Source organism: Melospiza melodia, chromosome 19 (assembly GCF_035770615.1).
Source record: "Melospiza melodia melodia isolate bMelMel2 chromosome 19, bMelMel2.pri, whole genome shotgun sequence".
Lineage (NCBI taxonomy): Eukaryota > Metazoa > Chordata > Aves > Passeriformes > Passerellidae > Melospiza > Melospiza melodia.
In genome coordinates, this window is record NC_086212.1 from 7,373,422 (window position 1) to 7,484,645 (window position 111,224).

A 111,224-nucleotide genomic window follows, 5' to 3' on the forward strand; every position below is an offset into this window, starting at 1 on the left:
GGCAGATGCGGGATGGAGCTGCGGGATGGAGATGCGGGATGGAGCTGCGGGGCAGATGCGGGATGGAGCTGCGGGATGGAGATGCGGGATGGAGCTGCGGGATGGAGCTGCGGGGCAGATGCGGGAGAACGGGCTCAGCCCCGGCGGGCAGCCCGCTGCGGCCAGTGACGCACAAGCTGCATCTTAACTCTTCCCCCGGGGAACGTGCTGAAGTTCGGAAAGAGCCCTGGCAGCAGATTTATAGGCTGGTGAGTGCCTCGGCGCACACGGGTTTCACGCAGGCACAGGAGCCCCGCACGGCGCCGGGGGGAGAGGGCACAGCACGGCTCGGTGGATGCCTCGGCGGGCGGAGGGGCTGCTCCTCGCTGCTCCTGGGGGTTTGTTCAGGCTACCCACAGGGACAGGTTCCCAAAGGCATCTCTTTGCTGCTCCTTCCCTAGCTGGGATCTTGCTGGAAGCAGCGGGCAGAGAAGCGGACCCAGGTCGGTGGGGGATGCACAGAGGGTTTTGCCCCGGTAAGGAATCAGCAGGAGCCACAGGGTCACCCCACTTTGGTGCGAGCTTAGCAGATGGCAGAGATGTCCCTGGTGGCCACACACGTCCCTGGGTCAGCAGCTCTCCCCGTTATAGATGAAGCCACTTGCTGGGCTGGGCGTCGCCACCTGTGTGTAACCCAAGGGTTGGAACTTGTCACAGCCACAGGGACTCTGCCCATGGCCCCAGCACTGACCTGAGCTGGCAGTGCCCAGCCAGGGTTATCTCAGGGGAAAGCAGGGCTGTGCTCCCTCCATGGTGTCCATGTGTCTGTCCCCAGGCAGGGGAAATGGCTGTAGCATCTGAAAGCTATATCCTGCAGCATCAAGTGTGTTTCCTTACAACATCCCACACAGTCACGATGCCAGGGGACAGCTGAGTTATTGCAGGTCACAGAGACACCTGGCCAGCTGGAGGGGCTGCTTGCAATGCCTGTCACATCTTCCTCCCACCGTGCTCAGAGCCAGCCCAGGTGGCCGTGAGTGACCTGCAGCTCCTGCCATGCCCCCATGCTACAGTGCCCCAGGTAAGCAAGGTGCTGCTCCCCCTGTGCCTCACCAGCTTTGGGATCACCACAGGCAGCTTTGGAGCCAGGTTCTGGCTCTACAGTTGCATCAAGAGGAGCACCAAGGCCAAACTCCCTCTCCTGAGCTGGCAAGGGGCACAGAGATGGAGTGCAGGGAGGAGAAGGCAGTCCCACAGCAGCAGCAGGTCACTGCTTCTCATGCCCACAGCTCTGACTGACAAGAGCTGAGGATCCCAGACCCATAAGTCCTGCCTGTGCAGGGACTGACAGCATGTCCCAGAGCCTGGCTGGCTGCACCCAGCTGTCCCAGAGACCTGCTGTGCCGCAGAAGCTGATCAGGAGTTCAGTGCAGACCTGAGCATGGAGCAGGAGTAACGCCCAGGTGATGAACTGATGTGCTGTACCAATACAGCCTCACCCTGCTGGGAGCCTCCAGCAAAAGAGACCCCTCTGTACATTTTTCCTGGCATTGTCTCTCTCATAAAGCAATTCAAGGTGCTGTGGGCCCCGGGGAGCTGCTGAGACGTGTGCCAGAGGGGTATTTCCATCCATTCCCCACCCAGCAGGTGGGATGATGGTTGTGCCAGTGAGGAGACAGGGAAAATGCAGCTGGGGCATCTCTGGCCCCACTGCAGCACTGCAGGAGGGGATCCCTCAGTGCAGAGAGCAGCAGCACCCCATGAACCAGCAGGGCTGGGTATCCTGTGGGGAGATGGGCTGTGCTGCGGATGGCACTGGGAATGCCAGGGTGCCAGGGTGGCTTCCACAGCCCTCTGAATTTCCAGGCTGCCTGTTCTAGGGTCTAACCAGCTCAGCCTCACCTTCCAGCACCAGACCACCCCAAAACACCAGTCACCTGTCCACAGGTGCTGGGCAAAGTGCCATGCCCAGTTTGCCAGCCTGCAGACACCCCTGTTCCACGTCCATCTATGGAGACAGCTGTGCCAGCTCCAGGGACCAGCAGCAGGACAGAGCTTTGTGCTGCACCAGGGGGGCAGGCAGTGGTGCTGCCTCCCTCCACTCAAACACAGATATCAAATCTCTCATTAGTGAGGCTGGTAAGGGCAGTTTCATTCCCAGCAGATTAAAAAGGCAGATGGGGACATGCAGCAGTGATCTTAACTGGGCAGACTGGGAGGTGCAGCTGCTGCCAAGTGCACACTGAGGCAAGGACTCTGGGGCTGTGTTGTGGAAAGGGTGGTTTTTAATGATCTATTATTTCACAGAAGACAGAGCCCTGAGCAGCAAATGCTCATCCAACACTGTGAACTGCAAAGCTTTTAATTTGGGATTTTTTGTGGGGGTTTTGTCTCCCTGGGGGCTCGAGGAGATTGAACCCACCGCAGCTCCCTGTGCCACGCAGCAGCTGAGGCAAGGAGAAGGTTTTGTCTTGGGTGCAGATTGAAAGCACTGCTTAATCAGCACTCCACGAGACAATCCAAATTCCAGGAACTGGAAGGGGTTTGTGTCCCTGCCAGGCGTAATATCCTGCAGCCCAGACTGGCCCGGCTGCCAAAGCACACGGTATCTGCAGCGAGGACCTCGCTGGGAGCCAAGAAGCACATGCATTCAGCTGGATACAGCCACAGCAGGCAAATTCCCTTTTTAATGAGCATCAGGGGGAACAAAAAAGATAAATCACTGCGTTCAAGCACTCTCCTGGCAGAGACACACTCTGATGCTTTTATGACCAACAGACAGCAGCTTGCTCCAGAATAAGACATAATGGGACTTGCAGGATTTCTCTGTCATGTTTATTTCTCCCATCTGTTGGCTTTGGGCATCACCCATCACCCACATTCCAAGGTGGCAGACGGTGACATGAGCCCATACAGGACTGAGCAGGGCTTTGCCCTTTGCTGACGTCAGGATCTGCTGTGCTCCCTGAGCCTCCTGATGCCTGGAGCAGGTTGATGTGGATTTCCATAGCAGGAGCCTTCTCCTTATTGGGGTAAAGTACAATGAAACCAGGGTCTTGTCTGAACAAAACTTTCCCCAGGCAATGCACAAACTCTGTAGCTCGAGTAAAATATTCCCCTCCTATCAACTGACAGAAAGGCTCCTTTTCCATCTTTGCTGAAAGATGTTCCTTTCCCCCAGTCCCACCTCAAACATCAAGAGCACCAGATACTTTGGTGCCCACTCTGACAGAGAAGGAAAGTGGGGCTTTTGTTGGATTTTTTCATTTCTGGAGTCCTGTAGAGGTCCAGCATATCCAGAGCTTGGTTCCTCCTAACACATCATGAAGGGAGATCTTCCTTCTGACTTAGAGCTTGGAAGATTTGATCTCCACGTCTTGTGACTGGATTAAGCCCAGGCTGGGCTCCTGTATATTCTTTTGGGATCTTCCAGGAATGAAACAGCTGTTGAGGTGTAACAAAACTGAGATCAGTCCTGAAGTCTGAGGACTCCAAAGTCATCCTTCTTCCGATTTAGGAGTTCTTTGTAAATGCTGAATCCTTTACTGAGCTAAGCTGAACCTTGGAGGAAGAGCTACGTCAGACCTCACACTGAAGAGGTGACCATCAGCAGGGACAGGAGCTCTCCTGGAGCTTTTCATACAATGCCCAGCACATCCCTCTGCTTCAGGTGCAATGTCCTCTTATAACCCACAGTTTCTGCTTGTGCATTTGCTAAAGTGAGGAAAAAACCTTTCCCATTTTGTATATAGTGGTGGTGTAGAAAGCCATCAGATGACAGTGTGGGCAGGAGCCTGCACGTGTGGGTCCAACCGCCCAGGCACAGAGCAGCCTTGCCCTCAGTCTGGCTCCTGACCCCTCTCCAAAAGTGGCCTGGGCACTACAATTATCTCCTTTCAGTGGTGCAGCTGGCCAGGACTAATGCTTTTGAGTCCTGAAGTAAAAACCACTTGTTTTAGGGTATTAACTAAGGTGTCCCTCAAGGCTGACATGACCCTCCATGAGCTCCCTGCTGAAGAGGTGGGTGCCAGCCCCCCACCTCTCCCCACAACACCTGTGGCACTGTCAGAGCTGTGGCCCCACCATCAGCCTGTGAGGAAACTCTAATGGCCAATGGCTCCAGCCAGCACCAAGATATATTTGGAACCTTTGAAAGGTGAGAAATTTTTCCACTAGCTCTAGAAATAAACATCTCTGCAGTCAAGCTCTGTGGACAGTAGTTGCCTGCAAAGGTATTTTTTTACAGTAACTGGGCTAAGTTTAGAAATTCACTTAAATAACACGGAAGCTCCTCTCAGCACAATTTGGAAGATAGTTAATTTACTGCTTGCTAACAAATGGTTGTTTAGCCTGGTGCAGTGGGTGTGTGATGGTCTCACTGCACACTGCCAAGGTGAGAAGAAACTCTCAGCTCAGTGGGAAGAGGGACCCATCACACCCTGAGTCAGCTGAGACCAAGAAACACCCAAACCTCAGAGCTGAGCATCAGCTGTGAGCTCCTCACCAGCTGCAACCAGGCTGGCTCCTGAGACCCCCTGCCCCACAGCAGTGCTGTGCCCACCCCCATCCCCACTGCACGCCCACAGCTGCCCCAGCAGGTGCAGCCCACATCCAGCTGTGCCCACGGACCCGTGCCAGAACCAACAGCCCTGGGAACATGATGCTGGTGGGGTTTGTACTCTGCTGCTGCCAGATTTGTGCATGATTGTTTTCCAGGCTCACTGGTGGGAAACCCATTGCTCACACCCAGGAGTCCGGGTGGGAATTTCCCACCTCACCAGCCTGCACTAAATTCATCATCTGGGGTGAGCTGAGATCATGTCTTTCCTCATCATCTGACACAACCACTGTGTAGTGGTTGGGAGTGGTCCAGCAAAGGGCTGGATCAGCTGCTGGATGGGGGCTAGTGCATCCCAGCCCCAAAAGCCCAGACCCAGGGAAGTGAACTCAGGACACCCTGGCAGCCTCACCGTGTAATTTTCTTGCTTGGACGGGGGTGTGCCACAGCTTGACTGCAGCCCCTGTGTATTCACTCCATTCCCTTTTTTTCCAAGACCAAAATTAAGATAGAAACTGAGCACCTGGCTCTGGTTCACAGGCAGGTTTTTTGTGGCTGCACAGGGAGGTCTTGTTCCCATTGCTCCTCTTCTTGGGGTGGCCCCACTGCTCATATGCCCATAACTGGAGCACCAGCAAACACCCTCTGACCATCCCACCACTGCAAGGTTCCTTGTCTCCAGCTGAAAAAGGTTTTTGCTGTAGAAAAACACTGCCAGTGTTTGTTTGTTTGGCTCAGATTGAATGGCTGGGGCTGAGAGAGATTCTGCTTTTCCTCCCTGCCTCTGAAGGGAGAGGGCGATGTTTGCAGTGTTTTTTCGTGCCGTGGAACGTTGGGATGGGGGTAAATTCTCCCCAGGGTCTGCCTGGGGCAGGAAGGTGGAGATGCAGCTTAGGTGGGTGATGATCATCCAAAGCCTGGGGGGAATTAAAAGCAGGCTCTGGTGAGTGCAGGAAGGCGGTGCAGAAGGAAAGACAGAGCACAGGAACTCTCAGGGACATCCAGAGGTGATTCAGGGGCTTTGGGCAGGAAGGATGTGCCCCCAGAGGCTCTGGGTGTGCTAACACAGCAGTACAGCTCTCCCCAGCAGTGCTGAAGCAGAGTGAGCACCTCACAGATGACACAGGGATGAAATCCAGAGGTTTTCCATCTCCACAGTGACACTGAGCAAATCACTTTCCATACATATTTCTCTGCTCATACTATCCCATCTTGACTGATCTCACCTGCCAGAGGGCTCTGAGGGGTTCCTGTGACCTGTCCTGCATCAGAGCCAGTTCAGCCACTCCAGGAGAGCAGGGCAGGACTGTGCAGGATTTCTGCAACATCTGCCAGATCCTGGCATGGAAACTGAAAGGAGCCTGTGATATTTTTCTTCACTTTAAAAATCTCTTGCTGTACCTGCACATCTTGGGGCTTCCTGAATTCTGCCTACAGAAAGTGAGAAGTTTGATGGACATTTTATATTTCCCCTCCACTCTCCCATAAAGATTGTGAATCTTTGCCAAGAAATCTCCTTTTTCTCATGGGACTTCCAAGCTTTCCCACGTCCAGATGGCTGGATCCAAGCCACCAGATTTCTCTCTGCCTAGACATGGAATTTCTCAGGTACAGCCACGGAGGCTCAGAAGTTTGCAAGGACCACTTTGCTCAAAGCTGGAAAAAATCTGGGAAAGCAGAAATTGAGACTCTTGGGATGCTCTGTAAAATGGGAGAGATTATCTCTACATCTCTCTCCGAAGGGAGACACACTTCTCAGGGTCTTTCCTTCCTGACCAGAGGACATGCTGACATGTGAGTCCCGGAAAATCATGGAAGTGGGAAACCTTCTCTGAAGATGAGAGCTCTGAGGCTGGTGTGAGTGCTGGCAGCTCCACTGTCCCTGTGTCCAGCCTTAGAAGGACAGAAGGAGGAGAATGGGGGATTCCTGCAACTCTCTGGCATCTCTGTCCATCACTCAGGCTGTGTCCTCACCATGACACAGAGGTTTGTGCTGACACACCCACGTTGGTCTGACCTTGCCTGTGAGCCACCGGCAATGGGGAGGAAAGAGCAGCAGAGCTGGGCACACCCCAGTGCCAGGACGGTGTGCCTAATACTTATTTGATATATAAAAATATTTTGATCAAAAATATATACATCAAAAATATTTTTTGATATATAAAAATATTTTGATCTTTAGATGTAACCACCAAACATGCTGCAAATTCCCTACAGCTCAGATCATACCCTTCCTATTCACAGTTGAGGAAAGCTGGGGGAAAAATATGTGACCTGCAGAGGTTTTCAGGTGCCTGGGCTTGTGGTGGCCCCTGAGGAGCGGGGCTGATGAGGTTCATGATGTCTTGATGCCCCTCCTGTCCTTTCCCTGCCCTGAAATGAGGAGAGGCGGGAGTACAGTGCCCCAGGCACGGGGAGGGGGCACCCCCAGAGCCTCCCCCAGCATTTCCCAGCCTGTGTCCCTCAAAGACACCCCCAGGGGCTTTGCACACACCCAGCTAGACCCTGTTACAGCCCCTGCACTTCCTTTTGTGTTTTTAACATCCAGCTGAGGGTTTCTGGCCAGAGAAAGGGAGGGTGGCATTGCCCCAGGGACCACGTTGGAGCAGTGAAGGTGCAGGGTCAGGTTTGGGAAGGGGGTGAGGAATTAGCCCAACCCCATCCATCTGCATTCATCTCACCTGGTCCTCAGCTGTTTCTACTTTTTCCCTTCCCTTTTTTATTGAAGCTGCACTTTGATGCTGTGTTTATAAGCAAGAGGAAGCCTGGGGGTGTTGGTGGGTTTTTGGTGGCTCAGTGTGTCTGAATTTCCCCCTCCAGCAGCTGCTGCAGTACAGACATCATGGCCAGAGTGGTCCAGCAAGGCCCTCTCTCCAAAACAAACACCCTGAGTCCCCCTGCAATGGGTTGGTGGGACGTCAGAAGCCAGAACTTGATAAATTTATGGGTGTTCTATGATGTTGTGTCTCCTGGAATAAGTGACTCACAGTGTTCATGGCTGAACCTGCAGCAGCAGGTGGGACACACAAAGTGCTCTGTGAGCAGCTGATGTCCAGCTGGAGTACCTGGCGTCAATGAAGTTGTTATAAAGCTACAACAGCAGTGCTGGGAGCAGGACTGGTCCTCTCCCCAGACAAGAAAAGGATTTTCCCCTCTGCCTGCCCCAGAGATGGAAAGGATGAGGTGTGTGCAGGAGTTCATGGACCGTGCTGAGGGGAGGCTCCTGGCAGTGCTTTGTGTCTGCCCAGCTCCTGAAGTGGTTCAGTAAATCAACAAGGCTCCCCTCTGTGCCTGCTGAAACCCCTCCAGCCGCCTCCCACCAGTGACTGCTGAGGTGGTGAGGGGGGTTAATTGACTCTGACAAATATTTACCTGTGTCTCTGGTTTGCAGAAACCTCGCTCCAGCCCCAGCTTTGAAGTGCAGTTCAAAGCCCCAGCAATGCTGACGTCCTGGGACGATGGAGCTCACCCCAGCATGCCAAACCTCCCCTCTGAAGGGAGGGAAATGCATCCCCCCATCCTCCTCCTCGGCACCAGGTGCAGTCCTGGCATTTTCCATCATCTCACAGGGTCCTGCTCATCTTCCACCCCAGAGCAAGATCTGCTTTGCCAGTTGTTTGGGGCCCACATTAAATAATCAGCCCAAAGAAAGGCCTTGTTCCAGCAAAAGGCAGAATATGTTACATGTGTATTTTTGTTCCTAACCTCCCAGTGGTGTCAACAGAGATTGGGCTGAGTTGCACATCTGTGGTGGGCTTATATTTGAAAAAAAATCTTGTTTGAACAGTACAAATAAACACCTGTGAAAAGAATCCTGTTTCTTTAAGTGAAGCTGGTAAATGCTCTGATTTAGTTAAAGCATTAGGATTTGGCTTTAATTTTATTTTTCACCAGTATTAAAGCTAGAGGAGGAAAAAAAAAAAAAGTTGTTTATTCTCAGAACAGGTAGAGTCTAGGCAGGAGGAGCACAACACGCATCACCTACCTCCTCCTGCTTGGGCTGCTGGTTTCTGTGGGGCTGGTTTCTGTGCACTGTTGACCACCCTCCACACCTTCCTTCCACTTGGCAAGGTGCAGGCTGGGTTGCTGTATTTTGGGAGATGCTGTGTGCCTGGCAGGCTGGGATGGGCTTCCTTGGTGAAAATTTGGGTCAGACTGTAATGAACCAGTGATGGTTCTGCCAGCCCCTCGAGCCTGGAAACACCAGGAGATGCCTTGGAGAAGGTTCAGAAGCTCAAACAGACACTTCAGGCTCAATCTGATGTTTGGTGTGGGATCTCAGCACATCAGACCTGATATGCAGAGACACCGAGATAACCCCTGGGGGGCTCGGAGGTCCTGGAATGTTGCCAGAAGTGTCTGGTGGCTGGACTTTGATCCTGCACAGGAGACGACACCTGTATGAGGATGGGAGGATTTCACTGGGTGAATGGTGAAGGGATAAGTTAATTAGAGTGTGAGACACAGGGTTTAAGATTTCTGTACAGGGGGGTCTAGAGAAGTAAGATGGAGGAATTGGGGCATGTCCTGTCCTTCTTCTTCTTCTTCTTGGCCTCCATCTTCTGTGGTGGTGGTGGCACTTTGGGATTGGTTCTTACTAAAAGTGCACTTGTCAATAAGGGTGAATGGTATTGGGGAAAATAGGTAAATATCTTATCCGTAGTTTTGGGTATAAAGATAAGTGACCGCCCCGGGGGCTCGCAGTGTGCTCATGGCTGGCTGCTGTGCAGACCTCTGTCGGGCCGAGAGAAAATCTTATAGATAAAAACTAATAAACACTGAAGACCGAGAAAAAACCTGAAGACTCTTCTCGTCCTTTGGAGCGCGGGCTGTCCAAGGCCATCCCGAGCCTTTCCAGGCCATAAAAACAGCCGAGAACGGGACAGTTTGGGAGCATTTAAGCCTACTGGTAGTTCTTCTGTTCATGGGGCTCCAAAACTCCTGCAGATGGTAAAGGGAAGGGTCCTGGATGGGGAAAAGTGCGAAAAACTGAAGCACAGGCATCAGAACAGCTCTGAGCTTCTTCTTGAGGCAAATTCATTCCTTCCCTGCCCTCACCTGGGGATGGCTGAGCTGGGCATTGCTCAGCACCTCACCCTGACACATCTCACCTCAGTGCCTTCCTGCCCCTCTTGTCTGTCAGGTGCCACCCATGGCTGATGATCATAAATATATATATAAATAAATTCCATGGCCTGGGGCATCCTGGTTTCTTCTGGCAAAGGTTGAAATATGGGGCAGCCCTGTGGTGAAAGCATGGCAAGGTTAGTAGAGATGTTAAGCTCACTGAACAGAGGGAATGCATAGGTAAAAAAACAAACAAATAACTCTTAAAAATAATAATTTATAATATTGGGCATCCAAATTAAGCCTGTGACAGAATTGAGTGCACTGGCTCTTCAGCACACCCTTTGAAGATCTTTGTAATTATTATTTTTTTGTCTGCAGAGCATTTCAATGGTCATTGTGGTCAGGAAAAATCCAAATCACATTTCCAGCCAACACTTTTATCATTATCCAAGCCAGTAAAGCTCAGATTAAATATTATGTACACATATATTTTAGATTTATACTTAAATATTTATAATTATACATTGGACTGAAATAGCTCATGTTTTGTGGCTGGCTGTATCTGGTATCCAGTCAAGAAACCAGGACAGCTAATCAACACAAAGTCACTTCCAAATTTTATACTCTGATTCTTTCCTGCAAATATATGAGCTAAAAATGCACCAGTGGAGTTTGAAAAGTCCATATTTCTGAATTTGAATTAATTAGCACAGACAGTTTCCTTCCCATGTTTGATCAGTTGCAATAAAGAGTATTTTTTAATCTAAAAATAAAAAAATAAAAGCAATGTTTTGGTACAGTAGCTCGAGGACCACCCAGCAAATGGTTTTGTGGAAGTTGTCATTGGTGTGATCTTTCATCTATGCTTGATAATTCTTATAGAAAGGAAATAAAGGGGAATAATAATTAATGCTTTTAATGTATGGCTAGCAGGAAGGTTAATTGGTCTGGGCAGGAGTGAATTCCCCATAACTGCTGCTGGGACAGCACTGCCCACTCACCTACAGGGAAAAACTTCTCAGCAGCCACCCCTGAAAGAAAACACATCGAGAATCAGATGAATTCAAATGCACAGGTTGGGGATGAGGAGGTTCTCTGGCAGACACAGAAGGTGTGAATTATGTGTTGTGGAAAAAAAGGGGAATATTTCATCAAGGAGCTGCAAGTGCAGCCACCACAGCTGCTCAAGGAAGTCAGGCAATTAGACATAAACATGAGTAATTAAGATCATTTTATGCCCATGTACCCTTAATCACATGAATTATATGTTTTTTTCTCATGTAATCTCATCCTCACTTCATCTGCTAATGGGCTCCTTAATCTGTATTCTATGCAGAGAAGCTATTTTACATCTTTGTGAACTCTGCTTATTTTTAAGCTCTTCAGGCCATTATTGCAGCCCTCTGCAACCTCACCATTTTCTCTGAAAGCCATTTAGGAGAGAGAAGAAGAGAATCTCTCCCAAATTGTGCTCAGGGTGTGGGGATACAGAGCCTAAGGGTCTGTGGCTGGGGAGGGAGTTTGTCAGAGCCACAAATTAAACTCATGTTTCTCACAAGACCATTCTCTCCTGTAAATCAAACCCTGTCATTAGTCTGCTCTGCTGTGATCTAGCTGTGCCAAGCAAGAAATGTAAATATTTTGTAGCAAGAGGTATTAATTTTTAGCATTAATAAAATTTGCACCACTGAAAACTGAATTGGTCCTTTCTTATGCTTCGCCCCATATACCAAAATATTTTGATCTTTGGATGTAACCACCAAATGCTGCAAATTCCCTGCAGCTCAGATCATACCCTTCCTATTCACTTGAGGAGAACTGGGAGGGAAACGTGTGACCTGCAGAGGTTTTCAGGCTGGGTCTAGCTGAGTTCACTCTGTCTAAATTCCCTGTGGTAATTTCCACTGCTTTTTCTAAAATTCCTGGTGTTTCAGGACAGGGAAAGACCTTTCCCATTTATCTGGGCAGCCACACAGGTGATGAGTTACCAACATCTCCCTTCTGTTTCCCAGCTCAGCATCTCCACTGTAAATAACACATCATCCCCTCTCAGGTCAGCCTTGGCTCTGCCTGGACCCATGGCAGGGCTGGGGCTGGTAGGAAGAGCATCCCTTCCCATCAGAGATGGGCACCAAAGATCCAGCCAAGATCCAGGCCAGCTTCAGAGAAAGGCTGCTGTGCCTCACCCTGGGCTGCATTTCAAAGGCACCACTGACACAAGGGAACAAAGCACAATATTATTTTTTGATCTCTTTTCCTAAGCCAGCAGTGAATAGAGAAGGCTGTGGAGCTCAAAGTGATGGAAGTGTCTCAGCAAAGGGCCAAAACTATCTTCACTTCAAGCTTAAGCTCCCATTAGGCAAAGAAAATACAGCCCAAATTATGCTTATGTAGCACCTCTCATGCAAACATCCCAGGACACTCCAGGATCAAACTCAAACACAATCAATCATGGAGATGTGAGCAGTGCTCACCAAGGAAAACAGAGAGCAGGGGAGGCTGGGCAGGAATGAGCACCTGGCTGCCCCAGGGCAGGGCTGGGGGCTGCCAGGGCCCTGGGCGGGCAGGGTTGGGTCAGCAGGTGCTGGCAGGCTGTGGGAATTGCTGGGAGGGAGGAGGATGGGCTGGGAGGACAGAAGATGTCCCAGAACCCAAGGGGTTGTCACCACTGGGGTAACTCATCCCCAGGGAGTGTGTGGACACATGCTGATGGCTCTGCCAGCCTGGGGGCTTGGATGGGCATCCACCAGCTGCTCCTGGTGCCCCTGGAGCACACCTTCCCAAAAATCCCACCTTACCCCAAACGTGGCTCAGAGAAGAACCATTGCTTGAGTTTGGTAAAAAAAAAAATTGTGTAATTTTCTCTCCTTCTCCTCACAGCATCCCTCCTTGGCCACAACACAGAGTGGCGAACCCAGAAATCTCATAAAATAAAATTATTCCTATTTAGCACACTCAAGATGTTTAGTTTGACTGTTTGGAATGAGATTTCAATTCAAATGTCTTGGTCCTATTCCACAGCAAACCTCCCAGCCTTTGCCAATTTATTTTTAAGTGTCAGGACACTCAAGGCGGCTGAACATCCTGCAGAACTGAAGAATTAAACTCCAGTAATTCATACTGTGATGGCTTTGAGGCATAATCAGCTTTTCAGTGACAATCTTGCCACTTTCTAGCCTGTAATATTTTTAAGTGATCAGCAGGAAGAACTTGTGAGCAGGGGTCTCATGACATTGAGGAGTGAGGCTGTGACCCCACTGCAGCATCATTTTAATCTCAGCATTGAGGCAACAGCAGATCACAAATGCAGCACCTGAGAGAAGTGCTACTCTCATGCAAGGTCTGAATTTCTCCACAGCTAAATTTAAGTGTGTAAATTAGGTGAGCAGTTGCCCTGGGCTCCTGGAAAGGGCTGCTGAGGCTGTCTTTCCACTGACTATGTTGAAAGAGGTGTCTGCTTCAAGATGAGGAGCCTCAGTTCTGCAGAAGGTATCCACACTGTAGTCTCACATGAACGAGGCAGACTTCTTTGCACTCAAAATGCTTAGCAGATAATTAACAGAATCACCAAAACAAGACAAATAAAATTTCTAAGCAACTTACTTATTTAAAACAATTAACAACTCCTTAGTGTCATTGTTCCTTCTCTAATTAATAGTTGATATCATGTGAACTCTATGAAATATTTTCCTCCAGTCTGCTGCAGGTCATGAGGATGCTTTTTTCAGCTCTGTTGGATCCTATCTCAAATCTCTGCTCAGGGAGCTGGGATCTCCCCATTACCTGTCCAATTAAGTGTCCTAAGCTCTGGTGACTGGGCATGAAGGGACAAGGCCTTCCAACCACTCTTCAGCTCTGGAAATTGTTCTACAGCTCCTGATGAATCTATCCCTGAGGATTTTAGAGGCAAAATGGGATTTCTCAAAGAGAAGCAATTTGTTGGAGGCCTTGGTTCAAATTAAAAGAAATTATTCCCAATCCAGTTTTTAAAATCAAATAGTCTGAAAAATTTCAGTTTCAACCAGGCAGGGATTTGGTGAGATTAAGGAAGAAGTTAAAAACAGCCAGATCTGCTGTACCTGACAAATTAACTCAGTTTAGTGTAGTTTATACCTGTCACACATTGACCAAATATCCATGAGAGCTTTTTAGGAGCCTTCAGCAATTCCCTTAGAACAAACCTTAGTCCTTGTTTATGAATGAAAGCTTTATCTGCTGTTTTGAAAGACCTAAATTCCCCTTCTCTGATTCTTTACAGAGGTATGGCCGTCGGCTCTTCAGAAGGTCCCGTGGCCTTGGCTTGGTGCTCACGGCAGCAAATACCAGGCCTGAAAGTAGAGATTGTCTCTAAATCTGCAGAACACCTGGACCCAGCAAGCTTTGCTCACTGCACTTGTGAGAATCTGCGATTTACAGAGCTAATCCTCAGACATTTCAAGCTGGGCTGAGGATAGACAACATTTGCAGCCCGTGCCATCAGCTGCATTCATCTGGAGCAGGTGCCAGGCTTACGAAATCCCCCCGCGTGTGGCAGACAGCGCAGCACGCCTCATTAGCTCCCACCTCCAGCACTGCAAACAGTCTGCACAGCACTGACCCAAACCTGGGAAGCACAGGAGGTTTCAAGGAGGTTTCAAGGTTTCAAAGGCACAGGGGATTTAGGCAGACAATGAGGGGCTCTGTGAAACCTGCTCCCAAGCCCTGTTCATCCTCACTCATTTGAGTGAGCGCAGCTGCCTGTCGTTTCTAATTCGGGGTGCTAGACATGGCCGTGGCAGTCCTGCTAAAAACAACAGCTAATAAATTGCCAAATGCCATTTACCCTGGATAACCTCCTTAGCCCAAGCCCTCCATATCTGCTGGGGCTGCTTTGATGTGTTGATCTGCTCTCTCAGCCCAGATGTTGTCATAGATTTGCTGACGGTGATGGCGAAACAGCTTTGAAATACTCTGGCAAGAAATACTTTCCCATCCTGTCTCAGATGGGATCTGCTTCTCCCCCCCCTCCACTCTTACATTTTTCTTACTGAGGCCATTGGGATGAATAAAGGCTCTTTGTTCATTCAGCCATTTCTTTTCTTGCTGATGATTTTTTATATTTTAAAAACTAAGCTGAAGTGACAGCAGCAGCTGTTCAATAGATGAAATAGGTCTCAAATACCACAGTAATGGCCTGTGTTTGGACACCACTTTCAGCCTTAGACAAGGAGAGTGAAATGGCATGAGAGCCTTGACAGCTCCAGAAATACTTTCTCCCTCCCTCTTAAGACTGAGGAAAAATTAAACTAATTCTACTGATTGAGAAAATTCTGAGATTTTCTCATTAATATCATGGTAAGACCCTCTTTTCAGATGTACTGGTAACCTAGTTAAAAGTAGTGCTTGCTCTTTAATAGGGCAAGAGAAAACATCCTCAAGTTGCACCAGGGGAGGTTTGGATTGGAGAGTAGGGAAAATTTTTTCTCCAAAAATGTTACAAGCACTAGCAAAGGTGCCCAAGAAAGCGGAGAGGTCACAATCCCTGGAGGGATTTAAAAGACGTGCAGATGTGGCACTTGGGGACATTGCTTTGTGGATGGGTCTGTGGGGAGCCGTCTGTGTGGATCCGTGTGGATGGGTCTGCATGGATGGATCCAAATGGGCGGATCCATGTGGATGGGTCTGCATGGATGGATCCAAATAGATGGATCCATGTGGATGGATCTGCAGGGATGGATCCATGGGGATGGATCCATGTGGATGGGTCTGCATGAATGGATCCAAATAGATGGATCCATGTGGATGGGTCTGCATGGATGGATCCATGTGGATGGGTCTGCATGGATGATCCATGGGGATGGATCCATGTGGATGGGTCTGCATGGAGGGATCCACATGGCTGGGTTTGCATGTGTGGATCCATGTGGATAGGTCTGTAAGGATGCACCTATGGGAATGGGTCCCTGGGGATTGACCTGTGGGCATGGATCCTTGTAGGTGGCTCCGTGTGAAACTGTGTGGATGGATCCTTGTTAATGGCTCTGTGTGGATGGATCTATGTGGATCTGTGTGGACGGCTCTGTGTGGATGGGTCCATGTAGATCCATGTGGATGGATCCCTGTGGATGGCTCCATGCAGATGGATCCATATGTATCCATGTGGATGATCGATCCTTACAGATCCCGGCGGATGGCTCCCTGAGGATTGAGCTATGCAGATAGATCCCTGTGGACGGGACAGATGAACAGATCCCTGTGAACAGATCCCTGTGAGCCGATCCCTGGGGATGCATCCCTGTGGGCCGATCCCTGCGGGCTGATCCCTGTGGGTTGATCCCTTTGAACAGATCCCAGTGAACAAATCCCTGTGAGCAGATCCCTGTGAGCTCCTCTCTGTGGACCAGTCCCTGCGGGCCGATCCCTGTGAACAAATCCCTGTGAGCCGATCCCTGTGAACTCATCCCTCTGGGCTGATCCCTGTGAACCGATCCCTGCGGGCCGATCCCTGTGAACTCATCCCTCTGGGCTGATCTCTGTGAACAAATCCCTGGGAGCCGATCCCTGTGAACTCATCCGTCTTGGCTGATTCCTGCGAACCGATCCCCGCGGGCCGATCCCTGCGCACGGCCGCTCGCACACGGCTCCCTCACGACTCCGGGAGGCTCCCGCGGGCTGCCAGCAGAGGGCGCTGTGCGGCGGCGCCGTGTGGCGGTGCCGGCGGTGGCCGCGCGGGGGCGCTGCGGGGGCGGGGCCGGGCCGGGCGGTGCGGGCGCTGTGGGGCGGCCATGGAGCGGCTGGAGCGGAGCGGGCGCTGGCTGCGGGCCGCGCTGGCCCGGGGGCCGCTGCGCCGCCGCCTCCCCGCGCTGCTGCTCGCCATCGCCGTGCTCGGCTCCGCGCTCAAGGACAGCGACCTGGTGCCCGACACGCCGCTGCAGAACAAGCGCAACCCGCTCAACGTGTGAGGAGGGGCCCGGGGTCGCGGCCGGTGCGAGCGGGAGGGGCCGGGCAGGGCGGACGGAGCGGGCCGGGGTGCCCGGAGCGGGCCGGGGCCGGGGGTCGGTGCTGGCCGCGAGTGCCGCGCTGGGCCGGGGTTGGTGCTTCGGTGATGAGATTTCCTGTTCCTGACTCAAAGGTTTCAGAATACCGGGAGTTTGTGGCTCAGTCTTTATTGGAAGGGGGGAGAAGGAGTTTTGGTTTTTCTTTTTTTTTTTTTTTTCCTTCTTAATCTCTCAGATAATTCCTCGTATTTGAATAAACTGATTTCACTTTCTCTGGCAGGCATTGGCAGGAGCCGAGGGCAGGGCCTGGAGCTGTGTCAGAGGGCTAGGCTGGGTGTTAGGAAAGGATTCTTCATCAGGATCATAGCTGAACACTGGAACAGGCTCCCCAGGGCAGCGGTAACAGCACCAGGGCTGACAGAGCTCAGCATTCTGACATTTTGACAGCATTTTGACAGCATTTTGACAATGCTCTCCGGCACATGCTGTGACTCTTGCACTCTCCTGTGCAGGGCCAAGGGTTGGGCTCCATGACCCTTGTGGGTCCCTTCCAACTCAGCAGATTCTGTGATTCTGTGATAGTTACCGAGCTGATCTAAAAGCCAGCTGAAGGAAATAGGTCTTTTAGCATCTTTCCTAAAAGTAGAGTGGCTGCCATCCTTTTCTGGCACTTGGGCGATGAGCTAACTGGCTTAGTCATTCTGTGAAATTAGTTTGAGCATTTTGAAGGAAGCAATGAGCTGGGCTGGAGCACGTGTGCTGTCCGTCTACAAGTCTAAAGTAAAACTAAATTTCTGTTTTCCTCTGTCACTTGGGGAGCTTTGGACTTTAATGATTCAAATCTGTCATTTAGTGACATGGGAGAAGAGCTGTTTTCGGTGTGATTGAAAGAGCATTGACAGGAAACAGAGAGAAATTGATCTTACAGTAAAAGCATATTTCAGTTCAGTTCTCCTTTTTAAATAGAGGAAGGTGATCTGTACTGACAGTTTGTGAAGCAAGTATTTTTTTCCTGCAAATTACTTGCCTTCTGGCTTGTCAGCAGTAACCTTGGCAGCCTTTCTTGCTTTTAAATAAAATGGGGGGGTTATTTTCAACTACTGTTTCATGGTAGCAGCTGCAGTTGCCAGACAGGGATCACTTCTGTAAAATTAAAGTCCTGGGCAAGGCCCTGACAGGTTTGTTAGGGTCATAAGGAGGATGCAGAACTCCAGACTGGTTTGGCTTTGCCTTTGATGCTCAGGTGAGGATTAAATGATGACTGTGTGTTGTGTCCATAGCTCAGGCACAGAGCAGAGTTCAGCTGTCTCTGTTTTCAAACTGGGCTCTGGGTAACAAAGGGGCTGCACGATTCCCTCTCCCACCAGCTGAGAGGAAGCAAGCACCTTGGAAAGTGCTGATGGGAGAAACAAGATCCTGGACTGTGGCCTCCTTAATTCATTAATAAATTCAGTTACACGTGCTCCAGTTTAAGATTTGAAAAGAGAACAAGTTAACACAATACTCTCTTCTGTTAAACAAGGTATCAACACATTGTCAGCTGGGCTTCAAGATTTTATGGGCATCACAGCAAAAGTTTTCAGGGCAGAGAGTGGATCTAGAGATGGAAGGATTTGTGTATGCTAAAAGAAGGCTCTCATTGATTGAAAGGACAATAAAGGAACATTGAGCTGCCTCATTTATTTAGAAGGACATGAGAGAGAAAAAGCTTCACAGGCTGATGAGGGGAAAGAGCCAGCTCTTCTGGCTGTCTTAAGAGGCTGAGGTTGTGAAAGGCTTTGTAAGCAAGGATAATTGAGATGGTGGAAGAGTCAGAGAAGGGGTTACTGTGGTCAGGGTGGCAAGCTAAAAATACATTCTTTGCAGCTGCATTTTGAGTAGGGCAGAGTTGAGCTGCTTTGTAGGGTCAAAGTGATTGCAAAACTGACCTGCAGGTCTGCTGCAATGAATGAGGGCTCTGGGCCCAAGGCAACACTGCCTTGGGAACAAGTACCTGCCTGAGGAAGTATTCAGGTTTTGGGCTTGAGGGGAGTACTGGGGATAGGGTTAAGATTGTGGCTAAGCTGTATTTTGGGAGGAGGGCACAAGTGTGACATTCACATTCTCTGAAAAAAATCCCTTCACCCAGGACTTTTCTCATGGGAAGCTGAGAAGAAGCAGAGAAAAGGAAAACAATTCTTAACTCATTTGGTTCTCCTCTGTTTTGCTCATGTGGACTGTATTTGGAGATTATTTCATTGGATTCTGGTGTGAGTTTTGACTCATTGGCTAATCAGGGCCAAGCTGTGTCAAGACTCTGGAAAGAGTCACAAGTTTTCATTATTATCTTTTTAGCATTGAGTAAGTATAATTTCTGTATTCTTTAGTATAGAATAGTATTCTTCAATATATGATAGTATTATAAAGTAATAAATTATAAAGGAGTAAATTAGCCTTCTGAGAACATGGGGTCAGATGCATCATTCCTGCCTTTATTGGGACACTCCTTGCAAATACAACAGGGCCAAGTCTCTTATTTAGACGGTTCTGAACACTGACCTCGAGTACTTACTCCACTGTGGCATTTCACCCATGCTGGTGTCTCCTTTGCCTTTCCTCTGGCAGGTACTTCGTGAAGGTGGCCTGGGCTTGGACTCTGTGGCTGCTGCTGCCCTTCATCACCCTCACCGCGTACGAGCTGGGCCGGAGCAAGCTCCTGTACGGCCGCACGCGGAGCGCGCTGCTGGTGCTGCGGCGCCTGGGGGCCCTGCTGGTGGGCACGGCCGTGTGGTACCTGTGCACTGAGCTCTTCATCCTCATAGAGAACCTCACAGGGGAGTGCTCCCTGCAGGGCCAGCCCAGCCAGCCAGGCCAGCCCCCCCGGCTGTACGCCTCCAAGCGCGAGTGCCAGCGGGACAGCGGCGTCTGGAGCGGCTTCGACATCTCGGGGCACTGCTTCCTGCTCTCCTACTGTGCCATGATGATCCTGGAGGAGCTGGCTGTGCTGGAGGCGCTGGCCATAGAGCACAGCTCCAAGCTGAGGGTGGTGATCAACGTGCTGCTGGTTTCCCTGTGTTCCCTCACCATGATCTGGGTGTTCATGTTCCTCTGTACTGCCCTGTATTTCCATGACTTCAGCCAAAAGCTTCTCGGTGTGCTGATAGGTCTGGCAGCTTGGTATGGGACATACAGGTATTGGTATTTAAAGCCCTTTTCTCCTGGACTACCTCTTCCAAATATACCCTTGAGTTCAAAGAAATACAGCTATAGCAGATAAAATAAGGTTTGAAATGTTTTGGATTTTGCTTTCAGTACTGGAGTAGTTGAATGTAGGAATGGTTACTGTATTTCCACTGTAAGGAACAAGGTGATGGGTTGGAGGAAACCTAATCTGTACTAGCCATTGGCTGGCAGGTGGTAATGAGCTTCTTCCCTGTGAGAAGAAAAAAAATCAGGATTGGAAGAGTCTGCTCTTGTTTAGGAGCTGCCAGCTGGGATTGTCAGCAAAGAAATCAGGAGCTGAATCTATTTCTCTCACTAATAAATGAAGTAGCAGACCCAAGGCTAAAAGAGGCCTTTGATCTTTAGGAGTGTGATTTATCTCAGTTAATTCTCCCTCTTCCTTTTTGAATTATGTCGAGATATTGTGGATGATCCAAACCTCAGGCTTTTTTAAATGTTCCTATTTGTATTGCCTTATGGGAAAGCTCTAATAATCACAGTGCTGCTAAGCATTGCAAAAATACCAATTCTTGTGGAAAACGGTTCTGTTGTGAAACTGGAACATCTCATGTTCTCAAGTGTTAAAAACACTAACTTGCCAGAAATGCCTCATAGCTGCTTCTGCAGCAGAGAGTAAGTCTGAGGTGCAGTGTCTGAAGCAGGCTGATTCTCAATTCGTGCCATGTCCTAAAAGGAAACTCCTGGAAAAACAAGCCTTAACTTTCTCCTTAGGTGAGGTAGATGTAATAATATTTTGTCATTTTATTCTAGACACTAAAAAACCCAAACTCCTTTCTGTTTTGCTAAAAAGTCTAGTATGAGGATTGGGGTTTTAATTTTTTTAAAATCTAATCCACTACACACTTTGCAACAACAAATTCCTTGGGTTTGTTCTTTCTTCTAGAACAACAGTGGAATTCTGGTGTTCTGAACAAGCTAGTTTATCCTGCTATTTCCCAAATAGTCTGCTTGGTAATGAGTGAAATGCATTGTTTATCCTGGGAGCTGCAAAGCAGAGTGTGCTTGAAGCAATATTTATTCTTGCAATACCAATAAGCTATTTAATTCTGATTGCACATAAAGCTGTGGCCACTTTTGATGTGGCTGTAAAGCCACTACTGAACAAAACACTGCTAGTAGATAATGAATAGGGGTGAGATGGGTTTGCTCATCTTATCAGTCAGATGTTTAGCATAGTTTTTATCTCCAAAAGCTTTTAATTATTTCTTAGAGGCTCATTCATGGTGCAGTTGCATGAAGTGTGTTTGACAGTGATGACAGGACAGCCAGGAAGGGCTGTGGGCCACCTCCACTGACCCCACAGACTGCAGAGTGACTTTTTCTGCCTACAGGGTGTGATGCTCCATGGTAATCTTGGCACATTTGCCAGCTCAGCCTCTCTCTTCCAGCAAGAGAGTGGAAGCATTTGCAATTCCTCCAGCAGTGTTAGTTCCATGCTGTGGTCTGCCCCTGAGGAGAGCTAAATTCACTGGAATTCCCACTGAATTTGGTGGCAGGTGGGAGTTGTGTGTCCTTAGAAAGAGCAATTCACCTCTCAGAAAGAAGCTGTCCACAGGGTTATGTCTTTTCTGTCAAACTCCTCTTGGTTTTGTATTAAATTGCCTTTTAAGCTGACTCTTTGAAAATTGCACTGATTAACTCATATTGGGTTTAACTAAATTTGTTTAAACAATGCAAATATATTTGCACACACTCTTTTGATGTAATTTAAGCCTACTCCCAATAGAGCTAAGCTAGACTGCAAGCCACATTCACCATGAAAAAGGATTATATTATATACCCAGAAGGTTTTATGATTAATTTCATTAAGTTCCTATTTTAGGTTATCTTTATGTAACTTTGCTGTATAGACAAGCCCTTGGAACAGGAAATGCTGTTTACTTAAACCAACTGACTTGCTGAAATTATGTTCATTTTCACAAATGTTTTGTGCAATCACTGTGGATATTTCTGTCCACTTTAACCAGTGTCATGCAGATTATTTTTTTAATGGAAATAATGTAGGATATGGTTATTCTCTTATTTAAAACAATGAAAGAAAAACATTTGAAAACTTTATCAGTGTTTGTGTCTGAAAATCTGTTCCTGCTATGTGTAAAGATGCCGTTGTTACTCTCCACATCCCTGGATCACCCAGCCCCCAGAGTTTGTGGGACTACTGAGACATCTGATCAAACTGGCACTGAAAATTCTGCACTTAACAGAGGATGGGTTCTCAGGAGTGCAGCGTTTTAAAAAGAAACAAAAACACACAAAAGCCATGCTGCCTAAAGCAAGTTTCCCAATGTGTGCCTGTTACACCAAGCAGTTCATTTTGTAAGCATGGTTTGTTGTAGCAGAGGGAAAGCCTAATCCATTGAAGTGTATGGGGATACTCCCATGGGCTGGAATACTCCTCCTGAGTTTGGAAATGCTGGGTCTTTCTCAGTACCCAGACACCATGGCCAGCTCTTGGCTCAGAAGGTTCCCTTGTGCTCCAGACCTTATTTGTGCTTTTTGACTCTACTCCAAACTAGGAATCTGCTTCCTTGTGCTTCATCTGGAAACTTAAAGTTGCAAATTTCTTGTTCACATCTTTGCCGTCACATTTATCTGAGTTTCATTTCTCTCCCAAATTTTATCATTAAAATAAAAATTGCAGCCTCTCCACAACAGATCTGCAGCCAAAGAGAAACAGTGCTGGGAGCAGCTGGTATCCTGTGCCAAAGGCACAAATCAGCTGTCAACAGGTATTACTGGTTTGTTTCAAGTGTTGGGGTGGATTTTTTTTTTTTTTTTTTTTTTGCTTTTTCTGCATTAAAGTATTCCTGTTGTTCTCACAGAGCTGTGTTTCTGTCTGCAGAATTACGCAGGGAATTTTTGTCTCCAACATCTTACTAACATATTTCAACATCTGTCTGTTAATCTTTCATTGCCTGTGTTTGGGCTGTTTTGTGGGCCCTGTTTCACAGTTGTTTCACAGGAGCATCATTGTCCTGACTCTGTGGTCAAGGCAGCTCTTGGTGCCTTAAACATTTTCCTCTGCTGGGAACAGGTAGAGCACAGTGGGAAGAGAAACTGCCTTAGGATTCATTTCACTCTTCACTTACTTGGGACTCTTTCAGATGTTGGTGTCACTGCAGGTGAGCTCAGGCAAACAGGAAAGTTGAGGTCTTTCATAAGAGCCATGTGAGCAGCTCAGACTTTAAACAAGCCTGAACCCAGGGTTTGATTCTTCCTCCAAGTTTGTTAAAGCAAATGTCATCCATGAATGCTTCACTGGTGCTAAATGGTATTCCTGCTTTCCCAATTTATTTGTGTGTGCTGAAACTTGGGTTGTGGGTGGCTGCAAAAAAAAAAAAAAAAAAAAAAAAAATCCTGTTTTCTGTTTTGGTGTGTGGCATTCGGTGTGTGGCAATCGGTGACAAAGTGAGAAACACCCAGTTATGCCCTGGAGTGCACTTTAATGGAAGAAACTGCTGTGATATGTTAAATATTTTGGGAAATCAGTCTTTAGTTGTGAACACAAGTCAATGGTCACTTCATGAAATAGTAACTGATTTTTCCACTGTAGCTTAGTGTTCCTCAGACCAGGACACTCAAAGTAGCTCCCTGCAGCTCTCTGCAATCGGCCTTCTCCAGCTCTTTGATCACCTCGTGTTATCTCCTTTTGCTCAGAAACCTGCTTCCTGGGATTATTTCTTTTCATAACTTCATCTCTCCTCCTGGAGCACAGATTAGTAATAAATGCTCTCCACCTCTGCTGGATGTGTGCTCTCTCAGTATTTTGCCTTCCCTCCTTTGAGGCATTTTGCAAAGCTTAAGATGAAAGTAATTAATAGACACAAAAAGGCTGTTGTGACTCTGAACTGATGTTTAACTGTTGTTAAACTGCTCTGTCACTGTGCTGGTGGAAAACCTGGAGAAAAGCACATGGTTTATTCATTTAAGAACTGCGCCTGATGTGCTCAAGCTCAGGGGAGGAAAAAGGTGATGTGATGAGCAGACCTCAATGCATTAGGAGAGTTACCTTTGTCCTTCTCTTGGACTGAGTGCTCACTTCACTGCAGGGTGCTTTCATCCAGGTGCTTAGCAGGAAATCATTAATTTGGATGTGGGAAGAGGCCCTTAGTGCCTAAATAAAGTACAGAATGAGAGCATAAAGTTTAAAAGCTGAAAAAGCAGACATGGAAATGGTTATCAAGATTGAATGCAGTCCATGAAATCTAAGGCAATTATATAATTGTATTATTTAGTCTGAAAGCTTATTTATTTTTAAACTACCCCCTGTCCATCACAAAATGAAAGATAATGCCATGTGCTTGTAACAAGCCAAATTACTCCTCTGTAAAGCATTGGGACTAAAACAAAATTAACAGTAGGGGAAGGTTGGATATCAGGAGGGTTGGATATCATGGGAAAGCAGCACTTGGAAAAATGCCCTTTCCCTGTTGTGCTCTTCCTGACAATGTGTGCAGTGACAGGAGATCTGTGGCAGAGCTGAGGATCTCCCTGGAGGTGAAGGCTGAAGAAATGTTCAACGAGAATAAATGCAAAAACTTACTTTTTCCTCACCTCTCTGAAGCCTTTTCCCATCCAGTTCAGGTTAGTTTTGTGCATTCCCTCAGTCCTGCTTGATACCAGAGCAGGAACTGGGCACATCCTCAGTGTAAATGTCAGCTTCTGAAATCCTTTCCCTGGATCCTGCCCTGCCTGCAGAGCCCTCCCTTCTCATGGGTTCTGTGCTGGGAGGTCACTCGTGGTGTGACATGTTGGTGACAGCCTGAATGCTGTCACTCACCACCGAGGAGAATTCAGCTGAACAGGCTGAGCTCAGAACAGCCGACTCTGGTGGGGAAAGCCATGCAAAAAGGGTGGAAAACAAGGATGCTGCTCAGCCCACAGAGCCTGTTGGCCTTGTCCAAATGTGTGAATTGTTGTTCCCACACCCAGCAGGGTTGTGCTGTTGGGGTGGCACCCTGGGCCTGCCCGCTGCAGGTTTTGCAGGTGATGGCAGCAGGCATGGACCTGGTGTGGGCCACAGCTCTGGTGCTTCAGCTTTGTCATAGCCTGACCTGATTCCATTTTTAGAAGAATGGGAGTGATAGAGGTTTGAAGTTTTTAAGAATATATGTATTTTTTATCTTGATTGTCACAGTTTGGAAGTAAGGAGAAAAAAAAAGTTTTTTGGTTTATTTTGTTTGCTGGGGATTTTTCTTTGTTGTTTTCAGAGATTTTGTTTGGGTTTTTTTTTTTCTTGTGACCAAGGGGAGAAAAACCTATTGCTGTTGTGTGGTGCTTGGATCCCAGGGGACAGAATGGAAAGAAATTGCTTCTGGTAAGCAAAAATAGAAGAGTGTTCAGGAGGCTGGTGGTGGAGTGACATGACCTTGTGATGTAAAGAGCGTGTGCAAAACTGCACTTAACTATGCAGGATACTTGGTTCTGTGTCAAGAACTGCCTGCAGCATTACACAGCACCCTCAAACCTGGTTACACTGTTCTGACTGCAAAGTAGCTTTATTTGGATAACTCTATTGGAGCTAAAAAGGATTTAGGTCGCAGGAGAGATGAGGTGCTGGTAGGAAAGGGCTGAGAAGGGAGGCAATGCAAGCGCGGGGGATGGATGGTGTTATTTTTAAAGGAATGTTTTAGAAATCATTGATCTGTGCTGTTTGTTAAGAGGTTTTTAGCAAGATTCCATCTCCTTCCTTTCTCAGCAGTTCTTCCTCAGACAGGGGGAAGGGGAGGTGATGCAGAACCTGAGAGCCCAGGGACTCCTGACAGCAGGAATGTCCCTGGGGGATGGTCACACGTGGCCTGCTGTCTGTGACAGGAGAGTGACACCAGAGAGCCCAGGGGACAGCAAAGGGGCAGGACAGCAGAGAGGGGTGAGGGAAAAAGGACCTGAAAGTAGATCATTGTGCAGAGGGAACAAAAAGGAAGAAAAAATCCTGTGAGCTCCTGACAAGTGGGTGGAGGTTGACATTTTCTTTATTGAAGCTCTCTCCAGCGCCAAAGTGACATGGAAATGGAAATGATCTCCTCTCTGCAGGTAGAGCCTGGCCAGCAGCACACAGGTACTGCTGCAGTGATGGACAGAGCAATTCTTCATCCTCATTATTTATGGCAGAGCTGCCATTCCTTCTTCCACTGAGAGCTGCTCAGTGCAGGCTGTTTTCTCTCTGTTTAATCCTCCAGAGAAAAGCCAGTTAAAAGGAGAATGAAGGAAAATGACAGTGAAATGTCCTTTGGGCACATTTGGGGATCAGCACCAGGGGAAAACCAGGAAATGTATTTATCATGAATGTGCTTTATCAGAGAATCCAAGTTGCTGTGTGTTTTTATTACTGCTTGTAGCTTTAGATTCAGTAGAAATGGCTGGGTCTGAAACATCTGCAGTTTGGCCACTGAGGCCATGCTTTGGGAAATCTTTCAGGCATACAAAATCTGTTCCTGTTCACTGCATACAGAGATGTTTTCAACTTTAATTCACACCTGTGGGGGTTGAACTTTTCCCTGGGCACTGCTGCTGAACGCGGGACTTTATGCCACTATGGCAGAAGGAGCTTTTCTACAGACTTGTGTAGCCAGAGCAGCTTTGCTGTGAGTAGGAATTGCCCTTTTATCCTCAGCTATGCCACAGGTTTGGGGTTACAATAGTTAGCTCTTAGGTTGTACATTTCTCCTGTTTCTTTGGGTTTTTAGTTTTTAGTCTCATATCATCATATTTTATATTATCCTAGCCATCTCAAAGTACTGTATTCATACTATCCCACATTATTTCAATCCCACATACCTTTCAGTAGCCTGAGGGATTTAGTTGCTGTCACTGCCTGCATTGTGGATCCAGTCTGGGTGGTTTTGGCTTTGATCCTAATGATGGCAGTGAACACCACCAAACACAACTTGATGTTAATTATTTTCACAAGCTTTAATGTTTTGGTGGTATGTGGGGAAATCCTTCATTTACTTTCACAGCAGAAAGGAAGGAAGGGGCAGCTCCTACACCATCCCTCTTCCCTCTGTAGCCTGGATTCTGAAATTGCAGTTGAGGGGTAAGGATGGTTTTTTTCCCTTCAAAAACAGAGGAGCACTTGGCAAATAATTTCTGACAGGGCCACCAAATGGTCACTAGACATTCTTAGGCAGCTCTTGATTTATTTGGCAAGTTGTGAGAGGCTCTGTGGTGTGTTCCCTGTCCTCTGGCCAGCTTGGTGTTGAAATCCTTTATTCTGCATGGAGAGGTCCCCTCCATCCCTTGCCAAGCAAAGGAGAGCAATGCCAGCCAGCAGTAAGGCTGACATGTACATTTTCAATTTTCATAATCGAGTCTTTTGAGCAAATCCTGGAGGAGTAAAAAGATTTCAGAAGCTGCAGCTCTGCAAATGTGACCACTGGGAGCCTGTTAAACAGGAGGCTTGGGAGGCAGGAGGGAAAGGCTCTGTGTCATCAAGCTGCATCTCAGGGCTGCTTGGACTTGACAGAAAGCTCCTGATTTTCGTTCCTCTGATAATTACAAGTTCCACACCTCAGCACAGACACAGATTTTAAAGCACTGAGGTGCCTCAAAGCACATTTGTCTCTAAAACACAGGGATTTTGGAGGATAAAAATTTCCTTGGGTAAATGAGTACATCCAGAGTGAAGGAGGACCCTGGCTGGGGTTGGGTCAGGCACACAGGAGTATTGGGAGCAGGATGCAGCAGGAGCCATTCCCTCCTGTCTAAAATATAAAATAGCACCTCTGAGGTGCCTCACCTTCCAGCCTTTCCCCTTGGGCACTGCTGTTGTCCCACACCTTGCTGAGAGCAAAGCAGAGAGTCCTGGAGTGAGAAACCAGATTTTTGCCATCATTTCCATGTTTCTGTGTGCGGAACATGCCCTGAGCAGCAAACAGGCCAGTGCCTGGCTCATGGCCAGGGCGTGCAGTGGGCTCCCCTTCGCAGTGGAACTGGAGCAGAAAGGTCTGATCAGGCTGAGATCAGTCAGAGCAAGAGCAAATTTCTATGATGACAGCCTGTAATCACCCCAGGGCTGCCTATGGACACGGCTAAGGGGATTGATCGGGGCTCTGACATTCATTCAGGGATCTCACACATCAATCCAGCCTCTGCCTGCCACAGAAATTGTCTTTTATCACTCTCACCAATTGCTTTTCCCTGGAGCAAAGTCCTGGTACTTTTTCATTACCAGGACACGAAAACAAGGCTTAGTGACAGGGAGTGGCACCAATTTTTTTTTTTTATATTTTATTTTTATTTGGTCCAGAACAAAGGCTTATTATTGACTATTTCTAGCTGAGAACCTGTACAAAATCCACCACTACAGCATCAGTGTCTTCCCACAGTGCAACACTGGTGACAGCTCCTGTCCTGTTCCAGCTGCTGGGCTTCCTCCTAACAGCTGCATTTTAACAGTGTGCTCCTAACAAAACACACACCCATTTTCTCCAGTGTTCAGAGGTCTGATTTGCTCCATGACTTTACAGTTCTGTGGTTTAAAATACATAAATAAATAAAATTAAGGAGCAAAGTAACCAGCAGCAGTCTTGCAAAGCAGCTTCCTTCTGCCTCATTCTTGGGCTGAAACCCTAGCAATGGAGGAAGTTTTTGTTCTTCTTCCCTCTGGGTTTCCTGGCCTTGTAATCCATTAATATTCCTTTCCAGGCCTGGAGTGTGCATTTCATCAGCTTTTGGAGATCACTAGGGAATGTGCCTGTAGGACTATAAAAAAAGGGAAAAGGGTGAAATCCTGGTAAGGGTTTTATGTTGGTGTGCCTTTATAAATATTTATCACCAGCTAATTGACCAAAGAGAGGATGACCCCTAGGTCATCTTCTTACACCTTTCAGATTCAGCAAAAGGGAGGAGCTCAGGGCAGCCTCCTGCCTCCCTCTTCAACAAGAAGGAAAATAACTATTTCTTCTGAAGTCACTGACTCCACAAAGCAAATACTGAATGTATTTGGGAGAACGTGTGTCTGCAAGGTTTCACTCAGCAGCCTCAGCTGCAGGAACCAGGAGGATTTAGGTTCTCACACCCCAATTTTAAGTGCTTACCCAACCACAGGGTGGTAACAGGGATAACACAGAGCCTCTGCAGCTACACAGCCTGTTGTATTCTAGAAGCCTGTCAGATCAGCCTTATGGCGAGCACCATATAAACGTGTGTTTTGCACTCTCGATGTGCTCGTCCCCTTTAATTCCTGCTCAACATTCCCAATTCTGTGGCTGCCAGGTTGTACCAAAAGGTCCTGGGAAAGGTTGCTGCTTTCAAATGCATAAAGATAACCTTTGAATCAGAGGCAAATGCAATTCCTGTTATTTCAGCCACCCTTGGCATTCATTCCCAAGCCCTGAGATACAGCATGGCTCCCAGGTATCACTGGAGTGCCTGGAAAGCCAGCAGGCTGAGTGCTGACAGAAATTAGTGGTTGGAAGAGGAATACATATAATTTCCATGCAAGTTTGTACCAGTGCAGTACATGAGGCAAAGCACAAACCACCTGCACATCCCAGTGCCCTGGGGCATGCCTTGCACTGGGACCAGAAGGATGTGGAAAACATTTAGAGATGCGAAGCCATTACTCCTCCCATATGGTTTATTGAGGATCTCAGTTTCCAAAGCATGAGTAGCAGTGAGGCCTGTTATTCTTTCCAGCATGCAAAAGGCACAAGAAAGTCATCAATGTGATTCTGTGCAAAGTGTCCCTAAGAAAACACACAGCGAGGAAATGACAGAAAAGAGCCCCCAATGGAAGAAAGCCAAAGCGCCTTCAGGAAAGTGCTGAAAAGTTCTGAAAATGGTTGTACTTTTTCAGAGTCCAAATATGCTCAGTTGGTGAAAGATCCTTTGCAAATCCGTGAAAGAAAACTCAAGAGACAGAGCCAAAAGGCTTAAAACAATAATCTCCTTCATGTGCCAGAATTCAGGATGAAAGTCAAAACGATTTATCTCAAGGAAAAAGTGCGGCAGTTAAAGACAGACATTAAATTCTTTTAAAAAAAAGCCCACCAAAACCAGACGTAGAAAGTGGATACATTCTAAGAGCAGCTCAATAAAAAATATTCCTTTTAATGAAAATAATTTTAAAAATGGAATACTTGAAGAACATAAATCCACCTTGACTGTGACCAGCTACTGCACCCTGCTCCGAGCACGACAACACAACGCCTTCTAGAAGAAGAAAGTCCCCACTACCTGCATGTGTGAAATGTGGCCAGTGAACAATTTGGAAACACAAACGCACAGGACCAAGTATCCAAGTCCCAGTAGTCAACTTGGGTGTTGGGAAGCCTCCTGGGATTCTGTCTGTCCCCCTGGAGCTGGTGGTGCTGGAGGCAGTGCCACTTCCCAGTGGGCAGGGCTGAGCCCATGAACCCTTGAGCCTCTGGCTGGAGTTGAATACCTAAACCTAAAAAAGGCATTTACAAGTTGACGCTTTTGTTGTTGTTGTTGTTGTTGTTGTTGTCTTATTTCCTTGCAGTATAGGTTTCTACTTCTAGACTATGGAATGTTACATTAAACAATATAATTATTCATTACCTTGCTTCAAATTTCATTACAGTTACTGAGGCTTCATCATAATTTCACACAGCACAGAGACACCAAACTAAACACCAAGCAGTCAGCACTAGATGTATTTTTTCTTTAAGTACCAATAAGCAAAATATCCCATTCCCCCCAGAGATCCCATCAGGAAGGAGGCTCCAAGGAAGGAGGGAGGTTTCCGCTTGACCAGCCTGAAGGCGTTGGGTACCACTGCAGAGAGCAGCGTGGTGTGGATGTCTCCCAAAACTTTCCTGAAGGCGAAGCGTTTCTGTATCCTGTCAAAGAAGGACTGTAGGTTGGGTCTGCTGCCATCCTCCCAGTATTTCTTAGAGAGTCCCAGAAACTTGAGGCGGTGCAGGGTGGCTCCTAACAAGACATCGGCCAAAGTGAAGACGCATCCGCAGAGCCAGAGTTCACATTTCTGCCCTGGAGAGAGAATACACAGAGCAGAGGTAAGAATCCCTTGGGGAGACACCTAAAAGCTTGCTCAAAAGGTCCACATAGGCAGGAGCATTTGTAGATCTGGGGTGTTTTTTCCCAGCTCTCTCATGGGCCAGGAGCTCACAGCCCATCTACTGTGATGGAGAGTCTGGGGTGCCAAAAGCTGGGAATAGGAGATGATGATTTATAGCCTGTGTGAATACACAAATTACTGGCTGCAAAGCAGCTCTGCTGCCTCTCCCCCAAGTCAAGAGCAGTAGGAGATCCCTGGAAAAGAGCCCTTTGTCCCCCTTGAAGGAAGATGCTGTGCAGTGACCCCTTGTGCTGTGTCAGTGCTCGGGGACAGCAGCAGTGTCTGCCCTTGGCAGCACCAGGAGCTGTTTCGGGAGTGTCACGTCAACCTGGCCTATTTTAGGGATGTGAGAAATCCTCAGGAATCAAAACCATTTGCTGCATGGCCTGGCTGCTCTCCTGTGTGTGCTGCTGGGGAGGTTCTTCCTTTGTTCTCTCTCCTGTACCAGGGACCCTGCTCCAGGACACCAAAACTGGCAGCACCTCTGTGCCAAGAGCCAGGATTTGGGGGAGACAGAGCTCAGGGTGATTGCAGGACATGAAGAAAGACACTGAAGGGTTGAGAACCCCTGATAATGGGTGATCCCAGAAATATACCAACTAGAGAGACATCCAAAAATAACCCAAGCTGCTGTTAGTTTGGAAACAGCAGTTTCAGGCCAGGATATTGTTAAGCACTCCCTCAGTGCCCTTTCAATAGTGAGGAGCTGGGCTGGGATGGAGCTGACGGAGATGAAAGAAGGTGCAGGTAAAGAACATCAGAAGGGACACAAAAATCCACACTCAGTCAGCTTTGCTCCAGATTCCTGATTCTGGGGCTCTTCATTGTGCTGTGGCCATTGTGTCAGGAAAGAGAAGAGGGGCTCCATCAGAGCACCCCAGGGCAGGCCCTGCAGCTGCTGCAGGACCAGGCTGGGGCAATTATGGGTAATTAGCAACCCTCATTTGTGGCTGCTTGGCAGCCTGCCAGATCCTGCTGGAGGCACTGCCCAAGTGGACAGATTGCCTGTGCCTAATTAATCAATAAATATTTTCAGTGACTAATGACTCGTGCGGGTGCTGCAGCCAGAGCTTCTCGGGTGTGCTGGGACCCTGTGGGTGCTGCTGCTCAGCGGTGAGGGGAGCAGGGCTGAGGCAGCTGCATCACTCCAGGAGCTGCTGCAGGTGAAGGAGGAAGCACAGGTGGGGATGGTGAATTCAGGAGAGAGCTGTGACCCATCCGTGTCCCTCTGTCCCTCCTGGCTCTGGGCTGGATCCTCTGCTGAGCTCTGGAGCCCCTTGCAGCCCTGCCCAGCACCCAGTGGGGTGGAAGCACAGGCCAAGACTGTTCCCTGTGCATGCCCAGCAGCCCCAGGTGGGCTCAGCCTGTCCCAGCTGAAGGGGGTGACTGTGGCTGGGGTCTCCTGGTGCTGCTGCAGCACCTCCCACCCTGCTGCTGCTGCAGCTTGGGCTGCGTGGGCACAGAGCTGCTGCACTGCAGCTCCTGGGAGCTTGCCAAAGTGGTGATCCTGCCCACTGCTGACATCCTGACCATGGGCACAGGGTGGGAGTTTGGGGTTCTGGAGCAGAGGGCAGGAGCAGCGCACCAGGACTGAAGGCATTGGAGCACGTGGGTGCTGGCAATGCAGCAGCAGTGATGCCTCTGCTCCAAGCACCCGGGATGTCCTCCCAGGGCACCTCATTAGGCTGAATTCTGCTGTGCCAGCCCTCCCAGCGGTTAATGAGGGTGTTTGAGGAAATTAGGGCAAGGCAGGATGCCACAGTGAGCACATCAGGGCTCCTGGTAAATCCCCAGCCCCCTGCCCTGCAGGGCCCCACCTTGGCACCTGCGAGGGCTCTCCAGGGTGGCCCTGAGTGACGCAGGGCTGCCCAGGGCAGGGCCAGCTGTGGGGCCATCCCCTCATTGACTGTGCCTGGGCTCTGCATCTGGCCCCTGGTGCTGGCAGCCGGGGGCTCTGAGCGCTGCCAGCAGTGAGGCACAGAGGAGGAAGGCTGGCATCACCCGGGGGTGATGGCAGGACAAGCGCTGCCCACTGTGCCCAGGCACCCCTGGCTGCCAGGGCAGCTCTGGGCAGGCTCCAGCACCGTTGTTGGCTGTCAGGGATGGCTGGTGTCCCTGTCTCCCACCTGCTGGCCTGTGACGCAGGCTCTGTAAGGGCTCTGCCCTCCAGGGCCCCTCAGACTCCTGCGTTTCCCTGCCCGTGCTCCTCTGGGATGTGCCCAGCCTGGTGATGTGAGGGTTTTCTGTCGCACACATCCCCATCTCTGCACTTTCAGCTCCTCGTGGTGCTGGGGCCAGCCTGCTGCTTCCTAAACCAGCAGAGCATCAGTCACTGTCAGTCCCTTGCTGGGGTAGAGGGCACCTGCCATCACCCTGAGGTGGCTTTGGGGCTCCCAAAGAGCACCCATGAGGACAGGGCTCCTGCTATTCCCTGAGGCAAGGGGTGCAGGGCTGGTTTACCAGGGGTTAGTAAGAGCATGGCTGCAACAACATCAGTGTACCCAAAACCAGGAGAGCCCAGAGGCAGCCCCAGACCCAGCAGAGGTTGCTCCATGGGAGTGGTTCATCAGATGCAAATCTTGGCTGTTTCTGGTGTTGCACCTCAGCCTCGTGTGGGAACACAGCCCCGTGCCTACCTTGGTACTCCAATTTCCTTTTCTCCAGCTCAGCCTCAATCTGGTCGAGCACCATCCCAAGTTCTCCAAGGATCTTCTTCAAGTAGTTCACATTGTCGTGCTCCAGGATCTTGGCCTGGGTGGAGAGCAGGGTTAGAATGTGGAGTAAGTGGATGCACAAAGCACTAGGTGCCCATGGCAGGTCTGTGTTCCCCCAGCACCAGGGATGTGTGTGGCTTTGACCAACTCACCATGAGCTTCTTCTGCTTGGAGAGGTAAGGCTCAGAGAGCTGTGGCTCCTCTTCATGGTCCAGCTTCATCAGGTCCGTGGTGGCATTAGCTAAATGTCCTGGGGGACACAGAAAGAGAGGCTGGGATGAGCAGTGTGTGACAGCAAATCACCCCATCCTGCAGCCAAAATATGGCTGTAGCACCAAGGGAAAATATCCCAGAGAGCCAAAATGGGCAAAATCCGTGGCTTGCTGCTGCTGTGCTCTCACATCTGAGGGTATGTGGCTCTGTCAGCTGTCCCTGCACACAGGGATCTCACAGGGCAGGGCTGGCTCCAAGGTTTGGCCAATCCCCCTCCCTGTGGTGACTCCCAGCCTGAGAGTTTCAGCTCTTCATTTCCCCTGCTGGATTCACACTAGAGCTGCTGGAAGTTCTGTCTGTTTCTTGCTGGTTAAGCACAGCCCGGGGCTTGCCCATAACCCAGGCTGAGCCTGTGGGATGCCTGAGCTGGCTGCCCACACTCAGGTGTGCATTCAGGGCAGTGGGGCAGGGAGGGAGTGCTCCCTCCTGGGTGAAGCTGTCCCTCAGTTCCCTGGTGTGGGGCCCAGCATGGGCATGGAGAGATGCTCACTCACCCCTCTGCCTCTCTGGGCACAGGGAGGATGGGAAGGGCTTTGTGCAAGGGAGCTAGAGGAGGGAGAGGGGCAGAGTGAAAGGAAGAAAGGAATCCTAGAGGCAGAGTAACACCTAAGGGATAGCATAAATTATCCAAAGTTGGGCTAATATCATCCAGCCAGGGACCATCTGTCTTTCCCTCCTTGTTCCTCCACCAAGGGAGGCCTTGGCTCTGCCAGGGTGCTGATGCAGGAGGTGCCAGGGCCAGTGGGGTGGGAGCCAGCAGCAGGCTGTGCACTGCCATAAAATGCTGGAATTCCCATTTTTGCTGTGAGCTTGTGCTTGCTAAGGCTGCCAAGCAGCTCTCCTGGGGCTGCAACTCAGATGGAGACCTGGATATCATCCTGATTTCATTCCCCTTGGGAGAGCCTGGAACCTGGGTTCACCCTCTCCTTGGGACACCACAACATCGATTCCCCTCAGCACCCATTGCAGCAGGGCAGCTGAGCCTGGGGGCAGGAGATGAGCTGGGGAGGAAGGACACCATCAGCACATGGACCTGCTCATACCCCTTCTGTGGCTTGGGAAAATGCCACCAGTGACAGGGTTTGGACAAGGAGATGTGTTCAGAGACCTCAGCAGAGTGCTGGGAGGTGATGTGAGGCAGATGGGGGCTGAAGCCATCACAGCCACACCCTTTGGGGAGGGAGGGGCTCTGGCCTACTTCAGCCCGAGGTCTGGGGGTGGAGGTGACACTTGGTGACATGGGGACAGCTGTCTGTGACGGGTGTCAGCAGAGGCAGGGCAGACCACAAGCTGCACCTCAGGACCTGCCTGTTTCTCTCTGTGTACAAGCGCATTCCACCCCAGCAGGACCATCTGGGACCCAGGAAACCAAAGGGATGGGGGTGGGAACAGTGTTTTCTATGGGCTCAGCTTGGGGCTGGACCCTAAATGAAGGGAGGGACCTGGGACGTGCCAACACCCTCCTGACAAGGTCACTTTTCTGGCCAGGAATTCTCTCCAGGAGCAATCCCTGCCATTGAGTTATATTAAGCATCGTCAATGTTTCATGAGCACTTGAAGGTCGGGTACACAGACTTGTGCCGATTCATGCGCCGCCTGCAACTCAGTCTGGCTGCTCCCTCCTGCCTCTGCCCTTGGAGTTGTTGCAGGGAGAGGGGCAAATTCCTGTGACCCAGAAAGAGCTGAGGAGAAGCATGGGAGCCTGGACACCCCGTGAGTTAGGAAGTCTCTCTAGGATACCGGCAATTCCCAGGTCAGAGCTGAGGAGATGCATGGGAGCCTGGACACCCCCTGAGTTAGGAAGTCCCTCTAGGATGCCTGCAGTTCCCAGATCAGGGAATTGCACTTGTGTGGGTGCTGCAGGCAGAGCTTCTTGGGTGTGGTGGGGACCCTGTGGGTGTTCTGTGTGCTTTGGCAGGAAGGGGAGACGAGCAGGAGCACGGTGGGCTGTGGAGCCTAGAGGAGCTGGGCAGCCCCCCGGGCAGGCGACTGACTTACTGCGGATCTCAGTGGTGGCGTACTTTGGGATCATGGAGTCGGTGGTGAGCTCGGGGTGCAGGATGCAGCCGTGCGTGTAGGCGTCCATGGGCAGCGAGTCCAGCAGCTCCCGGTACTGCAGCACCCGCGAGTGCAGCGCGCTGCCCGGCTCGGGGATCAGCTGCGGCACGTTCTCTGCGCGGCCAGGGAAAGGCGTTATCGGTCAGACACAGCGGAAATTCTCCAGAGCAAAAATCCCTTTTGATTTAGGTGAAATGCACATCTATCGCTGTACAAACCACCAACAGGACGGGACTGCTAGGAACGTGCCTTGAGCTGTTTCATTCTCCAGCGTCAGTCTCATTGCATGGTTATGACAATGGGAAGATGTAGGGGGTTACAGTTTGGGTAAATGAGGGTGGTATAGAATGAAATCTTATCCCCCAAAGAGTTGCAGCTGAACCAATAAGTAAAGATTAGGAGCAGGCCTGATGTTAACGGGCCACACCTGTAGCCAATAAGAAGAGTGAGATAAAAGAGTGGATTGGTGGGAACTGGAGTCAGTTGGCTACTGCAAGGACGAGTCAGTGCTTTGAGAAGCTGCCTACAAGAAAACATCAAGGTGGTACAAAACTCTAGAAATATGGAACCCTTGTAATGTAATGACAATAGAACTTTTGCAATATAATGACCACAGGAAGATGCCACCAGCTCACATCCCAGGCAGCAGACCGAGAACTTAACGCTACAACTTACTTTATAAGTTTTTTGACCAATCACACAAAGCAAAAGCACATTGACAGTAGTTCTATCCAATCACTATAAGCACACGTACCTTTGGTTAAAACAATGCCTGTTTATTTTGAATACAATAATATTCAGGCAATATTTCATCCAGGCAGGAGCCTTAAAACACAATGCACAGAGCTCCATTATTAAGCTTAAAACTTCCTAATATCTTGCTAGATAAACTTTTCTGTAGCTTAGGGTGTTATTCTAGACAAGCATTAATACACAACCATTGTTCTATTTGTCCTTGCTTTTCTACTTTTTACATAATTTTCCTGCTGATCTATCTCACGGCTACTGCTTAGCTCTAATCACAGTTCTGCTGTCTCTGAGGCTTGCCTTTTGCAGTTTTCCCAAAACTTTCTGATTTATGGATTCCCACACATCTTTGAGTTAAGTCTGTAACTTGGAAACACAGCTGTTTAATCTGACTGCCTGTTCTTGTAGAAAGCCTATGCTCAGAGAAACTGCTTCAGCCAAAGGACAGAGATAAGGGGGGCAGACAGAGAGACTGTTAGAGAGGGGGCAGCCTGACCCAGAAATTCTTTCTGATAAAGAAGAATTAGCGGCAAATGTCACGTGAAAACATTAGAATGAATATGTGTAAACCTATTGTGAAATGGCATGCATATGTATTTGAGAGAGAGAGATAAAAGAGGATCTAGAGTTCCCAGAGGTACACGTATATTTTGAAGGGAGCAGTCCCCACTTTACAATTTTCACACAAGTTGTGGAGTTTGTTTGCTTCCACAAATCAGCAACACCTGGGAGGGCTCAGGTGCTCCTTGGCAGCTCCTCAGCTGCTCAGGACAGCAGGGAGCAATCCTGCTGGGATAGCAGGGCTGCCTGGGGCAGAGCTTTCACTTAAATCTGCCAGCTCTGTCCTCGCCCTCCCTGCTGCCCATCCCAGCCAGGAGTGCAGCCAGCCCGTGCCCTGAGATGGACAAACCCACAGGATCACAGGGGAATGTATGGATGTCATTACCCAGCCCCAGAGCCCTGGTGTTCCCTGGGGTCAGTGCAGCCAGCCCTGATCTCCACACTCTAATTTCTTGTCTCTTAGAATGGGAGAAAAATCTTCCTGGTCTGCAGAAAAGAGTTAAAAGATGGGGATTTGAGTTTAGGATCTCCTGAGTCTCCAGTGACAGTGAGGTACCTCATAATCTTGGGCTTCCTTAAAAATCCCCAAATGGGCAATCAGAGTAGATGACCAAAGAAGCCCAGTGCATCTTCCCTCCATGCTCAGCCAGTGTCTCAGCTGCAGGAACATCCTTTGCCCTGGCTGGCTCTGCTCCTCCCTGCCTTGTTGGGTTTATTCACTTTCCATGGATAGTAATTTGCATTGTGCCTTTTATTACTCTGTCAGCTCAAAATACAAGGCAGGTGACGCCAGAAGAAGCAAAACATTGCTCTTGTCTCCCCCAAGATTTTTAACTCTCACAGTTTTTAAGGGATCATAAATGTTTATAGTGTCTACAGGCAGTGAGTAAATCCACCACCAGGACTCTGACTGTTGTTCACATCCTGCCTGCAGCACTGGGCTCTCCACATCCCAGTGTCCCCACCTGAGTTGGGTCATGTTGGCGGGGTTTTAGCAGATGTGAGCAGGGCAGCCCCTTGTCTCAGGGCCTGAAATGACAGCTGTGCTCTGCCCAGCCCTGCTGCAGGTGGCAGGACCTGGCCTTGCCATTATCCTGCCTGCTGGTGCCCATGGCTGGATGAGAACCAGGCAAATTTTGGTGCCTCCTGTACTGGAAGTCTCATGGCTCTGACCCAGCCTGTCCCTGCTGGAAGGCTCCACGAGTTGTCCCATGGATAGGCATCAGTGTCACTGTCCCCAGAGCAAGGGGAGGTTTTGGTGGCTCCTCCCTGCCAAGGGCTGCTCCCTGCCTGCACTGCCTGGGCTCCAGCTCTCCAAGTGGGGATTTTCCACCCGAGAAAAGTGATCAGATGAGTGAAACAACAACTGACCTATAGCCTGTGTACTCCTTCCACAGGGCCCTGGCCAGCAGCCAAAGGGCTGGGGCTGAGGCTGGGAACAGCACATGCAGAGGGACTGCTCCATCCTGCAGGAAGATGGAGCAACCACAATGAAATAGCAGCGTGCTGGCCACCAGCCCACGTCCTTCAGCATGTTCCAGGGAGGTTTTTCATTGGGATGGCCTGGCTTGCCTTTACATGCCACAGCAACCTGCACATAGAGGCTGCTGATGCACTCTGTGGCTGTGCAAGGGGGTGCAGACCTTGGAGGACACTCCTGCCTGGAAGAAATGTTGCCCTGATCAGTTTCTGGCTTTCTGGGCACTGCTGGGCAGTGTCTTAGTGAGAAACATCCTCAAATGTGGCTTATTGGCACTATTCACTGCTATTTTTGGGAAAATGAAAACATTTACCCACACACTACCCTTTACTGATAGCTGGACCCCAGTGTGTGTAAGCAGCTGATAAAGGCCATGCCCTTAGCCCAGGGGAAAACACAGCTCAGTAAAAATACCCTGTAAAGGCCTTTTCAAACTGTACACACTTTTGCAAGGTGGCTGATTCCCCCTCAGATCAGCACTGCCACATCCTGGCAATGCTTTTGGCAGCTGCACTGCTGGGTGATGTGATGGAGCAGAGCATGGAGCAGGGAGTGATGCTCTGGGCCTGGAGCTTCCCCTCTCCATTTCCCAGCAGAAAGGTCAGAAACTGCACCTGGCTGGAAAACCTCAACGACAGGAGTTTCCCAGTGCTCTGTGTGCCCCTCCTGCTGGGGACAGCCTGTTGTCACATATGTCAGACCACCTGCCCTTCGCAGAGACCGGCTGAAGTGGCGCAGGGACTGACACCCCCTGATGTCCCCTGTGCTGGGGCTGCTGCCAGGCAGGAAAGCAGCTGCCATTCCCTAGGAGGTGCTGCTGGTGTGGGATCCCTCCCAGTGGGATCCCTGCTGCCCCTCTGGGAGGGAGCTCTGTGCCTCCACGGAGCAGCAGCGCAGTGGAGGGGCCAGGAGAGGACAGCAGCTGAGCTGGCAAGGAGCCCTGGCTCTGGGAGCTATTTTGAGATGTTTTTGATGTCTCTGTTGCAAGGGGATGGATGCTGGGCTGAACATTGTGATGGCAAAGCCTGAGATCCCTGCTCAGCTTTGAAGGCTGCCCTGTGGGTGTCCCAGCCCAGCAGCCCCCAGGATTGGGGGGATGAGGGTGAAGGGGTGTGAGATGCCAGGGAGAGGCTGCTGAGCAAGGCTGAGCTCTGTCTCAGCATCCCGGTGTGGCAGGCCTGCAGCCCTGCTCCAGGGGAATGTGAGCTTCCCTCTCCTGGCTGTCCCTTCCTCTGGGTTTGTGTCACATCATCCTCCCATGGTCCTCAGCACTGCTGGCTGGTTTTCCCTTTAGAGAGGCTGTTTTCTCTGAGGCACAGCAGGGACAGCAGGGTGCCCTGGCCCAGGAATCCTGGAGGAAGCAGGGAGAGGAGCAGCAGCACACAGCTTACACCCACCTTCTCTCAGCAGAGGCCCTTTTGCCCCTTTATACAAAGGGAAAAAGCACAGATGTGTCTAAAGTCAGAAGTGTTCCCATGGGCTGTGCCCCAGTGGGGACTCTGGTGAAATGCCGCCATGCACTGTGGGGACTGAGAGAAATTGTGTGGTTAGGAAGCCTGACTTCCAGGACAGAAAAAGGGGAACTTAGCTACCACACCCCTCAGAGCCTCCAGCAAGGGATTTCTGCTGGAAATTCTTCAATTTCATGGGAAAACACAGAAGTCTGGGGTGGGCTGGTGTCTTGCTGATCTTCTGGGGTGAAGATAAAATTTTAAAGAAAAAAAGTAGATCAGTTTAAAATGTGGACTAGACATGCATTTCCTCTGAGGCAGAGCCCAGCCTTGCCCTACCTCCCGTGAAGTTCTTCTCCATGTAGTCGATGATCTGGTTGTAGTCGCTGATGATGTTGTCCCTGTGGATGATGACGGGCACCTCCTCGCCCAGGTTGAGCCGCATGAACCAGGGCTCCTTGTGCTCCATCAGGGGCATGCTGACGTCCCGCTCCTCGCAGGGCAGCCCCTTCTCTGCGATCACCAGCCGCACCTGGGGCAGGCAGCCAGGGAGAAAGGGCTCAGCACAACACTCTGAGCTGCTCTCCAGTCCCCACTACCCCATTACACCCCCAAAACTTTCCCTTAAATTTAAACACAGTTTAAGTTAACTTAAAATTAATCCTGATGTGCCAGGATCACGGGCTTGCCCTGCAAGAAGCCAAGCAGCTGTAGCCATGGGACAGCTGCAAAGAGTTAATTTTCCTGGCAAAGAGGGGACACCCAAACCCATCCTGTCTTCTCAGAATCATGGACCATCCTCCCTGGTCCTGGTTGCCTCAGGAAAGCCAATCCCTCATGGGTGGAGGGAGGCAGGAGCTCTCCAGCTGGGGGAGTGATGCTGCTGTGGATCCCAGCACATACTGAGGAAGAAAAGGAGGAGGAAGAGGAGGAAGAGGAGGAAGAGGAGGAAGCAGGGCTGCAGCAATGTTGTGCTTACACGTGCCCCCAGTGAGTGCTGCTGGCTGGCTGAAGGAGACCTGGATGCTGACTCAGGTATGTTCCACTCTCAGGAGTGGACTCTGCCTTTAGGCTCTGTTCTGTGAGAAGTTCCAGGCAGCCCCTGTGACCCTGCACAGCATTCCTCCTCCTCCTCTTCCCCCATGCTGACGTTATCTCGAGGGCATCACCCAGCACCTTCACACCTCTTGTGTCAAACCTCCCCTTCCCCGGCCCTCCTCCAGCCCTGGGCCTGCCCAGCACGGCAGGGATGGCACCCACACATCTCAGGGGTGGGAAAGGTGAGTCCAGCCTTGCAGAGGGGCAGGAGGAGGCAGCAGTGGGGCTGAATGTGGGACACCATCACCATCCCCATCCCCACCTCAGGGCTGATCCTGCTGCTCTGCTCTGTGCATTAAACAGTGCTGAATATGCACTCAGGGATGGCATTTTGGGCTTCTGGGTTATAAAACCTGACTATTATGAACTAAGTATGTCAAACACAAAAAAAAAAAAAAGCCCACGGGGGATGTGAGAAAGCCATGATTTACAGAACCATCGAATGAGGCAAAAGAACTTGTTTTCATCCAACTAGCAGCAGCTAAAAATACAATTTAACATATATAAGCCTTTCTGTGAGTACTTCAGAGTTCCTGGGGAATTAGTCATTAATTATTCACAGGACTGGCGAGTTAATTTTTTTTTTCTTTTAAAGTCAAACAAGAGAAAGCCTGGTTCCTCCTGGTTCCTTCCTTCCTAGAGAAAGGGTTCCTCAACTGCAACTCGCTCCTGGCCTTTTCCTCCCAGCTGATACATAAACCTCAGCCAGCACCACCCGGGGGTATCCAGAACCACCTGGGGTATCCAGCACCACCCGGGGTATCCAGCACCACCCGGGGTATCCAGAACCACCTGGGGTATCCAGAACCACTGGGGGTATCCAGAACCACTGGGGGTATCCAGCACCACCTGGGGGTATCCAGAACCACCCGGGGTATCCAGAACCACCCGGGGTATCCAGAACCACCTGGGGTATCCAGAACCACCCGGAGTATCCAGAACCATCAGGGATATCCAGCCCCAGGCTCCCTGTGCTGCTTTCAGGAGCTGAAGGCCTGGCAGGAGGCAGCCAGGGGTCCCTGCCAACACCCCAAAGGGGATCCCAGGCTGGGGTGACAAAACATTCCCGGGAATTGCGCGGGGAGCCGGGCACGAGCATCCCCGGCAGTGCGGATCCTGCCGACCATGTGCAGCCCCCTGCTGCACCGGGCATCCTCCCTCCTTTGTGTCTGCCGGCAGGAACGGGCACCTCTGCCCGGCCTTCCCGCCGGGCTGTGCAGCTCGGGGAGGCCCTGGCACCGGGAACTCGGTGTTCCGACACCCACCCCTGCGAGCAGCCCGTTCTCCATATGGTGCTCATGGCTCGGGAATGATGCGGAGTTTGAGGCTGGGGGTGAAGGCTGGGTTTGCTACACAGCTGCCGTGCTGCGAAATGAGCATTTACTATTGTGTGAAAAACGGGATTTCTTGCTGGGGCAATCCGGGAATAGAATTTCCAGGGCGCTGCTGCAGTGTGAGGGGTGAATCATCGCTGCGTGCCGGGGTCCGGGATGCTCTCCCGGGTACCAGCCTGGCTCGGGCTGCCTCTCCTCCCGCAGCATCAGCATCAGCAGCATCAGGGTGGTCCCGGCCCGGCTCTGCCTTTGTCTGCGCTCCCGGCCACGCCAGTGTGGGGCTGGCAGCGAGCACAAAAGCCGAGGCGGCTCCCGGTGCGAACCGTGATACCAAAGCAAAGGCAAGATTTGGCCGAGCCCCCCCCCATCCTCGTCCTCATCCTCATCCCCATCCCCTCCCCAGGCAGATGCTGTAAAAGGTACAAAGATCTGCCTGGCCGCACGCTGCTGCCCCGGCCAGCCACGGGGCTGAGCCCCTCGCTCTCCCCCAGCGCATCCATCCGTCCATCCGTCCGTCCATCCATCCATCCTCCCGAGCAAAGCGATGCCCTGGCACCCGGAGGTGATTCTCGCCCCAGCGCCCGGCCGAGCGATCATTCTCTTTACCTTTTGTGAGCTGAAAGACTGGGTCCAGTGGTACAAAACCAACGTGTCCTGCGATTTGAGAGCGGGGTCCGTCGGGTCGTGATTTTCCTCGCCTTCCGTGGATTTCCCCGCGCTGTTCTCCAGCGCCGAGATGGGCCACCAGCTGCAGTTGGTGGGAGTAACATTATTGGGAGTCGCCATGACAGCAGCGAGCGAGCGGGAGAGGGACGGGAGAGCGGCGCCAGCCCCGCATCGCATCACATGGGCTCCAGGCAGCCCATCCCCGGGGCAGCCCCGGCCCCCGGGCACTGCGGGCGCGGGTCACGGCTCGGGCCGCTCCCGGTGCCGCTCCCGGTGCCGCCGCTCCCGGTGCCGCCGCTGGGCTCGCTGCCCGTGCCCGCGCGTGGCGGGGCTCCCACGGAAACGTGCAGGCATCGCTTCCCCAGAGGAGTCAGCAGAGGAGGCTCCCGCCTGCCAGCTCGGCAATCCGGGGCAGCTCCAACCCCTGCGGCTGCCTAAGAACATTTTTCAGCAGAGATTAAGATTTTTTTTTTTTTTTTTTTTGAGTGCTTTAGATATGGCGGATGTGTAAAGAATAGCCACAGTGATGGACACTGGCTTTAAAATGCCTAGAAGGTGTCGTTGCAGCTTTCAGGGAAAGAAGCAGCAATGGCTCTTTAAAGGTATTCAATTATTTTTGGAAAGCACAAATTAATTTTTGCCTATTGGGTGTTATGTAGCCCATACAAAAAGCCCAGGAGCCTTTGGTGTGTGCCTGCTGGGGGTCACTTCCAGAATTAGCAAGGTGTGTCACAATTCCAAACCAGCCAGGACACTCAGAGGGCACTGGGGCTTCTGGAGCTGCTGCTGCTCTCCAAGCCCTATGAGCATCCCACAGAGGTTTGCAGGCACAGGTGTGTAGGCATAGGGCAGCTCCAATCCCTGTAGCTTCCTAAGAACATTTTTCAGCAGAGATTAAGATTTATTTTTTTTTTTTTGAGTGCTTTAGATATGGCGGATGTGTAATAAATGGCCACAGTGATGGACGCTGGCTTTAAAATGCCTAGAAGGTGTCTGCCTTGCAACCTTCACACAAAGAATGGCTCTTTAAAGGTATTCAATTATTTTTGGAGAGCACAAATTAATTGCTGCCTATTGGGTGTTAAGTAGCCCGTACAAAAGCAAGGTGTGTCACAATTCCAAACCGGCCAGGACGCTCAGAGGGCACTGGGGCTTCTGCAGCTGCTGCTGCTCTCCAAGCCCTGTGAGCATCACACAGGGGTTTGCAGGCACAGGTGTGTAGGCAGCTGGATACAGAGACCTGGATATCTGGATTGAGCTTTATGACACTTGGCTTTGTTATGCCCCATCTCCAGCAATCTGGGAGCCTGGAGATATTTTCCCACCCTTGGAACTATTGCCAGTGCCAGGGCATAACGCCAGTCCAGTCAGGGGTGTTGTAGGGGCAGGTTCTGGTGAGGATGGGGGACAGGCCCTGCAGGCACAGGGAGCCAGCCTGTGTCTCAGGGCTGTGTGAGGGCTCTCATGTGAACCACTGGGGCTGGTGAGGATAGAGACAGGATGGTTTGGAAGAGCTGGTTTGAGTGGAGAAACTGAGGCACGCTTCACCCAGGAGCACTGGGAGGGAGCAGGGCCAAACTGGTGCCCAGCTGCATGAATATAGTGCAAGGAGCAATTTTCTAGGGACTGGGAGATGAAATGAATTATTTGGTTGTTGTGATGTTCTGCTCCTCAGGGTGTGCAGAAGGTGATGAGAGGGGAGAGGTTGGGAAGTGCTGTGCTCTGCCCTGGCTCCTCCCTGTCCCCCATAGGCAACAGCCCCCAATTACAGCCTCTCTCCCAAGTCCCTGATCTGGCCTCGGGGTCACCCATAGGGACAGGCTCTTGCTTGGCCTCTCCTTGGGGCGGCAAAAACGAGGGGAAACTGAGCTTTGAAGAGCTGGGCACACCATGTAGCACCATCCTGCCCCTGCTCCACAGCCTCCCCTCGCTGCAGGAGTTTTTGGGGGCTCCCTGCACTGAAGGGGACACGGTGGGGCAGGAAAGACAGGGATGGGTTGGCCGGGCAGCAGCTGCTCTCCCTGGATCGCTGTCCAGACGGCCCCATCTAGTGGTACAGCTTGTGATGGATTCGTGCTGCGCCGTGGGGAGCAGAACACGACAGGGTTTATTTACTGCATCCCTCCGGGTCCTGCAGGCACACGGAGCCTCTCTAGGGGACTGTTCATTTAGCTGGGGTTCGGCTTGCTAAACCCAGCAGGGCTTGGAGGGCACGAGGGGTGCCAGCCCCCGACCTTGTGTGACCTTGAGATCATCCCCAGCATCCAGCAGAGCCTCCCTGAGCGCCAGAGGGGCCGGTGTGGGGCTGCCCCATGGGATCTGTGCACAGCCCTGGCAGAAGGTGCCACGGGAGCAGATTGTGGCTGCTGGCACTTTGGGAATACTGAATCCAGGGGAGGAATTTCAGAGCTGATGCAAAGATTCCAAAGATGAGAGAACAGGAGGATGGAGTCGGTCACGGGACTTTGCAGGCACAGAAGAGCCCTCCCTGTTTTAGAAGGAGAGGGTGGAAAACAGGCTCCAGAAACGGCTCCATTGATTTTTTTTCCCCCCCAGTGGCCTGATTCAGTGTCTGCCAATGTAAAGCTCAGCTTGGATTCGATTTGGCTTCTGTGAGGCAGGAAAGAAATGTCATTGATCCAGGGTGTCCTTCTGCTTCCTGCTTCAGCTTAACTAGTCCTGAAAGCAGAGGGACAAGGACTCGTGCTATGGAAAACACCCAGCTGGGTCTGCTGAGATAGGAAGCAGAGCTGGGATCAGGTAAGAGGAAAGTCCTGGGAGCACTGCAAGTCCACTGGTGTGTGATGGTGTTCACAGGGGTTTCAGATTGGGGAAGAGACGAGGATCTGACTCCATGTTTCAGAAGGCTTGATTTATTATTTTATGATATATATTACATTAAAACTGTACTAAAAGAATAGAAGAAAAGGTTTCATCAGAAGGCTAGCTAAGAATAGAATAAGAAAGAATGACAACAAAGGTTTGTGGCTCGGGCTCTGTCTCTGAGCCAGTTGAGTGTGATTGGCCATTAATTAGAAACAACCACATGAGACCAATCACAGATGCACCTGTTGCATTCCACAGCAGCAGATAATCAATGTTTACATTTTGTTCCTGAGGCTTCTCAGCTTCTCAGGAGGAAAAATCCTAAGGAAAGGATTTTTTATAAAAGATTTCTGCCGCACTGGTGCTTTCTCAGAATATTTCAGACATATTCTGTAGATTGACTGGGAACAGATCCTGGAGCATCCACACACAGAAAAGTTCCCCCAGGCTTGTTGGGGCAGGTAGAGCAGAGCTGGGAGCAATGGGGCTGCATTCAGCACTGTTTGTACCAGGGCATCTCTACTCGTCAATCAAGCTAAAGGTGCTGTGCAGGCATTCCCAGAGAAGATGCAGCTTTCCAATAAATCCTGAGGTTTCAGGCAGGCAGCAAAAATAACTCACTGCGTTATCAGAGTGACATGGATGAGCTGAACTGAGAAGGGTTTGATGGAAACAGTAAGTTTGGGCCTCTCTTAGGGCCCATCATCCCCCCCCAGGGGTTGGTCTGTGCTGTGCAAATGTCACCAGCAATGTTCCAGTACATTTGCTGCAAACATCACAATTGCAGTCAAGAACTAAAATATCTGTCCTTGCTCTGCCACAGGCAGCACTAGATGTGCTTAAACACTGGCAAAACCAGGGGTTCAGGAAGGAAACAAAGTGAGTTACTGTCTTTTTTCCCCTTTTCCTTCCTCCTTCACTAGCAGTTGCTCCAGTCCTCCACAGGACACTATGTGCCCTCAGAACCTGCGCTCAGACTGCTCCCTCCCACCTGGTGTTCTGGCAACTTAAATTCATTTCTCATCCCTCAGTTTCAGGTTATATCTTGGACTTTTTTAACCTCCATGATTTCCCCAATTCCTCCTCTTGGAAGGAAGAGCAGGTGTGTGGCACATTGTCCTGCTCCACAGCTGAAAACATGCCCTCCAACACTGCCCATCCTTACTGGGTTTATGTAACAGCAGCCCAGACACTTCCCGGGGCTCTGCACACTTTATTCCAGAGCAGCACAGCAGAAACTGCCCCAAGGTGACCTTGAGCAGGCTGCCACTCCACATTTCTACAGAAGGGCCTTGCTGTGCCCCTTCATTAGGCTCCAGATGCAGAAAGGAGTGGGGACAACCAATACCAGGCTTAAATAAGCATTTTTGTGCCTGTGGAAGAGCTGTGCCTCAGTTTCACACACATGGACTGTGGATCAGGGCTCACCAAGAGGCAGGGAAACAACCTTCTGTCTAGCAACAATTCCCATGGTGTTAAAGAGGGCACAGAACCAAAACATGAATAAAAATAGGAGCAGATACCCTCTGCTGAAGCAGAAACACCCTCCACCAGCAGCAAAGATAGCTGGTACTAAATATTTATGTTTACAAGCAAAGTACATATGACACCAGATTTTCTGTAGGGAGAAAGAAGGGAAAGTGGAGAAAACCCAAAGAGTGTGTGGGTATTGCAGAAGGGAGCTGGAAGAGGGAGGTGACAGGAGGAAATGTAGGAATCAGTTACATTTAATTTGAGTAAGAGCAAATACTGCATGCTAAATATATACACGAAACTTAAGAGCAAAATTAGTTTTAGTTGTATTCTTATTGATTTTGATTTATTTGGATTTTAAATCTCAGCTTCCTGGACTTGTAAATTTTTGGGATGGTGAGAAGAAAATCTACAGTGATTATCATCTAGAATGTCTGAGCCTTCTCCAGCACAGAATACAAGGCCAACTGTCCACATCTGCTCTTCATCTATTTTTACACAACTGCTTGTGACTCCTTGGCTTGCTGACCACTCACTTTTCAGCATGTAAGTAAAAATTACAGTACTTTACTCAGACATGGTTGTTGAGCACGTACAGCTGACACTGAAACCAGAGTTTTGTTAGGTTTTTTTTAAACTAAAAAGGTCTTGAGGGAAGAGGAATATGTGCCAAATTAGTCAGACTTTAAGTTGCTGGGTTTTGACAAACATTTATTAATGCAAGTCTCGGCAACAGAATTTTTTATTGCAGTTATTTTCAACCAGCAGGAATGTCATAGCTCTACAGCACAAAGCCAGGATGATACACACAGCTTGCTCACCCCCTTTCCACACCACTCTGTGTATCAGATGTGCTCAGAAACATCCTGTATAGATGGTTCCATCCTTTCCACTTCTGAGACTGCACAGCCCAAAAAAAAGGTAGCCTGCTCCACTCCCCCTTAAATTATTCCATCTGTAAAGCACAAATAACAAAATATATTTTTACTTCTAAGAGCTTCACTTATCTGCAGAAAAATAGAACTGCTTAAGAGTGAGCGACTTTGATTAAGGAAGGATCCAAGTACACACGCTCTGGACCTCCCAAAAAAAATTGTAAGGAAGAAGCATTCACAACTTGATCCAACTAAAAAAGGAGCCAGCCAGTGTTCAAGGAAAGGAGACTCATCCTATCTAAAATGCTGAATGCCTTCTCATCCTTCTCTCTAGAGCAGGATAAAGAAGATGGAGCTGTAGCTGTGAAACTTTTCTCTAAGTATGGAGATACATTAAGAATGAACATTCCAAACACATCAAAATATCAGAAAAAAAATATAAGTTTTTTTGGTTTTGTTTGGTTTTTTTCCAAAACATAGTGAAAACAGCATACAGAGCTTCAATATCCACAGCACAAACCAAAAACCAGAGCTCATTTGACCTAGAGTGCTTTTGTTAAGGTATTTAGAGACTTTAGTGCATTCTTTTTAGAACTAAGCTCAGAAACTATATTTAATTTTTCATTTTATTAGAAAACTAAACTGTATGAGGCAAAGAAACATTTAATCAAACATACAACAGTGAAAACATGGCACTGACAAGGCAATTAGCCCAACCATTGTATCCAACTCTGCTTCAGGACTCTCTATTGCTTACAGTCAAGTATACATCATCTCTGCCATGTGAGACATTTTCTTGGGAATATATAAGTAGTATTCCATGTATCCCGAAAGATCTTCAATAGTCACATCATCCACAAAGGCTCGAGCTTGCTCAGAACAAGACCTGGGAGAGCTTGCTGAGGCTGTCCCAGAGGGAGATCTGTTCTGGAGGGAGTGGGCATGGACTCCCAGGACAGCCTTCTCGCACTCGGACAGGACGCTGCGCAGCCCGGAGAAGGAGTACACCTCCATGGTGCGCCACTGCTGGCACTGGCACTTCCTGTCCCTACAGGGGCACTGCCTGCCCTTGCTCAGCATGGATAAGGACTGGAAATCTGAGGTTTGCAAGCTGTTCTCAAAGGATGAGGAGAGAGCAGGGCAATTCTCCCCCAGCTGCTGCAAAGGCTCTTCGGCGGTGAAAGCTTCCAACGGTTCAGTTCTGTCGTTACTGGCCTCGAGGTGAGAATCCTGCCCGTCCTTCGTACCATGTTCTGCTGGGACAAAAACATCTGAGCTGATGACACCCTTCGAGGTGTCTGCCTGGGCTTTGTGTTTCAGCTGGCTGTTGGCTTTCATGTTGCAATAGGTGAACTTGGGAGGGTGCAGGACCGGAGACTTGGAGCGCCGGCGCCGCGGGAGCCTGGCCGATCCTCGGGAGGGCTTTCTCACACACCTGCAGGGTTCAACAGGGGAACAAGTGGGTAACTCCAGATCTACTACAGCTCAGGAAGCTCTAAAATGTCATTAAAAACATTCTACAAGTTATTTTTCTGCTCAGAAATACCAGATGATTGGACACTTACAATCTCTGACACAAAGTGTGGAGGACTCTGAAGAAATTCGGGTTCCCCCAAAGGAAAGATATACACAAGGAACCCTTACTCAAGGTGCTTCCCCCCAGCTCTTCTTACTCAAGGTGCTTTCCCCCAAGTCTTCTGCCTTAAGCAGATGATACTCTGTCATCCCAAATTCAATTGTAGTGCAGAATCTGGGTCAGCTGGAGCTGCTGGCAGAGTCACACTGAACATCCAGGTACTTCAAAAGCAACAAAAGAACCCAAGAGTGAGGTGAGAGGGGGATGCAAAGGTTTAAGACTTGCAGAAAAGTATTATTGATGATAACAATAGAAAAGAAAGTTTTGGGAACGCTCTCTAAGAGAAGATGCAATATTGTTTTTAAAGACTTTGATGAAATCAAAGAACAACATATCAGTTATGGAAACATTTTGTGATAGAAAGGAAAGATATCTTGAAGCAAGTAATTAACAACAAGTGGCAGTGAAAGCAGCCTGCAACTGTTCAATGTGTCATGTTTTACCCATGCCATGCTTCCTTGGAGCTGACAGGCTGCTGCTTGGCTCCATCCAGGGCTGCTCTTGTCACAGTTCTGAGAATGGTCCCGTCGCCCACGGACAGAGCTGCGATACATCTGGGTGAGAAGGGAAATGCCACATCACACAAATGCCTGAACACACAGCTCCAGAGGCCCACAGCCACCCTCTGTGCTCTGATTGCTCAGCTAAGCCCATCAAATTTGCTCCCTCTGTAGTCAGTGGGTAGAAACAGGGCCTTAGAGAGATTTATACAACCCCTCTTACTATACTGGCCTGGTCAAGTGGCTCAAGATAGGTGAGATGAAATGAAAGGCAGCCAAAATGCCCAGAGGTTGATGTCATGCCCTATTTGTACTAAAATGACACATTAAAGGAATGTAAACTCGGGTTCCAAACGTTCTTGTCAGACAATAGTCATTAAAGACAGTCTCCTACTCCTCTGAAAGCAAAGCCAGTCACTTGGAGCAGCAGGCTGAGGGGAGAGTTGGTGGAGAAGTGGAGGAGGTACAACAGCCAAGGACAGATTGCTGATTTATTTAGTTCTCATTAAATTTTGAGATAAGCATGGAATGACAAAAGCATCTGACCCTAGAGGTCTAGATGACAAACATAAATGCCTCAGCATAAATGCCTCAAACTATAAATACAAATTAATTTATATTTATAGTTATGATGGCTGCAGGTGTGATTTGGAACACAAGAAATTGTAAGAAATGAGGCTGAAATTCAGCAAAGAGCCCAAATACTCTGCCCAAAGTTGATCTTAGCAGATTAGTCACAAGATTTGAGCTGTTCACAACACATGCCTGCAAAACAAGATCTTTTTATGCCTAAGATGTCATCAGGAATCAACCAGAAGCCCACACAGTCTGCCAGTGATACTACATCAAAAGTGTTATGATTAATAACCATAGTTCCTTGATAGAGAACAGCTATTTTTTTCCACACTGCTCAGAAGATATCCCAAAGAAGAGGGAGAGAGTAGCAAAGCAAAATAGATTTCCCCATGCAGAGGAAATCCTGAATTCACAGTGTTGATGGCTGTGGGGATGAATTCACAAGGTAACAATGTCAACACAAAACTTCCTCTCATGTTTGTAAATTCCCAAAAGACTTCAAGTGAACTGTCTCAGAGTGTTAGACTGCAGAATTTTATCAGCTCTTACACTACATATTACCAGCACACCCAGTATCTTTTATAGTAAGAGTAACTTTTTATGGTAAGAATGTTTGCAGACTCCACCAAATCCCCCTGAAATCAGAAATGCTCAGAGTCCATATTTAGCCTGAACCTTCCCAGTGACACTGGGCTCCCCAGCACACTCTGAGGTGTTGGTGCTGCTTTCCAGACACCTTCCAAGCAAAATTTTGTGTACTAAATAAAGGTTTACATTGTGGCTGCAGACACCAGTGTTTACAGGGACAGACAAACAAATTCTGTGTCACACCAGGTGACTACAGCTATGACAGTTTGAAGTGGATTCACTGCTTTTGGTGAGTCTTTTCATGCTTCCATGCAGTCACTGTGTGATTTCAGTAGAATATTAGTCAAAATTACTCTGTAATAAAGTACTGCTTTGTATATTAGACAGTTATAATGACTGTATTTCATCTGAAGTGATGCAGTTCAGAGAGAGCAAAGAACCTTTCACCAAATGACTTTTTCTTTTTGAAATGTAAAAGAATAGGAAAAAAATACAAATATATAATAAAAACCTGACAAATTACATTGCCTTTTTTGTTGCTCACTTACCCTGCTGCATCCACTCTCAGCTTTTTGAATGCTGTTTGTAGACTCTCCTCCTCTTCATCTTTAGCTTCCAAGTCCATTGATGTGCTCTCAGTGGGTGACCAACCGCGCCATATAGAATAAACTGAAACACAGACATTGGGATGTGATACAAGGTTTGAACACAGATACTCTGTACAAAACTGACTGACACCGTGATGGGTGCTCATTCTTCTGTGGGCAGTGTTACTGACCAGACCCACCCTGGGCTTTTCACTGCGAACCCTATGTCAAAAATATCAAAGTGTCTTTTTATCAATGGGTGAATACAGATCCTGGCAACCTGTGTAACTCTGAGCTGTGAGCATGGCACCTGCAGCAAAGCTTCAGAAAGGTTTCAGGAGTCACAGGATGGTTTAGGTGGGCAGGGATCCCTGGAGGTCCCATTCTCTTGCTCACGCAAGAGAAACCCCACGCTGGTTTCCCAGGACCATGTCCAGGTAGCCTCTGAATAACCCCAAGGAGGAAGACTCCAGAGCCTCCCTGGTGCTCAGCCACCCTCAGAGCAAAGCGCTCCCTTTGGCTCAGACAGCGTTTCAGTGTGTGCCCATGGTGCCCGGTCCGGTCCGCAGGCACAGCGAGCAGAGCCTGGCTGTCCCCTCCGTGCCCACCCTTCAAGCATCTCACACCCCGCTGAGATCCCTCCCGAACCCTTCCTCACCGCCAGCACCGCGGGGCCGGCGGGCACTGCCGGGTGTGACAGCCCCGCTGCCCGGGCGCGGGGCCGGGACCGGCGCCAGGCCCGAGCCAGGCCCGCGCTGCCCGTGCCCGCCGGAGGCTCCCCAGCCGCCCAGCGCCGGCCCCGCTCCGCCCCCTGCCCCGGGGCCTGCCCTCTCCGCGCCGCCGGCAGGCCCGCGGCAGCCGCGCCGCTCCGCTCCGCTCCCGGGGTGCCGGGGCCGCCACTCACCCGCACCCACCGCCGCTGCCCGGGGCGCGCAGCACAACAGGACGTGACGTCACCGCCCGCGGGGGCGCGCCCGGGCCCGCCCGCCCCGCCGGGTGCGCGTGCGCGAGCGGCGGCGGTTCCGGGGGGCGGCGGGAGGCGGCGGGCCCGGCCCGCGGAGCGCGGTGAGTGCCGCTCCCGTCCCTGCCTCCATCCTCCTCCTCATCTCCTCCGGTCCTCATCCCGCTCCCCTGCGCGGGTCCCCCTTGCTCCCCCCGAGACCGGTGAGCGCCGTCCGGTCCCCGCGGCGGGACCTTCCCGCGCGGTTCCCGCCGCCGCCGGTTCCCTGGTGAGGGCGGAGGGCGCCGGGGCAGCCCCGGCGGGCGCGGGCGGTGCTGAGTCACGGCCCGGGGTAGCGGCGGGGGCTGCTGGGGCTGCCCGGAGTGCGGGCGGGAAGGGCTGGGCAGGGAGCTCCGGGCGGTTCAAAATGCAGAACGGAAAAATAGAAAATAAAATTAAACATCCACGAGTTGCTGTCCCGTGGCCCGGGCTGTGACCGTCCCTTCCCGTGGCCGTGGGTACCCGCGGGGGATGGAGGTGCCCGAGCTTTGTCACTGCGCTCGGTGGGCTGGTGGTACTGGGAAACGGCCGAAAATAAAATGGAAAAGGAACGGTGCGTGTTTTCCTGGGAGGTAAAAACAGTAAGTTTCAGTGTGGTTTTTGATACAGTAAACTTTTGACTGGTTTTCACAGTAATTGATTTTTTTTTTAATGTGTGTGCTCGTTGGCTGGTGCATTTGAAATACTTAAGCTTATACTTTGTTATCTTTCAGTGAGACTTCTATTTAAATAAATTCCGCATTGTTTTGAGTGTTTGCCGTGTTGGTGATGAAGGGCAGCACGATAAAATAGTCTAAAAACTGGTACTCTATTATGAGTAATGTACGGTGATTTTAAAACTCTCATCTTTCTGCTAAAGCTATGTAATACAGGAGTTTGTTGTAAAAAACCCCAAACTCATGTAGCCTGATTTTTTTTAATTTCAAAGAATCATCTGAGGATGACTTGGGTGCCAAAGAATAAAAGTGAAGTGAAGACCATCTGTTTTACCATAGCAGTAATATTTGGCTGAGAGAAAATATGAAATAGTAACTTGCTCAGATGAGCGTCATGTTGTCGGTGTTTAAGCTTCTTCCTCTCCTGTTTACTCCCTGTCTGACTCATTGGACACCATGTGCCTTGAAATTGTTGTGCTGCATTACCCTCGTGTGAGTGTGTGTCATAATAGCTGTGTGCAATCCAGGTGGAATCACAGCACAGTGAGCAGCCAGAGCAGCAGTGGGGAGGGAGGGAGGGAGGGAGAGCTGCCCCTCCAACTGCAGTGAGAGGGAGCAGAGATTTCCCCCATCCCTGTGCATGAGTAACTGAGCTGCAGAGCTTCTAACAGAAGAGATCTCAGTGAAGAGAGTTCTTTTCCTTGCTACAAAAACAGCTTGTGCAGGGCTTTGCACTTGCCTTTGCTGAAGCTCATGAGGTTCCTGTTGAGGTCCCACTGGTGTTTCTGCCATTCATCCCAGTTTGGTGGCATCAGCAGACGTGGTGAGGGGACCCTGCCACATCACCCAGGTCATTGATGAAGATCTTAAACAAGACTGGACAGTCCAGTCCTGACCCTGGGGTACACCACTGGGGCCTGACCTCCAGCAAACCCAAAGAGCATCACATTTAGAAAGATTTGAGGTCCTTTCTAGCTAGATTAAATGATGTCCAGGATAAATAAAAAATAAAGCAACAAACCAGCCTTTTTTATTATTTTAATTTAAAGCAAGGCTTTCAAATTGCTTTTTGTATTTGTTTGCATTCGTACTTGTTCACAAGTTGATACCAGTAAATTTTAACAACGATTTGTAACAATAATGCCATGTTCTAATAGGACTGTGTAACTGTTGCTGGGACCTAGACATAAGGTCAAAAAGTTTTGTTTGGATTAAATCTTTATCTTGTTTTAAGAAAAATCTCTTAGTTTGGATTTTTTGAAGTGTATGTGTAACACTGAGTCCCAGATTTAGAAAGAAGAGTTGTAGAAGGTTGACTATTTCTAATATTGTTGTTCCATCTCTCTTCCACCTCTTCTACAATTATTCTGATATCACTGTAAGACAAGTGGAAGAGTCTGGCTGGGCTGTAATGTATGTGCAAGATGCTGTTGACACTAAATTTGACTTTGAATTGTGAATTCACCTGCAGTTGTACAAGAGACTGTTCATTTCATTCTTGGGTATCATAAAGCTTGTTCTGAGTCAGCTTTCAGAAATGTTCTACTAGAATGACCTCAGCTTTGTGTGCTCAGTGTGCTATTTTGAGTTTATTTTCACATATTATGGTGCTGCTGGGCAACTAATGTTTTTAACAAGGATTTGGCCCTTATTTTCTTGTGTCTTTTTCTGATTGTAGCAGTACATGGTAATTCCATCACCTCCTGGCCATCCCAATGATGAAATCAGAAGCTAAGGATGGAGAAGAGGAAAGCCTGCAGACAGCATTCAAAAAGCTGAGGGTTGACACAGCTGGGTGAGTAACAACACAGGAAGGGACAGACATAACATCTTACAAATGGACTCAAAGGGAACACCCTTGCTGTGAAATTTGAGGGAATGAGGTAATTGCAAAAGGTTAGGCACAGAAAGCTTTCATTGTAGTTAAACAGACTGAAATAAATTCACTACCTGCAGACTGCACTTCTTAAGGAATTGTAAATTGTTTGATTGCTGTCAGCTTGCAGCAGGTTTGAAAGGAAACTCACAATCATGATCAGCTCACAATGGGCTTGAAATGAATTTTGGCATGAATCTGGCTGCCAAAGGTTACCAGTCCATAGCACTAGAACTCTGCTGTTGAGGTTAGCATATTACCATGGTTCTGAAGGCCTGTCATGAGAATAAAATCACATCTTTTCCCAGGAGAGAAACTTTCTTTCCATGTCAGTAAGGGAGGGCGTTAGATTCAGTGCATGATTCCCACACAAACTATTTTCATTGCTGTCACAAAATTTCTATTAATAACCAGAATCACTAAATGGGAAAGAATGCTTTTTGTGTTGTCTTGCTTTGTGGAGATCTGACACATGGCACTTACCTTCCCTGTCCCAGGTGCAGAACACAAGCACCACGTGTCTTCTGTTGGTAGTGATAATTTTTACCTGAAATTAAATAAAGGAAGGCTTACATATAATGTTTTTTTCTGCTGACAAATGTGCACCATTGCATATTACCTGTAGAATCTGGGATCCCATAAGCTGTTGTCAGTGATGCAATTACACTGTCACTGAAATGAAAGGGCAGGTAAGGCAGCATCAACATGGTATCTAGAATTAGCACAGAGCTGAGATTGTGAGTAGATGGGCTTCTAAAGTTATCTTTTAAGTAATTAAACTCATTAGTAATGAGTTACCTCTCATTTCTTCAGTATCTCTAGTACCATCCTCCAGCTGGGCATATTTGATTACTTTGGAGTTTTTACTGGTGCCTTTTGATCTTGTGTTCTGTATTCATTGTCCTTTAAATGGAAGTTAGTTTGATTAACAGTTTGGATTCTCTTAACCACATCCTAGATCAGTGTGTGGGGACTCATTTTCACTTTTCAGGGCATCTGTCCTGTTTACAACCTGATTTAGCATAGGGTTTGGAAAATAATTTTCTTGGCATGTCCAGTGTAATACATGAAGTCACAATTTGAAAGAATTGTTCAGGGATTATTGTGAGTCCTTCAAAATGGGAGTGTGGAATGAATTCATAGCACCAGAAAATTTAGTAAATCTACTAAGGCCCCTGCCTTGAATAGAAGCTGAAGGTCTGACACAACTCTGTGGCTCAAATGATTCAACTTGCAGGAGTATGAGGAGTTTTAGCTTATGTTGACAGGCTATGTTAGACAGAGGCTTAAGTGTTCTTCAGCTAAACAAAGTCTATTTATGTCCAAAGAACATTTATTTTTAGGAAAGAATGGCTTATTTGTCTGTGGAAAAAGAGACGTGTTTCTTCAGTGCTGGTGTTTCTGCCTTCCCCTCTCCTGGGAAGCTGAAATTTGGCCATTGTGTGTGTTTGTCACTGACACGTGGGGCTGGCTCTGTGGTGGTAACAAGGGTCTGTTACACAAACCTTGGAGATGGGAACATGTCAACACTCATCCTTCACATCCTTCTGATTTGGGTCTTTGTGGGCAGGTCTTTGGAGATGTATTATAGATGGTTTTGAGCAGTATTTTCTGGGAAAGAAGATGGACAAGGCTTTATTTTCATATTCATAACGCTAACCAGTGTAGGCTGTTAACTCTCCTTTCTGTCTCTCACAGATGTGCCACTTCTCTCTCAGTGGGTGATGGGACAAGTCCCAGAGCAATAGTTAGAACAGTGGCAGATGAAACCAAACCTAAGAATGTGTGTGCTTCTAAGGAAACCTGGCATGGGTAAGAGAAGCTTGGCATTATCAGACTATTTCCAATGATACTGCATTGAAAAGGAATATTAAGTAGACAGTTTCTAGTTGGTGCCCCTCTAAACAAGAGCCTTGAATTGAGTTTACCAGAGAACTTTATAAAATACTCACAGCAGCTTTTTCTCTTCCTATATGACTGCTGTTCTTCACAGTTATGTGAAGTGAAAGGAAATGCTGGTCACCTGTAGGTGGCTAAACATTGTAGATATTTCTCAATGCAAGTGTGAGCTGCTGGTTTTGAATCAGACAATTATGAATGCATCTCTTTCAATCATTGTTTGACACTGCAGAAGCTGTCATTGTACCTTGGGAACTAGATTAAAATCAAGACTTGGTTTCAAGAGTATCTCTGCAGAACTTCATGCTCATCTGAAACAAAACCATCCTTTGCCCTTGATTCATTAGTTTTGTGCTCTTGTCTTGTGCTTTGTCCTTTTAGCAATTATTTTGTCATGTCTCACATGCTTTACTCATTTTCTGGCCTTTAAGGCCCACTCTCTGAGATGCATTTCCATGGTGCTCCTTTTATATTGTATACAACTGCTTGTCTAGAACTGAGTCAAATTCCAAGACAGCAGACTACCCTGAGCAAATACTCCAAACCTAAAGCTTGTGCATGCAATACAAATGCAGGAGAGATTTTGCTCAGTGTTACTTATAACCCAACAATAATGATTTTTGTGAATCTTCATTCCCTTTGTGCCTTTCCCTGGCAGGTGTGTGAAGAAGCCCTCAAGAGGAGTTGTGAGAACCCAGCGCCGCAGGCGTTCCAAGTCTCCAATTCTTCACCCTCCCAAGTTTATCCATTGCAGCACAAAATCACATTCCACATGCAGCCAGCTGGTGCAGAAGAGCCAGGCTGATGCCCAGGAGGACAGCAGTGGGTTTGGGGTGCCAGTCCCAAAGGAAGCCTGTGCACATGAACACTGCAGCGTCACTCCGGACGTTGGCCACAAGGGAGCTGAGGAGCCTTTGGGAGTTTCTGTTGCACGGCTGACATCAGAGAACACACAGGAGAACTCTCCAGCTGCAGCTTCTCCAGCATCCAAAACAAGCCTAAAGACTACAGAGCTTTCTGACTTCCAGTCTGTGTGCAAGCTGAACACGAGTGAGCCATGTGCATGTGCAGATAAAGCCTGCCAGTGCAAACTGTGGCAAGATATGGAAGTGTACAAATTCTCTGGCTTGCAGAACACCCTCCCTCTGGCACCTGATAGAACAGTTTGTGAGGATCACTCCCAGCCTTTGCCATCAAGAACTCCCTCAAGTTCTCCACGCTCTTGCTCTGAGCAAGCCAGGGCCTTTGTGGATGATGTGACAATTGAAGATCTTTCAGGGTACATGGAGTATTACTTGTATATTCCAAAGAAAATGTCTCACATGGCAGAAATGATGTACACCTGACAGCAAGGAGCACTAAAACCAGAAGTGTGGCTGGTTGAAATCTGTCCTCAGGCACATCATGTGAATATGCAACCCACTCCCTGCTCACTGTGCTTGCAATAAAAACACTTATTTGCATCTCAGCTGATGTTGATTATTTAAGCTGGACAAACAGTTCAGTTTCAGCATTATAATTTAAGCTTGGAATAGATAATGTGGTAAATGAAGTTAGAGCGTACTTAAGAGTACTTAAGAGACCCAAACTTAATTCTACTTTGTTTCCAGAATCCTCTTTTTCTTTGTTGGAGAGGAGTCCCTAGATTGCTCGGTGATTAGAGCTCTTGTGAGACACCTGGTGTCTTTCAGCTCCTTTGAAATCACTTTGACCTCAGGTTGTAAGGTTCAGGCTTGTGGTTTTGATGCTTTTGCCTCTGATTTTATTTCATAAGGAGTGTAACCATCTCATACTCTCCCCTAGGTACTTTTATGGGAAAAGTGGAAAGCAAACCTTTCACTGAATTTCTAACAGGCCTTAGAGATTGGTGTGCATTCTCCAGGGAAGTTGCTGCTGTGGTTAACCAAAGGAAAAGGGAGGGCAAGGGCTCTGCTCACTGTATTTGTTATGGTGAGCAAACCAGAATTTGCTCATGTCAGTGATCTTAATTCATACACGGTCTGTCACTTTTGGGGTTTTTTTAGCTTCTTTTTTAGTGTACTCTATAGGACCCAATATTACCCTTCCTTCAGGCCTTAAAACCCATTGACTGGAGTGAACAGTTGTCAGTTTTAGGGGAATCTCTCCACTCCAGTTCTGCTAAACCATCATCACTTTAGCTGCCCTGTCCAGCTTTGCATTCTCCTGGAATTTACTGCTTCAGAAGCAAGCAGCTCTCCATACATAGTGTGCACAGTGTCTCTTTTATGAGTGTCTAGCAAAGGAGCATCCCATCAAATATTATAATTTGTTGAGGGTAAGAAAAATTGTGTTTGGTTTGTCTTTACTGTTTGTGGTACCTCAACTTTCTGAGGTGTAAGATGTGGAGAAGGAACGGAGACAAACATTTTCCTGCAAAATCATTTGGTGTTTCTCTTGGGGGTTTTTTACAGTTCCTGTGGCAGCACCTGGTATCTCAGAACAAGTGGCTGTGTAAGTTTATCTGTTTTGCCAGTTCTGAAGTGTCACCTGCACCATGCAGAATGTACCTGTGTCCCACATCTCCTTCTGTGCTCTGCAATAGCTGCATTTCTGCCACCTGTGTTCTGAAGTCAAGGCAACTTTTTGGTGACTGTTGTCTACAAAACTGGGCTACAAAGTGCAGAATGACTTTATTTCTCAAATAATTATTCTTAACTGCTCTCAGATGCAAATTCCAACCACAGCACCGTCATGGGGCTGAAAGTGCCTTTCAAGAGTGCACTGCTTTTAGCACTTCATTCATTAGTGACCACAGACCTGTGCTGCAGGGTTCAGGATTGCACTGTCCACTGCTCAGTACTGTGTTAAAGTGGATTGAAATCCAGGAGATGTAAAAATAGTAGAAAAATGTGAGCTGGTGCAGACTAAGAAGGTATGAGCAGTGCCACTAGAGGTCAGCCCCAGGCTGGGGCTGGCTGCTGCAGCAGGCTCAGTCTTCAGGGAAAATGGGAATTTTTCTGCCAAAACGAAGAAATAAGAGCAGCTCTTATTTCCTTGGTGCCTCTTATTTCTGTGTGGTGCCTTTGTGCACACAGACTGTCAGTGCTTTCTGAAGTTTGTGTGCATTTGTTGGTGGTCAACAAAAGCTCTTTAAATACCAAAATCTGCATAAGTTATTAATGTTTAAACAAAGTGTGCAATCAGTTCACAACTGTGCTGTGCAATTAGGAAAAGTTGCTAAGTAAATAATTACATAGTCCTGAACTTGGCATCCTCTTGGGACAGTTACGACATCTTTGGGCTTGTGAGTGCTGGAACACCGTGGAATAGAAGCCCATGAGTTGCTGCAACCGCTGCCTTAACGCTTTCTCTTCTGTTACCACAAGTTGTTTTCAGATGTTTTGGTCTTCACAGAAACCATAAAGCAAAACCTTCTGGTTTTGCTTTGAGAAAATGTGAATTTATGGCCTTTAATCATGTAGCAAGAACCTTGAAAACTTGCCTAAGCAGTCTAAAAACTTAGTTTAAAACAACAAAAAAATTTTACTTGAGCCAATTTCAAAATCTGACCTTTTTTTAAGGAAGACTTTAGAGGGCTGGTTCTGCCAAGTGGCACTTTTGAGTCATGTTGGAATCCGTTACCAAAGAGCTCATTCCTTCCTGTGGCTGAATAAAAGTGAAGCCCTTTGTAATTAACTTTCTAACTTGGTCCTTCTCACCTGTGCCTGCAGGTGTTCTGTGTTTATGTGCTGTCCATACACAGTTTCTCTTGCAGTTATATATTGTGTGCTTCCTCTGTGCCTTTTCTTCCTAGAAATGCCAATGTGGAGATTGAAAGTGGAAAAACTGAGCCTGAACCCCCCACTGTCTGTGGCAGCTTTGGTGGGATTTTGGGATCTCCCCTGGCAAGGGCTGATAACACCCCACAGCTCCTGCAGCTTCTCAGCTTGGTGGTCAGTAAGGGAGGGTAATTTCTCCATGTTTTTTCTGGGACAGTGTCTTTTTAGGAGTGGGATGGGTGTGCTGGAAGAAGAGAGGACTTGGATTAGCCTGTTAGCTGGTCTTTCAATTCTTGTCCTCTGCCATCTATTTGATGACATTATTATACATCAGGTGTCCTGTCACTACTCCCTGTGTCTGTAGTCGTCTGCCATCTTTTCCACACACAGACTGAATTATGCTGCTGGCTGTTAAACCAAAGGAAATTTGGGGATTTTGTTGTTTGGGAGAGAGGGGTAAATGACTACTGCTGAACGTCTTTCACTGCCCTAAAGCAGTTCTGGAAGGTCGCTCTGGGAGTAGCAGAGGGGCTGAGCGGGCTGTTGGCCGCTCTCGGTGATGGCTGTGCTCTCTGTTCCACCTGTGCTCAGGTACACCGGTGTGAGTGTCCCGGCCCCGGGCGCTCCGTCCCCGCATCCCGCGGGGCTCCGGCGGAGCGGGACCGCGGCTGCCGGCCCGGGGGAGCGGCGGCCCCTTCCCAGGCTCTATTTTAAGCAGACATTTACTTTCCCAGCCTCTTCTCCGCCTGGATCCCTGCCCGGGGCGGGGGACGGCGGGGGGGTGGGATGTGGCTCTCCCCTCCTTCATAAAAGGGCCCCGAGGCGGGGGCCGGGCTCCAGGGGGGTTATTTTTGGGAGCAGCTCCTGGGATCCGATGGCCTTGTTAGGGCAGCGCTGACCTTTCTCCCGCCGGGGGAGGAGAGCGGGACGGGACGGGGCGGGCGGCGGCGGCCGGGCGGGGGAGAGCGGCGGGCTCGGGACCCCCATCCCTTCTCGGCCGCGGGGATCGGGACCCCCATCCCTGCCTCTAGGCGGGGCGGCTCCCCGGGCGGCCCATGCCCGTGCCCGCGGGGCAGGGACCGGCGCGGAGCCGCTGCCCCTCCGGGGGGGCTGGAGCTCGGCCCGCCCTTCTCCCCTCCCTCTCGTCCAGTTTCTCTCTCCTGCCGTGCCCCAGCCCCTCGGCCGGGCCAGGCGAGGCAGGAGCGGCCGCTGTCGGCGCCCATCCCGTTCCCTCCGGGGATGCGGGAGCCCCGGAGCGCTGCCCCTGGGAACGCTGCCCGGCTGAGGGGCACCGCAGGGCACCATGAGCGGCGGCAGGTTTGATTTCGATGATGGAGGCGCCTATTGCGGGGGCTGGGAGGGGGGCAAAGCCCACGGGCACGGCATCTGCACCGGCCCCAAGGGCCAGGGCGAGTACTCGGGCTCCTGGAACTACGGCTTCGAGGTGGTGGGCATCTACACGTGGCCCAGCGGCAACACCTACGAAGGCTACTGGTCCCAAGGCAAGAGGCACGGGCTGGGAATCGAGACCAAAGGACGGTGGGTTTACAGAGGAGAGTGGACCCATGGCTTTAAGGGACGGTACGGCGCCAGGCAGAGCATGAGCAGCGGAGCCAAGTACGAGGGCACATGGAACAATGGCCTGCAGGATGGCTACGGCACCGAGACCTACGCTGACGGAGGTAAGGTGGCTCCAGAGAGAACGGGAGGGGGATGAACAGTGTCACACCCAGCCCGGGACAACAGAGGCTGCGTGTTGGCTCTGCCAAAGGGCTGACCTGGTCCTGTTCCCACTAGACAGGCACAGTGTTCTACAATGAGCCATTGGGGTGCTTCAGTCAAAAGGGGAGCTGGGGCTGAAGCCATCTCATCCATGTGTGCGTGCCCTGATTTTCCCAGTTGGGCACAGAATGCGCAGCTCTCTGTGGACGTGAGGGAGGAGCAGCAGGAGCATTGCCCCAAGCTGCCCTTAAGTGTCTGTTTTGGCAATTAACACCAACCAACTTGATTGTGTGTAGTCTTTGACTCCTGGTTCCACAGGGAATGGTTATTGCAGCTTCTGGCTGAACCAGCCCAGAAATCCCCAGCTGGTGCAGCACAGCAGCGAGTTGTGAATGTTCTCCTGTCGGATATGAGCCACCCACAGCATCCCAGCACGCCTTCCCTATGCATCAACACTGCCTGCATGCCTCTGACGGGCTGCCTGCACATCTGCTTTGCCAAAGAGTTTTGATTGAGTCTGTCTAAGCTGTTTAGAATATGTAGCCACACATGTTGCCCAAAATCCCTTTGGTTATTTGGGAGGTTTCAACCTCCACTACTATACAGCTGCACCGTGTAGTCAGATATTTGTTGTGCTCTGTAAATGCTCAGTCTAATTGTGTTCTTGCATTAGTGGCAATTCTGGGGTTAGAAACATTGCAAGAATTTCTGTGAAAGTCATTTAGTAGCTCTTCAGCACTGTAATGTTCTGGGCTGCCACATTTAGGATAGCTAAATAGAGAGGGTGATTTGAAAGAAATACCTTTTAAAATATGGATCAAAATTGCATCTATAATTATCTAGGACAGGCATTGGAGTTTGTTTATAAACCAAATTTAATATGAATCCTCAGAATGAAAAGCATCACATTTATAGATATTAGAAAAATGGACTAATTCAAGACTGGCTTTCAGGGCTACGTTTTTCATAAATATTTCTCAATGAGTTGTCTGGGCTTGTGGCTAACTTTAAGATTGAGAATTTAGTCTTGAAGTTCACCCATTTTCCTTATGCCCTTGGATGTTGTAGGTACAGACACGAACTGACACACATCCCTCCAGCTCCTTAAATTTTTCCCCCGTTCTCTCCTGTGGCCATGGAATGGTTTAATGGGTGCAGATTGTGTGCACAGAACCTTCATGTGAGGCCATAAGAGGAGTAGGTGACATGGGAGTGGTGCTGTGATGAGTAAAGAGCAGCAATCAGGTAACTGTCAGCAGCAGCTGCCATTGGGAATTTCATTCTGGAGATGTCAAGGTTTCCTGTGAATTTGTTTCCTTGCTGCTTCCTAAAATGCAAATCCTTCTAAGGGTGAAGGGCTGCTGGAATTCCAGTTAATGTTCTGGGGGAGAATTTTGAGGGGTAAGACTTGACATAGGGGTTTGGTTAGATATGGGACAGAAGAGTGGGAGAGATGAGCCAGTGCTCTCTCCTGCAGGGATATAGAATATCTTGCTTCTGTCAGCACAGTGCTCCCCGGGGTGTTGTCCCTCACCCAAGAACGTGCCAGCTGCTTGGCCCCTGGTGCCACTGGGGGCTGGCACTTCAGCCCTGATCCGTGGAGACGTGCCCTGCCAAAGCACTGAGCTCAGCCCCACGAGGGTTGTGCTGGGGTGCCCAGTGCTGCTCTGTGTGCTGGGTCATCACAGCCTGGCTGATCTGAGCTGTTCATTCAACACAAGAGCTTCTCTGATGGCACAGCAACATGGATAAAACTGCAGTCAGGGATCACCATCCAGCACCACACCTGAAGGACAGGGGTGGGATGGTCCCACTGACCTGCAAGACCTTTTCCTGTTTTTTCTCCTCACCTGCACACAGAAACCACCTGCAAGATCCTGATGTGGCCAGGCTGCTAATGGGACCTGTTAATGTTTGAATTTGAGGTTGCCAAGATAAACATCTGGAAAGGCTTTGGATATCTGCTGTCCCTGGAGTAGGGGACATGATTCCCAAGCCCCTTGGAAGCCAGCCACACGAGGAAAAGGGCTCTGGGAATGTGCAGCCCTTGCCAGGTCGTCAGAAACTTTAGGTCATGGTTGGACTGTTTGCAGATTTCAGGGAAATGTAGCTGATTCTGATGTTTTAAAATAGACTTTAACTTTTTATATATACATATATATATATAGACATACATAAAAATTTACATTTCAAAATACACTTAAAATATACTTATAGGGCTGTCTGTGTTTGAATCTTGTGTCTGGCCAAGATTTTAAAAAAGCCCAAATCTGGAGTGAAGCTTTCTGAAATCCCGTGTAGATTTTTGGTTTCCAGTAAGAACCAGGGTCATGGTATAGTTTAGCCCAGGCACTGTGTGAATTATTTGCTTTTCTCCCCACTGCCAAAAGCCCTTTTTTGTGGAAGCTATGGGAGACTGATGGCTTTAAAGAGGCTGAAATCAGCCAAGGGGTTTAGAGCTCCTGGTGTGGCTGTGCAGACACAGTGACATTCTGATACATCTCTGTGTGTCCAAGCTGGATATACTCTGTGTGCTGCTGTCACCAGGTGAGAGCTCAGAGCCCTTTAGAGGAGCAGAAATGCTCTGGCTGAAGCAGTGAGTGGGGCTGTGGAAGGCATAGCATGAAGGAACTCATTGTTCTGCAACATAAGCTATGAGTAAACATGTAGTTATTTGGCTTTGCCCTGTGAGTTGTCCATGCTGCAAGGAAGACCTCATTTTTTGGATACTTTTGTGCATTTGACTGTGAGTCAAAACCCTGAGTCAAATCTTACTGCAGAAAAACTGCTCACTGAATCATGCTGCATACCCATGGTCCAGCCCAAAGCTTGTCTTTGCTGCACAGATAACTGCTTATATCTATGGAGGGGAAAAAAACATCATTTGCAATCAGTGCAGCCTAAAACCAACTTATTTTTGATGCTGCAATTTGTTCTCTAGGGTGCTGAGGAAAACAGTGGTGTCAATTAACCACGAGGAAACAATTAGACCAGTCAGTGATCACAAGACCACAGAAGAGGAGAAAAGAAATGCAGAAGTGCTTTACTGGGGAGATGAAATGAAATGGGTGATAGGGAGCAGCACAACTCTTCCCTGTGGCAGGGCAAGTGCAGTGGAAGGGGGCCTGGACCAGGACAGAAGGAGCATCCATGGGATTGTGGCTGGGAAAGAAGGAAAGGGGCTTGGGAGAGCCACCATGGTGCTGGCTTTTGTCTGCTGCCTCTGTAGCAAAGCTCCTGCCCGGCCGAGTGTGATTCATGAGTTAATATAGTAATATAAATTAATTAATATAGGAGTTATATATTAATTATAATATATATTATTTATTGTTATTAATATATGATATATTAATACATATTCTGTCTATATTATTAATATATATAAAATATTAATTAATATAGGATTTTTTTTACCCCTCTATGTGATTTTCTTTGCTTTTCTTCTCCAGCAGAACCCATCAGACACTACTGCTGGCACCACAAGGCAGCACTCTGTTTTTGCTGGCCTGTCCTGCACATGGTGCTGTGCATCATTTAAATGTCCCTGGCCACTCACACCGAGTTCCACCCTGCCTGTCATCGCAGTATCTGGGTGACAGCAGGGGACTGTAGGGCAGGGAAGCGATTTGAGCTGTTTGCATTATTTACATGGTTGTTTGTATTATTTACATTCATCACTAATTATATGGGAGCCTTGAGACAGGCTGGGAAGGGGAAGTGTGTCACTGCTGGTGATGGGATGGTGCTGCTGGGCTGGAGGGCGCTGGCAGCTGAAGCTTTTGCTTTGGATGGAGCTGTGCACAGTCCCATCCTGCTGCTGGGGTGAAGCAGGGGCTGCTCCCACCCCTTGGGAGTGTTTGGGGGTGAAGGCTGCAGGGATGTAATTTCTATTGATCCCACAGTTTAGTCCTTCCCATCCTATGAAGTTACCCAGGCAGCATCACCTGCTGTGCAGAGGTGATGAATTGTATTCCTGGGGGTTGCACAGGAGCCAGTGGTTTTTGTATTAGGACAAATAAAAATGCCAACAAAGGATTATTTGGGCTCTGTCCCCCACTAATCACACTCTGATGAGATGAGGTGTGTGTCCCAGTGCCCTGATGAATCACCAGGGCTGGGGAGGCAGGGAAGTGGGTTCCCTATCCTAGATAGAGATTTATTCCACATCCATTGCTTTTAAATTATTTTTACAGAACCTCAGACATGTGTGAGCCCGTGGCAGCCTGGCTGACAGCTCTGTGTGCTGCTGTGCCCCCTTGCCTGGGCAGTGTTGGATCTGGGCTGTGCTGGGTCTGGCCTGAGGATGTGCGGCTCTGCTGCAGGGGAATTTTGCAGAGCCCATGTTCAGTGAAGTGCCTGCCCTGGGCTGTGCTGGATCTGGCCTGAGGATATGCAGCCCTGCTGCAGGGGTTTTGCAGAGCCCACGTTCAGTGAGGTGCCTGCCCTGGGCAGTGTTGGATCTGGGCTGTGCTGGGTCTGGCCTGGGGATGTGCAGCCCTGCTGCAGGGGAATTTTGCAGAGCCCATGTTCAGTGAGGTGCCTGCCCTGGGCAGTGTTGGATCTGGGCTGTGCTGGGTCTGGCCTGAGGATGTGCAGCCCTGCTGCAGGGGGATTTGCAGAGCCCACGTTCAGTGAGGTGCCTGCCCTGGGCCGTGCTGGCCAGGCAGGCCTTGGCTGTGCTCGCACCCTGCGTGCCCTGACGCACGGCCGCCGGCGCCTCCAGCCGCTCCCTGCCGCCTCTGGCTCCTCTCCAGGGCTGCTTTATGGCCCTGCCCTGGCACACAGCCTCAGCTGGGCAGGAATGGCAGCACGACAGGGACATGGCAGTGCCTGCTTGCCCCTGCCTTGGCTGGGCAGCCGTGGGCAGCACTGTGTCCGTGCCCTGCGTTCGTCCAGGCAGGGTTGGCAGCTCTGGTCACAGGGGCAGTGTTGGTGCTGTGCAGGCTGAAATCAGGGAGCAGAGAGCAGCCTGCAGAGCTGAACCCTGCACTGAGGGTGGCACTCCATCCCTGCTCCCTGGAGACCCATTGGTGGCTCTCCCACCCAGCTGCCTCTGGTGCTGTTGAGGGGGACAGAGGGGGATTTGCTGGAGTGCAGCAGCTGCTCTGACCTGACCCCCGAGGAGTGAGTGAACCCCCTTAACCTGCAAGATTTTCCAGAGTTCCTTTTCCAGGGAATTAACATGGAGGCATTACCAGCTGCAGCCTGATACGTGTGAAGTTGTTCCCATCCTAGGAGAAGGTCTCCAATGTCACCCTGATCATGTGTCAGCCCTGCTCGCTGGCTGGGTGGCTGGGGTGGAGCACTGACCTCACCAGGGAGGGACATGGGGGCATTTTGGGGTCTCTAGAACTTCAGCTTGCACTAGGAAGACTCATCACCATTTTATGGAGAGGGATTTGGGAGCATGGTGAGGAACATGCCCAGATGCCTGGCATCTCCAGTCATGGTCCTTGACTCCTGACTCGTGCCCAAACCCATGCTTATTTCTCCTTATTTTTCCCTAGAAGAGCTTCAAACTCATCCAAGAAAATGGAAGATGGCCCCTTGCTCTGGCAGATGGCTCCCCATGGCTGGCTGCAGCCTGCAAATACCATTTACTACCTGAACCCCCACATTTTTGTGGGGGAGACCAACTGTTTACAGGGACCCCATAATCCCCCGTGTCACAGGGTGGGCAGGGGCTGGCTGGGAGCAGCTCACCCAGGGCAGCAGCTGCTGCTCACTCGGGCACTTCTTGTCTTTCCTGGCCCTCAGCACTGTAAGTTAACACTCCACAGGCAGGTCCAAAGAGGATTTCAACGAAACCTGAAGCTTGGGAGGAGAGATTATGCTGCAGAAGTGGCCTGGGAGACTGTAAAATATGCACTCCCACGATCGCCAAAGAAGGAACTGGATTTGCTCCTTGGGGAGCAGGGTCATCCCTGGGCTCAGTAATAGTGTCTGAGGGGGGAGATTCATGCCTTGAAGATGGGTCACCCCCTTCCATCTCAGCCCAGCCCTGGCTGAGCCTCCCCAGGACCATGGGAGTGCCTGCTCTCCCAAAATCATGTGTGTTCTGGTGGGTCACTGCTTTTTGCAAACCAGGTTTAGGACAGATGTCTGTGGAAATAGAGTGGCCTTTCCAAAGGCATTTGTGCTCCCCCATCACTCTCTGCCTGTGCCCCAGGCTGAGGGAGCTGCTGGCAGCCTCTGTTCCACAGGGGGCTGCTCTGGGGTGGCCCATTCCAGGTCCTGTAATGCCAGGAGCAGGGTGGAATGCTGCCTTTGTTTTGGGTGGTTTGCTGGTTTCTGAGGCAACTGCATCTATAGACTGATGAGAGTCAGGATGGGAAGCCATCCCATCCCATCCCAATCCACTGGGCTCAGGGATGCTCTGACCTCTCCTGTGCATGGTGGGTGCTGTGGGTGAAGGCTGCCCCACCAGCCCCTGCCCTTCTCAGGAGCTCTTTTTGTGGGGCCTCTGATGCACCTCATTTAAATCTCTTGACATCCTAGTGAGAAAAATCAGAGTGGGGTCTCCACTCTGCTGGGAGCCTGCAAATGTGCTCACCATTGGGATCAGGGCATCTGGAAAGGAGCAGTGTCCCAGTCCTTCAAGGTGTCACTGCCAAAGTCCTGGTGGTTCCCAGCAGGATCCTGTACCCAAGGTGCAGCCCTGGCCATGGTGAACACAATCCTTTCTGTGTCTGCCATCAAGGACACCATCTGCCCTCTCGAGTTGGGTCTGGAGGAGTGGGGTTGTGCTTTCTGGGGCAGAGCTGAAGGAACCCCACACAGAGCTGCTTCTCTCCTCCCTTTTTTGCCCATCTCTTTGTGCAGTATGGCACAAACCTTGGGAACTCAGAGAAGCCATATGTCACCACCAAGGAGATGTGGCTTCGGGATTAGGGCAGTCAGTGGACATGTGGGATCCTGACTCAGGGGTCTAGAAGTGGTCCTGGCAGCCTGCAAGGGACAGGCTCAAAGGGACTGTCATCAAGCCAAGGGCAGATGTGCCAGTGCAGCTCACATGCCCACTTGGGGCTGCTGCCATACTCTGCACAGCCCAAACTCCACCCCTGGAGGCTGCCTCCCTCTGCCTTCTCCGGATGAAAATCCAGATCCCGTACAGTAAGTGGGTCTGCAGAGTGTCCCCCGGTGCCTTCTTGTGCTGCTGTCCCCTGCTCCCTGGGCACTGATGCTTTGCATGCCTGGGCTCAGCGCAGCCCCACATCTCATCTCCCTTGGCTGTGCCAGGCTTTCTCACGCTGTCTTGTCTCCCTCAGGCACGTACCAGGGCCAGTTCACCAACGGCATGCGGCACGGCTACGGCGTGCGCCAGAGCGTGCCCTACGGCATGGCCTCGGTGGTGCGCTCCCCTCTGCGCACCTCGCTGTCCTCCCTGCGCAGCGAGCACAGCAACGGCACCCTGCCGCAGCAGGACTCGCCCGCCGCCAACGCCGAGAGCCTGCCCCTCTCGCCCACCATCACCCGCGGCGGCTTCGCCCTCAGCCTCTACGCGGACGCCGAGGCCGCCAAGGCCAAGAAGGGCGGGCTCTTCCGCAGGGGCTCCTTGCTGGGCAAGCTGAAGAAGTCCGAGTCCAAGTCGTCCCTGGCCAGCCAGAAGAGCCGAGTCAGCTTCCTCAAGAGCGAGAGCGGGATCAGCTCGGCCGCCAGCGATGCCACCTCCACCGTCAGCCTGGGCGAAGGCGCCGAGGGCGAGGAGTACACCCCGTTCGAGTCCGACATCGACGCCACCACCACCGAGACCTACATGGGCGAGTGGAAGAACGACAAACGCGCCGGCTTCGGCGTCAGCGAGCGCTCCAGCGGGCTCAAGTACGAGGGCGAGTGGCTGGACAACCTGCGGCACGGCTACGGCTGCACCACGCTGCCCGACGGCAAGAAGGAGGAGGGCAAGTACCGCCACAACGTCCTGGTCAAGGGCATGAAGAAGCGGGTGATACCCCTCAAGAGCGCCAAGATCCGGCAGAAGGTGGACAGGAGCGTGGAGGGGGCTCAGAGGGCAGCGGCCATTGCCCGGCAGAAGTCGGAGATTGCGGCATCCAGGTGGGTGCTTGGAGCTCCGGCACGCAGGTTCCTGTGGGGATGGTCCCATCCCATGTGTTCAGGAGCTGTCCTTTTTCTCATCTCCTCTCCTGTTCCCCTGCAGCCCTGGTCCAGAGGGGAGGTGCTGGACAGCAGGAGTTGTTACCAGCCCTGGCACTCAGCAGGATGGGGAGCATCCAGGCTGCTCCTTGATGCTGCTGTCAGAGCTGCTGGGCATTGATGGGGCAGCCTGAGAAACAGAGGGTTTGGTGGTGATAAATCCAACAGGCTCATGAGCAGCCAGATATGCCCCAGAACACAGTTTGGCCCTGGAGCCCCCAGTGTGGCTCTCGGGGAAGTTTGTGGGATGCACGAGTGTTGTCAATTTTAGCAGCTGAGTGTAATTGCTCCACTGTCCCTCCTGGGATGGAGGAGAAAGGAAATAAGAGTGGCTTCAGGGTCTGCTTGAAAAGGGCACGGGAAATTCTCCTCCTCCAGCTCACATCCCTGCCTGTGTCCGAGCTGTGTTGGCAGCACATTCCCCCTGCAGCATTCCTGCCAGTCTCAGAGCTGACCTGGCAGAGATCAGAGATCTGGGAGCCTTCGCTCCTTTCCTCTTCCTTGGGGAAATGTGGTCGTAACAGTGCTTGAGGTTTCACCTGACCTCACCAAGAAAACCTCACCCTGCACAGGCTTTGCTTAGCTGCTGGGCAGTGGCTGAGATTTCATGGCTGTCCTGTCTCACTCCTTTTAATTCCTGTTTAATTATCAGTTACTTCATTATCAACCAGAGGAAGGAGGACACCTATTCCCAAACTCCATTCCACTCCTTTGCCGACACTCCTTGCACTTTACCCTCCTGGCAGACATTACTTCTTCAAACTTTAGTGGGGAGCACAGTTGATTTTTTTTTTAATCGAAACCCAGTTGCTTCAGGGACTGGTGGAGAAAACCCAGCAGGATTGCAAGTGAAGCTCCATGCAGGGCCAGCTAGGATAAAAATAACAGGCTGGGGTGGCGTGGGGCCCTGGATCCTTCTGGCAGGGCAGGCTCAGCCCAACACCAGCTTTGCCATGCCCGGGGAAGAGCGTGTGCCTGTGGTGTGAATAAGGAGGCTGGAGCTGCAAACACTGCTCCTCAAGAGCTTGGCTGGTTTACACAAACCTCTTTTTATTATACACTATTTACACTTTGGATCAAAAGCGGCTCTGCAGTGTTTTCAGTCAGGGGTTGGAATGCGCCCGCTGCCCTGGCCAGGGACTGCATCCCTCCCCAGTGCAGCCAGGGAATAATTTCCTATTAAGGAAACCTTGGAGCTGGAGGAAATAAGACATGGAAGGAAGCTGGTTTCCTCCAGGGAGCCCTCAGGCAGCAGCCCCTGCAGTGGTGTGGCTGCTGGGCAGGGAGGGGATTGTTGTGCTGGCTGGCAGTGTGGAACCCCTGGTTCCTGCTGTCCTGTTCCTGCAGCACAGCTTCCAGCTGAGCTGGACCCGCTGGGAGAGGGGAATTCAGGCTGTCTGTCCTGTAAACTTTAACTCAGCACTGCCATCAGTGTTTATTCCTGGTGTATCTTGCTCAGGGCAGAGCTGCTCTCTCTACCTGTAAATCCAACTCATGCTCTCCTCCCTCCTCCTTTCACCTCAGATTTGGGGTAGAGAGTAAATCTACATAATTTTTCCTGGAGAAAATCCTTAGTTTGAACCCCAGCTCTGCCACAACTTTTGCTTTGTCCTTGATCCTTGCCTCAATTTCCACACCCAGGGCAGAGTAATTGCAGACAGATTGTGAAAATGGATTATTACAGTTTATAGAAGGCCTGCACTATCATTAGCATTGCCTGAGCTCATAACTGTGAGGTGGAGCTTTTTAGAGGGAGCATTCATGTTTCTCCTCAGATGGCAGTGTGTACCTTACCCAAAAAAAATGCCTTTGAGGCTACACCCATCCTTTCCTGGGGAAGATATGACATTTTATTTATTACTAGACACTAATTATCAGGACACAGCGGGTGAGCTGTGTGAATTCCCAGCTACCTCTGCACACCTGTGCTGTTGTACATGGATGTTTGAGTTTCATTTGCTTGTGGCACTGGGGGAACCCCTTGCAGAACTAAACTGCTGTAGCATCCAGCCTCCTGCTGTCTGGGGGTGAAATGCCAGGGGAAGGTCAGATTTCTCCCTTTTGCACCATAAAAGGCTCTTTAGGGATAGAAATTCCGAGGAAAGCAAGACCAAGCACTGGAAGCTGCCTGGGCCAGTTGCACTGCAGGAATCCCAGGCACGTGCTGAGCCCTGGGGTGCAGGGCTGGGGCTGCCAGCAGCACTGAGGGGTGCCCTGCTGGGAGCTTTGGGCAGGAGAGCAGTGACAGCCAGGGACCACGGTCAGTGCAGTCACCAAAGCTCCCATGCTGTGTTCTGAGGGTGTGTGAGGCACCAGGCTGCTTCACAGCTCCTGTCCCAGTGCTGTTTCACTTTGGAATTCCAGCCAGGGTTGTGGGCAGTGCCAGCTACTGCCTGTCCTGCTGCCTCTGCTGCCTCTGCAGCGCTGCCCTGGTCTCCCCTGCTCCCTCCTGAATCCTTCTGGGCTGGCAATCCAGCTGTGCAAGAAGCTGAGCACATCATCTCACTGTCAGCTGAGAGAACAGCTCTGTTTTTCATTATTTCAGTGGAAATCATTTGGCATGGGGCAGCCCATCCAGGTCAGCCAGCTTCACCCCATGCAAAGCCCATTGGTGCTGCTCAGATGTTGGGTATAAACCCTGGGCACGTCCCTCAGCAGCTCTGGGGCTCAGCTGGAGGGATGGAGGTGATGGAAGCTGGAGTGTGAATCCTCACCCAGGAGAAAAGGCATCTTGGAATGCAGCCTCTGTGGCAGCTGGCACAAGGCTTTTCTCCTGCCCAGGGGTGGCCAGGGATGGATGTGGGGTTAACACACAACACACACCATGAGGGTTCATTGCCCTGCCCTGCACTGGTGGTGCTGCAGGACTTGCCCTGCTGTCATCCCAAGGGACTCCTGTCAGAGCTGGGACCTGGCTGTTCCTGCAGTGCCAGGTGAGGGCACCTGCTGTGTCACACCTTTCCCCTTCCTCCACTCCATCCTGACTGAGACTCCTTTGAAAATAATTTGGGGTGGATGGGAAGCACAGGGAGAGCCTGGGATCACAGCTGGGGCTTCAACTCCTGTGAGATGAAGTAGACAAACTGGCTGCAGGACTGTGAGGAGGGGACAGCTGCCACCAGGCCATGAGTGAGCTGGTTCAGAGCCGTGCTGAGGTGTGAAAGAGCTGCCCTGCAGCTTTCTGGGCACATGGGCTGGTACTGAATAGGGGGCTCTGTACTCCAGGTACTTGATGCTCCTTGTGCCTGGGGAGCAATTTGCCTGTCGGGTGGGGAGGATGGTCCCACAGAATACAGGGAGAAGAAGCATGAAAATGGTTGGGTTTCATCTCTTCAGAACAGATTAAAATAAAATTCAATAAAATAAAGTAAGAGGAAGGGCAGAATTGTCTGCAGGGGGAACCTTTGATTTTTGAAAGCTGTGTGCTCAGTAGCTGGGCAGCTTTTACAGGGGTTTTCCTTCTCTCTGGTGCTTTTTAAGGACAAAATGAGTGTAAATACTGCAAATCCCACCTCTGTCCCATTGCAGCAGTATCTGACGTGGTGTGCTTCTGCACATGCTTGTGCTTCCCAGTGACTTGGACCAAAATCAATGGAGGGACTTGGCCCTGTGTCCTGCAAGGCACGGGTCTGGCCAAGCTCTGAGATCCTTTGAAGGGTGCCTGTCCTGGCAGGAACACCTCAATACATCTGCTGGATGTCACGGGATCAGTAGAAAAGCAAGATATTCGAGGCTATAATGGCTGCTGTGCTTCACCAGTTTGTGCTCATGTGCTAGTTTATAGCCCCTGTGTGGTTTATACCCAGAGAGTACAATTACAAGTGAATACATTTTGGATTTATTTTTGTTTAAATGTAATGTGAGCAGATATCTGTAGGAATTTCTGTATTCTGTTCTGAAGTGTGGGGCATCAATTCCTGATTCAGTGGGGTTTGCTCACTAGGATCAGCCTGGGCTGTGTGGAAGCACAACAGAGCTCCAGTGTCAGGCATTACATAGGTATCTGCAGGAATTTCTATATTCTCTTCTGAAGTGTGGGGCATCAATTCCTGATTCAGTGGGGTTTGCTCATTAGGGTGAGCCTGGGCTCTGTGGAAGCATAACATTACATTGATGTGGCTTCCCTGCCACCAGCACATGGGCATTGCTCAGTGTGAGCTGTTGCCTGGTTTTGAAGCCTAAGTTAGTTTTCTATCCAAACCCATGACTTTGGGGCACATCTTAGCTCTCCCTTCAAACAACAAGAGCCCTTGGCAGCTCCTGTATCACTTTCCAAGGCTGTTGTGCCTGGCTGTGCTCCCAGCAGGGCTGTCTCCCTGCTCTCAGCACTTGCAGGCTGCGTGGCCGGGCAGAGCGAGCGTCTCCTTGGGGAACGTGGTGCAAATGACGTCCCAAAATCGCTGCAGTCAGCACAGGCTCCTGACTAAATAAGGGCAGGCAGAGCAGGGCTTTATCAGCGTGGCCTGAGTGTGACAGCTGAGAGCTGGGGCTGGGGCAGCCCACGCCGCTCCCACTGGGAAGGTGCTTTATTTGGCACAGCTCTGCTCTCGTCCCCAATGCTCTTGGGGGTTTAGGCTGCTGGTGGGGAAAGTGGGCAACCAAAAGGATATCTTCCCCAGACACCTCTTTGGTGAGGGGTACTGTGTGTCCAGTGCAGTGCTGGGCTGGTGGGCACAGTGGTCTTGGTGCTCCTGGGGCTGACAGCACAGCTCAGCTTCCCCTGAGGCCAGATTTCAGACTGGGATTTTAAGTCTGTTGAATCAGACTTGGGGTTTGCTCTAAAAAGGTAAAAGGAGTTTTTAAAATGTGCTTTTAGCCAGAGGCACAGGCATTAGACACCTCAGGAGTTCAGCACATTCCCAGACCTTTAGGTCTAAAGCCAGAGGAGGGCAGGATGCTCATGGCCACCCTGTGAGAATGGGCAGCAGCAGCAGCCATGGCTCAGGACAGCCCTGCCAGGACAGGAGGGAGCAACTGAGCCTCCTGTGCTCTCCCAGCCTCACAATCTCTGTCCAGGACTCCACGGCTCTGAGGAAGAATGGGTGTGTAATTAAGAAGCAGCAGCAGGCAGGGACACAAGAGTTGTGAGCAGCATTTCTGCGGACACAAGAATTGTGAGCAGCATTTCTGCAGACACCAAAGATCCCAAATGTCACCCTGAGCTCTCATGGGCTTAAATGACAAGTGCATGAAGGTGCAGGGGGACCAAGGACTGCCCCTCACCTCCCCATGGGGTGCAGTGGAAGGATCACTTCTAGCAAAGTCCAACCACAGCTGGAGGCAGTGGAGTGGCCTGAGCTGAGCACAGCTCCTTGATGCTGGGTATTCTGGCTGCTCCAGGAATTCTGATTGCCTCACAGCCCCCATAATGGGAATCTGCATCCTGGAACTTCCATGGACAGGGTTCAGAGAGTCAGTGGACAGGAGAAGCAAGGGCAGCCACGTGGCTCTCTGCTATAACTGAGGACACAGCATTGAGGGGATGCTCCTCAGTGCTGCTGTCCCAGTAAAGATGTTTCTCACAGAGCTTGGTGTGTTTATAAAGAGGATAATCCTGTTTCATCACCCTTGCTTAATAGAAACCCAGTTGCTGGCATCTATTTCTGCACCAGCTGAAGCCCAGGGCTGGGACTCTTTCTGTGTGGCACATCAGTCTCCAGCTCTGCAGAAATATTGCTGTTTTCAAACCTGTGCCTAATCTTCACTCCACTGGAGCCATGCAGGGAGAGGGTTTGGGTGAGTTCTTCTCTGTTCCTGATCTGGTGTGGCCATGGGGACAGCATGGCTGTCCTGTCTCACTCCTTTTAATTCCTCTTTAATTATCAGTTACTTCGTTATCAATCAGAGGAGGGAAATAAGCAAGGGAGACACCTATTCCCAAACCCCATTCCATTCCTTGGAGAAACCCCCACTTTACTGCCCTTGTGGCCATTTCTTCTCCAAACCTTAGTGGGGAGCACAATTGATTTTTTTTTAAATCAAAGCCCAGTTGCTTCAGGGACTGATGGAGAAAACCAGAACTCTGGGGTCCAGAGCCAGGATCAGACACCCATCCCAGCTGCAGGACACCCACAGTGTGTCCCCCCACAAAGGGGGGCTGTGTGTGAGGCTGGAGGGATTCAGTGTCACTGGGTGAGTGATGCTGTGTTGCCTTCACCCCTTCTTCCAGCCCTCTCCCAGAACAGCCTCATCCAGGCTGCCTGCAGCTCCAGCACTGACACATTTTTGGCCCACTGTGCTCCTTGCACGGGATGTGCTCTGACTCCAGAGGAGGGAGCATGGCTTTATCTGCTTTCCACCCACCTCACATGAATTTCCTCAGGCACTCTCATGCCTTATTAGGGTAAGAGGGAACATGCATTTTCAGTAGCTCCAAGGAGGAGGCATCTGCTGGACAGCACACATCTTTCCCCAGGGCTTCCTGGGTTATCAGGGTTGAGGCAAGGAAGGCTCTGTCTGCAGGGATCCCCTCAAGAGCAGCAGCGATGGGATGGCAGGGTGTCAGACCTGGGGATGGGTACAGTTCAGATAGCCAGCCAGGCAGGGAAAGTGGAATTAATGGGCTGTTCATTCTGACCTTGTGGGAAGTCCTTATCTCAACTGCTTACAAACACAGAGAGGGAAAAATGAAGTGTGACTTTAATCTGCAAAAATGACTGGAAAATGATAGCATCTTGTTCAATTGATCTGCTGTTGCGTGGAACAAGAGGGCTCTGACTCCCATCCAAATGCTTGCAGGGGCTTTGAAATCATTGGATTCAGCCATGCTTTGCTCAGAGATTATCCTCGTTTCAGTGGAATGTGAAATAGCCTTATCTTGAAAAAGAAATAGTATTTAAGTAACATGTCCAATTTACATAGAAAGCCTGCAATGCAGAAACCCTCCCTTCTCCTGGAGGAGGGGCATCTTTGTCAGCTTATCCTGGTGCTGAGCCAGAGCCCTTTGGCTTTCTCAGTTCAAATTTTTTCATTTTGCTCCTGCAGAGCCTGATGATTCCTCACTGAGGGCTGGCAGGGACCTGGGTGCTCTGAGCAGCTTTGGGTACAGGTGCATGGGAGCTGCAGGCACTGGAGCCTGGGACATGGGCTGGTGCCCTCCCAGCTCCCAGCTCCATCTCTTCTTTTTCCGGGGCCTCAGATCTGTGAACCTCAACTCAAGAGACCTACAGGACCTGAGAACTTTAAATTTTGATAAGTAATTGAGGTTTTGGACAAATGCAGGATTTTAAGAAATATGCCTTTATTTCCTAAAAAAAAAATTAAAATCTGCTTTTGTTTTTTTGACTGGAAAAATCCCCCACAAAACAGATACAGCAGTTCCTCACTCTTTTGGTTTGGATTACTGAAATCTGAAAAACATTTGATTTAAAAGTTGCTAAGACTTTTGGTTGAAAAAACCAACAATCTTAGAGTGAAAACACAGACTTTTCCACCCATTTTAATGCTGGTGGATCTGGCAATCTGGTAAAGCACACTCCTCTTATGGATGGAAAGGCTGAAGGACCCTGATTGCACATGTGCTGTAAAGATGTTTTGATGCACTGTTCAGTGGGATAACCCAGCTCCTTTCATCTTGCAGTAGTACCTAATTAAATCAGGGTCCCCAGGGCATTTGCTGAGCCCCTTTGGTGAGGGTGTTCTGGAAGCTGGAATAAATCACTGGCATTTGGGCATAGCCCCAAGGCTGTACTGCTGTGAGGGACCTGCTCCTGCTCCTTGGGGTTACGCTCAATGTGCACCCAGAGCAGCGGAGTGGCCCTGAAAACCAGGGGGAGAAGAAGCGGGTCCATCCAGCTGGCAGCTGCAAATCCCCTTTTTCCCAAAAATATCTCTGTGGATGCTCTCACAAGCTGCTCCCAGCCTGGCTGTGCTGATGACAGGCTCCAGCAGGGCCAGGAGCTGCCTGTCCTGCCCGCGGTGCAGTGTCCCTGGGTCAGGGTGCCATCCTGGTGCCAGCAGCCCTTTGAGCTGGCAGGCTCTGGCTCGCTCTGCTCCCTTTGTAGCCAGCTCTGGGCAGCTGCTGGCTGCATCCTGGGGCTGTGGGGGACACAGAGAGCAGCTGTGAGCTGTGCCAGCCCCACGGGCTCCTCCCAGGGTGGCACAGCCAGGTCCTGCTGACCACTGCCCACCTCGTCGTGCTCAGATCTTGGGGCACTCGGGCTGGCAGAGACTGATGGGGCAGATCCTCCTGTCCGTGGGGCTGGGGTGAGTAGGTTGTCCTCTCATTGAAGACAGCTGCAGATCTGTCTGCTGAAAGATTAATATCACTTTAACTGTTCCAAAGGGAAGTATCCCTCAGTGAAAGATGCAAGTGGCTCAGAGCTATTTACAGCTGAGGATAACATTTCGGTATTTTAAAAATTCACCAAGTAATCATAAAGGCTGAGCTTGTTAGGTGGCAGGGAGTTCTGCCAGGCCTGTGCTCCTAAAGCACTGCACAGAAAAGGATGCTTTTTTGTGGGCTGAATGGCCTGGTCGTGCCCTTTCTGTGGAAGGAAGGAGAAAAGATCTGATTTATCCAGCCTGGGCATGTACAAAGTGCTACCACTTCTGTGTAAGTGCTGGTACTGAGAGGGAAAAGCCTGGGGCATCTCATGAGCTGCTCTGCAAAGTCAGGATGGTTTCTCTTTTTGGCTTTCTGCTTCAGTAGTATGGAGGCGTTTCCTTTAGGATGCAAGTTGTGTTGATTTATGCTTATTTCACAATTTAGATCACACCTCTCAGGTGCAGAGCCTGTATTATAAAGCTCAGGCACCCCAGGGGTGTCAGAGTGGAAGTGGAGTGGGTACATACACTCCATGTGATGTAGTAATGAAGCAGAAAGAGCAAAAGGAACATGAATGGTGCAGCTGTCTGTCAGGGCAGGACAGCCATAGGATGGGATGGATGGGTTTGACTGAGGGCAGGGAAAGTGGCATGAGAGGTGGACTGAAGAGGGAATTTCAGTCCTGTGGGCTGGTTACAGGCAAATGAGGGTAGCAGAGTTTTGCTGGTACCTGTGTGCATGTGGAGGCAGAGGGAGAGACACAAAGGGGATGGTTTGGGACTGAGCGGGAAGAAAGAAGCTTCAGCTAGAGAGGTGACACAAGTATGAAGATGGTGTGTCAAATGGAGAAGCCAAAAAGTTCTGTCCTAGTCAGGATGTAGAATCATAGAATTCTGGAAAGGACCTTTAAATGTCATCCAGTCCCAGTCCCAGCCCCAGCCCAGGTGTGTGCTGTCAGGTCTGTGTCCCCTTGCCCTCCATGATGTGAGCACAGAAGGGACCATGTTGCCATTAAAAAAAGACTTCTTGAGCTTTCTCTTGATCCCTTCTGAGTGCTGCAAACATTCCTACCAAGACAAACAATTGTTTTAAGTTTCTTCAGAAGGACAAAACGATTCCTGCTGGATGCTGGAGCAGGGATTTGGCTGGGAGTGGAACAGCCAGTTTCCAGGAGAGGAGAGTTCAGCAGAAGACTCTTCCTAGAACTGACTCATTAATTACTTTTGCTTAATGGTCTTCCAGACAGCTCCTAATATCAAGAATGGCAAGAATCATAGAATGGGTTGGGCTGGAGGGGTGTTCAGTTGGCCCTTGCTTAGGGTTTGCTGAATCAATGGGAGAAGGGGGACCCTGGAGAAGGAAGGGCAGCACTGGACAGGTCTGACATTCCCCCATTAAGCAAATGTGAGGGCAGAGAGCTGAACTCTTCCCCTCTTTCTAGCTGCAAGGTCATTGCTGCATCTTCAGGCACCCCAGCCCTGTCTGGTATTTGCAGTATTCCCTGCTAATTCCAGTTTCATTTGCAGTCTAATCCAATGTGGATGTGCAAAACCACAGAAACTGTCCGAAGAGCCGGGGTGCTGCTGGGGCTGGGCCTCACCTGTTAGCGCGGTGCTCAGCTGCGGCTCGTGTGTCCCTGGGGGATTTCAGCAGCACTTGGAGGAATGATCCAGGCAGTGTTTCTGGGACATGGCCAGGAAGGACAGGAGTGGTGCTCTGTCCTGCACTAGCACAAAAACGATTAGAGCATTAGAGCCATGCCAGAGGAGCAAATAAAGCAGCAGATGCATTTAACCCTCCCGTCATGCTGGGGTGTGAAGCCCGCCCAGCAGCTGCTGTGACCCAGTCGGGAGGCAGTGGCAGCAGGGCTGGGACAGGGGCTGCAGACATTGCCCACATGCCTCCCCTCAGCTCGGCTCCGAGCTGCTGCTCCTCCTTGCAAAGAATTCACTGGAGCTATTTTTATCAGCACTGCCCAGGGAGATGGCTCAGGGTGCAGTTGGGAAGTGCTCATCCTGGCAGCGCTGCCTTTGGGACAGGGAGCACCGGTGTGGGTTTGTACAGGTCCCTCTTTGTGTCTGTTTCCTCCAGCTGGATGTGTTTATTGTTCGTGGCTCATTTTCCAGTGCTGCCTTGAAAAGGGTCATTTGGATTCTGCTTCTGGCTGCTCGAAAGCCCCTGGGTCTGTGTTTCAGTTCCTGCTGAGCTTCTCTATCTCCAGACTTTCTCCTCTGCTGGTTTTTGCAGGGGCTGTTTACTGCACAGTTACTGGGAGCTAACAACACAACAGCAGTAAATAAAAAAGTGTGGCCCTGATTAAGTGTGTCTGAATAGCATCAAATTTATCAAGGCTGGTATTTCCTTTTTGTGAAAGCTCATTTTGCTTTTTGAGAAGATTGTAACCTTGGAAGAGATTTTTCTTCTTGTACGTTTCACTTCAGGGGTTTGAAATCACCTTCCTGACACCCTCAAACCACCCTGGGCTTTTTCTTTCCTTAGCTCCTGCTCCTGGCAGACCCCAGGCTGTGGGATGGGACAGGCTGTTGTGCTGCATGCACTGGGCTCTCCCAGGGTGGCTGGCATTTGTCTCCTGCTTTGCTGCCAGGGCCAAGTTTTCCTCTGTGCTGAGCTCCAAGGCTCTGCCAGCCACACAGATAAATCATAAATTCAGGGATACTCGAGGCCAGCTAGAAGTTATTGTTATGGCTGGACCCTTTCCTCTAGGCTGGGCTTTGTCACAGTGCCACTAAACCCTCAGTGTAGGTTTTTTTGGAGGGCTGCAAACAGCACTGCATCCCTTAGTGCCCTGGGCATGTGCGGCTCAGCCAGGGAAAATGAACTTCAGACACCACGCCATGTCTCTGAAAGCCAAATATTCCTCACCTGGCTACTGCCAGATAAATGATGTCAGCAACAGAGGGACCCAGCACGGGGCATCAGCATCCCTGCAGGGGCCAGGCTGGCTGGCAGAGCAGTGCTCTCTTGGGATGCTGACAGGGGTGATGTGTGATCTGCTGGAGGTGCCAGATTTGAAAGGGCAGCTGTGTTGACAATAGTCCCCCCAAATCAAACACCTCTGGATGACTTTGCAAGCAGAGGGACAGCAGCAGAGGTCAGCTGTGTCCCATGGAGTGAGAGCTGCCGTGGGGCAGTGCAGGATGCCAAAGCTGTGCTTCTCAGCTTCTTGTCACCACTCTGTGTGAGCAGCCCAGGAGCTGCCCCAGAGTGTCCCTGCCCTCACAGCCCTCCTTGCAGAGCTCTGCTACCCTTGGGGCTGTGGTGTCTCACAGCAATGGCTCAGCTCCCCACCTCCCACAGCATCCTCAGTGCAGCCTCTGCAACCCAGGCTGGATCTTCTTGGTCTTGCCATCTCTCCTGCAGGAATTGGGAGCTGCCTCAGCCTGCAGCATCTCCAGGCACCAAGGGATGCAGTGCTGCTCACAGCCCTCCACAAGAGAGCCCTGTTCTCTTGTGTTGTCCCCAGGTGCTGAGAGAGAGCTGAGCATGCAGGAGCCATCTGCACCCTCTTGGTGACATGTCCAGCTCTGTCCTTACTAGTGAGAGCAGACCCCCATCTAGTGCACTTCCAGATTACTTCTTTGGGACTCCTTTGAGGAAAGCACTTGCTGGGAGCTGCCTGCTGCTCCCCCAGCTGGGGCCAGCTGGGTGGTTGTCTGCCTGGGAATCGGTCAGGATAGCATCTGCCTGGCTCAGAGAGCAACTGAAAGGGAGAATTTTATCTCTTGATGGTGAATCCTATCCTCAGGAGCAGCAGGACAAAGGCAGGGCCTGGAGCATGTCCTGCCAGGATGAAGAGCTGGATCCTGCCTTGGAAAGCCTCTGGCCTGGGGCTGGCGCCAGGCAGGCTGTGTGCCCCAGGCTCAGCACACCCAGCCCACTCTGATCCCCCAGGCATGGAGAGCACACACACATTCCCCTTGCTCCCTGCCAGATTATAGTGGAATTAATCATGCTGATTATATTGCTACCAAAAAAGGAGGTGCTTTCTCTGTTCAGAACTGGCTCAGACCCCCTGCTTGCAAGCAGCAGCCTAAAAATGCTGTTTTCCGCCTCATCGTGTCTCTGGGTTTTTCAGGAGCTGTAATAATTTTGGATAAAAAGACCAAGAATGACTGCAATCCCAGGCAGCTCACCCTGCAGAGAAAGCAGGGAGATAACATGTGAGTGTGGGCAGGGAGGTGAATCATGGCTCCAGCAGAGTGGGATGTCATCCCAGGGAGGGACAGGCTGAGCCACAGCAGCTCTGCACCCTCTTCTCTATCCCAGGGCCCTGAGAAGTGTTTTTGGCCCCTTGTCAAGTCACACTGTTGCCTGTATCAGTTGGGATTGATGCCCTACTTTCAGTTCTTTCCCTGCAGCTACTCAGAATGGCGTATGTGTGTATCTTCTCCCTTGCCAGGGTCTCAGAACAGCATTGTTATCATCTTTTCATTTCACCTGTTGAGTATTCAAACTTCAGCTTGTCTTGTCCACTTACTGCATCTCAGTTTAATGGGAAGGAATCAATCCTCATTTCATGACTAACAGCCCAAAAATTCCTCTGGAGTGTTTTCACTGCAGGAATGAGAACTGCATCTTTCCTCCTTTTTTGTCCTAAAACATGACCAGATACCAACGTGCATCTGAAAAGGGCTCATCAGACCACATTAAAGGTTGTAATTTACGGTGAATTGGAGTTTGAGGAATGCTAACTACTTATCACACAAAAATACGTGGATTTGTACATGAAATGGGGAATATGGGGAGCCTCAGAAAATCTGACAGTGAGAGCACAGGGAAGGCAGCTCTCAGTACGACCTCAGTGCAACAAAGCAGCTGAATATACTGTTCTTCACCCGCCCTGATTTTTAAGGTGCAAGGTTGCTGTTTGAAGTCAGCTCCTTCCCAGCCTGTGAGCAGCTGGGCTGTAAAGCCATCCCTGCTTTTAGCAGGAAGATCACAGGGCCCCGAGCATGAGGCATGTGAGGAATATGACAGCCGGCCAGTAGAATAACTCCCATAGCCTGCAGCCCTGAGGAGCAAGGAGATGTGCTGGGAAGGAGTGGAAAGGACTCAGAGAGCCAAGCTGAGAGGGAGACAACAGCTCTGGTGAGACCAGCCTGTCAGGCTGCAGTGAGTAAAGGAGCCCCTGGACAAGCCATGTTGTTTGCTGGAGAGCTACAAGAGAGAAATTTCTGGGAAAACCCATCTGGTGTGCTGAGCAGGGGCACACTGCCTCTGGTGAGGTGCAGCAGCTCAGGGCTGGTGACACACAGAGGAGTTCAGCCACCAACCATGCCTGTGTGATGCCTTGCTCATTCCTCTGAGCAGCACAGCATTGAGCCCATTCTGCCGCCCCTGCTGCCTCACTGCAATGTGTGAACATGCTCACATTTACAAATACACCTGCCCTGTTCCCTGTGTGCAGCCTTTCCAGCTTACCCTTGAGCAGCTGGGCCCCTTCCATGCTGAAAATCTGCTCTTCTCTCCCTGAGTGCAGGGTTTTGGGTCATGTGGGCAAATTTTGAGTGCTGATGCAGTTGTGGTGGCAGCCAGGGTTTGCTGTGTGGTGGGATGACCTTGGCTCAGAGGGTGCTCACTGTTCTCCCCTCTTCTCTCTGCAGGACGGCTCATGCCAAGGCCAAGGCTGAAGGCTCTGAGCAGGCAGCTCAGGCAGCCAACAACGAATCAGGCATAGCCAGAATGATGGCCAGGGAGCTCTCCCCAGACTTCTACCAGCCAGGTAGGATCAGAGGCATCTTCCAAGAGGGGTCTTCCAGTTTCCACGGAGAATGTGTTCAAGTGCTTCACCCACTTAATAACTCCACAAAATGCTCTCCTGTCTATCCTAAATCCTCTTGTGCTCTACAGCCAGCCCCTTGTCCTGGGTGATTTGCTGTCCTCCTGACACCACTGTTTTACTCACTGTGGTTCCATAGCCTGGAGGAAAACCCCACAGTTTCTCAGCTCCTCATGTTTTTCCATACACTGAAGCCCTCAGAACAGCAGGCAGGACAGGCAGCAAGCTCGGGGCTATCTGCAGCTCTCCTGTAGATACATCCGCTGTGGCTTTTTCTTGGAACAGTGTTGCACATTAACTCACAAACCCACATCCTGTGGGGCCTCAAAACAATCAGACTCTGCTAATTAGGGGCCATAATATCCTATAAGAAAGCAGCTAGTACGAAATACTATTTTCCTGTTTCTCTATTAATTTGCTAGTATCACTGCTAATTATTTGGCTGGTAAACACTTGGGAGATTCCTTCTGTGGGACCAAGCACTGAGGATTGGTAGATGAGAAGTGTCATATTAGAATCAGCATTGTGAATGCCATTACTTTTCCCTGGACTGAGTTAGGGAGAGATATATTCTTCCTGGGAAACTTTCCTTTACAGAGAGGGAAGGTAATAAAAGAGCAAAAAATAAAATTCCAAGTGCCTATATTTTCATCCTGTCTTTCTTATTTTCTGTATTTATTGCCTGGAGTGAGTGTCCCATGGTTACTGAGGCAAGATGACAAGGGACTATCACAGTGGTAAAACTGGGGGTAGAAGCCAAAGGTTGACTTGTGCTCAGCAAAACCTGACACCTGCCCCTGCTCTGATTTCGGTGTCTCTGCATCTCCTGTACCACTCCCAGCACAGGGCACACAGTGGGAAATGGGAACAGCTCAGAGCTGGTGCCTGGTGGGGAGAGTCATGCTGACAGATTTTCCTAAATTCCCCATTCTCTTGCCTTGTCCTGCATCTATGAGCTGGGGAAATGCCGTGCTGGAGGGCTGCCTCTTCCTCCCCAGCACCCAGCAAGGCCTGTTGGAGCTGGCTTTGAGTGGGGAAACACCAGATCACCCGGGCATGGGCATGAGCCAGCCCATGGCACTTCCTTTAACAATGGTTAAATGTTGCTTGATCCTCACATAAGCCCCCCAGCTGCCACTCACAGCTCTACATTCACCCTTTGCACACTGGGGTATTTATAGAACAGAAACAAAGGAAACTGGAATCCCTATGGGGAGGTTTTGGACATCTATTTTTTTCCACCCGTGGCAATTGAATGAGACAATTGAAACAGTCCCTGTAAAACACTTGGGGCAGCCTGACCTCCACTCCTGGCTCCTCAGGTGCTGGATCCACTTGCTGCTGTTATGTAGGGCCTCACTTGGGTCCTGGCCTCTCTCAAGCTCCTGATGTATTTTATTCTTCCATGATTCTATTAAACCTCTAAATTCCCAAAGTGCACAAGGATATATCTCTTCTCACACAGTTGCACCATCCAGGAACAAACAGACAGTAGTCCAGCCTTGGGTTTTGCTAGGACTGAGAACTGCTGCTTACACAGCCAGGAGGGCCCAGCTGTGTTTGGTAGCTGTGTTTCTCCCTGCTGTCCTGGCAGATTGACTGGGCTGTGTCTGGCACAGGCAATCCTGCTCAGCAAGCCCCATATCCCTAACAACTGTTGAGCCCTGAATTTCAGGGTATCATCCCTGGTAACTTAGAGAAGTATGTAAGCCATAACCTTGCTAAAATGTGCTGGAAGATGAAGGTGGGGAGCTGAGGGTGTGCCCTCCAGGCAGTTGGGGGTTTTTGTGTTGTAAATTATTCAGGAGGAGAAGAAAGCAGCAGGAGAGAGCAAGGAGCCTGGAGCTGCAGGCAGCCTATTTTGAGGAGTCTGAACAACTGTTGAAATGGCTTCCAAATAACTCAGTTGCAGCCAGAAATAAATGGCCCTGAATGGGTCATCTGCTGATTGACAGGAGTGTGCAGGCAGAGCAGAGCAGCTGAAATCAGTGCCCTCCTTTTCCCCACTGCCCCTCCAAGTGGAGGCATTGCCTGAATGGACAGGAGGTAGCAGTCATATCATATGCAAATCATACCACTGACTTATGAGAGTAAAAGGAGCACTGAGCCAAATTTCCCAACCAGACTCGGGTCTGCATCAGTCCTTGAGATGGAGGAGATGAGGGGAGAGACCTTAAGGCAGCCAGAGGCAGTATGGCTCCAGGATCTACAGTGTCATTTAGGAGCACAGAGCAAGCCCCCATCAGCATCACTGCAGTTCAGCAGAATGAGGCCAGAGCAGGGGCTTTGCTTTCAAAGAAACTGCTCTGCAATCTCACACTGCACAGGAGGAGCACGATGCTCTTCTTGTCCTCACTTGCTATGAGCGTCAGGGTGATGTGTGGGGACCCTTCTCCCAGCACATCTCAGCATGTGGAGCACTGTGGAGGGTTGTTATTCCACATAATATTCCCAGTTCTTTAGTGATGCATTTTGGTGGATATCTTCAGTGTCAGGCCCTGTCTGAACTCCCCTGGCCCAGGCTGGGCTGCAATTTGTAATACAGTTAATAAGAAGTAAAGATTTAATGATAGGTGAAAAAATGAAATGAGGCAATGTTCTAGGAAGTCACAAGTCAGTGTGTGAGATGAGGCCAAAATGAAATCTGAAGCCCTGAGTCACCTTTCGTGATGGTGCCAGGTAATTTTGCTGCTGTTGTGGAGCTCAGGGCAGACAAGAGGGCTGTATAACTTCGAACCCTGTTCCATATATAAAAAACATACTTTTCCCATCATGATGGATGGCACATAGATAATTTGGGGACCCTTCCTGTCCTGATGACACTGGTCATCCTGTATATCATGTGAAGTTACCAGGCTATTTGACACTGTGGAAACCACATTGAAGAGTTTCCTAACCATTAAATAAAAAAATAAACTATGTTCATTGGATGCTGTATCCTCCTTAGCCCCAGCATGACCCATCTGTGTGACCATATGAAGCTGGGGCACAGATTTTCATTGTTTCATTATTTAACCTTATCTGCAGCTTCTGCCTGCTCCTTCAGCTCTTCCCAACTGAAAGGTTGGGAATAAGGCTTGGAGGAGTCCACGATAAGGAGCCCACAATAAGGCTTGGAGCCTTCAGGAGTTCCTAAATGAAATTCCTAGAGGAAGTTCCAAGAGGAAGTTCCTCCTGGCAGCAGGGTCTGGTTTGGGAGTTCCTCCTCTCCCAGACTCCGGCCTGGGCCCTTGCACCATGGATCCCAAACCCATTGCTGCTGGGGGCACGGCTGCCAAAGCCATGATGGTGCCATGGCACTGGGGTATGCCGCTGTCCTTTGTTCCATAGTGACTCCTCACACATTCTCTCCACAGGCCCCGAGTACCAGAAGCGGAAGCTGCTGCAGGAGATCATCGAGAACGCCGAGCACGCGGTCAACATGGAGGAGGAGGCGCCACGGCCCGAGGCCGCCCCGCCGCCCCCCACGCCGCCCGAGAGCCCCCAGCTCCACGAGCAGGAGGAGCCGCAGCCCCGCGCCAGCCCGGCGCCCAGCCCTGCCGCCACCCCTCCCGAGGCCAAGCGGGCCAAGGCGGCTCCCCGGCAGGACGGGGCCCTGCGGCCGGGCAGCTGGGCCGAGGCGGGCGGGAGGGCGGGCGACGGCAGCCCAGCACCCTCTGAGGGCGAGGGCCGGCCGGCCTCGCGGGGCCGCGGCCGTGCTGCCGAGCAGATGGAGATCGGGCCGCTGCAGCGCATGGCGCGCGAGCCCGACGTCGAGCACTTCAAGGGCTACCACAGCTACGCCGTGCGGACGTCACCGGTGACCCCCGCCACGGACTATGAGGAAGAGCAGTTCCCCGAGAATGAGCCGCCCTCCCCGGAGCCCCGAGGGGAGCCCCAGCGCCGGGGGGGGACCCCTGGCCCGCCACAGGGCCGCGAGGAGAAGCCATCGGCGGCGGCAGAGGCCAAGCCGGAGCCGCCTCGGGCCAAGGAGCCGCAGCAGCAGCAGCGCCCCAGCCCTGAGCGCAGGGCCCTGGGCCGGGCCGAGCCCGCGGCCGACAGGAAGACTGAGGCCAGGGCACCGGGCCGGACCGAGCCCAAGGCAGGGGCCAAGCGCGGCCCGGCCCAGGCGGCGGCAGTGGTGGCAGCACAGAAGGCGGAGGAGTGTGAAGAGGTGATGTGGGGCATCCCTGGGAGCCTCCTGGGAGCCATTTTGCCTTTCCTTTACTGTTCCCCATGAGGTCTGGCAGGACCCAGAGAGATGCAGACCCCGCGGGCCTGCCTCGTCCTCCCCAGCACCCAGCAAGGCCTGTTGGAGCTGACTTTGAATGGGGAAACACCAGAGCACCCAAGCACAGGCATGAGCCAGCCCATGGCACTTCAGGGCTTGGGGCTGCAGTGATGGAGGCTCTTTTTAGGATCCTAAAGCCCACTAGAGAAGTGTTGGCATCCCCATCTCCTGCCGCCTTCCCAGCCTGCCCTGCCTGGATGCTTGCCCTGACATTCATAACCTTCCTGTTTTGACCTCCTCTCTTTACCTTTCAGAGAAGCTGTATTTCAAAACTTGTACAAAAGCAGGCATCTTCCAATTAATTTTATCCACTTTTCTCACCTTCTTTTCCCTCCCCATTACCAACCAACTTGGATGTGAAAGTTTAGGGGAAAAAAACCAGGAAGAGCTCAAGTGTGTTTCTCTTTTACCCATTACTTTTTTTTGCTGTAGGGGCACCTCATGAGTTGAACTGTGGTGTTGAATCACCAGCCAATTTCCCAGGTTTAAAATATAGTCACTGAAACTTAATTTTGCTCTTAGCAAATACAGCTGGAATCCCAGACATTTTATTAGCCCTCTGAGTCCCATCTTGAAGTCCTTTGGACGTGAATGATTCCGATGTGACTTTAGAAAAGCACAGCTTGGAAATACTTTGGTCTGAAATTACAGCAATCTCACATGGTTTCATTTGTTGGGGTTTGGAAATAGATGATCTTCAAGGTCCCCTTCCAAACCAAAGCATTTTATGATTCTATGATATTAAAAATGACAAGTTTACAAACACAGGCAATATGGATGCAGAAGGGAGTTGGGAGGAGCAGCCTGACATTGGACCAGGAGTTCATGTTCCTGTGGTCAGGGTCTCCTTTAATCTAATTTAGCTGCAAAAGAAGCCTGATTTAACATCCTTCAAATGAATTTGCAGGGAAGAAGTAGGAATAGGAGAGGATAAACATTCCACTAGTTTGAAATTCAGGCTGGTTATTAAATGCCAGATTTCAGTGCATTGGGAGGGGGTGATTGTGGTATTTTTGAGCAGCAGAACCAAGCTATGTCTGTCTGGAGCTGTGCTGTGTAATGCTCTGGTTTGGGTTTTTCTTTCAGGGACCTAACACAATCGTGATCTGCATGGTCATCTTACTGAACATTGGTCTGGCCATCCTATTTGTACATTTTTTGACATGATGAGCCTCTTGAACAAGGTAAGAAGCAGAAAGAGATTTTACACTCAATTTGTAGATGTCACTGGATGTTTTAAGGTTGACTCACTTTTCGGAAATGTCAAAAAATTATTGCATGAAATTATTTCATAATTTTATACATTTTCTCAAAATTAAGAACTGTGTGGGTGGAATACAGTCCCACCATATAGGTTTGCCTTCCCAGTACCATGGGCATGTTTCATGGAGTGAGAATTCCATTGCAAGAGTGTGTGATGTTAAATTTGAAATTTGTTTGCTGCAAATGCTTCAAGAAACACTTTCAATTTGCTATTTCAACATGGCTGCTCCCAGGTAACTTGTGCATTACATTATTTCTTGGCACTCAGACCAGCAAGATGCAAGAACACATAAAAAAATGTGAAACTGTGAAAACTACAGCTCTAATCGCACCACTACTAGTTCTGCAGCAGTTAATTAATTGTTTTACTAAAGATAAAGATGAATCAAGATGTATGTGAGACTGGAGCTTGCTCAGGTCTTCCACTTGAATTGGGATAAGGGTTTACAGTTGGATTTGGTGGCAATAAAACCTTGTGAGGTTTCTCGTGCCCGTGGTACTCCCACAGACAGGAAGGTGTCCTGAGCTTGCACAGGACTTGTCTTGGGCTCAAATATTTCAAACAAAATCTGCCTTCAAAGCTGAACCTGGCCCTTGAGCCTCATGTGAACACAAGAGACACTTCTAAGTCCCTGTGAGAATATTGGGCTGCTTTCCCAGGACCTCCCTGGGGACAAAACTGCTCTGCTGGGCACTGCTTTCTGTCATGTTTTTAGTCTCACTCAGCCTGCCCAGGTGGAAGCTTTGCAGGCAGCTGTGGTAAAGTGTTGGTCATGTGTTTTGCTGTCCCTTGACTTTCCCATTTATCTGTGTCTGGGACAGGCGTCGCTGCTGGTGGAGACCTCAGACCTTGGCGGGGATTAAAGCTCAGCCACCTGGAAACACCTAAGAGGAGGACTTGAGATCCCAAGGTTGCACTGCAAACATCAACCTTAAATGAGAGTGTCTGAAGATCAATTCAGTTTCCTGCTCCCAGGCTGTGGCTGGCCTCTGCAATCTACCAAGGAAAAGCCAGGGTTTCTGCACTGTGGTCTCCTCTTCTTTGTATAAAATAGCAGTTGCCTTAAATTATTCTCACCAAAGCCATCAACTGTCCTGCCATGCCAGGGATGAGGGATTTATCTGTAGCTGTAGGAAAATGAGTGAGAAGGTCTCATACGTGCACACTGGTGTGTTTTGTAACTCCCTTGGTTGACTCAGTGTCAGAGATTTTCCAGAGATTGTCATCCATGGCATGGAGATGAAGCAATCCAGCAAGCAGAATGACTCATGAGAGCTGCGCCGTGGCTCGGGGTGGACGGCGCTGCTCTCCGTGCTTGGAAGTCATCCAGAGGGATGAACAAAAAGTCTTTCCTTTCCCCTGTCACCTGGCATCATTTTCCATGTATGGAGGACTGAGAGGGGGAGCAAGTTGAAATTGGGCTTGTTGAAGTGTGACCCGAGTCCTGCCCATGGATGGGGCCGCGGGGTGGGGTGTGAGGGACTGGTGGATCCAGGCTGTTGGTGCCTGTGGGGGTGCTCTGGGTGGAGATGGGGTCTCTTTTGGGACCAGGCACCATCCAAGCGCTCTCCTGCCACCAACAATGCTCTGCACAGAAGCAGCTTGCAGTGGGTTGCTTCCCACTGTAATGGGAAAGGCAGTAGGTGTGCTGAATTTGTCCCTTTACCCCTTTTTTCTATGAAAATGTTGTGAGTTACAGTGAAAAGGAGGGTCTTGCTGAAAATGCCTCTGTACACCTGCAGGTTCCTCCCCTTGGTGTGCCAGGCTGTGGGGAGGGGTCCTGGCCTCTCATTGCACCCAACACACAGATTTTCCAGCAGAGGATGCAGGGTGGCTATCATGGGAGAGGTTACCTTATTCCTGAAAGAATAAAGGTGCAGAGATGTGAGTGACTGAAGTGTAATTTGGCAGTTGGGCTCAGAAATATGCAGCAGCCAGGCTGTCAGCAGTGGCAGAGAACAGTGGGGCAGTGTAGCTGTTGCTGGTGTGTGCAAGGCTGAGAGGCCTGGGCAATTTGCACCCATTTTCCCAAAGCTGTGACAGGGAGTGACCTTTGGAAGGAGATTTTTCCACCATGATCTGCTCTGATCCTTAGCAGTGCGAGCTTAGAAAGTCGGCACAGATGAAGTTACAGTTTAGTGTGAGGCTGAGTGCTTGGACATGTTTCTTCCTTCTTTTAAGAGCAATGTGTATTTTCTATCCCTTTTTAAGATAATCAGAGATGTTATTTATAGTTGGTTGTGCACCTCTGTGTATCCTGAAGTCCCACAGCACAGGACTGGGTGGGAAAACTTTGTTGGACTGGAAAGAATGGGGAAATGATAGTTAAGGGAAAAAACAGATGCCCAGTCTGCTTCAAAGGTCAATCTGAAAGGATTTCAGAGACAGAGTGGCAGACACACAGGGGTTTACACTCACTGGAGACATGGGGCAAAACCTACCTAATTTATCTACTCTAGTTATGGCATAAGAGAGTGAGAATAATTCAGTACTTTTCTTTGTGAACCAAGTCTATTTTTTAACCTTATTGAGCTCAGGAACATTGCCACAGTAGCAAATATGTGGTATTAAGTGTGGGAGAAGTGAATGTGATCCTTTCCTAAAGCCATGTGGCTGTACCAGTCCTGAGAAAGCTGTGCAGCATCATCTACACTTCCACAGAGCATAGTTTAGTAGCAGTTTGCTTATTTTCTTTTTTTTTCTTTCCTTAAATATAAATGTATTGCAAACCCCAGGCTCTGCTGCCTTTAATGTTTTGTCTCCATTTGCTGGCATTCACTTGCCAACTCTGCAGTTTCAATATCCCAACTGCTTTTATTCACCACCAAGACAATTTCCATTGAGAGACCTGAGGGGCTTTTTATTTATCACTAAGCACAAAAATGAATCTTTTTCAACAGTGCTAAGATAATTCCTTCCCCCCTCCTATTTTTTATGCATGTGATATGCACTCAGTAATGTGCTTTCCTCCTTCTGAGAAAAGTAGGTAGATTTGCTTTTATGTGACGTATAACTATATCCATATTGCACTGAGATATGGATATAAACACATAGAGAGAGAGCCCCTTAGGGATTTCATTTTCTTAGATGCAAAATACCAGATTTACCTCAAACTGCATGCTTTCAAAACTGACTAGGATTTTGTGTTATACTTTTCAGGTCTTACAAAGATGCAGATACCTTTCACTCTTCACACAAAAATACCTTCATCACAGATTTTGCTAGCTGTTTACTACAATCTGTGTACTACTGTCCAGAGTTTTCTGTCGGTTGTTCTGCTGGATTATGTGCAATAATAAACAGTTATCTGCTCACTCTATCCATGTGGATTTTTGCAGGGGAATCTCCAAGTTTCTTTCCATGGTGGCACATTCACTCTAGTTTTAAAGCAGAGAGTAATGCAGAATTTCACTGGTGGCATATGGATACTTTTTAGCTTTTTCTTAATTATCCATTTCAAAAATTGGCATTTTTTAATTGATGGGGGTACTTAGCAAAGAGAGTTGTTTCCACTAAATGCTTTTAGGCAGCCTTTAAGGACCCTGCAACTCTCTGAGCACACTCCATGTGCTCCCATGGTGCTGGCCTTGGGCAGGGCTTGCACAGGGCCAGGAGGGAAGGCAGCTCACTGTCCCAGAGCCTGCCCAGGCCATGCACATGGCTGCTGCCAGGTCTTTTTGCTGCCTCCCAACCCCAGGGCTGCTGCCAGGCTCATGCTGAGCTGTGCAACACTGGCTGCTCCCCCTGGCTTTGGGGAGGGGTGATTCTCCACTGTGCCCCAGCCTCTCACTCAGCCTCTGGAGACAGCCTGGGTGAGGAAAGCCAGGCACGAGGCAGAGGGAAATGGCAGCTGGGTGATTTATGGGGGAGGATGGATGAGCAGAGCCCAGCACCAGCCTGGGCAGCAGGGCCCTGAGGAATCCAGAGTAGCCAAAACCTCCAATCCTTTTTCTATTTCTGGAGCGTCTCACATGAGCAAAGCCAGACTGTGCAGAGAGGCTGGGGGGACACAGGCTCAGCTGGAGTGCTGCTTCTGTGGGTGTGAGGGGTCTCATGACAGATGATTTCATGCCCTGGTAGAGACTGAAGGAGCTGAGTTTGATGAAATAATGGCTTTATTCTCCTCTGCTCTTCCTTCTTTATGGTATGGAAGGAACCAGCTACATCTCATTCATCAGTCAGGGGCAGCAGGGTAACTGGAGCCTTGTGCACCTCATAAATCTCAGGCTGATGAATGGAGCAGGTCCTTGGCTCATGTGTTACAGAGGGAGTAGGGAGGGAGGTGGGTCTGCTGCTAAAGCAATGACACATTGCTTTAAAAGTATTAATAAAGGTAAAACAAAATGTCTGTAGCTTCCCCAGGGTAGGGGGGACAGTGCTGGGCTCTCTGCCTCAATAGCTGCTGGTTTCAGGGATAATGTCCCCACAGAGCCCAGCCAAGTGTCCCCAAGGGCAGGCAGGGAGGTGTCTGATATGTGAGAACCAGGCTAAAGGCACTGGCCTGATCCTGTGTCGAAGGGCAGGAGCCTTACCCTCCACTGTGGGAGGGAAGGTGCAATCTGAGCCTCAGTGTCCTCTGACAGTGACCTGCCCAGGCATCCTGGGGACAGCCACGCTGTGCTCCACCATCCTGGTGAGCCATGGGGGCTCTCAGGACCCACCCTCTCTTTAGGTCTTCATCTTTGAATAAGGGGAGGGTCAGAACTGGGGTGAAGGTGACACTGAGAAGGTGCTGGAATGTGCAGAAGAGTTCCTGTGGTACTCTCTGGCCCAGGAGCCAGGACTGGGTCTGGCTCCACACCACTGCCTTTGCTTCAGGACCCTTCCTGAAGGAAGCTAGCCTGAGCCCCAGGAGCACTAACACATCCTAGGAGCCCTAATGGATCAGGGAACCAGCACCAGGCACCACCAGCAAGGGCATTCCGTGCCCAGCTGGGGCTGGCAACAATGGGCCTGTGGAACCCTCTCCTCTCCTCTTCTGTTGGAAATGCTGGTACCTCACAGCTGGAAAAAATTGCTTTAAATTTATTTCCTCTGAGCAACCACCCACGCTGTGCCTGCAAAAAAAAGATCAGCCAACTTGGGAGCCCAGTGGGCCCTTGCTGAGGACCTCAAACCCATGTTAGTGCCAGGACCACCCCAGGGCCTTCTCCTTGAGAGGGTCAAGTTTTTATAGGCTCACAGCTTTTCAGGCATTAATTCACAGTGTTTTCAGGCATTAATTCCCTATTGGCAGAGCAGCCACTGGTGCACTCACAGCATCCCCTGTCTCTATAGAAACAGTACACTCAGAGCCCAATTCATAGGGTGGTTATTAAAGAAAATTCATCAATTATAAAGCACAAATTGTCCTTCTTACTTCTGCCCATCACCCATGGCACAGGGACCTGTGGTGTTGCCATCATGTTCCCTCTCTTAGGCAGAATCTGGGAAAGCACCCCAGATTTGAGGCACAGGCAGTGCCCTCCCATTGAAGCCTTCATTGAGACCCTGGCAGGATAGAAATGTGTAGGGCTGGTTAACTGCTAAAACTGAGGGTATTTTAGTAAATTAAAGACAGTCCCACAGGACAGCTTTGATCCAGTATTTGCCCAGTTTCCCACCACATAAATCTAGAGGCAAAGTAAGAAGACAACCTGATAGGAGCTTGAACTACAGATTTTGGTAAATTACTTAAACTTGTGTCTTTTGCCAGGGTAAATAACCCTTGCTAAGATCCCATCCATGCCCTGCATACAGGCAATCACTGTGTGGCCTCCATCACTGGCATCAGCCAAATTCAGGTAAATGTGCTGGATGTGGTGTCTTCTAAACTGAATAAATGCCAAGGGCTTCAGCCAACCTATGGCTCTTCAGCACAGAAACCTCACTCACCACTCTGCCATCAGCTCTTCCCCAAGCCTCTGTCTCCTCCACCCCCTCTCTGCACTGCTCACAAATTCTTCCCCTCACCCCAGGGCTCTGCAGCACTGCCAGATCCCTCCTCTCCTGCCAGGGACTTATTTGTTTGTAATTGAAGAAACCAGATGGTGTTTTACCAGGTTAACAACCCCTGAAAGGGCAGGGGTTAGAATTAATGAGCTTTAATTAGGAGAGTAACAGGTCAGATCATGTTGAGTTGCACTTCAATGCAATAAATTACTTAGGAGCAATAGATTCTTTATTTGCTGGCATGTTTATAAACTCACAGCCCACACTCATGCTGTTGAGACAAATAAATGCTGAGGGTAAAATACAGCTTGAGGTTTTACAAGCAGTGTGAAATGTTGCAAGGTACAAGGTAATGCAGGCTGAAGCTTCAAGGGAGCTCTCTGATTTCTTATGAGGAATCAAGGTTTTTATTCAGACCCTGAATATCCAAAGGAAGTTACTGTGATGAGTTATTTATTTTAATTCCTTTCTGCTAGTGATTTATTTCTCAGCAGAATGCATCTCTAAAGCAGCATCTCCTTAGCAAGATGAGTGGTGACCTTCTGCCTCCACTTCCACCCAAAAGTGTCTCAACTCCTCCTAAAGTGTCAGAATACATGCAGGGGAAATGACCAGGAATTCATTCCTCATCTACAGAGTTTAATGCTCTGCTGCACTTGTTGGAGATCTCGTGGTTCCAGGAGAATTTATCTGCCAATTACTTCTCAAAAAATAATGAAGGGTCATGCAGTACTTGGCAGCTAAGAGCAGAAAAGGGAGAAGAGAACCAGGTTTTAATTGAATCTCAAGTATGCTGAACAAATATTTCAGAACTTTCAATTAGCTGTTGGCCTGAGGCTTAAATTGAATTAAGAAAACAATGCTTTTAGGGTGTCTCCATCTGGGGGGAGAGTGAAGATAGGAAATGTGATGAGGAGGTGGAAAACATCCTGCTGGGGACACTTCAGAATTCAGCTGCTTCTTGTGTTTGCAGAGACCAAGGCGGTCAAACGGCACAGCCCATGCCTGAGAAGTGCCTTAGGTCAGGATGCAGGTGGGTTTCCAAGCTCTGGCAGAAAATCCTCTTCCCACATCCAGCTCCCTGCACTCACAGCTTCAGGGTGCAGGCCTGGAGGACACAGGACAGCCCATCCCATGTCCTGTGAGAAGATGCTGCCTGTGCTCAAGGTCCCAGGAGGGCACCAGCAGTCACCCAGGGATCCCCTTCCCCTGCTCCACCTTACCCTGGTCCCTGCTGCTCTGGCTTGTCTGCACATGCTTTTATCAATGGCTTCCTCTGAGCTGCTAAGGAAAAACCTCTCCTAAGGAGGGAAAAATAGTCTGCACTACAAAAAAAAGATCATTACAAGCAAATCCTCACGTTAGCAGAAACTCCTCCATTTTCTTCAAGAAGTAAATCACAAATCTCTGCAAAACTTTCTTAACAACAATAAATAGGAACTCTGTTCCTAAATTCACATTATACAACATACACAAAACAGTACAAAAATTAATCCTTAAATTCCAAATGCATTATGTTTAAAATAATTGCAAAAACACAATGTTCTCTTCCCTCATCCTATATCTAAATAGCAAGGGACAAAATAAATATCTACATTTTAAATCTAATATCTATAGTCTATATCTAAATATCTAAATAGATAGGGGCAACATAGATGGTTTAATAACATGCAATATAATAATCATACATGCAAAATCTCCCTACACACAAAAAAACCCCTGGTCCTGGACAGTTCCAACACACTGAGGGGATTTGAGGTCTTGTGCTGACTCACCCAGTGAAGCGATTTCCTGTAGATGCAGAATGGTTAATTAACATCTTGTGCCCTTGAAAATACCATGCACATATTTTTCTGAGTGGATGCAAAATTTTAGGCTCTTTTAACACTATAGTTTGGTGAAAGTGTTGACTAGTAAGGCTGCATTGGCTGTTATAGTACTTCACAGTCACTTGAGGTTTACTGGTGGCAGACACTTGTTTTATTTGGCAAGAGCCCTAGGGTTTGGCTCATTTGCAAACTTTTTGATTTTACTCATAGTCCAGATAGTCTCTTGCAAGTCTGGGGCAAGTGTCCTTGGGCTGGTCTCCTGGATGCTGCAGGGTATGAATATCTACTTTGCTTACAAGATGACAGCAGCAATAAATATTTGTGTCATTAATCACAAAACACTTAATGGACTTCACAAGTTCCTCCCAGGAAATAAGAGAATTTCTTCACCTGCCATTGAAATGCACCTGTAGCTGGGGCAGAGAGAACACTGCTCTGTGGTAATGACTACACCACACTGGGGCTTAGAGGACAAGAGTATAGCTTCCAGCTGAAACAACCAGAGGAATTTGGATAGGAAAGGTGAAGTTATCCTAAAGAAACTCAGACCACAGCATTGGAAGTATTTCTGATACATCAGGGATCACTCATTATTAGTTTGTTCATTATTAGTTTGTTCATTGTCCAAATCCATCTGGTCTGGGCCTTGGTTTCTGTGCTATCAGCACTGCAGTGTTTCCAGAAACATGACAGGAGGCTCATGACACCCAACTCTGGTTATTCCTAATGCAGGAGTCTCCTCCAGAGAGTCCCTTTACAGCCAATGGGCTCATACCTTGGAGGCATTGATCTCCTCTGTATGGATGTGTATTCCTCACAGGAGAGCGTTGAGATCAGAAAGTGCCTGATTGTTCCCATTAGCTTCAGAAGGACTCCAGAGGAGCAGCTTCCATGGGGTGTCTGTGTTACAGGCAGGTCAGTTTGGGTAGGAGAGACTCACTCTAACAAAGTGTATTTTTTCCTTGAATGCCCTTCTGTTCCTGGGATTCCTTTCTGTGCTTTGGCCTAGCTCAGCACTTGCACCTAACACAAAATGGGGTGGCACTGCTATATTTAACAACAGATACTTTAGAGATGCTAAATATTGAGACGTGCCTAACGCTTCACCAAACAAGGATAAATCAGCACTAAGGAAAAGCAAATTAAATTGCTTATAACAATATGTTTTGTTAAATGCCCTGAAGAAATATTGAATGAAGCTTGCCGCAATGCCAAAGCAATTCCTCTTGGCACTCTCCCAGCACAGTGTGCACAGCCACACAGCTCCCACTGCCTGCATTGTTTCAGGCTCACAGGATTTGTTTATTCTTCTTCGCAGGTGCAGGGAGCCTGCTCAGATCCTCCTGCTCGGTGAGGTTGTGCTCAGAGCTGTCGTGAGAACAATCCTTCACAGCACTGTAGTACACCGGGGTGGTGCAGGGGGCAGGGTGCTCTGCACTCTTCTCCTGGCACTTGTACAGCTTCCTGAAGGCAGCCCTGAACTTCTGTGACATGAGGTTGTAGATGATGGGGTTGATGGCGCTGTTCAGGTAGATGCACAGGCGGCAGAAGAGGAGGAACCAGGTGTTGAGGTACGGAGGGTCCACGAAGGAGTTCACCACCACCAGCGTGCGGTACGGCAGCCACAGCACGGCAAAGAGGGCCACCACCACAGCCAGCATCTTGGTCACCTTGGTGGGGGACATCAAAAAGAGAAACAGCCAGATGGGGCTAAATCTCCTGCAGAACTTTGCCTCCAGCAGAACTTTCCCCCCAGCAAAACTTTCCCACCTGGAGCACTGCTGCAGACAGCTAGTTTCTCTCTCTAAGCATTTAAAAGAAACACCCAAGCCATGGGGTTATTTTTCGCTTTTTTCTCTCCATTTTAATCAGGGAATCATCTTGCATAAATAAAACCAGAAATGATAGGTTTTCATCTACCATTGAAGAGCCTCTAAATCTCTTTAGAGAAAGTATTCACCGTCCTGGAAACAGGCTGGGATAACCATAGGAATGTCTGTACTAGAAAGCAAATTTGAAAATTGTACATAACAGTAAATGAATGGGGAAAATACTTGTCTAAAGGCGGGGACCTTGGTTTTAGGGGTGCCATGGGATACACTTCATCTCCATCCCTAGGGTTTCCTGGTGTCCTACACCACCCATATGGCTCCAGGGAATAGGCTCCTGGTACAGAGCAACCCCGGAAGCAGAGGAGACTGTTAGGAATGTTATATTACTTGTACTGATTTAGGGCTAGTTAGCTGCTTACCATGGGTTACTTTAATTTTCAGCACACTAGGGGAGCACTACATAATCATATTGGGCGCAAAAAGAAACTGAGAACTCAGAAGTGAGCAATAACTGCCCTCAGCTCAGCATAAACTTGTTTAGGAAATTGGGGTTTTTCTGAAACACCAGTCATCCTAGTAATTTCAACAGCTGTTTCTTGACAATCTGCTAAGTGACAATCTTCCTCAAACAAATTACTTACAAAATACACACATTCCAAAGAAGAAAATATGACTAAACACTGATGCCTCATGCAAATCTAGGCAGTGGTGTTTCAAACATCAGAAGGGAAGTTGTGCAATAATCCAGTTATTAGTATGAAAATAAGCACTGGGATCACATTTAGAGTCTCTCAGCTTTTTTTGGAGTGCTTTTTTACTTCATCAAAAGAAACTATGCCTTTCTGTTATGCCATGAGTAGAAACTGGGAGTCACTGTTTGTGACAACAAAACTTCTCCTAGAAGAGAGGAACTGTTACCAAGCTGTGGCTGAAATAGAAGGGTTTGCTGTATGTGGATAAATGGAAATGTGAGGACACTTCCAAAAATAAGCTCTCACGGTGATACAGTGAGTGCTGAGGCTGTTGCTAAGACTGAAGCTTGTTTTCTGCCACAGTGTTTTGCCTTTTGGGAAAGATATGAGAGAACGTACAAGTGGTGTCTCACAAACCTCTGTCCAGCCTCTGCCCCTGTCCAGGGAGCCACAGATGCTTCTCCCCAGCCAGTATCCTCCCTCCTTGCTCCTGCTCCATCATTCCGAGTTGTACATCCTTTTTTTAGGAATCCCACTCCCTCTAGTGGTCCCTCTCCGGGAGGAGAAATACGGACTTGGAGGTGTTCATAGAGGTGATAAATACAGCAAAACTCACACCTTGTGTTGTCCTGCTCAGGATTTAGGTGCTTTTGAAGCCCCAGCGAGAGAACAGCAGCATCTTCATACCCCAAAAGCAGTGCAGTTCTGGGACTGTGTAGGAGCACAGCCAGAGAAAACCTGTCTCAGCCATCTAGGAGAAAATGTGCACCTCTGAGAGAGCCCCTTTTGGACCTTTCCCAGGGAACTCTGGGCATGGGGTCTGGAAGAGCCAGTTCCCCTATAAAGAGAGGCCAGAGCAGGAATGCTGATGTGAGTGCCTGTCCTCTGTTCAGAGGCACCTCCAGAGCTACTCACACACACCAGCTGGAAACCCTGGAAAACTGCTTTACAGTTTAAAAACTTAGTGCCATCTTTATTCTTCATGATAGCAGCACTGTTATGTCAGGCCACTCAGGGGAAGTCTTGCATGCTAGGATATTTTGGGAGGTAATGAGAATCTCCAGTAAACTCCTGGTGTAACAGTGAAGAGAGCACAAGATGTTTCCAGGAGCTGGAATGCCTCGGCAGCCACTTGTCCTAATGGTGCTGGATCACACTGTGCCCCTCCACGACACAGCACTGCAGGGGGAGCAGCACAGCCCCTCCAGCCCCTCCAGCAGCTGCTCTGGAAGGAGAAATCCATCAACCAGCCAAGAGCCCTTGCTGCCAAACACCCTGCCCGAGGCTCCTGCAGCAGCCTGGGAGAGCAGGCAAATGCTTTAGAAGAAGTCAGAACTTGCTTTAAACGTTTCAGAAAAAGAGGAAGGAAAATCTGGACTGGAAAGACTTAGAAGTTCATGAAGAAATACACGTTCTCTGAGCTGTTTGCTTCCCCTCTGTGACCCTGATTCATCTCTCCTGGGAATGGAGGTTCCTCTGCAAGGCAGGCAACAAGTCACTGAGCTGGAAACAGGACAGGCTGAAGTCTACTTTGGGCTATCTGCAAATCACAACACAGCTAGTGATTTCAAGGACTCAAGCCAAACTCCCAGATTCAACCCTTTCCTTTAAAAGGAAAGCTGAATGGGCCCTGCCTATTCCGAATGGGACTGTCCCTTGTCTAGATACTGACCTGTCCAAAGGGATGGGACACAATGCTGAGATTGTCCATGTGAACAGAGCAGTGAGGACAGAAGGAGGTGGAAGGAGAAGGACATGGGGAGAAGCAAGCAGCTGAGAGACACAGGAATCACCAAAATGCAAGCACACCATTGTGACACCGAGGTGACTCACCTAGCTGGCTGCAGCCAGGACTCCAAGGGAAGACAGTTCTCCCTTCTCTTTGCTCCTTTAAATCTGAGTTCACATGCACAGGACACTGTCTGAGAGGTGACCCAGCCCTCTCCTCCTCAGGGTGGCAATCAATAATTAATTAGCCAGCAGAAGTGCCTGCACTCCTGCCTCTCCCCAGCTGAAGCCCTGTCCTGCTCTACCAAGCCCAACCAAAGCAGGGGGAGCCCATCCATGCTACCAGACCCCAGCAGGGCTTGAGGGGCTCCTTTGCAGCAAACCAACCCTCCCCACTCCCTCCAGCAAGGCAAACAAAGCACTGTGGCACCTCTTTCCCTGCCAGAACGCCCCTCAAAGCCCCGAGCCGGGCACACCCAGCCCCTACCTGCCTGCGGGAGCTCAGGGCGCCCCTGGTGCCCCGGCAGGAGAGCCGGAGGGAGCTGCCCAGGTGCACGGAGCCCAGGGAGGAGTGCTGCTGCTGCTGCGGGGCGCCGGGCAGGGGGCTCACGAACAGGATGCGGGCAATGAGGCCGTACAGGACAGTGGCCAGCCCCAGCGGGATGACATAGAAGACGGCAAAATCCAAGAAGTAAATGGGCATGTAAAGGTTTCTGGAGACCCGGTAGCCGCAGATGACCTGCGCCCCGTCCGAGAAGGTGACCTGGGTGGTGTCCACCAGGAAGAACCACATGAGGCAATAGAGGGAGGTGAAGAGCCACAGCGAGGCGATGATGCGGCGGGCGCGGGACACGGTGCACAGGAGCTGCGCCTTGATGGCGTGGCAGATGGCGATGTACCGCTCCACCGTGAAGGCGGCGATGGACCAGGCCGAGATGTTGATGCCCAGGTACTGCAGGTAGGTGATGCAGAGGCAGCCGGCGTAGCCGTACACCCAAGAAGCCACCACTTCGGAGATGTTGGGCAGCCCGGCCGCCAGCAGCACGATGAGGTCGGCCACGGCCAGGCTCACCAGGTAGCAGTTGGTGGGGGTCACCATGTGCTTGGTGCGCAGCACCACCAGCACCACCATGGCGTTGCCCGCGATGCCCACGCCACAGATGAGCAGCACCAGCAGGATGGTGACCACCTGCAGCTCCAGGGGCTGCCGGGGCATCCTGCCCAGGCTCTGGTTGCCGCTGGCCGAGCCGTTCTCCATCGTGCCCGCATCCATCAGCGGAGCCCCGCGCACCCTGCGGCGGCAGCGGGGACCGGGGCTGCCCCGAGCCCCCTCCCCGCATTCCCGCCCACCCCGGCTCCTCCCTCCCCTTGTTTTTTTAATTTTTTTTATTTCCACGATTCACCCGAGGTCTTGCAGCCGCCCTGCTCCTGGCATCCTCCTCCCCTGCAAACTCTCAGCCTGCAGGGGCAGGGAGCGGCTCCCCGGGACCCTCCGGCCGGGACTGTCCGGACCCGCCAGGCTCCCGGGGCTCTCCAGCTCTCCCCTCAGCCGCCGAGACCCCCGGCAGGAACCAGCCCTCCCCCGGGACAGCCCGCAGCCCCCAGGGCCCCCTCGGTGCCCGGGACCCCGCATCGCCCCCGCCCGCATGCCCTGGCTCAGCCCGCCGGGTCCCAGCGCGCCCGGAGCCGGAGCGGGAGGAGGAGGAGGAGGAGGAGGAGGAGGAGGAAAGGAGCCCAGGCCGGGGATGGGAGCGCAGGTGAGAGATGCCAGGGTGGGGGGGAGCACAGGCTGAAAGCAGCCCAGCACTGAGTGGGACCCCGGAGTGTGGGTGCCTTTGTCCCCAGCCGAGGCTTTGCTGTCCCCCAGTGTGACCGTGTTCACAGGGGTCCCAGGATGAGGGAAGAGATGAGAATGTTGACTCCGTGTTTCAGAAGGCTTGATTTATTATTTTATTTTATATATTATATTAAAACTATACTAAAAGAATAGAAGAAAATGTTTCATCAGAAGGCTAGCTAAGAATAGAAAAAGAAAGAATGATAAAGGTTTATGACTCGGACAGTCTGAGCCAGCTGACTTGATTGGCCATTAATTAGAAACAACCACATGAGACCAACCACAGATGCACCTGTTGCATTCCACAGCAGCAGATAATCATTGTTTACATTTTTTCCCCCACTCCTCTCAGTTTCTCAAGAGAAAAAAATCCTAAGGAAAGGATTTTTCAGAAAATGTGTCTGTGACACCCCAGGGCAAGTGGAGCTGAGGGTGAGGAATCCTTTATTTCTCATCCTCAGGAGGATGGGAGCAGAGATGCCAGTGAGATGAACAGCCTTTGCCGTTTGCCTGGGACTGGAGCAGAGGAATGGCACCCCCGAACATGGGGCAGTGACCTCCTCGTGCTGTCTTTCCCTTCCCTGTCCCATATCGCCATGATATTTTCTGAAAAATCCCTTTGCCAGGATTTTTCTCCTGAAAAGCTGAGAGGCCTCAGAAACGAAATGTAAACAAGAATTATCTGCTGCTGTGGAATGCAACAGGTGCATCTTTAATTGGTTTCATGTGGTTTTTTTTTAATTAATGGCCAATCACAGTCAGCTGTCTCAGACTCTTGGCCCAGTCACAAGATTTTATTATCATTCCATTCTATTCCTTGCTAGCCTTCTGATGAAATCCTTTCTTCTATTCTCTTAGTATAGTTATAATATATAATTTTCTTTCATTATAATATACATCATAAAATAATAAATCAGCCTTCTGAAACATGGAGTCAAGATTCTCATCTCTTCCCTCATCCTGGGACCCCTGCAAACACCACCACAGTCCCAAACAAGCACAGTGTCACCTCTGAGGGAGAAGGCTTAACCAGTCCTGGACTGGGAGATTCCAAATCCTTCCAGCAATGAGCCTGGGGTATCTGGTATCTCCCTGGTGGTCAGGTTGGGAGATCCAGTGTCTCCCTGATGGTCAGCAGGAAACACAATTTGCTGCCAGCTCTATGCTTGCTCCTGATATCTCTGCAATCTGTCAGAAAATGCACTTTCAAATTGAAAGAGCAGTTGTGCTAAGGGCCCCTAACCTGTGGAGTGGAGGAAAGGACAAGGGGAGAACTCTCCTTTTATTAATTAGATTTCAATTAAAGGCAGAAGTGTGCTGTTAATCCCAGATACCGAGGCACATATCCAAAGTGTGAAGGATCATTCTGATGCTGAGATATTCAAGTCCAGCATTTCACAGGCAAATTTTTAAACCTGGGCTGCACAAACCTGGGTGGATGAAATGCCTTTTGCCTCAGCCCAAGGAGCAGCACTCTGTCCCCAGGCTTTGACATGCTGTGCCAAATAGCATTTTCCCCTTTGCCTTGGGAAACTTTATGCTGCTCTTTGGCAGACAATAATCCATGTAGGCTTTTACTTCTTCCCATTATATTTCCTTCACCTATGGGTCAGTTTTAAAGGACAATTATTCTCTTCTCTTTCCATTTGGTTTCCTTAGGGCTCCCCTGGCAGCCTGCACCAGGTCCTCCTTGTCCCAGCAGCCTCACACCCTCTATAGCCCCAGGTCTGGGGCATGGCAGCTCCTGTCCCTCACTGCCCTTCCGTGGGAAGGACTGGCAGTGTGGGCACGAGTGTTTGCTCACACAAGCCAAGGGCTTGTCTATTTTGGTGCTCTGGAGTGACTCAAAACCAGACACAAGTGCAGCACTTCACTGCTGCTGTCTCACAGTAGTGCTGCACATCCTCAGGATGGGGGCTGTGTCACAGAACTGTGTGTGGAGGAGGAGGAGAAGGGACAAATCTGGCTCAAATGTCCTGAGAGGGGGGTTCATTTGCTTCCTCAAACCCATTCCAGGAATTGGCTTTGTGGGATCAGGAAGCAAAATTAAGACAGACTCCTACAAGTAGTGGAAAAAGCTTTGTTTTGGTTCAGACCTGGAACACTGTGCAGCATAATTGCAGGTAATTATTTCCCTGGCTGCTTTGCTCTGTGGCACAGACAATCCAGCAGTTATTAGTGCAGATAACAGCAGCATTAAAGCACCCCACTGCAGCAGCTCCTCCTGCCTGTGCCTGAGCTGCTCTGTGTCCATCCCCAGGCTGGGGGAATGTGTGCCTGCCCAGTGCACTCACTGGGGGATTCTGTGTCAAAATTGTGAGGTTTGCTGTGATGTCTGTTTAATATTCCCTGTACATACTCCTTCAGTAACTGTGATGTTCAGGATGTGACTGAGGCATGTATTTAAGAGGCTACCCAGCTTGACACTTGCAAAAATATTTTCTTCCAGGTTGACTTAAATGTAAATGTTTTGATGGCCAAAGACATTGATTTTTTTTAACTAAAATTCCACGTTTTGTTCTTTTAGCACACATCAGCATTTCCTTCTCTGCTGGCATCACCTGGCACTGCCATCTATGAATACCTGCCACCACCCACTCTCTGAAACATCAGCGAAGAGAAATCTTCATTTTCCTGAGGTCCCCAAATGGGAATGGCCATGTCCCTGGGTGCTGGCAGGGCTGTTTTTGGAAAGGGGTGTTCGTGATGGTGTTCACAGGGGGTTTTGGATAAGGGAAGAGAGGAGGATCTGACTCCATGTTTCAGAAGGCTTGATTTATTATTTTATGATATATACTACATTAAAACTATACTAAAAGAATAGAAGAAAGGATTTCATCAGAAAGCTAGCTAAGAATAGAAATGGAAAGAATGATAACAAAGGCTCTGTCTCGCACTCTCTGTCTGAGCCAGCTCAGTGTGATTGGCCATTAATTAAAAACAACCAACATGGGCCAATCGCAGATGCACCTGTTGCATTCCACAGCAGCAGATAATCATTGTTTACATTTTGTTCCTGAGGCCTCTCAGCTTCTCAGGAGGAAAAATCCTAAAGAAAGGATGGTGTCTGTGCAGCTCCATGGCCAGGTGAGCAGCACTGTGCCCAGGCTGGGTGCTCAGGCAGCTCCTCACTGCCTTCAGGATGTCCATGAAGTTTTCTTGCAGCTCATCCCTCTCACACAGCCTCACTGGGCAGCTCCCTTAGTCCTATGAACAGAAAAAACTCTGAGGTTTCGTATATTAAATAAACAGAGCTAAAAGAAAGTGATCCTCCTACCTAAATCTGTGAAAAACTTCTTTCTGTTCCCTTGGGCTTCATTGCTACAAATATTAAATCCATAAAACTTCTGCTGCTAGAGCTGGGGCACAGAGGTGGCAGTGTCCACGTGGTGCCAGTGAATGTGGAGAATTGCAATTACAGAAACCACAAGTGATTTTGAAACCCTGGTGACAGGGTTTAGGCAATGGCCAAATTTTGAGTTGTGAGTGGTGGTGGGGAAGTGATTCCCACTTGTGCACTCCTGCAGCTCAGCAGGGAGCAGGCAGGAGGGTGCTGGTGGCTCTGCTGAGCAGCCTGAGGGCTGACAGGTGCCAATGGAGATGGGGAATGGGCCGGTCTGACAGGAGCAGCAGGGATTGCTCAGTCAGAAAGACAAAGGAGAGAGAAGTTCTGTCAAAATCACCTTCACTGTTTCAGAGTCACAGGCAATAAGTCAATTGCTTTGGGGCTTTCTGGGTTATTGCCCTCAGAGATCAAGCAAAAAAGGCAGCTGTCAAGGAATTAAACAGATGCAAAATTGATCTGGGTTTGTGTTTCATGAACACAAAAATGTGGGGAAAAAAAAACCCCAAAACAACAAACTCTGGTGGTTTTCTACTGGTTTCTGTGAACAGCCCTAGAGGGAGCAGCTCACAGACCTGGTGGCATCACATCCATGCCAGCAATGTGGAAGGGAACAGCTTTATGGAAAATGCTGAAGACTGAAGGAATGGAAAACAATTAAGAGGAAGGCGGTGGTGTGGATTTCTGTGGGTGAAACCATTCCAGGTTTGAAGATGAGAATATCTTCAGGCTCTTCTCTCAGGTACCAACACAGGGGACACATTTCCCTTGTGGCAGGGGGTACCTGATGGACCTGGAGGTGCCAGGGGCTCCAACCTCTCATTGGAACATGGAGCCTGGGAAGAGCTGTCCCAGGAAAAGGATGCTTCCCCATGCTCATATGAGGACAGAGTTTGTTAATTCTGGGTTCAGGGAGCACAGGCAGCTCTGTGGGTCCTCTCAGGATCCTCTCTTCCCTGTCTCACTGGCAGTTTCCTCCTGGTTCTGGGTACCTTCCTCTCTGGTTTGAATAATCTCTTTTAAAGAGCTGTTGCTGTTCAATCTGTGATGCACTGTGTCTTACAAATGCCTTCAGGACACAAAGGAACTGATGATTTTTCTTCAGCTAATAACTGTAATTTGAGCTTTTAAAGAAAGTCAAGTGAGGCCATTTCACAAACAGGAAAATTATCCCTTCACCCTTCCCTTGCTTCCTTGCTGCGTTTGCAGCCTGAGACCTCAAGGAAAAAGCCTCTCACTGCCCCAGAGTTACCAAACAGATGAAAACAGGTATTGCAAATGAGGGGCTTGGCCTGGGCCAGCCATTCACAAGCCTCTCATTTCTGAGTGTGTCCCTACTAACATTTTGATAAGTGCATCCTTCAAACTCTGCTTGCTCCAGGTAGCTCCTGGAAGGGCTGGGCAGCCTGAATAGTAAAAAAACCCAAAATAATAAACCTGCAGCAACATGCACTGGACTGATTTCATAAGTCAATGAACCAAACCACTGGGCATTTATTCATCTCTGCAGAGAATACCAGAATGGGAAAGGATGCTCTGTGCAGGTTTGAGTGTGTGTGGGACACAGTGTATTTTATACAGCCTGTGAAAACAAACATAAACATTGTCATCCCAGGGGATTCCCCACCCTGTGTCACCAGCAGTGCTGCTCTGGGCTGGCTGTGGGAGCCTGGAGGTGCCCAACATCCAGGGATGGCATCACCTGCACACCCCATGGCGCTGCAGGACCTGGGCATCAGCCACAGCAGCAGGGCAGGGCTCACCAATAAACCCTGCCACCTGCTCCAGTGTGCTGAATCCTCCAGGAAATCTGCCTGGATAAGCAAATGGAGAGAAGCAAGTGGAAGTGTTGGCTTTCAGGGCTGCACAAAGAAATGGAAGCACTGGCAGCTCCACTCTTTCTGGATCCTTGATGTCTGTAAGAGGAAATTGTGGTTTGGGCAGCCAAAGCTGAGCCTTCACCAGAACCAGCAAGGCTTGGAGGTGTGCTGTGGAAATGACACATCTTCTGATGTGCTTTTGGGGCAGTGTCTGTGACACATCCCACCTCAATCTCCCATCCCAGCAGGCAGGGGAGGATGTGCCTGCAGCCAGGACAGAGATTGGCAGCTCCCAGAACACTCATCTGGGTGGATGAATGCTGGAGGGGCATCCTGGGGGGATAACAGCCACAACAATGCTGAGGGGAGATAAAAGCTCTTCGTGTGATATTACAAAGGAATAAAAACTCTGGCAGAACAATTAGACTGTAATTATGGGTTATTTCATATTCTGTGACATCTGAATGTCAACACCATAACTCTGTAACAACAAGCACTTGGTACAGCACATTCTGCACACCTGATGAAGTACTTTCTTGCTTTTATTAATGTTCAGTAATATTTCCTTTTCTAAAATTTGGCGCACGGAAGTGTCTCTTCTCCATTGCAATTACAGTGCAAATAATATAGATAGGATAAACAAAATAAAAATGGGGTTTGCTTAAAAATCAGAAAATACTTCTGGAGAAAGGTTTTTGTTTGCTTGCCTGTCTGCTGTGATAGATGCAGATTTGTGGCTATGAATGAGATATTTCCTAGAGTCTGTCTGAGCTGGATTATTTACACTTGCACCTCAGTATATTAAGGCCATTCATTCTTGCCTTACAGCCAGCCATAAAAAGAACTTAGCATTTATTTTACCTAATATATCTGAGGCTGAGGAAATAGAGTCAGTTCACCTCCATCCCTTCACTAAAACACACAACAAAATTCCAAGGGAATCAGGGGCTTCAGGGGCTTGAAAACAAAGGCAATGAGAGCCCTGATGAGCAGGAGTGAGGATGAGAGTGTGGAGGGGCTCTGAGGGATGAAAATCCCTCAGCAAATAACCAGACTTGTACATTGGTTCTACTTAATAAAAAATATGTGAATAAATTAACATTTCCTGCTGGTTAATCTGCTCAGCATTTCTCTCTTGCACCATCAAGCAAACCTTGGCAAGGCAGCTCACCCCTCCAGTGGGCAATACAGCTTTATAATGGCAATGTTTTCTGATTTGTCACACCTTTATCTGGCTGAGGAACAATGCCTCTCAGGAGGGCAGAGCAATTTCCA

At 49.8% G+C, this 111,224-nt stretch overlaps 6 protein-coding genes across 11 annotated transcripts; 3 read left to right on the forward strand and 3 right to left on the reverse strand.

The window, feature by feature from the left end:
- Positions 1-16,371: 16,371 nt before the first annotated feature.
- FITM2 (fat storage inducing transmembrane protein 2) lies at positions 16,372-21,864 on the forward strand. Its single transcript, XM_063172254.1, has 2 exons — positions 16,372-16,544; positions 19,189-21,864. Exons 1-2 carry the CDS (start codon positions 16,372-16,374, stop codon positions 19,838-19,840), a joined length of 825 nt encoding a protein of 274 aa, XP_063028324.1. The 3' UTR covers positions 19,841-21,864.
- A 7,504-nt stretch (positions 21,865-29,368) lies between these two features.
- On the reverse strand, positions 29,369-43,514 carry GDAP1L1 (ganglioside induced differentiation associated protein 1 like 1). Its single transcript, XM_063172256.1, has 6 exons — positions 43,173-43,514; positions 40,474-40,666; positions 35,836-36,009; positions 33,717-33,814; positions 33,487-33,601; positions 29,369-30,762 (listed from the first exon to the last, which is right to left on the reverse strand). The coding sequence occupies exons 1-6, from the start codon at positions 43,407-43,409 to the stop codon at positions 30,419-30,421; spliced, it is 1,161 nt and encodes a 386-aa protein (XP_063028326.1). The 5' UTR covers positions 43,410-43,514; the 3' UTR covers positions 29,369-30,418.
- A 4,711-nt stretch (positions 43,515-48,225) lies between these two features.
- On the reverse strand, positions 48,226-53,270 carry LOC134426902 (oxidative stress-responsive serine-rich protein 1-like). 3 transcript variants are annotated; one of them, XM_063172258.1, is made up of 4 exons: positions 53,198-53,270; positions 52,255-52,375; positions 50,486-50,596; positions 48,226-49,841 (listed from the first exon to the last, which is right to left on the reverse strand). In XM_063172258.1, exons 2-4 carry the CDS (start codon positions 52,329-52,331, stop codon positions 49,166-49,168), a joined length of 864 nt encoding a protein of 287 aa, XP_063028328.1. In that variant the 5' UTR covers positions 52,332-52,375; positions 53,198-53,270; the 3' UTR covers positions 48,226-49,165. The 3 variants fall into 3 exon arrangements, with proteins under 3 accessions (XP_063028328.1, XP_063028329.1, XP_063028327.1); XM_063172259.1 differs by lacking the exon at positions 53,198-53,270 and adding an exon at positions 52,952-52,971; XM_063172257.1 differs by lacking the exon at positions 53,198-53,270 and having other exon boundaries at positions 52,255-52,475.
- Positions 53,271-53,299: 29 nt separating this feature from the next.
- Positions 53,300-59,192, forward strand: OSER1 (oxidative stress responsive serine rich 1). Of its 2 annotated transcripts, none has more exons than XM_063172262.1 (4): positions 53,300-53,358; positions 55,628-55,744; positions 57,524-57,637; positions 58,383-59,192. In XM_063172262.1, the coding sequence occupies exons 2-4, from the start codon at positions 55,665-55,667 to the stop codon at positions 59,068-59,070; spliced, it is 882 nt and encodes a 293-aa protein (XP_063028332.1). In that variant the 5' UTR covers positions 53,300-53,358; positions 55,628-55,664; the 3' UTR covers positions 59,071-59,192. The 2 variants fall into 2 exon arrangements, with proteins under 2 accessions (XP_063028332.1, XP_063028331.1); XM_063172261.1 differs by lacking the exon at positions 53,300-53,358 and adding an exon at positions 53,635-53,874.
- A 3,356-nt stretch (positions 59,193-62,548) lies between these two features.
- JPH2 (junctophilin 2) lies at positions 62,549-94,256 on the forward strand. Of its 3 annotated transcripts, XM_063172263.1 has the most exons (6): positions 62,553-63,146; positions 70,455-71,238; positions 85,228-85,346; positions 88,760-89,556; positions 90,760-90,857; positions 91,759-94,256. In XM_063172263.1, exons 1-5 carry the CDS (start codon positions 62,768-62,770, stop codon positions 90,838-90,840), a joined length of 2,160 nt encoding a protein of 719 aa, XP_063028333.1. In that variant the 5' UTR covers positions 62,553-62,767; the 3' UTR covers positions 90,841-90,857; positions 91,759-94,256. The 3 variants fall into 3 exon arrangements, with proteins under 3 accessions (XP_063028334.1, XP_063028335.1, XP_063028333.1); XM_063172264.1 differs by lacking the exons at positions 70,455-71,238; positions 85,228-85,346; positions 88,760-89,556; positions 90,760-90,857; positions 91,759-94,256 and adding an exon at positions 66,639-67,820 and having other exon boundaries at positions 62,549-63,146; XM_063172265.1 differs by lacking the exons at positions 70,455-71,238; positions 85,228-85,346; positions 88,760-89,556; positions 90,760-90,857; positions 91,759-94,256 and adding an exon at positions 63,505-66,463 and having other exon boundaries at positions 62,549-63,146.
- Positions 94,257-97,075: 2,819 nt separating this feature from the next.
- On the reverse strand, positions 97,076-104,222 carry LOC134426905 (thyrotropin-releasing hormone receptor-like). Its single transcript, XM_063172266.1, has 2 exons — positions 103,437-104,222; positions 97,076-100,367 (listed from the first exon to the last, which is right to left on the reverse strand). Exons 1-2 carry the CDS (start codon positions 104,220-104,222, stop codon positions 99,987-99,989), a joined length of 1,167 nt encoding a protein of 388 aa, XP_063028336.1. The 3' UTR covers positions 97,076-99,986.
- Between the last annotated feature and the right edge of the window lie 7,002 nt (positions 104,223-111,224).

Bases quoted from the DNA above. Each gene is read 5' to 3' on its own strand.
- GDAP1L1 (XM_063172256.1), bottom strand. From the start codon at position 43,409: ATGCGATGCGGGGCTGGCGCCGCTCTCCCGTCCCTCTCCCGCTCGCTC. The intron at 40,667-43,172 runs GTAAAGAGAATG...TGCCTGCCCCAG, and splicing joins AGTCTTTCAGCTCACAAAAG to GTGCGGCTGGTGATCGCAGA. The intron at 33,602-33,716 runs GTGAGTTGGTCA...CTCTCCACCCAG, and splicing joins CCAAGCAGAAGAAGCTCATG to GCCAAGATCCTGGAGCACGA.
- JPH2 (XM_063172263.1), top strand. From the start codon at position 62,768: ATGAGCGGCGGCAGGTTTGATTTCGATGATGGAGGCGCCTATTGCGGG. The intron at 63,147-70,454 runs GTAAGGTGGCTC...TGTCTCCCTCAG, and splicing joins CGAGACCTACGCTGACGGAG to GCACGTACCAGGGCCAGTTC. The intron at 89,557-90,759 runs GTGATGTGGGGC...TTTTTCTTTCAG, and splicing joins AGGCGGAGGAGTGTGAAGAG to GGACCTAACACAATCGTGAT.
- OSER1 (XM_063172262.1), top strand. From the start codon at position 55,665: ATGATGAAATCAGAAGCTAAGGATGGAGAAGAGGAAAGCCTGCAGACA. The intron at 55,745-57,523 runs GTGAGTAACAAC...TGTCTCTCACAG, and splicing joins CTGAGGGTTGACACAGCTGG to ATGTGCCACTTCTCTCTCAG. The intron at 57,638-58,382 runs GTAAGAGAAGCT...TTTCCCTGGCAG, and splicing joins TCTAAGGAAACCTGGCATGG to GTGTGTGAAGAAGCCCTCAA.
- LOC134426905 (XM_063172266.1), bottom strand. From the start codon at position 104,222: ATGGATGCGGGCACGATGGAGAACGGCTCGGCCAGCGGCAACCAGAGC. The intron at 100,368-103,436 runs GTAGGGGCTGGG...TCCCCCACCAAG, and splicing joins CCCTGAGCTCCCGCAGGCAG to GTGACCAAGATGCTGGCTGT.
- LOC134426902 (XM_063172257.1), bottom strand. From the start codon at position 52,460: ATGAGCACCCATCACGGTGTCAGTCAGTTTTGTACAGAGTATCTGTGT. The intron at 50,597-52,254 runs GTAAGTGAGCAA...CTTCTCACCCAG, and splicing joins CTGAGAGTGGATGCAGCAGG to ATGTATCGCAGCTCTGTCCG. The intron at 49,842-50,485 runs GTAAAACATGAC...TGAACCCTGCAG, and splicing joins TCCAAGGAAGCATGGCATGG to GTGTGTGAGAAAGCCCTCCC.
- FITM2 (XM_063172254.1), top strand. From the start codon at position 16,372: ATGGAGCGGCTGGAGCGGAGCGGGCGCTGGCTGCGGGCCGCGCTGGCC. The intron at 16,545-19,188 runs GTGAGGAGGGGC...TTCCTCTGGCAG, and splicing joins AAGCGCAACCCGCTCAACGT to GTACTTCGTGAAGGTGGCCT.